This window comes from Vulpes lagopus, chromosome 3 (genome assembly GCF_018345385.1).
Source record: "Vulpes lagopus strain Blue_001 chromosome 3, ASM1834538v1, whole genome shotgun sequence".
In the NCBI taxonomy this organism is placed as follows: domain Eukaryota; kingdom Metazoa; phylum Chordata; class Mammalia; order Carnivora; family Canidae; genus Vulpes; species Vulpes lagopus.
Genome location: NC_054826.1, coordinates 116,721,664 through 116,828,485, shown reverse-complemented (window position 1 = coordinate 116,828,485; position 106,822 = coordinate 116,721,664). Strand labels below are relative to the sequence as shown.

Genomic DNA, 106,822 nt, shown 5'->3' with positions numbered 1-106,822 from the left:
TAGCAATTATCAGCCTTAGTAGTGTTATTTCATCCATAGGTTACTGAACAGGGGTTCTGATATGTGCCATATCAGAAATATAATACAGAAAGATGGTTGCTCCATGCGAAATGAAAAAAAAGAAATTATAATACAAAGTAGGCTATGATATATTTTGAAAAACAAACAAACAAACAAACAAAAGAAGTAAATACTTAGATTGGAGAAAGTGGGGAAAGAAGTAAAATCTTTGCCTTCCTCTCCTGGGTCTTCAAGCCAAGTGTGTGTTCCCAGCCAGTAGCTCTTTTTGGAAAATCCTCTATGTGACATATATGCATAGATGAAAAATGGAAATGTACTCCAGCCGTAATCATGGGAATTCTAATTTTCTTTTTTCTTTCTTTCTTACTGCCACAAGCCATGTATTCCTTTCAAGATAGGGAGGAAAAGGCAGCTTTTCCAGACAGACACAGTTACTCACTTTGGATGAAAAAGTAAAATCCTCTGCACTCTCCATGCTGCCCTGTCCCTTCTCTGCAGATCTTTCACTCCTGCCTCCTGTATGCCCTCCACTATGTGGGTTCCCCATTTCTTTGGGGTTTCCTGACCCTGGTCTGGGGCCCCAAGTCAGTCTTCAGCTGTCCTCCTGTATGAGTCTTCTAGAAGAGCAGGGACACAAGGAACAAACTCAGTTGTGAAGCTAAGTATGGCAGGTCTGCTCTTTACATTTATACATTATGTCTGTTGATTTGAGGAGATTTTGGTGGAGGCTGACGGAAATTAGGGGGAAGGCTTGAGCCCTCTCTCTCTGGGACCCTGCCTCCAAATGGCATTGCCACAGTCCTAGTGCTTTATTTTATTGTATATTTGAAGAGGGATTTGAGGGCAATGACGAAAATTTGAGAGGGAATATTCAGGAAGTGAGAAAGAACACAGAGGAAATCAGTTGGGTGAGCCAAGAACAGATCTCAGGCATCCCAAGGCCTACTTTCCAGTCCTCTGAACAGTACATGGCTGCATGCAGAGCCCTAGACAAGTCCCTTCCCACCCCCCAGCCCCGGGTTCCTATTCTGCGAGGTAAGAAGGTTCCATAGGCCAACATTTCCTAATTGGTGGCTTTCAACCCCTTGGGAATTTGCCAAGACAAACCAGGAATTTGTGCTAGGGAGAGGAAAGGGCATCTGTTTCAATCGTAGTTATGAATAACGAACCCCAGAGGCACTTGGGTGGCTCAGTCAGTTAAGTGACCAACTCTTGATTTTGGCTCAGGTCATGAGATCAAGCCCCGCATTGGTCTGCGCACTGGGCGTGGAATCTTTTTGAGAGTGTCTCTCTCCTTCTCCCTCTGCCCATCTCCCTACTCTCTCAAATAAATAAATAAATAACCCCAATAAAGAAAATAATCTAACTAGTTTCTCTTTATAACCAAACACTTGAGGATTCCACTGTATTTCGAGAATGCAGAGTGAGAAACGGAGATCAGATGCACCCATGATTGAGATCCTCTGTGGATGTGTCATTCCATTATAGCCGTTATGAAAGTTTTGTCCATTGCATAGTTTACACTCTCTGTGGTTCAGAGTTGTACGTTGCTTAAGTCTTAGTCACAATGGCAAATTCTAGTGGGAATTTTTTTCTCTTACCTGGTCATGTAGAAACAAAATATAAAAACTATCACAATAAAGCACCTGATTCTTTAGTAGGACAAAATGGAAGAATTCCAATATCAGGTCAAAAAAGCAATTTTTGTCTATTTTGATGTGGTGATTTGCAGCTAAATTCAGTTTTTGTCATAGTAAACCTCAGTCTTGGGACAAAACACCAACATGCTGAGATTTGAATTTATTTTCCGACAACTCATGCTTCAAGTCACAGACTGCAAAGTAAATTCACTGCTTGCATCTCTTGCTTATGGGAGGAAACCCCTCAAATTTCTTTCTTTGCAAATGTTATTAGAGCTGAGATTTAAATAAGCTTTAACTACACTTTTTAAACATTATGCTGATCTTAAATGACCTATGCATTGCTTTTAAAAAAGTATTGATCATTTGTCACGGAAAATGCACCGGCTTAAATTCCTAAAGGTTTTTTTTTTTTTTAAGATTTTATTTATTTATTCATGAGAGACACAGAGTGAGAGAGAGAGAGAGAGAGAGAGAGAGAGGCAGACACAGGCAGAGGGAGAAGCAGGCTCCATGCAGGGATCTCGATGTGGGACTCGATTCCAGGTCTCCAGGGACACGCCCTGGGCCGAAGGCAGGCGCTAAACCACTGAGCCACCCAGGGATCCCCCCTAAAGGGGTTTTTGAGATTACATATCACCTGTGAAATATATGTGCCAAAAAGATTCGGGAAAGTTGTTGGCTACATGCATCAACATGAATTTATTTATTTGCGAGAGACACAGAGAGAGGCAGACACATAGATAGAGGGGTCATGACCTGAGCCAGAGGCAGATGCTCAACCACTGAGCCACCCAGGTGTCCCACATAATTCAACTTTGGAGTTTTTTTTTTAAAGCTTTATTGAAATAAAATTCATATAGAAAAGATTGCACTCTGTTGTGCCCAAGATTACGAATCCAAGAAACCACTGAGGAGCCGACACCGATGCAAACACACGAGGGTTTATTTACAAGCTCGAGCTTGGGTCCAAGTGTACCCAACACAATGGAGCAGGGACTTGGACCCCGAAGTGGATTACAGCTGGTTTTTTTTTACAGGCTGGTCTAGGGGATTTTCAGAAAGGGTGGAAGAATTTCTCAAGTTCTGTTTACATTTTGATGTCGGGCTTTCAAGGGCATTGAGCTCCGTTCTCATTCTAATATGGGACTTTCTACCTCGGGCGTGGGCTCTGTTGTCTTTCTGATATGGGATTCCCTGCCGAGGACATTGAGGACATTCTGCAGTTTTTCCTATAAAGTTCAGCTCTTATTCACAGGGGCCTAAGATGGCTGTACTTGTGTTAATGCTAAACTTGAGGTGGGATGGCCTTGATTTTTCTCAGCCTCCACACACTCCTTGAAATAAGTCAGTCGGAGAAGGACAAACATTATATGGTCTCATTCATTTGGGGAATATAAAAAAATAGTGAAAGGGAATGAAGGGGAAAGGAGAAAAAAATGAGTGGGAAATATCAGGAAGGGAGACAGAACATGAAGATTCCTAACTCTGGGAAACGAACTAGGGGTGGTGGAAGGGGAGGAGGGCGGGGGGTGGGGGTGACTGGGTGCTGGGCACTGAGGGGGGCACTTGATGGGATGAGCACTGGGTGTTGTTCTGTATGTTGGCAAATTGAACACCAATAAAAAATAAATTTATAAAAAAAATAATTGCCAAACAAAAGCTAAAATGCTCAAGTGCTAAATGTTAATTATTGATTAAAGGAAAATTTAGTTAACATTAAAAAAAAAAGATTGCACTCCCTTAGTGTCCACCTTGACGGATTTGGAGTTTGTACCCTATACTGCACCGGCTAGACGGTGCGCGGAGTCCTCCGGGCCTGCAGGGGGCACACGTGGGCTCGTTTTTGTTGCCGAGCATGCGCTGTAGTTACCTGGTCGGGGCGTGGGCGTGGCGGCGGGGCGCGCACGCGCGGCGGCGGCGGGGGGCGGGGCCTGGGCTGTCAGCCGCGGACCGAGGAGGAAGCGGCGGGCCGCGCGCGGGGCGGGGGGCGGACCCGGGAGGCCTGCGGCGGGGCGGGCGGCGGACCCGGGAGGCCATGCGGGCGAGCGGGGCCGCGGGGCCGCGGGGGCCGGGGCCGGTGGCCGCCGCTCTGCTGCTGCTGCTGAGCGGCGCGGGCCCGGCGCGCGGCTCCGAGGACATCGTGGTGGGCTGCGGGGGCTTCGTCAAGTCGGACGTGGAGATCAACTACTCGCTCATCGAGGTGAGCGCCGGGCCGGGCGCTCCACCTGTCGGCGCTGCGGCGGCCTCGCCCGGGCCGCCGCCTGCTCCACGCTCTCGGAGGAGCCCTCGCCGCGCTGGAGGCTCCGCTTTGCGCGGGCGCTGCCCCGGGCCGGCGCCTCCCCGTCGCGCTGGGCGAGGGAGGGCGGTGGGGGGAGGGGAGGGGGATGGATCGTGCCCTGGGGTCACCTGCCGAGTGGGGCCGGGGGCCTTCGAGGATGCGCGCACGGGGTGGGGGGCCGTGTTGATAGCTCCCATCAGCTCCCTCAAAACGAAGGATTCCCCCCCCCAAATCAGGACACCCAAACTCCAGAAACCCCCCCAAATCCGGATCCGAGATGCTAGGGGACTCTGACCGTCCCCACAATCCAGGCCCCAGATCTCTTAAAAGCCACTCTCGGCAGGACCCAGACCCCCACATCCTCAAAACTCAGATCCCCTGGAACTTAGATTTCCCCAAACCCCGAGTCTGGAATCTAGAGGCTGCCTGCCCCTGGCCCCACAGCTCAGAGCCCCATCCCCAATGCAAGTCTGGCCCCTGGCCCCACAGCTCAGAGCCCCCCCAATGCAAGTCTGGACCCCTGGCCCCACAGCTCAGAGCCCCCCCAATGCAAGTCTGGACCCCTGGCCCCACAGCTCAGAGCCCCCCCCAAAGGTCCTAATCCACTCCTCCTAAAACTGCCCCCCCCCCGGGGGGATGCTCTTAGGGGGATCCCAACCCTGTACATGTCTTGGCATCTCTGGGGCTTGGAATCCGTGTTTTTAATCTCCCGCATCCCTCCCTTGGGGAAATCTCCCATTTTCCTCTGTGAATGGAGAGTTGTCTGCTGCCCTGATTACCTTGCTGGGTGGTGACTGGGGTGACACCGGAGATTTGTGCAGAAGTCTTTGTGTTAAGTTGTAAAACCCCATGCAGCTACAGATTATCAGCCCAGTGAGACTGTGACCCAGAAAGCTTTTGCAAAGAGGAAGGTCACTTGTCAGGATAGATGGGAAGGGACCTAATGGAGGGCTTGGCCTCTATTTTAGGAGGGTACTGATGATGGGGCAGGAGAAGGGGATTTGAAAGGGGATAAAAGAAGGAAAGAGGCTAGGAGATGCCGGAGAGAAGGGATGTTGGGGGGACCTCAGACCACAGAGACTGCCTGAAAGCCTGGTTGAGCCACACCAGTGCTGGCAGCGGAAGGGCAGCGCTGAGGAATTAAATGTTCTCCGAATCTGGGTGCGGAGATAGGTTTGGGGTTGAGGATCGTTTCCACACCCCACGAGGTCTTTCACCTGGCCTCGTTTTTGTTCCTGGAGGATGGGGTTGGGACAGAAGCAGCCCAACCCAGCACGCGGTGTATTTCCTAAAGAAGACCCTTCCGTCTGTGGCTGCGGCTCCTCTGCTGTGTCTGATCTTAAGTCAGGTGTTTAGCGAACCTGCCCACTGGCAGTTTCAGGGTTCCTAGGTTCTGCTGGGTCCCCGTGCCACTTCCTGGATTGCCTCCCAGTGTGTGGGCACAGGCAGTTTCAGAAGCTGCCTTGCAAGGCTTTTTGCAACTTGTAGTTTCCTGAGGCTCTGGGAGAAAAGTGAAGGCAGAGAGATGTGAGTAATACAACATAGTAATATAGTAAAATAATAATAGTATTTTGTTTTTTGAATCATGCTCTCTGCCAAATGCTTAAAATGCATAGACGTGATCCTGTATAAACACAAAGGGAAGTGGCTCTTTTCCTTGCCCCTTATGAAACTGGACCTCAGGAGGTAAATTGACTTGCCCAAGGTCACACAGTACAGGGAAGACCCAGACTTTACTGGAACATCTTAAAAAGTTAACAGATTGTGTTTGGAAATGCCCAGGATGCAAGAGCTTTAGAGATCCTTGAGAAGACCTGTATTAAACCTCCTTTACTTTGTTTTTGCCAGAGAATGAACATAAGAGAGAAGCTTAAAAGTTTCTAGATGAGTGTTACTCCCAAATATTCGGAATCATTTGGGGTTAATAGTTTCAGATCCTTGGCCCTCGCCACAAACCTTCTAGTTTAGAAACAGACATGGGGCTCGGGGATTACATTTTAATAAGCACTTTACTAACAGCAAATTTGAAAATTTGTTCTAGATGGAAACAACATAGGGACAGCCACTAAAAATAAACTGAAAAATATGAGTTTTGGAGGTAGTCTTTAGATGGTTTCTAACCAGAGAAATATCTAATCACATTATTTTTGGGATACTTTGTCTTCTCCCTAATGCCTGGTGGTGATAGCAGCATGTAGTAGGTCCTCAGCAAACGCACACTGATAGATTGCATCCCGGCATAGTGTATGTAGATAATTCTCTTACGACTTCTTTCCTTGCTTTCTAGATAAAGCTGTATACCAAGCATGGGACTTTGAAATACCAGACAGACTGTGCCCCTAATAATGGTTACTTTATGATCCCCTTGTACGATAAGGTAAGAGACTACTGTAGTCATTTATGATGGGAAGTAGTAAGTGTGGCCCTCGGCACTGCACGAACCGGAGCAGTCTTGATTTGCCACACAAGCGAAAACTCATCTCTTTTGTAAATTAGAAGTGGTATTTGACAATTCTGGCCAAATTTTGAGGGAGACAGTTTCTAAACTGGTTTGATTAAATACAGTGGCTCCTCAGTGTCTGCAGGGACATTTGGCAGTCAATGTCTAGAGACATTTCTGGTTGTTACTACTGCTTGGGGTTGAGGGAGTGCTACAGTATCCAGTGAGTAGAGGCCAGAAATGAAGCTGGACTTCACATCATGCTGCACAGGACAGACCAAACATCAGCGGTGCGGACACTGAGAAATCCTGATTTAATAGGGTTAAGTTTGCAAGCAGCCTAACACACTGTTTAAAAAATTATACAAGTGATACGAGAATTTATGAGCTTTGTGGAAGACAACAAAACAAGGTCTTTAGAAGTATACGAAGTACATTTAATCTTTACCCCCCAATTTCTCATCCCTCAGTAATGGTAATGGGTAGCCCCACTGATAAAAGTTTTAGTGTGTATCCTGAAAGACTGCTTTCTGTGTGCTATGATTATAAAGATGTTTACACGTGTGCACGTGTGCATAGATGTATATCTGCCAATTCCTACTTGCAACCCAGCCTCCCCTCCTCCCACCCCCGCCCCCCTCCCCATATCAACTTTTTATTTGGAAACACAGATTTGAAGCACGTTGAAGAAATAATCAATAGGCACACATCGTTTTGATTTTGGTTTTTAAAATATCAAATGGAGTTAAACAATAGAAATCATTCTGCAGTTTGGTTTTTCTTTTCCCTGTGATAATATCTTGATATGCTTTCAACATCAGCGTGTATGGATCTGTTGCCCTCTTTTTAATGGCTGCACAGCACATCAGAATCAAATGAAAATTGTAATTTATGTAACCACATCTCTGTTGGTAGGCATAGAAGCTTTTCCCAATTTAAAAAATTTATTACTGACAACACAGCAATAAATATTCTTGAACTTAGGTCTAGGCACAATACATAGGACTGACTTCTACAGGTTGATCTTAAAATATGGTGGTTTTTTTTGTTGTTGTTGTTTTAACTTATTCCTATCAATCTCAAGAAACCAGGGTATGTGAGTAATATCTAGTTTTCAGCAATGACTTTCATTGCTAAGGATACATGCTGACACTAGCAACCTGGGCACGGGAGGGGTTAATAGACTCCATGAGTAGTGCATTTGATATCAAAAGACAATGAGTGGCTAAATATAATGCCTTTAGAACTTTTCCATGGGCACTAAGTTGGTATTTTCTGATTGGTTGGATGGGGACTTCTGGGCATTCAACTTCAGCTTGCCGCATCTGAAGGCAATCAGAGAGCCCACAGCTTCTTAGAATGGAGCGTGTGCTTGGAATTTCATTGCAGGTGTATAAATCCTAGGTTAAATAGTAGCACTGTATTAAACTAGTTGAGAGGTCATCAGTTTTCATCTCTCTTTCTTTCTTCCCCTGTCTTAGGGAGATTTCATTCTGAAGATTGAGCCTCCCTTAGGGTGGAGTTTTGGTAAGTGAACTGAATAATTAGATACATACTCTGTACAGGATTAGATTATATGCCGAATATTAATTTAAATTGGCAGAGTGCAGACACTGTTAAAATACTATTTTAACCCATTCCTAGTGAGGAACAAAGCTTTTTCCCCTCCTTGTTACTTTAGAGTAGATTGGATTTACCTTGGACTTACCTTATCATTATTATTTTTAAAGATTTTATTTATTGATTAGAGACACACAGAGAGAGGCAGAGACATAGACAGAGGGAGAAGCAGGCTCCTTACAGGGACCCCGATGTGGGACTCAATCCCTGGACTTGGGATCCTGGCCTAGGCAAAGGCAGATGCTCAACCGCTGAGCCACCCAGGTGTTCCTACCTTGGACCTATCTTAAGGTTTTCTGTCATCTTTCTTTCTTTTTTTTTTTTTTTTCTGTCATTTTTCTTGAGATAGGCATCTTGTCCTGAACCTTTCTCCAGAAGCTCTGCTTTTGTAGTTCTGTTCATAAAGTGGTAGCACAATGGTATCTAGAGTTCAGGAGTTGGGACTTTTTTCCTGTCCCAGGGTGGCTTCTTAGCCCCCTCGATCCTTTTTAGGACCGCAGTATTAAACATGGTGAAATTTCACATGAAAATCTGGATCTGCTTCTCAAAGGAGATCAGAACATCTGGTGACCTTGAGCGTTACTGGTTCTGTGATGACCTTGGACAAACTACATCCCCTGAGTCAGTGTCCAGTCTCTTTGCTAGGGGGTCAGGAGAGTGGTAGTAGCTGCCTCACAGCCTGACTTGGAGGATTAATGGGCCAGTGTATTTACAATGTTGAGAAAGACTGGCACATAATGAGCCATGAATAAATCCTTAAAAGCATTCTGCACACTTACAAACAAGAACTCGGAACTTACCTGATAATATCTGCCTTTTAGCAGAGCTGGAGATGTGGGAAAGGGGTTGAGATAAGAAGAGAGGGTTCTGCTCTGCCACGGCTGACGTTTCCAAAGAGTAGGTGTGTGTGATCCCAGTTCTGTAGCTTCAGGAGAGGGGTCGGGGGCCATGGCTGTTTGTGTCAGGCTTGCTTGTCAGTTGGAGGAGGAAGAATTTAGTTCCTGTCATCACAAGGGCAAAGTAAAGCTCAGGTCAGCCGACAGCCAGTTGGACTCTGAGGGAGGTTCTTTTTCAGTTTATAGTAGGGGGCACCTGACCCATGCATTCCAGAGAGCAGCAGAGGAAGGGAACCCAGCACAGTGCTAAAGCAGAGGTTGCAGATCACCGGCCTGTGGGGGTGTTTTTTCTTTTGAGAAGTTTACTTTATTGAATTGTACTTTCAGAAAAGTGTAGTCGTCGTAAGGGTATCACGTGAACGTTCCCCAAGTGAACGCAGCATGTAACCTCTACCCGGATAACGACGTAGAACCAGTACCCCAGTGGTGCCCCCTCGCAGGCACTCCCCAACCGCTCCACCCCACCTGCAGGTGACCACTGCCCCGACCTCCTAAAGTTGTAGATGAGTCTTGTCTGTTTTGAACTTGATATAAATGGAATCCTAAAGGGGTACATTTTCGTGTCTGGTTTCTTCCTCCCGACATTGTTAATGATACTCATCTCTATTATGTGTGTGGCCTCCGTTAGCTCATTCAACTGCTGTGTGAGTATAAAGTGACTTATCCCTTCTGTTGATGGACGTGTGGGCCGCTTCTCAACTTTGGCCACTAAGTGTGGTGCTCCTGCGAATGTCCTTGTTCTGGCCTTTCGGTACATGTGTTCTTGTGTTTGCATTTCTGGTGAGTATATACCAGGAGGGATTGCTGGGCAAGAGAGCACTTACCTGTGCAGCTCTCGTGGATAGTGTGAGTGTCCTAGGCGGATGTCGCAGCTTCCACTCTCCTAGCAGTGTGGAAGAGTTCTAGCTACCCCGCAGCTCACCAGCACTTGGTAAGGGCAGTGTTTTTTCATTTTAGCCATTCTGGTGGTAATGTGGTCTCTCACTGTGTTTTTTAAATTTTAATTAAAATTTTTTAAAAATTAAGTTCAATTAATTTAGTAGTAGTAGTAAATTAATTAATAATTAATATAGTAGTAGTATTAGTTTCAGGGGTAGAGATCAGTGATTCATCAGTCTTATATCACACCCAGTGCTCATTCCATCATATCCCCTCCTTAACGCCCATCACCCAGTTATCCCATCCCCCAAACCTCCTCTCCTCCAGCAAACCTGAGTTTGTTTCTTAACATTACCAGTCTCTTATGGTTTGTCTCTCTCTCTCTGATTTCATCTTGTTTTATTTTTCCCTCCCTTCCTCTAATGAGCCTCTGTTTTGTTTCTTAAATTCCACACGAGTGAGACCATTCTCATTGTGGTTTTGATATTTATTTATTCGATGGTCAATGAGATTGAATGCTTTTTTTAAAATATGTTTATTGGCCATATGGATAACCTCTTTTGTGAGGTGTCTGTTCAAGTCTTGTGTGCATTTTTGTATTGGTATCTTCCCGTGTGTATGTAATTATTCATTTTACCCAAATTCTCTTGATTTTCCCTTTTCTCTAACACTCTACACTCTTCCTAACCTTTTAAGAACTTTAACCCTTATGACCTTTTCCGTCTTTTAGACAATTTGAATTAGTTGCTAATACTGAAACATCAGGAGATGACACATAGAATCCAGATGTCTGTTTTTTCTTGAAAGTTTGAACCAGTGGCCCATCCCCTGCTTGGTTCCTGTGGGCATTAGACTTTATGATCCTGGTTTAATGTGGCTGAGCCCATGCGGTTGGTCAGGACACAGTTTGGAGCCAGGCTTCTGGAGGTTGAGTTGGGGCTCCATCACTCACAAGCTCTGTGACTTTGGCAGGGGGTGGGGGGCCCTTTAACCTTTCTGTGTGTCAGCTTAATCCTCGACCTGTTAAAGTAGTTGTGAGGTGCATATGCACCTAGCCCTGTATTGGGTATGGGATAAGCATCCAATGAATAAAACAATTTGGTGCTTGCTGAATTTTCAGTGGGACTCTGAGATAAGTGCAGCCAAAAGACTGTTATAAAAGCATATTATTGGGATGCCTGGGTGGCTCAATGGTTGAGCATCTGCCTTCGGCTCAGGTTGTGATCCCAGGGTCCTGGGATCAAGTCCCACATCTGGCTCCCCTCAGGGAGCCTGCTTCTCTGCCTATATCTCTCCCTCTCTCTCATGAATAAATAATTAAAATCTTTTTTTTTTTTTTTTAAAGCATATTATCCTCCACACACTTTCACTCTGGGACAGGAAACTGGGTGTCCAGAGGAAGAGGCGAGAGGGAGACGTCCCTGCATCCCTCTTGGTACCTTTGGATGTTAAATCATGAGAGTGTATTAAGTGCTCAAAAATAAACTGAAGATTGGCCAAGAAAAGGTGTTTTGCCTAGACAGGTTCACCTTCTGTCAGGACTAAACTTGCTCTTGTGTCTTGTACCCTGCTCCTTTCCCTCCCACCTTCATTTCTCAGAGCCAACGATCGTGGAGCTGTATGTGGATGGCGTCAGTGACATCTGTACTAAGGGCGGGGACATCGACTTTGTGTTCACCGGGTTCTCTGTGAATGGAAAGGTTTGGCTTCGGAACATGGTTATTTTTAATGTTTGCTCTGTATCATGTATTGAGTCTTTTCTGACCTTTAAAAAAGCAGGACTTTTTAATGTGGGGACTCTGAGTTCCCAAGAGACCCACAGACAGACTTCAGGAGGGTCTCAGAATGGGTAAAATTTGGTGTAAAAGGTAGTGGGTGACTAAAACCCAGTCAGATCTGGGCTACTTGTCATTCTCTCGCGAGGGCAGTTGTAAGGGAATGCGAGGCCATTCCACTGTAAAGCTTGGCTGAGTAACTTCCAGGGATGGCCCCTTTTGGGTGCAGGCTGGGAAAAGCGCAGGCCCCAGGACTTCTGGCAACCTGTAATCACCGTGGGCAAATGAAACCAGTCTCCTGCAGATAGGATTTGCATTTGCTTCATCCACTCCCCCAGGAGTTGTCTCAGTAAACTAGATTCTCTAAGAGTTTTTTGGGGTACCTTGGTGGTGTGAATTTAGGGGGCTAACCTGTGTGAATGGCAGCTCCAAGTTCAGATATTTCAGGGGAGTTCTTTTTCCTCCCTCCATCTGGCACCATGGTTGACATGTGCGAATTGCCCTGCTATTTGTTTCTTCACGGCAAGTTGATTTCTCCTCTGCCTTCAAATGAGAGTGAGGTGCTTGCTCTCAATGAGGCAAAGTGGTCCTGGCTTCATGTGTAAGTTTCTTGCTAGCGTGGAGGATCATGGTACTTTTCTTTCTCCATAGACTGTAAAATCATGGTGCATCTTTAACTGATGGTGTCTTAGATTTGATGAAATAAAGTATTATTTCACCATTACTGTTGCCTCACTCAGCACCCCAACTAATCCCAGGGAAGGGTATGCATCATTTATCTACTCTTTGTGAAGGAGTCTGGACCCAAAGAAAGGTATAAGGTCCATGCAGGGAGCATGAGCAGGGGAACTCTGCTGCTGGTTTGGGTCCTGACCTCCTTCTCCTTGGCAGGTTCTCAGCAAAGGGCAGCCCCTGGGCCCTGCAGGAGTTCAGGTGTCTCTGAGAAACACAGGGACTGAAGCAAAGATCCAGTCCACAGTGACACAGCCTGGTGGAAAGTAAGTTGTGCCTGTGTCCTCCTGCCTCACAGCTGAGGGGAGGGAGGGAGCCTGTGATTGGGCCTGGGAGACCTGGGTTCAGATCTTTATTTGGCCTCTTAACTGCAGATGAGTTCATGCCTCTCGGGGCCTCAAGCTCTTCATCTGTGAAATGGAAGTTATCTGACCCGTCACCTCTAGAGTTGATGGGATGATCAAACATGAGTTGATCTTTGTACAGCACCTGCTGCAGGCCTGGCACATAGTAGGCCTTCATTTAACAGTGGGACAGGCTCTGGAGCCTGAAAACCTGGGTGTAAATCCAGGTTCCTCCACTTACTGGGTTTGATCTGGAGCAAGTTACTTAATGCATTTGGGCCTCAAGTTTCTTATTTATAAATGATGATGATGGTGGAACCCACCCCTAAGGTTAGCAGGAAGATTAAATTAATACTATTATTTCAAACTGCCTGGCATGGAATAGAGTGCATAATAGTGTTAGCTCAATATAGATTTGGTAAGTTATGATTTTTTTTTTTTAAATTTTTAAATTCTGTTTAGAGAGTGCATGGGAGGGGAGGGGAGGGGCAGAGGGAGAGAGAGAATCCCAAGCAGTTTCCATGCCTAGCACAGAGGCTGGGGCTCAATTTCATGACCTTGAGATCATGACCTGAGCTGAAATCAAGAGTCAGATGCTCAACCAATTGAGCCACCCAGGTGCCCCTTAATTATGATTTTTAAAATTCACATTATCACTATTATATCAAAATTATTTTGTGGTTGGAACTGACAACTATTTAATTAACCTCACTGAGTCAGATTTAAAGTGTTTAATGGATTTATATCGTTGAGTTGTAAATGTTAACAGATGTGCCAAGATTAACTCAGAGTAGTTCCAGCTGATAATTTTGAAAGCATTCGAATCATTACTCCTTCAATACACAAAACCAACTTAACTGCAAATTAGAAGCTTATAATGAGTCTGTTGCTCTCCAGTTTTTCAAAGAGGATTGTTGAAATTATTTTTTAGTTTGGGGATAACATTTATGTCTACTTGATTGATGCCTGCGGGAGGAATGCGGAGCTTCTATTTTCTCTGGACTAGCAGTTTGCTCTTGACCTCCCTGGGTGAAGTGACTTGAACTTGTTCAGTCTCCTTCATCTGCACTGAGTAAAACAATGATCATAACTTGCAGGAGTAGAGGCTGCATCTCCCCACGGCCAAAATCCAATAGTAATTTCAATTTTATTGTAGCAAAGTGATTTCCAAGTCATACCCAATTATGACAGGCAATACTTGATATAATGAAATACCACCACAGGAGAAGAAATTAGATGGATTTTTTTGGTAGTCTATTTTACTAGAATGAGCACTCATTGTCTGGTGCTTTACACATTTAAAAGGGTCAAGTGTATCAGACAGTTTTTCCAGCCTCAGCTTCTGTCACTCTGGTCTTGATTTGCCCATGGTTACTTAACTGGTATTCATCAGCGTCTGGTTTGGTCATTGTAGTTGGTGCAAGAGCCCAGAATGGCTCACTCTGTATTTGTTTCTGATAAGAGATCTAAACTCTTCTGTATAGGATTCGAAGCCTGTTATCATTTGCCCTGCCCACATCATTAACATCAGCATAGGCCTCAGCCTTTCAGATCTGTTCTCTCTTCTGCACCCAGGACTCTTTCCTTCCCACTGTCCTGTTCCCCTGGACACTTCCTTCCCTTTTCTTTGCCTATTCATGCCTATCACCTCTGCTCAAAGCAGACTTGAATGTTTTATGACTGATCCTTGCTGAACCAGGGACTGGTTTTTGTTTTTTTTTAAGATTTTATTTATTTATTCATGAGAGACACAGAGAGAGATGCAGAGACATAGGTAGAGGGACTTGATCTCAGGACTCTGGGATCATGCCCTGAGCCAAAGGCAGACACTCAACCACTGAGCCACCCAGGTGTCCTCCCAATATCTGGTTTTTAAGGTCAGAAATCCTTGGGGTTAAGGGGGTTAAGGGAAACATAAAACCTTCTTCCTGGCAGCACACAGAATACCTGTTCTTGTACACAGGAAGTATTCAATAAGTGCTCCTCGATGTGGATTTGTATAGTAAACGACTGAATTTTTGTTTATATTCATTTAATCAGCCATTGGCAAGTTTGTGATAATCCAAACATTATTTTCTTATTCTTACAACATTAGCTATAAATTAGAACACTTGGGCTGTTGAGAGAAAGTTAATTGGTATTTTTTATTTCTTAGGTTTGCATTTTTTAAAGTTCTTCCTGGGGATTATGAAATTCTTGCAACTCATCCAACCTGGGCATTGAAAGAGGTGAGTATTTCAGTTGTTGATAGCTGTGCCAGCAGTGTTCTGGTTTGGAGACAAGGATAGAGAGCTCATTTCAGGGTATGAAATGAGTTTATGGTTTTTCTGGAAGTAAATGAGAAAAAAGACAATGCTGCTGATTGATTCGGTGGTATTTATAAGATAAAACTCACTGTAGCAGATGTTCCTTCTGTTGTTTTTGGTTTTAGGTGACAATACTGTCTTCCTGCTGTGAAATAGGTCTGTTATTAACTATAGCTATTTTAAGCTGAATCAACACCAGAAGGACCTGATGAGATTTATTTGTTCTTTTTCCAGGCTGAAACAGCAATCTATAAACATACTTAACATTCTAGAAACCATTGCATGTGTGCCCAAGGAGAATGTAAAAGAATGCCTATTGCAGTTTTGTTTATACTAGCAAAATATTATAAGTGACCTAAATGTCCATTAAGTAGAGAGCAGAATGTGGTTTTATCACACAGAATCCTGTAGGACAGCAATGAGTGAAACAGAGCTACGTGGATCAATAGGAGTACATTTAAAAACATAAAGTTGAGGAAAAAAGGCAAGTTGCTGAGGGTAAGGAAACACAGTATTGTTTATACAGTAATTAAAAACACTCAGGGTGCTTCCACTTACAGATAGAGTCCTATGTAAAAAAAGTATGAGGATGTGCATGAGAATGGCAGACACTATATCCATTATGACACTGACATCTATAGAGGGAGGCAGGAAGGGATGTCGAGGTATGCAAGACTCTTGAATTATACTTCTGCTTTTATTTCTTAGCTGGTTAGAGTGTGTATAGGTGTTCTTTAGAGTAGTTTTATATCTTTTTTAAAGGTATTAGAGATACAGAGCGCAAGTGGAGGGGAGGGCAGAGGGAGAGGGAGAAGCAGACTCCCTGCTGAGCAGGGAGCCTGACATGGGGCTTGATCCCAGGATCTGGGATCATGACCTAAGCCAAAGGCATATGCTTAACCCAATGAGCCACCCAGGCACTCCCAATGATATCTTTTTATTTGATGGAAATAGTTTATGATAAAAGATCAAAAAAGGAAGAAACAGACCAGGTGAGGTTTTGTAATCACTACAGGAAAACAAATTGAAGTAAGATTTAAAGGACATTTCACCACATTAACTTTTATATTAGTTTTGAGGCTGTGTTTTGTTCTTGCTAAGGAACTATTAGAATCAGTATTTTAGTTTTTACTCTATAGTTTTTAAGCATTTAGAGTTGATGGTATGGTTTCACGCCTCTACTTATCTGTATACTATTTATGACTGCAAGTTTTCAGGGGGTTAAAAATGTTTTATTTAGAACTCATGGCTTATACATTGATTAGAATAAATTTTAAGGCTTATATTGTTAATTGTATGTATAAAGGAATTTGAATCTATTAACATAAGATTGTATTTCAAAGTAGAGCATGCTATTAAAAGTCACGATAATGATTGTCTTTGGCAGATAGTACCTGGAAATTAGTGTGAAGGGGCTCCTGGGTGCTGGTTACAGGGCATGTTCAGTTTGTGAAGATCACTGCTCTGTACACCTAGACTATATGCATTTTTTTCTCTGTAAACTGTGCTTCGAGAGCTTTAAAGTCACATGCATATATACCATCAAACATGGAAAAAAGTAAAGGATGCTCATTTAAAAAAATTGCAACAGATAGACCAGAGTAAAGGAGTGGTAACAGAGGTGGAACATTTGGAAGGTGGAAAAGTGTAAAACAAACCGTTAGTGACGCAAAGGAGATCATCATTGTGATGGACATTTTGCCACGCTTCATTTTAATTCATTTTGCTTGCGAACACGTGGTTGTGATTCTATCACCTTCCCAGTTTTCCGTGTTACTCCCCACCCCCTCATTAATATTTTAGCTTAAGCATATCTTCACGGTTGTTAAACACTCCGTGGGGATTTGTTATTTGGGAAGTTAAAATCACCTTCTTCCTGTAGGCGAGCACCACTGTGCGGGTGACCAACTCCAATGCCAACGCCGCCAGTCCCCTCATCGTGGCTGGCTACAACGTGTCTGGCTCTGTCCGCAGTGATGGGGAACCCATGAAAGGGGTGAAGTTTCTTCTCTTTTCATCTGTAGTTTCCAAAGAGGTACGTAAAAAAGAGCCAAGAATGGGTGAGATTGTGAGAATGCAGGCTGAGAACACTGAAAATGTAGGCCAAGGTAGGGGTACAGTCTCTACATGTAAAAGCTTTGCGTTTCTTGGTTGACTCGCAAGAACCTGAATGTTTGTGGTGGGAGTGGGCTCCAGTGGAAAGTGCACAGGCTCTGAAATCTCAGACGCAGGTGCAGACAGATCACAGCTCTGCCTCTTGCTGGCTGTGTGAGCCCGCCACTTGCCCTTCCAGAGCTCTATTTCCTTGACCGCAGAATAATGCCCCACTGTAGGGAAGGACGATGACATCGTTTGTTCCAAGAAGACCATGCCAGTTTTTTTAACTCCCCAACTTGAGTGTAAAAGTTTTTGTTCATTTTACCTCCCCTACTATGCCGTGGGTTTCAGAAATATGTGTTTTGTGATGTAAAACTTAGAAGAATTTTCTGCTAGTGTGGCCATTTGATGGTAATGAGAACCTAGGAATGGAAAAGGAAGTCATTTTCTTTTCTCCCCTTGACATAGGATGTCCTGGGTTGCAACATCTCTCCAGTGCCTGGCTTCCAACCCCCAGATGAGAGTCTGGTGTATCTGTGCTATGCAGTCTCCAAAGAAGATGGCTCGTTTTCCTTCTATTCCTTGCCAAGCGGGGACTATACTGTGGTGAGTGGAGAATATTTGTGTTTTCTGGACATTGTAGACTCTTCAGACACAGCGAGAGTCAATGCCATTTGGGTGTTAAGGGGAAAAAATGATTGCCTTGCAGTTTCGCGACCAATTTCTTTAGCATTGTTATTTTGGACGAGACTCAGACTCATCAGTCGTGGCTGCAAAAAGTTTGGGCCTTCCTCTTTTAAGATCAGCAGCAGCTATGATTAATAGTTTCTCTTGGCTTGCCTCGAACCCCTTGTCGTTTGTGGCTTCCGGGGTCGATTATTAATATTGATCGTTGAATCATGTTGTGGGCTCTTAGTAATTAACAGACCCTTCCTTCTAGATTCCCTTTTATAGAGGGGAGAGGATTACCTTTGATGTTGCTCCTTCCAGACGAGACTTCACGGTGGAACATGACAGCCTGAAAATTGAGGTAAGACCTCCCTCCAGAAGGGACAGGTGTTCGGGTTTCCCATCTCTGGGCACAGGTGTTGCAAACATGTTTACGAAAATCAGTATTTTATCTGGAAGGGCTGGGCTGTGGGAAGAAACCAGAATCTTGTGCTCTGTTCCAGTTTAGCCTGGGATCCACTGTCACAGAATTTCTTCACATGAGGAATGTGGAGGCCCCAGTTATAGCTACTTTGTTCGTTGAAATGTATTTATTGAATCTCAGTCTCAGGTGGCGATTCAGGTACTATTCTAGGGGTGGATATACCCTGGGGACCCAAAAAGCTACAAATTTTTATTCTTCTGGAGTGCAATGGCAGAAAGAAACAATGCACTTATAAATAGGTATGTTAGGTAGTACATTAGGAGGTGGCAAGTGTTCCGTAGAAAAATAAAGAAAGGAGGTGACACACTTCCAGGATTGAGACAGGCTGCAGTCTTCCTGGGTACTTGTAGGCAGTCCTTGCTGTGAAGGTGATGTTTGAGTGAAAACCTGAAGGGGGAGGGGGAGAGGCGTTGTGCCACACAGATTTCTGTGGGAAGAGTGTTCAAGATGGAGAGAGTGACATGTGCAAAGATCCTGAGGCTGCAGTGTGCTTAGAGGGTGTGGGGTGCCCCAAGGAGGCCAGAGTGGCTGGCGTGGAGGGAGTGAGGAAGGGAGAGATGATGAAGCTGCTTATACAGGACCCGGTGGGTCACTCTGGGTGAAGTTCTGAGCAGAAGAGAGGTGTGATCCTCTGGCTACCATGTTAGGAAGAAATTGGCAGGGGGCAACATGGAAGCAAGTGACCAGTTGGGAGGCTGTGGCCATAAACCAGGGGAGAGCTGAGAGCTTGGGCCGCAGGGAGGGGGAGTGAGAGGTGGGGTGATGGATGGGGTGATACATGGCTTGACAAACTCCCTAGATCCTAGAATAGATGGCAAATGTGTTTTCCATTGCATTTTTATCTTTAATTACAGAAGTAGATAATGGCTACTATAGAAAATTTGCCAGATAGAGCAGATTCCCCAAAGAAAATAACAGTCTTTCATAAATGGACCTCCTAGTGTTACAGTTATTGAAAAATTAGATTTTAATAGCGTTCTTTTAATGTTGCATTTGAAAGTACTGTGTTGAAGTAGCTGCGGTTGGTAGAAGCTAGCTTTTAGGTCACATGCTCAGTGGGGTTCTGACGGCTTTTTAAGATTCCTTAAATCACTTGCCGGCTTTGTGCACACTGGAGGTGGATGGGGGAGGGGAGGTGTCCTTGCTTGCTTTGTGGGGGGGCTTGTGCATTTGATCTCGACTAAACACCAGTTTTTAAGTAGAGACATGAATGAAATTTCAGGGAGTAGCCTGGAAGCCGCATGAGGTCAGGTGCATTAGTGATGTCTCATTCTTCACATATTCCTAAGGTGATTTAGTGCCTGGCACAGAGCAGGTGTCTTGTAAAAGTAGTTGTTGAGTGAATGCAGGAATTGGTAAGTAGATAAACCACATCTTTTTAGAAGGATCAGGAAGGGCTACCTGAATTTAAAAAAAAAAAAAAAAAACCATTGAATTTTTAAGAAATCTCTCAAATGCTCTTGTATGTATGCGTGCATTCATTCATCTGTTCTTGGATTCAGAAGTGATTTATTCAGTGCCTACTGTGTACCAGCTGACTAAGACAGAAAAGGTCACTATATTCATGGAGGTTACATTCTAGTAAGAGGTAGACAAAGGAAGATAAATCAAGGACATTTGAGATATTGATAAAAGTTGGACTAAGCTAATGAAATAGGCTAGTGTGATAGACAGTGAGTGGCTGGGGTAGAAAGCAGGGGCAGGGGCCCCTGAGATGGGATGGATAGTCAGGGAAGGCCTCTTGGAGGTGGTGATGGCTTGAGTTGAAACTGGAATGATGAGAAGGAGGAGCCTCCCCCCTGATCTTGTCCAGAGGTGGGAGAGAATGGTCCAGGCTGAGAGGGGCAGCTGGTGTAAAAGGTCCACGGGAGGGATGCCTATAGTGCATGCGTGTAGTCAGCTTGAGGACCCAGGGATCAAGGTGGCTGGAACATAGCGACTCCAGGGAGAGCAAAACCATGGTACTCATGAGCTGGAGCATAGACACATGTAAATCAAGCACAGGGTGTGGTAGTGAGTGTGGAAGGTGACCTCGGTGGAGTGAACCAAGATTTGAATTCAGGTTATGGTGGGAAAAGACAGGACACCTGGCAGGGGTAGTATGCATAGGATGGATTGATGTTGGAGTGTGGGGAGGGGGTCCCAGGTGATGCTGGGGTTTGAGGTCGGAAGACTGGAGGTGATGTGGCTCACCAGATTGCGGGCATCTGGAGGGGAGGAGGCAGGACGGGAGCAAGTGTTATGTGGTGGCGGGGGGGGGGGTGGGGGTGGGGAGCAGGAGGCTTTCAAGTTTGACTCTGTGATCTTTAACTGGGGAAGTAAGCCTGTAGATCTTTGGTACTCAGTTATTTGACAAACATCAGTGTGACCAGAGTGTAAGAAGCAGACAGACCCCCGGGGAACATGCAGAGGTGTGGGAGCAGCAGGAGTCAGGGGAGCGGGTTGGGACCCGGCTGGGACTCGGGACTCCTGCACCCATGGCTGGGCTGAGCACTGGCATGAGTGGACGAGGAGGGCCTTACTGCTCCGGCACATGCGAATCTTCTTCCTATTCTTCATCTTCCAGCCTGTGTTCCACGTCATGGGATTCTCTGTCACTGGGAGGGTCTTGAACGGACCCGAAGGCGAAGGCGTTCCAGAGGCCGTAGTCACTCTGAATAACCAAATCAAAGGTCGGCAGCTGTGTTGACCCCCCAGAACTGTTTGCCAGTGCTGGATTTTGATCCCAGAGAGAAGTGGAAGGGAAACTATCTTAATGGTGCTATGAAAATATGCCAGCTTTTTGTCTCAAGAGGGGATGGACAGCTGTCTTTGGCTTATCTTCTATTTGCATCTTTTTGTTTTATAGTCAAAACCAAAGCTGATGGCTCATTCCGCCTGGAAAACATCACCACAGGGACGTACACGATCCACGCTCAGAAGGAACACCTCTACTTTGAAACCGTCACCATCAAAATTGCACCTAACACACCTCAGCTGGCTGACATCATTGCCACAGGGTGAGGTCATTGTGTTTGGGTCTGCAAAATTACCTTTGATCTGCCTGTGTGTTTCTGCCAGGGATCCACATGGGGTCTTAGGCACCTGTGAGAAATTCAGGTGGGGCGGGGTGTGTGTGTGTGTGTGTGTGTGTGTGTGACCCCCCCCCCCCCCGAGGAAGATTAGTGCTAAGTCTTCCAAACTGAAGGAGCTACTTATATGTGGATGCTTAGGGAAAACTGTCTTGCTTCAAAGTTAGAATGAGTCTAAGTTAGAAGAAGATCTCTTTATATCTGACTTCACATCTGCAAGACCTTCTATGGCTTCATTCTCGAGGACTTTGGAAGATAGTATAGTTGTTTGAGAAAGTTTGCTGTGAGATGCTTCCAGTCTTTGTGACCGTTATTCCTGCTTTGCTGTACTTACTGCGAGTATGAGAGGCGACATCTGGTAGTTGAATCTGTAAGGTCTTATCCTACAGTGATACCATGTGGTGCAAAGAACCTGGGCCTTGGAGCCAGATCTCAGATCCTTCTCTCACCTACGTGTGACCCTTGGAATGGGGGAGCTGCATCTCTCTCTGAGATAGCACTGGATACTCACTGAACTGTAACTTTAATGGAGTTAAGGCAGGGTCTTCCTGGAGAGAGGTGGCAGGAGCAAAGGCACGCAGTCTAGAACAGCACAGTGTCTAGCCGGGAGCTTATGACTTGGTGTTGCTGGGCAGGCCAAAGAGAGTGACAAGGCTGGAGGGACAGATCTCAGAGGACCTCTGGACACCCCACTGGAAGAATGAGGCTTTCTCCAGCACGGGTCAGGGGGCCAGCGATCCATTTTGAGCATAGAGGTGACATGATTAGATTTTTGTTTTCAGGGACACCTGGGTGGCTCAGTAGTTGAGTGTCTGCCTTTGGCTCAGGGCATGATCCCAGCTGTGGTCTTGGGATCAAGTCCCACATCGGGCTCCACACAGGGAGCCTGCTTCTCCCTCTGCCTGTGTCTCTACCTCTTTCTGTGTCTCTCATGAATAAATAACATCTTTAAAAAAAAAAAAAAAAAGAGATTGTTGTTTTCAGAGAGGCACCTCGGCAGTAGTGAAGGATGACAATGAAGGGGACAAGATTGGGGCTCAGGTAGCATGAAAGCAGACTTGATGGGGGCTTGCCTTAGGGGGAGATCAAGGATGGGTTGGAGGAGTATTTAGGAGTTCCCAGTTTCAGAAGCAGGATGGCTTGTGGCACCCCCAGCTGTGGGCAGGGAGAGGAGCCTGTTAGGTGCTGAGGGTTGAGAAGGACCACCAGGTGGCGCTCTGCGCAGATGCCTGGACAGGTCGTAACCCAGGGAGACCCCGCCAGACGGCAGCCAGAACCCTAGATGTGTAAAAAGCAAGTAGAATTAGAAGAGCAGGCCCCAAATGGAATGCCGGTGTCCGAGGGGTGGCCTCAGGAGGATCCAGGCAGGCAGTGGGTCGTAGCTGTGAGGTCGAACCTGACGGTGAGGGAGGCCCAGGAGCTGAGCCTCGAAAGCACGTTCCATTGACTTGGTTACTGAGGAGACGTCAGTGACAATTTCTGTAGACAGGTGGGGGTCAGGGTCAGGGATTCTGTGACAAATGAGTGATTGGGAAGTACATCACCCAGTGGGAACCCTGTACATCATTGCGTTAGAGCTTAGAAAATCATTTTGGATTCACAGCCTGCCTTCTTTTCCCTCATAAACATTTTTGAGCAACTACTCTGGGTGAGGTGCAGTGATAGAGGCTGGTGTGTAGCAGTGAACTCATTTGGCATTGACAGAACCAAGGATTTCATCTTACTGGGGAGACAGGTTTGAGCTGAGTAACTTGTGATTGTAAGTTCTGGTAGGTATGCAGGGAAGAGGAGCTTGACACTGAGAGGACTCGCACTGGGTCCCTGAGCCCAGGGAGTAGCAGTTAGCTAAGTGAAGCACTTCCCAGGCAGCGGGAACAGCATGTTCCAAGGCCTGGAGGGGAGGGAACGGAGCTTTCTGGAAGGTGGCCAGTGTGGCTGGAGGCAGCTGGCGAGGTTGGAGAGCATGTAGCTGGATTGTGGAGGTGGGCTCTCCTCCCCTCTCCCCCTCCCCCCCCCCAAATGCAGTGGAAAGCTGTTGAAGAGTTTTCAGCAAGGGAGCAATAGGGATCAGGGCATTTTCAAAACAAAAATTTTTGTTTTCTCCTCTGGCTGCTATGTGGAGACAGGATCGCAGGGAGGCCAGGGTGTGAGTGGAGGGACTCGATTGGAGGCAGTGATAGTTGTCTGGAGATGTGGTGGTGGCAGGATCCGGGTGCCGATCAGGAAGGGTGAGAGTAGTGCATTTGACAGATACTGTGGGGAGGGAGTCAGCAGGCCTTGTGCTCTTGAGGTCCCACATTTCTTATTTGCAACTATATAGATGGAAGAGATGTTATTCATGGAAATGGAGAAATATATTTATATTTATTTTTTTCCTTCAAGTGGAATATTTGGGACAAAGAAAAATGATATCATTGAGCATATTTGGGAAAATTCATTTTCCTTTTGGGTCACCATAGCACACTTGCCTTTTAATTCATTCCTATTTCTTACTTTAAAAAAAAAAATCCCAATTTATTTGAGAAGGAAATGCTTTGGCTTCTGTCCAAATGACTAATAAGACTATAGTTATCTTGCAATGCACCAAAATTCCCAGGTTTTATCCATAAATCTTGATGACGAAATTTTGTGACACAAATCAATTTTTAAGGGCTTCAGTATAATAAAACACCTGTCCTACCAGCTTTTTAGTTCAGTTTTTTTTTTTTTTTTTTTTTTAAACTAAAGCCAATATACATTTGAGGTTTGGGGTAACTGGCCACTTCTCTTTGAGAAAATGAGCAAAAACAGGTTGGATGGTTAGAATATTTAAAACTTGGAGAAGCAGAGAAGTTCAACGTGGATGAATCAGGTGACATTTCCTGGGATGTGTACACAAATCAAGAGAATATGACATAGATCCTTAAGAATAACTCCTCAATATTCCCTTTCTGCCCTTTTATTCTGAAATGTCCTGAAGAGGGAAATGAGAACCAAAATGTATACCTTCAAATCTAGATCAGAGACCTGCACACTTTCTGTGTAGAGGGCCAGGGAATAAATATTGTAGGCTTCCTGGGCCATGTGGCCTCTGACAAACCCACCAGAGCCAGCTCATAAATGGATGGGTGTGGCTGTGTTCCAGTTAATCTTTATTTGGAACAATGAAATGTGAATTCCATATGATGTTTATGTGTCAGGATATTACTATTTTGATTTTCTGCCCCTCTTAACCCTTCAGAAGTATGGTTGAGCCCAGTTGGTTGAGCCACTCCTGATTTTGGCTCAGGGCATGATCTCAGGGTGAGATCGAGCCCCTCTCTTGGGCTCTGCACCGGGCGTGGAGTCTAAGATTCCTCTCTCCCTCTCCTTTTGTTCCTCCTCTCCTTTCAAAAAAAAAAAAAAAAAGAATGAAAGTAAAAGTGGGAACGACATTCCTAGCCCACAGTCCATGCAAGAGCAGGCTGCTGGCTGGACTTGGCACGTGGGCCCTCGTTCCTCGCCCGCTGCTCTTGATCGTGAGCTCATGTGGCAGGCTGGTCACTTTGCTCTAAAGAGGTGATTGGCTCGTGGTCATTATCGTATTTCACACACACAGTCTGCCACCACTTAGTTGTTTTCCACCACTTTTTATTTGCATCGGGGAGGGGGTGGGGTGGGGTGGGGGGTGTTCCAGCCTCGAATGTACCCCCATAATTATCCAGCATTCCCAGCCACCTTTTCTGACTCTCTTTCTGTCACAAGTATCAACTGATTTTTATCCAGAATGACTCTTGATTCAAAAATACAACCTTTAGTCAGTGGAAGAGACAATCATGGCCTCCGGCTGTGGTGCATTATTACACTTTAACAGGTTGACTGCTAAAAAAGTGAAGAACGGCACTTAAGGATGATGGTTTTTGTTGGTCTTTCTCAGCCTGGAGATGCGCCTTTCATGCCTTTCTCTGGGTGCACTTTCCGGCACTGCACACACTGCTCATTTAGAACCCCCAATCCGAGCCATGACCTGAATGGAGCCTTTCAATTTAAGTCGATTTTGTGGCTCCTAGCTCTTAAGGAATTCAGTTTCAGCTTTGTAATTATTTTAAACTTAATTACATTTTCTGTTCCCATCTCCTCGATCGCTTTTATGCACGAATTATATATAATCACAGGCGAGGAAGGTGTCTTCAGGGACCCTGCCCTGTTTCACGTGGCTGGTGCCATGGGTTTGGAGGGCTGCTTACAGCCCTTGCATTTAAGCTCTGGCCCACATTCTCTGTCCAAGGCTGCTATACCATCAATGATCCAATTTACCTGAAACATTTTTATCATCTACAGATTTTCTGAAAATTGCTTCTGCAGTGGGGGGTGGCACATGTCCCCCAGAATGCACAATCAGCCCCACCGTGGGCCTCTGCTGTGCCTTTTCCCTCACACAGGGAGGGGTTCAGCCTTCCTTCCAAAGGTTGCTTTTTTGGAACTGGAGTCATTTGGGCTGCTTTTCTATCTCTCTGTTAGAGTTAAACTTGTCACCAGGAGTGGGGCAGGAAGAGGGATGTGCAGTTTGGGTGGGAGGCTGCCTTTCTCCTGTTTTAATTGAGTTCTCATGCTGGAATGAATGGGCCCCTTGTTGCAGGTTCAGTGTCTGTGGCCAGATATCAATCATTCGCTTCCCTGACACTGTCAAGCAGATGAGTAAATATAAAGTTGTCCTGTCGTCTCAAGACAAGGACAAGTCTTTGGTCACCGTGGAGACAGATGCCCATGGATCATTTTGTTTTAAAGCGAAGCCAGGGACCTACAAAGTCCAGGTATGATGAGTTTTATTCTATATAAGATATTTGAAAAAAACAGTGATTTTTTTAAAGGGTTATTATTAGCCAAATTGGGTAACAGAAGGGGCATTTCTAGTCCCCATTTCTTATTATGAGGTACTTATATTCCTGCATGTCACGACAGAGCAGACAGGCACCCAGTCTGGAAATGATACACAGGCTTCTCTTTCTTCTAGTCTCGATGTTTATTAGGAGTTAATTCCAGGCTGCCAATCACACCTCCACCGTCTCATGCTTTTGGCTACTCTAGAACATCCTTAAGTCCCCAAATTAACCCTTTATTAGTGGCAGGTGCATGGCTGCTGGCACCCAAGGCCAAAATACAGCTGGTGTTTCTCCACCTCGCCCAGAATTGAAGATGGCTGGTAGGTACCATCTGATTTTCCCATTGCAGCAGGCAGAGAAACTGGGGATACCCTGGCGTGGGGTCTCACTGTGAGGGTGAAGGCCCAGGCACAGTTAGGGGCAGCAGGCAAGAGATGAGACAGAGCCAGGGGTCAGCCCACTAAGCCTCTCGGTGCCATGGCTGTGCCCACCTGCCAGACTGTGTCTCATTGGAGCTCAGGCTCCCATGTGTCCAGCCAGCTGCTGCTCTTCCTCCCTGAGGAAGGGCAGAGTGGGGGTAGGCTGGAAAAGGCCCCCCTGTGCCTGTGCTCTTCTCCAGAGCAAGTGGGATCCCCCTGAAGGAGATGGGGTGGAAGGAGATTGGTTTCCCTGTTCCCACCAAACAGTGTGGTGTGCGAGTTGATAGCTCCTCTACCAGGTAGCCAGCTCTTGTGAAGTTGGCCACATCGATAAGCCTTTGGAAGCCCTTTCGAACCATAAAGGTCTTTTTCAAGGAAGAGCAACTTTGGAGCATAATCTTTAGGGGACCACCTCTTCCCCAGCCCCTTTTCTTAGCCTAAGAAAGGACACAGAAGAAAAGGAAAAAGAAGGAGCACTGGGTGGCTCAGTGGTTGAGTATCTGCCTTTGGCTCAGGTCATGATCCTGGGGTTCTGGGATTGAGTCCTGCATTAGTCTCCCTGTAGGGAGCCTACTTCTCCCTCTGCCTATGTGTCTCAGGGATAAATGGATAAAATGTTTTTTTTAAAAAGCAAAAAAGAAAGTGGCTTCTTTCTGCCAGGGGGACATGCAGTAGCATTGACAGACTCCTAGCTTACGTTATGAGTGACCTCAAGCCACTGGGGAGAAATTCTGGGGTTTAATGTGGTTTCCCCCCAGTGTACAGGTAACCTATGACAGCCATGTGCCCCTGGGGAGTGATGCCAGCTATACTTTCATGCACTTCGTGACAGGGCTGAAGGCTAGTTCTGTATCTGAGAAACACGGTTTCTCACCATGGCTTATTTGGGGATTTGTTGTGATTATAAAACCAGGCCCAGAAGTGAACTTCTCTCCTTCAAATATTTAGCCTTGGGCCCAAGGGAATGTTCTGGTGCCCTGGAGGCTGGGGAAGCCGCGCCTTGACGCAGACACTGACGTCCTGTGTGTCCTTGCAGGTGATGGTTCCCGAGGCAGAGACCAGAGCGGGGCTGACCTTGAAGCCTCAGACTTTCCCTCTCACTGTGACTGACAGGCCCATCATGGACGTGGCCTTTGTGCAGTTCTTGGCATCAGTTTCTGGGAAAGTCTCTTGTTTGGGTAAGATGTCACTTGAAAGGGAAAACAGGTGGGATTTTGGTGAGATTTTCCCTGTTGGGTAGCGTTAAAGGTGAATGCCAAAACCACGCCTGGAGGTGGTTTTAGAATCCATATCGCATACAGTTCTGAGTAAGTGCCACACGGCATCACTAGAAACATTTCTCTTGGAGTATTTCTGCTTTGGCTCCTAAAAAAACCACATGGGTTGCTTTTTTCCCAGCTCTGTCACTTACCAGCTATGAGACAGTAAGCATTTACCCTCCCAGCCTCAGTTTTTCTTCTGTAGAATGGGAATACTATGGCTCTCAGAGGGTTTTAGTGAGGCTTTAATACCATCATGTTGGGCACTGTGGCCCAGATGTTAACACCCTAGAGTCTGAAACCAGACTGCAGAGGCTTGCACCCTTGCTGTGTGACCTGGAGCAAATTACTTAATCTCTCTGTGCTTTGACTCTCTCATCTTTCATATGCAAGTAATGACAGTACTTGCCTCACAGGGTGGTTGTATCAAAGGAATTAGCATATTTGGGCCTGTGTGAGGACCTGGAGCACAGCAAGAGCCATGTAAATCTTTGCTATTATGAGTAATATTATTACAATGACAGGGCCCAGTTCTGTGCCTGGAATGAAGTGGGCATTCAGCCAAGCTCGGTCATCTTTCTTTTCTCTCTTTTTCTCTGGCTTATACTGGTGTTCCATCAATACTCTTTCCCCCGTTTCACCTTACATCTGACTTAGTAGGTGCTCTGTAATATGGTTTTCCTTCTCCGGCTGGCACGAAGTGTTGGATAAATAACAGGGTCACTTTCACTATCAGTGGCTCCATTGTTTGGTACTGATGACCTGCCCCAGGGGAGGGCTCTCAGAACCCAGCAGATGCATGATGGCTGTAGAGGAAGTCTGCTGGCACCGCCCTTCAGGATGTACGCCGTGGCCAGCAGCGCCCACAGGTGGGGGGTTCACACCAGTGCTGTGGCTCATGAGGGCAGCCGAACAAGGCCCTCCTGCCTCTTCTCTGCAGATACCTGCGGCGACCTGCTGGTAACGCTGCAGTCCCTGAGCCGCCAGGGCGAGAAGCGGAGCCTCCAGCTCTCCGGCAAGGTCAACTCAATGACTTTCACCTTTGACAATGTGCTCCCCGGAAAATACAAAAGTAAGAACCAAAGGCAGCATCTTGTGGCCCTCACGTACTTCCTGTCTTTTCTAAACTTTATAAAACCCAGCTCTCAAATTGCATCCCAGCTGCGTACTTGTCTTCCTCGCCCCTTGACCTTGAACGTGCATTATTTAGCAATGGGTGATAATGCAAGAATCAGTGGTCCATGCGCTCACTGCCACCTTGTCAGGACAATGCGCACGTGTCTTCTGTTTGCAGAGGGTGCCTTCATTTGTGCCATTTTATTTCTAAATGCCTGAATAGAGAGCACGAAATAATCACACTGATGTGTTCTACCACTGAGCAGCTGTGTGACCATGACACGTTACTTGATTTCTTTGAGACTCAGTTTCCTCTTCTGAAGTAGGAGTGATACAGTCTTTCTGTAGAGTGCAAAACAAATGAAATAGTTTGTACAGCGCCTGGTAAGTAGTAGGTGCAGGTGCTGGCCAGCCTTAGTTCTCTTTCCCCTGCTGTTCTCGAGAAGCCACCCATTGGCTCTATTTCTGCTTTTTCCAAGCTCATTTTGGAGCTGCTGGCAGTGAATAGCTTAGAAGATAGGCTGTTTTATCTGGGGAATTATATTTTCTGTTCTATCAGATGTTGGCAAACTATGGTGGGGGGGGACCAACTGCCTGTTTTTATAAAGTTTTATTTGAACACAGCCACACCCATTTGCTTCTGTATTATCTACAGTTGCGTACATGCTACAAAGGCTGAGTTGAATATCTGCATGATGGGCAGAGTTGAAAATATTTACTGTCTGGCCCTTTACAGGAAAAGTATGCTGATCCCTAAATATCTTCTTGTGAGCGTGCTCTTTAGACACCATTGAATTTCTTTCTTGCTGATGTTAATGATCACTGGTTTCATTTTTCTCTTTAGTACTTAAACTAGTTTTATTTATTTATTTTTTTATTTTTATTTTTATTTTTTTTATTTTATTTTTATTTATTTATGATAGTCACAGAGAGAGAGAGAGAGGCAGAGATACAGGCAGAGGGAGAAGCAGGCTCCATGCACCGGGAGCCTGACGTGGGATTCGATCCCGGGTCTCCAGGATCGCGCCCTGGGCCAAAGGCAGGCGCCAAACCGCTGCGCCACCCAAGGATCCCCTTAAACTAGTTTTAAATATTACTGGTTTGTGTGTGGGTGTGTGTGTATGACATACATGTTAAAAAATTAAGTCATTATAATTTTTACTCAGGGAGGTGATATGCATTATGCCCATGTGTGTCTGTGTTGTGGCTTTTCCAGTAAGCATCATGCATGAAGATTGGTGCTGGAAGAACAAGAGTCTAGAGGTGGAAGTTCTAGAAGAGGACGTGTCAACAATTGAGTTTAGGCAGACGGGCTACATGCTGAGATGTTCCCTTTCTCACGCAATCACTCTGGTATGTGTGGCTCCTGAGAGTTCTCTTGTTTATAAGGTCTTTTGAGAAGTGGGAAGGTACTAGCATGCCAAGAATATTATAATCATAGTTAAGTCAGATTTCTTTTTCTGCCCTCCACTCACCCCCCTATTCAGGAAAGCATAGTCAGGAAGCTTTTAAAATCCCTCCATAGAAAGATGCCTTTGTTTGGGAGATTTCCATGTCCCGGCCCTGCATTAAATTCTAACTTTGATGAGTGATTTGGGAAAGCCATTGATGTAGCATAGAACACATTGTTTTTATAGCCCTGGGATCTTAATACCCACTTCTCAGGGTTGTAGTGAAGTTTAAGTAAATCTCTTATGTATTTGGTTTCCTTGGCGTACGCTGCTATTATTATTAATAGGTCCCGCTGAGTCACTTTCTCTAGTATATTCTGGGGCAAAGGATGGAGTGGGTACATCTTACTGTCTTGTTGATGTAGTCTCCCTGATAGGCAGTGTGCCATGTGGGTTTCAGGAAAGAGAACACGTGTGTAGGCCTGTCTAGGACCCTTCATGAGTTTTATAGAACTTTTTGGCTTCATGCAACAGTAGATGTCATTGTTGGGTTCTGGTGGAGAAACTGAGGCAAACAGCAGTTGAGCCACCGCTTATGTGGGGTGTGGTTGCTGGTGTCTCAGCTGCCAGTCAGCTGTTCTAACTACCACACCACAAATACTCAACAAGCAGTGTTGCTCCAGGAGATGGGTTCGTTGAAACCCAGTTGAGAGTAAGTGGTAGACATTTAGGAGATTGTTCCTTTCCTCAAACTGTTTAGCAGGTTTCTGGTTCCCTTAGGATAAGATCCACATTCCATAACATTGGCCAGCAAGGCCCTTCCCTAACCCCCAGCCTCCTCCCTCTCTCTCCACCTCACTGCCTGGGCCCTGGCATTCCAGCCTTCTCTCCACTTCCACCCCACACTCGTTCCCTCCTCTGGGCCTTTGCACATGTGCTTTCCTCTGCGTGGAATGCTGCATCTTCTCTGGGCATTACGCATGGTTGGTTTTCTCTCGTCATTCAGGCTGCAACCCCAGTATTGCTTACTCAGGAGAGGTCCTGCTCTGAGCCTGGCCAGCTGAGAAGCTCCTGCCATGCTCATGCTTTATCCCACTTCCCTGGCTATTTTGCCCACCGCTCTATTACTTATTAGCTGAAATATAATTTCTTTGTGGACCACATTTATTTTCTGTCTTCCCGTATTACAACATAAGTCCCTTGAGAGCAGGAGCCACATCGGCCACCAAGGCCCAGCCCTGGGTCTATCACATAGCAGGTGCTCAATAAATATTAGTTGATTAAATGAAAAAGAGCATGTTTTCGTGGGAAGTTTTTGAAGGTTTTTAATTTTCCTGTGGCACCCAACTGCTCAAATGATAAATGGGTAAAACAGATGACTGGTTCAGAAACAGAAATATTATTAATCATCTTGGTGTCTCCATCTCCCCTAGTAAGTCATTGTATTGGCTTTGGTCCCTTAGGAATTTTATCAGGATGGAAATGGACCTGAGAATGTGGGGATTTATAACCTCTCCAAAGGAGTCAACCGTTTCTGCCTCTCCAAGCCCGGTGAGTCTGGAGGGATTGATGGGCTCTGAATTAGAGAAATGGAAAGGCACCAAGGATTGTGGTAAAGGCCTTTGTTTCCCCTCTTGGTTCTCCTTGCGTCAGGCTATCAATTTTGGTGATGGTTAGCGTACTCTCATTTTTCTCTTTCTGCTGGAGAGAGTGGTGTTTTTACCCAGAGAATTAGAGCCGGGAGCTGGAGAGTGTTCCTGGTCTCCTGGGTTTGAGTTTGGTAGAGACAGTTGAGCCCTTTCCCCTTGAAAAATACTACAGCCAGTGAGCCATGGTCATCTTTTTGAAGATGAAAATTGGACCATCTCCCACCTTGCTTAAAATCCTCTAGTGGCTTATCTCCCTTTTTTTTTCTCTCCCTTTTGAACAACTTTATTGAGGTGCAGTTTGCAGACCATAAAAGTCACCCATTGACAGCATACAAGGATTTTTAGTAAATATACCAAATTATATGACCATAGCCATAATCTGGTTTAGGGCATTTTCATTACCTTGGTGATATTCTTCTTGCATATTGACAGTTAATCTCTGCTCTCAGCCCTAAGCAGCCACTAATCTATTTTTTTGTGTATAGCGATTGGCCTTTTTTGGACATATCATATAAGTGAAATCTTACCATAGTGATATTTTGTCTTCCTCCTTTCACTTAGCATGTTTTGAAGTTCATGATAATGTTTTGAAGTTCGTTTTGGAGCAGATATTAGTAGTCTGTCCCTTATCATTACCAAATTCCATTGTGTGGGCATATCACATTTTGTGTGTCCACTCAGCAGTTAGTGGACATCCCCGGTTCTTGGCTCTCACGAATAATGTTGCTATGAACATTTGTGTACAAAAGTCTTTGCGTGAATATCTGTTTTTATTTCTTTTGGGTTGGATACCCAGGAATGAAATTGCTGGGTCATATGGTAAATTTGTTTCATTTTTTTTAAGAAACTGCCACATGGTTATGTGTGCCAGTGATGTTCCCACCAGCAGTGGCACAAGGGCTCCTGTTTTCCCACATCTTCATAACATCCGTTACTGTCTTTGTGATTTTAGCCATCCTGATGGGTGTAAAGTGGCATCTCATCGTGGTTTCATTTTGTATTTTCCTAGTGAATAATTCAGTGACTTTTCTTGGTTCTCAAGATAAAATACACAATCTTCCCCTCAGTAGCAGTCCCTAGCACAATACCTGGCCTGTAGTAGGTGCTGGTGCTCTGTCAACATTTGTAGGCTGAAAGAGGAAACAAAGTGAATGGAGAGACTGAAGTCTTTTTTTCTGCTGGTAATTGCACAGGGGCTTATTCGGCGGGATGGAAACAGCAGAGGTAGTTTGATCTAATCACAGATTTTTGTAGGAAGTATGGCCAAAAGGTTGGCTCATGATCGTTCGGGAGAATAAATAGTTAAACTTCTCTCCTTCCTGAAATTGACTGTATTCCTTTGGCAAATGGCTTACTCTCCTAATCAGAGTCGTTACTCTATGTGGGCTCACAGCATCAAAGTGTTCTCTGTGAGCATTCCACAATTTTCTAGGTCTTCCTCTGCCCCATGCCCTGTTTTCAGACTATTTCTAGGAAGGAGAGCAGGCTGTGGCTGTCTTTTGGGACTTTAACAGAATCTATTAAGTGGAAAATTCTCAGTCTCGTCTGCGGTAGAAATATACTTCCCATTCCTTCACATGTCCCTATTAGCTGGGTCTGCGCAGACTAAACTAGCATGAGTTGTTCAATTATGGAAAATGAAATCCTGAGTTTGTGAGGGGCCGTTACCGGGTCATTGGTAAGAAGCAGAAGAAGCAGCAGAAGAGGCATCTCTGATGCCATTATTGCACATCTGTGTGTTGTGTGTTCAGGTGGGAGGCTCTGCCTGTGGCTTCCCAGTGCTAGCTGGGTGTGCTCAGTGTGATAGACGCCCTCCTCTGAAAATGGCTTTTGATTTCCTGGCTGCAGGTGTGTACAAGGTGACCCCTCGCTCCTGCCACCGGTTTGAGCAAGCGTTCTACACCTATGACACGTAAGCTGGGTGTTCACTGCCCTATAGTGTTTGTGACCCTCCAGTGGAGTTAAGTGGACACACATCTCTTCTTCTGAACAACATAAGGAAATTTTTTTCTATATTTTTTTTCTGGAAGAGGTAAAGTTTAGGGCTATGTAATTGAAAAGGTTAGCAACACCGGAAAAAAAAAAAAAAAAAAAAGAAGAGGTAAAGTTAGGTTATTAAAAGGAATTTCCATGTAAGGATTTTAAGACACTTGGATAAATTATCATGATTATTATTATTTTTCATAGTGAGAAGCGTGAACGAAAGGTGGGAGGGACAGAGGGAGAGAGAGAATCCCAGATAGGCTCCATGCCCAGCGTGGAGCCCAACATGGGACTTGATCCTACCACCCTAAGATCATGACCTAAGCTAAAACCAAGTCAGGTGCTTAACCAACTGAGCCTCCCAAGTGCCCCAACCCTTGAATAAATTATTGAGGAAATGGAGCTGGGATCTGTTTCCCCAGAATTCTATAAACCCAGGGTGGAAGGCTGTAGTTCTCAAGTGGCGTGACTATCCTCTTGGTTAAATCTTCCAGCCCTCACTGATGGGTGTTTCTCTAACCTCGGCCTCCCATTTTTACATTTTTCTTACAAACACTCTAGGCTTTCACCGGGAATTGGAGGTGTCAAGTTTTGGAATGGAAAATTAGTTTACCCTTTAAAACACTGGTAACCACATCAGGAGTTACCTCATCCCAAGCTTAGAGCAATTTTGTATTTGTGTACTTCAGGGTCAGAATGGTTGCCCATTAAGGGTGTGTCTATGATCCTTTGAGAACAATGAGGTGATGTTGCTAGTGTTTTCTTTCCACTTTGATTTATAGGTCGTCACCCAGTATCTTGACGTTGACAGCCATTCGCCACCATGTCCTTGGAACTATCACCACTGACAAAATGCTGGATGTCACTGTGACAATCAAGTAAGCCTCTTGCTCCACGGTGGTCTGAGTGTGGGAGGGTGGTGTGGTGGACGAGCACTGGGGACTTGTCTAACAGACACTCTGAAAGTTATTTCTGATTTTTCATCTCTAGGTGTGCGTACACACGGCCTTCTCTTACACGACAGAGCTGTAAATTCACCACAGCCTTGATCCTCTCCTTTTATGATTCAGGAATTAACTATGAATTGAGGGAGAGCCTTCTGACAGCTCGTTGCAAGTGCCTTAAATTTCTGTTTGAACTCTCTACACTTCCTGTCTTTGCTAAGGGGGGAAAAAAATCTCTGGTTTGTTCATTGTATTTCAAGTGTTTTAGCAAATTCAGAAAAATTGTCTGTTTTTCTTGAGACCTTTTCTTGAAGACTGGGGAAATAGAGATGGCACCTGATATACGAAGGGTCAGGAGGGAAAAGGTATATGAAAGGCAGTCCCTCGCAAGGGTCAGGTTCATGCGAATGTCCCCTTTGAGAGGACTCTGCAACGTGGTGAGGTGCATCTGACACCCTAATTTTCTTGAGAAATGACAGTTTTGGCCACACGACCATCTTTATAAGAATGGAAATCTGAGTAACTTTCCCTCTCCTTACCTTAAGCGATCTTCTCAGCTGTGTCTCTTCTTTTCTGTCCACTGCCTTTTCAACTCATCCACCCATGCAGAAAATGTGGAGAGTGTTGAGGGCCAGCCCCTGCGCTCATGGAACTTAAAGTCTCATGGGGGACATGGACAGTTGTCTGGGTGTCATACATGGGACTGTGAGGTTATACCTATAATGAGGGCTTTGAATTGGACCCCATGGGGACTGTGGGGGGGCACACAGGGGAGGTAGGCCAGTAGGACCAGCCCATGTTAAGGGTCTTTGCTTTGTCTTGTGGACACTATGACATGTTTTAAGTAGAGGGATTACTTTTTTGCTTCAGCAAGATCCCCCTGGCTGCTGAGTGACCAAGTAGAAGCCACCTACGAGTGAAAGTTACTTGAGACTGGAGTCCAGGTGGTTCAGCCAGACATACGGTAGTGGATGGGGAGCAGTGGACAGCTGGGAGGTTTGTTGAGCAGATGGAATCAATAGGATGTGGCAACACACTGACCAATGGGGTCAAGCAAGACGAATGTCTGGCTGAGTAGTGTGGATTAAAGGAGTGCCCAGGGATCCCTGGGTGGCGCAGCGGTTTGGCGCCTGCCTTTGGCCCAGGGCGCCATCCTGGAGACCCGGGATCGAATCCCACGTCAGGCTCCCGGTGCATGGAGCCTGCTTCTCCCTCTGCCTGTGTCTCTGCCTCTCTCTCTCTCTCTGTGTGACTATCATAAATAAATAAAAATTTAAAAAAGAAAAAAAAAAGGAGTGCCCATATTCCTCAGGGTAGCCAGGTGTCTAGGAGAAGGACTTGGGAGTATTTCTTGTAGGCCCAGGACTGTGCCTGGTGCTGGAACAAAGCCTTTTACTATTTTCCTGCCTGGAAAGTAGTAATTACTGGTTGGACTGGAAACTCATGTACTTACCAGTCGTAACCCCGTATTACTTTATTTTCAGTCTTTATTGAATTCATTTTTCTAACCTCAGAGGAAGTTTTGTTTTACTTGCTTGTGCTGAGGATTGTATGAGATGCATGTTCCACCTGGACGTGGCCACCTGGATCCCTCAAGGGGATCTCAACGCTCGCTGGATCCCAAACTGGACTCCTGGTTGTTTGCCTCCCCAGACCCCACTCTTTGTCATCTTTCTAGATGGTCCTTGACTCTTCTTTCTCCAGCTTCCTGGCCTCCCTGTTTGGGCTGTTGTTGCATGGTGACAGTGTGTTTTCCATGTGGAAGGCAGAGTTCATCCTTTTAAAGTAGAGATCACATCATTCCTCTGTTTACAACTCCAGTGGCTCTCCATCCCACTCAGAGTGAAATCCAGGGTCCACACCAAGGCATACAAAGCCACTTGCTCCCTCAGGATCGTCTGACCCATCTGACTCTTTGCTGGGTCCCTCTGCCCAGGCTACCTCAGTCTCCTTGCTGTCCCCTGAACATGCCAAGGGAGCTCCCTCCCAGGCTCCAAGGACTTTGCACTTGCTGTTTTCTTGCCCAACATACTCCTCACCCAGGGACATCAATAAAGAATAGTGCCCCCATGTCTCCAGCCTTCTCTCCTTGCAGGCTGCTTTATTTTTCTACATTGTACTTACCCGATACTGTTTTCTGCTGCTTGTCTACCATTTCCCACTGGAATGTGGACTCCACATGGTTAGGAAATGTTGTCTCTCCAGCTTACTGGTTCTCTAGCAGAGTGAGTTCTCTGTTAATGATTGAATGAAAAAAGATGGTGGTGTGCAAAAACCTCCATGCCCTACAGGAAATCTGATATTTCTTCAAGACATAAAGCATTTCATCCCAGCTGAAAAGCTACTGGATACTACCACCATCACAAAGAAGTTCAGTTTTTATTTCTTAAAAAATGATTGTTTTTTTTTTTTTTTTTCAAAACAGGAGCAGAGCATGCCACCATGGTGGTGTTACAGGGCATTTTGGTTTTTGATGGAGGGATGACTCCATATAGAAATGTCAGACTGCAGGGATAAATAACCACATATGCTCTGAGCTACTCCTTCCTTTCTTGCAGATCTTCCATTGACAGTGAACCCGCATTGGTCCTCGGGCCCCTGAAGTCTGTGCAGGAGCTGCGGAGGGAGCAGCAGCTGGCTGAAATTGAGAGCCGCAGGCAGGAGCGGGAGAAGAGTGGCAAGGAAGACGCTGGGGAGGGAAGGACCAAGCCCCCTGTCCAGGAGATGGTAGAGGAGCTCCAGGGCCCCTTCTCCTATGACTTTTCTTACTGGGCACGGTAAGCTCTGTCTCTTCCGTGCCCTGTATGTCTTCTGTTTTCTAGTGGAGGGCAGAACTGGCCACATGGAAGTATTTTCATTGTTTTAGGTCTGGAGAGAAAATCACAGTCACACCCTCGTCTAAGGAGCTGCTCTTCTACCCTCCTTCCATGGAAGCCACTGTCAGTGGAGGTAAACGTCAACTCATTGAGCCAGTGACACATCTCTACAAATGTTCATTTACATGCCTTTAAAAACGTATTCCATGTTGTTGTTCTCACAAAACTGTCTTTGTGAGGCTCCTTAAATCCCCTTTGGCAAAGAGCTGTGCCTACTTGGTGTGTGGGTGAGTGAATGGAAGGTCTCCATCGATGAAAGTAACTCTGGTAATTAGAATTTGGGCAGTCTTTCTGGAGAAGGACCCCTGACTTCTTCCTGACGTTTTCAGTTTGCCACCAAAGGTAGACAAAAAGCACAGATGTTACTTGTTGAAATGTGATCATTAGCCATCGTATGTCTGGTGTTTATACGTATTGGTAGGGGTGAGGGAGTGTTTTTGGGACTGGACAATTAGAAGTGATGGCTGTTGGAGTATTTGTCTTTTGGCTTCCGACCATCTCCTCTAGCACTGGGGGTTCATTAGGTCCTGGGCATTTATGTGGTCTGTGTTTAGAAGGAGGGCATATTGAATAGTGTGGCTTTCCAGCAGGCACTTTCCACAGTGCAGGATAGCCTGTTTGGGGTAGGCTTCTGCCTCAGGTCCAGCCGCATAGCCTTCTATGCGCCAGAAAGACCTTGTGACCACAGACAGAGGGGTAGTGAGAACCCAGGCTTTGTTAGGTTTAACTGTTGACATTCCCAGCTGTTGAGCAAGGGATGGAGGCAGGCACGGGCCCCCCCAGTTATTGCAGTTTTATATATTAAACAACCTCATTAGGGACGCCTGGGTAGCTCAGTAGTTGAGCATCTGCCTTTGGCTCACGGTGTAATCCCAGAGTTCCAGGATTGAGTCCCAGGATCAAGTCCCATATCGGGCTTTTCCTGCAAGGAGCCTGCTTCTCCCTCTGCCTGTGTCTCTGCCTCTCTCTGTGTTTCTCTCATGAATAAATAAATAAAACCTTAAAAAAAAAAAAAAAACCTCATTGGAACTAGCTTCAGATACCTCCATTTCAGGCCCTCCCTTACTGGGAAGCCCCTGGCCCAAATGCCCCCTCCCACTACAGCTAAGTCTTGGCCTTCTGTTTGTTTCCTGTTTAGAAAGCTGCCCTGGGAAGCTGATTGAAATCCATGGGAAAGCAGGCCTATTTCTGGAAGGCCAGATCCACCCAGAGTTGGAGGGTGTCGAGATCGTCATCAGTGAAAAGGGGGCGAGCTCCCCACTGATCACTGTCTTCACTGATGACAGAGGTGCTTATAGGTAAGCCGTGATGAAGAGGCGACTTGCTGGGGACCAGGTGAAGAGCCCAGGCTTGTGTGGGGCTGGCAAGGCCTCCTGCAGGTGTGTGGCACTGCCACCCCCAGCATCTACTTGCTTCTGTTCAGTGTCGGGCCCCTGCACAGCGACCTGGAGTACACTGTGTCCTCGCAGAAGGAAGGCTATGTTTTGACTGCGGTGGAAGGAACCATAGGAGACTTTAAGGCATATGCTTTGGCCGGCGTAAGCTTTGAGGTAACACATTTTTAAAAGATGGTTTTATTGAGGTGTAATTGACATATAGTAAACTGCACATAAAGCATATGATTTGGTTGTCTCAACAGAGGCATACACTCATGAAAATAGTGAGAATCTGGCACCCCACTAAGTTTCCTTGTATCCCTTAGTATGCTCTCCTTCCCACCCTTCCTGCTGATCTGATCTGCCTTCTGTCACAATAGATTAGTTGGCATTTTCTAGAGTTTACACAAATGGAATCATACAGGATGTGCTCTTTTGGGGGGTTTCCTTTCACCCAGCCTGATTTGGAGGCCTGCAGACCTCAGCTCATCTGCATACCTTTTGGCAAGTGTTTCGAACTCTCATCTTTAACTGTGTTCTGTGTAAAAACACAGAATGTTCCTATAGTGGTATTTGATGTCATTTCTCTCCTCTCCATCCATCTTGGGAAGAAGCATGCTGTGTGCCATCCAGAGTAGGGCTGGAGACCCCTGAGTATAAATATTTTCAACATAGAGGTTCAAGGAAAAGAAGTGTAGATGACATCCCATACAAGTTTCAAATTCTATTGTGCAGGATGTGTTTTCTATGTTTTTTTTTTTTTTAAGATTTTTTTAACTTATTTTTGAGAGAGTGAGCAGAGGTAGTGCCAGAGAACGTGAGTTGGTAGGATGGGCAGAGGGCAAAGGAGAAGCAAATTTCTCCTCAGCAGGGAACCCGATGTGGGGCTCAATCCCAAGGCCCCAAGATCATGACCTGAGCAAAGGCAGATGCTTCACCAACTGAGCCACCCAGGTGCCCTGCAGGTTGCATTTTATTTACTTACATTTTAATTTAATTTAATTTAATTTAATTTAATTTAATTTAATTTAATTTAATTTAATTCAGTTTGCTAGAATATAGTGCAGAATGCATTTTAAAGCATATTAAAAGACGTTCCAACTGGGAAGAAATCTTTATGCCATAAATAATATCCTAGATTATCAGGAACTGCTAAAATTGATAAGAAAACGACAACCCCATAGACAAAAGAACAACAAAGCATATGAAAAAGCAATTCGTGCAAGTCCTACAAGTGATTAATAAGCATAGAAGAAGTGCCCAACTTCCATGGTGACTGAGGAACGTGAAGGAAGTTACCATAGGAACACGGAGTTTTAGATTACATTTGCAGTGATGACGGCAGCGTCCATGTTTTGGAGAGTGTATGGTCCCACGTGTAGATAATTCACAGAAGTATAAGTGGTCACAGCCACTCTGGTGTGCAACGTGGTGGCATTGTTTTGAATTCAGAGTGCACGATGCCCAGCAGTTCTCCTAGGAATAGAGGAAAACATAAATGCACACAGATACACACATTCTAGGATGCTTCGATGGTCTCCTTTTCTCTCGGAAAAGCAGGTGGCTGGTCTGCATGCGTTGGTTGGCCGCACCGTGCTTTAGGATGATGTGCATTAAGACTCGGTGTGGCAGATGTGTGTGGACTGGATGGGAAGCCAGGACCAGTGGTTGGAGGAAGACAGCTGGGTGTGGGGCTGTGTGGCAGTGCCCCATGTTGAAGTAATACCTAGTATTACTTCAAACCCATGATGAAGTTCCGCCCTCCCCTCCTGCACCACGAACTTGCTGGTCAGTCAGCACTAGCCATAACGTTTGTATGTTGGTGTAGGCATAGAAGCAGTTCTGGAGCACCTGGGTAGCTCAGGGGTTGAGCACCTGCCTATGGCTCAGGTCGTGATCCCGGCATCCTGGGATCGAGTCCTGCATCAGGCTCCCCGCAGGGAACCTGCTTCTCCCTCTGCCTGTGTCTCTGCCTCTCTGTGTCTCTCATGAACAAATAAATAAAATCTTTAAAAAGGAAGGAGCAGTTCTGGAGGGCTACACACCACCTATTAACGTTAGTTACTCCTGGGGACAAGGAGTAGACCTTATGTTCCCCCCACCTCCCATTGATAACAATAAAGAAAAAACAACCCAAAAGAGTTACCTCTTGACTTTCAAAACGTTCTCTTCAGTTGGTAATAGGCATCCACCTTGCTCTGCTGTTCCTTTCTCACCCCCCAGATAAAAGCTGAAGATGACCAGCCCCTCCCCGGCGTCCTCCTATCCCTCAGCGGTGGTGTGTTTCGTTCCAACCTCTTGACTCAGGACAATGGCATCCTGACATTCTCCAACCTGGTAAGGTGTCCTGTAGTTTACCGCCGGTGAGCGTGCAGGGACATGGCATGCCGGACTTGTGTAGTGCTTGACAACGTGAGAACAGAACACCAGCATGGAGTGTTTTACGTTTCTTCGGGGACCAAATGTAATTAGAGTACTGCTCTTACTAGAACTTACTGTTGCTGATTCATGTTCCCTTCCGCACACACTTCTTGTTTTCTGGCCACCGGCTTGTCACTAAGACGATGTAATTAATTACCTTGGCCACAGTGGCTCCCCTCTTAGGCATCCCTTTGTTAGACCACAGCATCACAATGTTTATGATGCTGAGTCTTGCTTGGTGGTTAGCTTGTGTTTCTTCTGCAAACCACGTTCTACCTGGTGGGGGAATAGAGATGTTATCTGGGGCCCCCACTGGTTGGTACTCTGGAGGTGTGTGTTAATTGGCCCTTCCCTAGAGTCCTGGGAATAAAGTGACTGCTCCGGGAACGTCAGTGAGGCGTATCTGAAAGATCATGCGCTGTGCAGCTTCGAATCTTCCCTCTGCTGCTCACTTGCTGTGTCATCCCAGGGAAGTTACCTGACCTCTCTGAGCCTCAGTTTCTTTATAAAATTCAAATTGGTTTCTGTATCACAGAGGGACTATAAGGCCATAATGCTGGCTGCTATTGGAGATGTCATTGCTGTCTCCATAACCCACTCACTGGAGAGTTAGAGTCATCCTTTCTGTCTGTGCAGGAAGCCCTGGAGTTCTGGCCACATTCCCATGTGTGCTGACCTCAGTCGCCTCCTGTTAAGCCATTACCTAGATGTGGCAGCAGGGGCTCAGTATGTGGTTGTCTCTCGGCAGAGCCCTGGCCAGTATTACTTCAAACCCATGATGAAGGAATTCCGGTTCGAGCCGTCCTCACAGATGATCGAGGTGCAGGAGGGGCAGAGCTTGAAGATCACTGTGACCGGGTACCGAACGGCCTACAGGTACGCAGCCAGCCTGCTCCCCAGGCCTGTAGAGTCCTACTCGGGCCTCTGTTTCCCGGGACCTCCACCTTGCTCCCTCACCCCACCCCCCATTTCGGGTTTTACGTGGGAGCCAGATGAGATGAGATAGCAAGTCTAGAGACTTTTAACTGCTGCCTTTTTCTTCTGATCCCTCAAATTAGTGATTCTGTCACAAAGTCCCTATTCTGAAATGGGCCTGAGAGAGCCCATTTCATTGCTTAAAAATTTATTTTTACTAGAGCTTGAAACTCAAACGTTTAAAAAGGAGGAAATGAACTCACTTGAAAAAGGCTTCAGAATGTTGAAGAGCATATAAAATGTCAAGTTTTCCCCCATTCGTTGTCTCCCAGCCACTCATGTTTTCCATCCAGAGACGGTTTGCACAAATGTTTTGTATACAAAACACTGCATGTTAGCCGTATCAGCATCATGTAGCTAAATACATTGATCTACACACCATACATATGTATTTGTAAACATACAAAAACCCTTGAGATGAAGGTTGATTAATCAAAAAGTTTAGAAAAAATGGGCCATTTTCAAATGAATATGTAGAATGAGAAAGAAACTGATTTCATTTTATTGAATGTTTCATTATTTAGAATAAAGCTTAATGAAAATAAGATAAAATGGAATAAAATAAAGTTTAGCCTTTCTTAATTGGAATTTTCTGGAGCATCCCTTAAAATGTAAACAAAGAAAAATTGACAGTCTTCTGCCCAGCTCGAGCCTTCGGGCAGGAAGGCCGGATTTGGAAGTGATACAACCAGGACTGAATTGGCTGGGTCATCGGGGTACAGTTCTCCACTGGGCTATTCAGCACTGTAAATTGTTGGTAAACGGAGGGCACTTTACCACAAATCCTTTGTGTGCTTCAGAAAACCACGAGAATATCATGTTCCATTTCTTCTCTTGTCATTCTAGTTGCTATGGTACAGTTTCTTCCTTAAACGGAGAACCAGAACAGGGTGTTGCCGTGGAAGCAGTCGGACAGGACGACTGTAGTATTTATGGAGAAGACACTGTGACAGATGAAGAGGGAAAGTTCAGGTTACGTGGATTGCTGGTGAGACTTCGGACATTCTTTAGGAGTGGGTTTTTTCATACTGTGTTCAGAGGTGACTGGCGGTGCCCCCAAGACTGCTAGGAATAAGCTGAGCAAGGAGTTAGGACCCTGGAACCCTCCTAACCCCTTTCACCTGGCACAGCTTACCTTTCATTGAGCGGACACATTGGGTTGGGGTTTTGTGACAAAATACGGTTGGAAAATGGGTTTGGTGCAGCTTTTGCCTGGCATTGGGTGGTTATGGGATAGGCCAGGGCTCTCAGACCAAATGCCTGTGGCCAGAAGAGGCATGTGAATGGCCGAAGGAGGTGTGTGCTCACCTAGGGAGTGGTGAGTGTGGTTAAATCCAGAGGGCAGGGCCCATGGAAAGGGGGCAGCTGCCATCCAGCTCTTTATAGCCACATGGGAAGATAGGCTCGGCACTGCTAGATCATTTGAGTTGTTAGAAGTCAGATGTTCAGATTTCCACATGAAGACTCCTGACTTTTTGGTATCAACAACTAATGAAAAAGAAAAAAAAACACCCCACAAACTCCCAACTTTTTTTGTATGGGAGCCAACGCATTTGCCTGTTTGCTCAGTTGCCACATTCAGTTTAGGATTTCTCGTGCTGCTTCCTCCATTTTTATTTGTGCATTCACTCTCTTGCTCATTCAGCAGATACTACCTCTGTACTGTGTGGTCACTGAGAGCATGTGGGTTGGACAACAACGGCTGGATTGGGCCCCTTGGATCTCGGGTTGGATCCCTAGGCTTTTAGATTCACACACTGGATATTCCTAGCTCACTGCAGAGGCGCACATTATCTCTGCAATGGGCTAATGTTTGCTCAGATCACAGGAGCTGAAACGTAAACCTGTTTTCAGTTTATTTGATAGGTTGGGGCAAAGCTCTTTTTTCCCCAAAACAAAAATATTCGTGTCCAGGGCACCCCAGGGTCAGATCCTGGGGTACCTGGGAGGCAGGTAGGAAGGTTGCCTGGTGAGCTTGGGGTGTTAAAGGTGAAGGGGAAGGATGGACTTGGGTGTCTTCCTGGCTGTGCTGAGGACTGGAATTCTCATGGTCCAGCCCAGTGCACACCAACTGGGTGGGCTCTCCGCAGCCTGCTCTGCCCACCACGGGTGTGTTCTCACCAGTCATCAAGATGACACTTACCTTGCTATCCTTAGGGGTCTGCACAAGCCTTACTGTCATGCTCCTTTCTAGCTATCCTCTGCCCTGCAGGAGGGCTCTGGCTCCGAGGAACATGCTGCCTCCAGGCCTGCTTCCCTTCCTGTAACGGAACAGACAGGCGGAACACCATGGCCTCACACTCCTGCAGCCAGGGCCCAGGGACAGGCGTCAGGTCTCCGGGGCCAGGTCCTCGGAGGGCCTTGGCCTCACCAGTCCAGTGTGAGCCCAGCCTTTGCAAGTCTGTCCTTTGGCCGCACGAACGAATGCCCTTCTGCTGTCATCTGCTTGGGTTTAAATCCTGCCTCTGTTATTTCTTAGCTGTCTACTTTCAGGCAAGGGGTCCATCCTTTCTGTTATATGCATCCTCATCTGTGAAATGAGGATGAGAGTGACACCCCCCTCATAGGTGGGCTGTTGGTGTTACAGAAGTTCACATGTGCAGACACAGCAGTCCTGGCACAGTGATGCAGTTAAGTGGTTAACAGAGCCTTCCCCTGGGGTGGCCTTCCCCTGGACTGCCAGCTCCGGTTTTGGTGTTGCAGCTTTCTGAGGCCACAGCTTGAAAAGGGGTCTGGAAAGGTGCCCATGTAGGTCGGGTTTAGGGGAGCCGCCCTTCCCCTGGGTGGACTCTAGCAGCGTCCTTGGCTTACATCACTCTTAAAGTTGTAGGAATGCAAAATCTACATCATCTCCTTGATTCCCTCAGCATCTTGCGAGCCCAGACGTGTTCTTCTAAACCCACCAACCTAACACATTGTTTAATTAAACTGAATATAGTTTCCTTCTCCAGTGCAGATTTCCATTTTAATTAATGCTCTGAAGACACCCTCCTTCTTCTAATAGGTGTTAATTTATTAGCTCTCACAGTAGTTTTCGGAGTCACCCTGGTGGCCGCCCACACCTGCCACGTGCCAGACCACACATTCTGGAGGAATATCCTTAGCTATTCCTCGGCCAGGATTTGGGGCTCGAGTTTGCCAGTCTCCCAGAGGGTGCCAGGTTGGAGATCCCTCACTAAAGGTTTTCTAAAGATTTTAGCCCCAGTCAGGATGCGTTCATTCATTTCCCCTTTCCTGGCACTGCTGTCAGGCTGTCTTAGCCAAGAGACTGCAGCACTGGATTCCACTGCCAAAGGATGAAGGTGAATCCAGGAGTTGGTAGGCCTGAGCAAGGAGCGGTCCCGTCGGGATGGAGCAGCCCTCCCAATAGGCTCCCACTGGCCCAGGTGTGGGAGTGAGCAGCCAGTGCTGTCCCCTTTCCTGCCCAAGTGACTACTCACATCCCTTCCTCTCTGGGGTGCAAATAGCTGTTTTGAACTGAACTCAATACTACTGTAAAGTCCTAACTGAGCTGTAAAGTCAATGAATGTGTCTACTGGTGATCATAAATTTGTTTTCAGTTTTTTAAAAAATAATAGCTTTATTGTCTTTGTAAAGGTGCCCTGTGCTCATTATAAAATAGCTCAAGCAACATATCCAAACAGACAATCTTGAAAAGGAAAAAACACAGCCTAAAGCTGTCAAAACACACATTATTTTAGGAGACCAGAACTCTTTTATCCATGCTAGTTTAAAAATAAATGATTATGTCTTAGGGTTGTCCTCGTTAGTGGCATATAGACACCTCAGAACTCTCGATGCCTTAGATCCTAATGTGTGAGGGGATTAGTTATGCTATTGATCGGAAATTGGTCACTTTGAAAGCTTTCATAGAGTAATGATTTATTTGGTAAACTCCATGTACACCTGTAAAATTGAGCAATAGAATACAAATCTTAGAAAGAACAGATATTTTTAAGAAGAAAATTCTCAGGTCTCCCTTGGCAGAAATCCTGTCCATTATAAGCATTCGGGAATCTCATTGCAGTTGTCTACACGCATATATGCGGGCAGAGGGGAGGAGTGGACAGCCAGGCAAGAATGATTTTTATCAGAAGAAACATGTTGTGCTTAGCCATTTTGAAGTAGGAAGCCAAATCTAATTTTTCTAGGGGATTGAAGGAATCACAAACTTCCAGATAAATGTTCCTTCATCAGGGTGCTTCTAAAAGGGATTCTTACGAAGGTTAATAGGCCACAGACTGTTACTGGAGGTGGGGTGGGAGTGGTGGCGTGGTCGTGACGAGGGCCTGCTTGGTCAGGGCAGGCTTGGGTCAGGTTCTGGGCGATGACCCCTTTCTAGAGATGTGACCTCTGGGTTTGCTTGCAGCCGGGATGTGTGTACCACGTGCAGCTCAAGGCGGAAGGCAACGACCACATCGAACGGGCCCTCCCCCACCACCGGGTAATCGTGGTAAGGCACCGGGGGATGGCGGTGCGGTGGGAGTGCTTCCCCAAGCAGAAAGGCTTTAGCACTCCCCTGGCTGGCTGCCTTTCATCTGTTGCGGGGGGGAAGCTCCGGGTCCTAATTAAGGGTCCTCTTAGAACAGTGTCATCTTCACAAGCGGCATCTCCTGCAGGGTTTTAATGAGCAGCATCACTGTCGTGAATGCAGAGGAGAAATTTGAGCTGTTGTCTCCTCACTCCCCAGGCAACCTCTGATCATTATTCTCCAAGTTGAGGATCTCAAGGTCTAAGTGGCATTTCAGATCAAGGGAGGGTAATAAAGACAACATGGGCTTAATTGGTGGCAGGGCCACCCGATTTTCTTATATCCAGATGACCTTGTTTTTTCCACTTGGTGGTGGAGTCTCTTAATATTCCGGATCACGACTGAGCTCATTGATCCCTAAAGAGGCAGCCGTCCCTCCAGGTCACGGGAAGGAGCCCAGGAACCATTTGAAGTGAAGCTTATCCCCCGTGGAGTGATTCTTGTTTGCTAGACTGAAGGGTTTGGATGAGATGGGGGAGGGGGTGGGTGGAATCTTGGTGGCTTGATTAGGTAGCACTGGCATGAAGGTTGTGAGAGGTCAGGAGAGGGGTGGGCCATTGAGGACCATTTGGCTGAGAAGTAGGTTTTCTTGATGTCCTTATGGCATCTGGCATTTTAAATGGCTGTGAGGGTGGGATCTCACAGTTGCAGGTTTCCCAGCCATGGTGGGCAAAGGTCAGGGTCATGGGCAGTTGTGGGGACTACGGCCTGGCAAATATGAAAAAGTGACAGATAGGAGGGCACATACCCAGCTCCTGCTGTTGGCTGCCAGGCAAGTACATCTTTCTCTATTTTTTTTTTTTTAAAGATTTTATTTATTTATTCATGAGAGAGACACACACACACACAGAGAGGCAGAGACACGGGCATGGGGAGAAGCAGGCTCCATGCAGGGAGCCCAATGTGGGACTCGATCCTGGGTCTCCAGGATCAGGCCCTGGGCTGAAGGCAGACCCTCAACCACTGAGCCACCCAGGCATCCCTCTTTCTCTATTTTTAAGAGAAGCTGGAAAATCTGGCTTTTTTTGTGTGTATGAGATTTCTCTTTAAGATTTTGGCAAATAATGGAAACTGAAGAAATATCCTGTGCCAGTCAAGCAGAATGTCTCTGTGGTCCAGCTGTAGCCCACCTCCATACTGCCAGCGTGTGCCGTTGGACTTGGGCCACTTCAACGGCAAAGTTCATTCCCTTCCTGAAGAAGTGAAGTTTGCTATGAAACAGCTCCTAGGATATCATCCAGCTAGAGTGGAAGTTCCTCTCCTGGCTTCCTCACCACCAACATTGTTCTTGGTCTCTTTCTAGGTCGGCAACAATGACATCGATGATGTAAGCATCATAGTTTTCCGGCAGATCAATCAATTTGATTTAAGTGGAAATGTGATCACTTCCTCCGAGTATCTCCCTACATTATGGGTAAGGCCAGTTTTTTGTTGTTGTTGTTTTTTTGTTTTTTTTCTACGGTTGTTTTGTTCTTTTCGGCTCTGAGAAGAGTGGGAGTGGGGTATGTAGGCTTGCCCGGCGCTTGCTTTAGTGCGCTGATGGCGGAGGTGCTGAGGGCTGAGCTTGAGATCCCGGCACATATCTAGGGAGAATGGTTGCTGATTGCCCGGAGAGAAAGGCTTCGTACTTTGAGGTAACTTTGTTTAGCTGGCCATAGAAATAAATCTTTGGAAAAATTGTGGTAGAAGCCTAACTAATGCTCCATTCAACGTAGAGTCTAAAGCAGGAAGGATAGTTTTCAGGCAGAGTGCCTTGTAACTTTTAAAATTCTGTCCAGGATGGAGGTGGTGGGCAGGGGACAAGGAGTCGGGCAGTCTGAGCTGTGTCCTGCCTACCCCACTGCCACGGGCAGGCCCTTCCTTCCTGTGGACCATGGTTTCCTCCTCTGTGAAACGCAGGAGTTGGACTCAGTGACCTCTTAAGATCTCTTCAGGTTCTAACAAAATCTCCTTGCCTGCAGTTAACAAAATGTTTATACTATGCTCCAGGATCCCTTGAAAAATGTCAGTGAATTGTCATGGGAGTGTGTTTTTCAAAGGCGCTGGTAATTTTATGGATGGTGACATGTTTGACTTGGGTGAGAATGTGCACTGAGTTTTTAACTCCCCTCTTAACTTGCTCTTCATTCCAGGTTTGCCAGCATGTTGCCTGTGGGGGCCAGGCAGGCAGCGCCAGGGTGAAGCCGGCTGGGCGGGCTGTGGGCAAACTGAAGCAGACGGGAGGGGATGGCACCACTCCTTGGCTCCCTGGGATTGTTGTGTTGGAATCCTGGCCCAGGGTTGGGATCGCTTCCCAGTTTTCCAGAGAAGCTGGAAATTAGAATTACTTAAAATCACCTGGTTTTTAAATAGAGGCAATGAATTCAGATTTGCTTAGAACATTGTATAGGACAAAAGAACGCATATGTAATCTTGGATGTGACCCACAGGCACCCAGTCTGTGACTTTCGTTTTAGGAAAACACCTTGTGACTTGTGTGTTCTATGTAAAAGTGTCAGTGTGGACCCTGAGGAGAGGTGGCTGTGGCATTTTCATGGCAGAGTGGAGCCCCCAAAGCCTTCAGCGTCAGCCAGGACTGTACCCCTTTCACACATCCTATTGCTTATGGCAGTGAGAATGAGAACAGGCCAGAGAGAAAGGCTAGAAACACGGGACTGAACTGAATTATATCCAGACTGGAAGCAGCCTGGATAACCAGATGCAGAAGGGGAATGCATTTTGAGTTTAAGGAGTTTGAGGAATACAGCCTATGGAGAGGCAGTGCCGGGTGGGCCCAGACCCTCAGCGATGTGTTGTGTCCCAGGTGCCAGCGCGTATGAATCGTGTGCCTTTAGGAGATACAGGCTCTGGGCCTCCCTACGGGTGACAATGATGCCTATTCAGAGCCAGGGTTGGTGACCGCGTATATAAAGTGCCTGTTGCTTGCCCGGCACATTCTAGCTATATTAGAAGCTATTCCTTTTATTATTATCAGTATACTAACTATTACCATTTTGAACATTAACATAAATTGCCAGAATCGATTTTAAAATCTTACATTTCTATGCAGGTCATGGAACTGTGAGTCTCCGGTGATTGAGGAATGTATTATGTATTCCGGCCGGGGGCAGGTGGTTTCTCTTTCAAATATCCACCTTTCCAAAGATCCTTTTCCCCCCGAAGAGATAAGTTATTCTGAGCATGAAGTGAAATCTTTAAAATGAAATGTTTATTGTGTTTTAATTTCAAAAGCACGTCCTGCTTTGTTTCTCCTCTCCAGGTAAAGCTTTACAAAAGTGAAAACCTGGACAACCCAATCCAGACGGTTTCCCTGGGCCAGTCCCTCTTCTTCCACTTCCCGCCGCTGCTCAGAGACGGCCAGGTAACTAAGGCCCGTGGCTCCATTCCAGCAGGTGTCTTTGAATAACTCCACTTCCGAGTTTAAGGAAAGTGTTTTCATTTCCCCCCCAAATACCTCTTTGCAGAAATGGTTGATGTGCTCTCCGACTCAACAGAGGTCGGGCTCTGTAGGGTTTATTTTTTAATTGGCTCTTTTCCTGTTTACAAAATAATATACATTCATGGCTGGAGATTTTTTGGGGTAAAAATCAGATACAATCCCATCATCTAGAAATAATCCCTGTTAATGTGCTGATAGGTACTCTGGTCTTTTTTCATTGTGTGTGCGAACATAAATATACATTTTTATGTATTTTAATATTGCAAGGCTGGGATTATTTTGTACGTTTTATAATCCACGCTTTTCAATGAAGAATATATTAGAACTCTTTTTCCCATCATTAAACCTTTATGACATGATTTTTCATGGTTTCCCAGTAGTCTGTCATATAGGGAATGCTGTAATTTATATAACCAAGGCCTTACTTGGTGTCATCATTTACTGGTTATGTTTATTATCAGTTGTATTTGGACAGAGTCAGCTATTGTAGTTGTCATGGTGAGAGCAAACTTTGCAAAGAATTTGATTCTTTCCTGATGGGCCTGGCATGCATTCATTAGTAGTGAACCTATGTATGCCGTTCTGTCTCCTTGCTTCTTACCACCTGCCATGGGAATGATAAACTGTGGCCTTTTTGGGCATGAAATGGCCGTAAAATAATGAAATAGGTTGCAATGGACGTTTGGAGTCACTCCCCGTTTCTCGAGATGCCCTTTGAAATAGCTGCCGTATGCAGCACTGTGGAAAGAGCACAGGCTTCAGTGTCAGACTCCACCTGGGCCCACCACCCACTGTGAGATGGGAGCAGTAAACCCGACCTTGTCAGTGTTTGATAGCAGAACAGGTGTCTGCCTCATGTGGTGCTCATGGTGCCCGGCACACAGCCGGGGCTCCGCACATAGGGTTTGTGACCGTCACCGGTACCATTCCAGAGGTGCTGTGTTCTTAGAACTTGCCAACTAATGAGCCACTTAAGTATCGTCCCTTAAAAGTCAACCTCATTTTGGATTGAAAGCAGCCTTTCTCGGTTGGATCGTGTATCTCCCTCATCAGAAGTGGCTCGTAATAACTTGCTGTGTTTCATGACGTCAGATCCTCAAGGGACCACAATTATATTGTGGCTGAATGTGCTTATACGGAAGTGCCGCAGGCTCTGACGGCTTTATCAGAAGGTGCTGGGGACACACAGCTGTCCCTGGTAGAAGGGCCCACCGCGGTTCCTGCTCTGAAGTTAGCGACCTTGGTTTGGATGTGTAACCTTGTGGGGTTCTATAAAGCATAAAGTCCTTTATAAATGGAACTTCTTCTCACTTGTACACAGAATTACGTTGTGCTGCTGGACTCCACGCTCCCCAGATCCCAGTATGACTACGTCTTGCCTCAGGTTTCTTTCACGGCAGTGGGCTACCACAAACATATCACCTTGATTTTTAACCCCACGGTAAGGAGAAGGGGGAGTTCGGGAACAGCCTATAGGGATGGTGAGAGGAGGAAAACTGTGCAACCTGTGGTCCGGGTATTAGTGGAGGGAGGAGGTAAAAATCAGATACAATCCCCAACAGGAATCCTAACACCTGTTGCAGGGCCCCCAACTTTGGGTCCCTTTTGCATTCTTGATTTCCCTAGATCCTTTTCTCCTGTTTTGAGTGCTCATGCCTTCAGTTCACTTTGAGGAGGAAGCCGTCAATGAGGGGAGGGGATGTGTGTAGGTCAGTGGCTCAGGTGTGACTTTGGGGGAGAAGGTCACCGCTGTGTCGTGGTTGAGGGTGTTGTGGTCCTTCAGCCGGAGACACAGGACACCTGACCTGCCCAAGTTCCTAGAACCAGGTGCTGGTTTGTGAGAAATAGGACACAAGAGCATATAAAGGATGCCATGGGGCTGTGGGAAGCTGTGGGACATGAACCTGGCATGTGATTTATTTGACACCTTGCAAGAGAGAAAAAATCCTACACAATGGGTGGGATACCTGTAGATTAAAAGGAACTTGCTCATTTAAAAAGTTTTTATTATTATTTTTATTTTTTTTAAAGATCTTATTTATTTGAGAGAGAGAGAGCATGAGCAGGGGGAGAGGCAGAGGAAGAACCAGACTCCCCGCTGAGCCAAGAGCCTGACACTGGGCTTGATCCCAGGACCCTGAGATTATGACCTGAGCCAAAGTCAGATGCTTAACTAACTGAGCCACCCAGGCACCCTGAAACTTGCTCGTTTTATCAATTGTTTGCCATACATAGACGTCATTGGATCCTGTATCAAACAGACTAAAAAAACAACAGAACAAACAAAATACACATTCATGAGATAGTTATTTAGAACAGTGCCTCCCATAGCTGGCGTGCGGTAGGATCACTTGAGGATTAAACGCACAGCAGCCACAAAAATGGGCCCCAGGGCCCAACCTCAGACCTACTGATTCAGAATTTGGTAGTAAGGGTGGAACCCAGGATCTATGGTAAAACAAATCTGGCCTCCCAGCTGCCATATTGGTCATTGTCATAGGCCATTTCAGCTCAAGGGGCAGAATTCTATTTTTTTTTTTTTTAAAGATAATTGTGCAGAGGAGTACATTCAGCCACTCTCTTTCCTTTTTAACAACTGTGCTACCTAGGACTCCTGTGGGTGGCTATTCCGTAGTATATTCAGTTAGCCCCTCTGCTCAATAGATGTTTGGGTTATCACTCGTGTTCTGCTGTTATAAACAACCTGTTAGTGATCGGCCTCGTGCGTGCATGTTTTTGAAAGTTTGTCTGTCTCTGGAATAGACTAAGAAGTAAAGTTGCTGACTCACAGGGTCAGTGCGTTTGGAACCTTGCTGGATGGTGCCCCTCCCTCCAGGGAGCTGTCCTATTTGTGTTCCCACCAGCAGTGCATGCATGAGAGCACCTCCTTTCCCCAACAGAGCGTGTGGTCAAATTAAAGAAATTTTGCAGTCTGGTGGATGAGAAATGGCATCTCCTTGGAGCTGTCCTCTGCATTTCTCATCCTTCCACATGCTTAAGAACCATTTTTTGTTCTCTTTCTGGAACTGTTTACTTTTATCTAGATTGTCGGTCCTTTTCATTTTGGAAGCCCTTTGTATATGAAGGAATTCTAACCTGTTGTGATGTATGCTGTACCTATTTGTCCCAATTTGTTTTTTTGTTTTGGTTATGCAAACATTTATTTTATTTTTTATGCTAAATGTATCGATGTTTTCCTCGTTGCTTCTGAATTTTGAATCATAGTTAAGAAAATCTCCCCCACTTTTCAGTTTTTAAAGGAATTTCTTTCTACTCCAGGACTTGCATGGTTTCATTTGGTACATTTCCATCTCTGTCCGTTTGGAGTTTTTCCTGGTGTAGGGTGTGAAGAAGAGTTCCAAATTTATCTTTCCCACATGCAATCAAGTTATCATTTTGTGCTTTTCAGAACACCATCCTAGCTGGGAGGTAGGTAGGAATTATTCTCCATCATCTAGAGATGAGACCCAAGGAGACACTGAGCAGTCTAGGTCCCCAGCTCGTACACAGCAGGGTTAGGACTTGAACACAGCTCTTCTGCTGCTTTCTGGGCATCTCTGGCCAGAGGCTTGTGCTCAGTGTCTTGGCAAATAGGATCTTACCTGAAGTAGAGAGTCTTTCTGACAGACTCCAGGAGGAAGCACTTACCTCACTCCCCACAGAGGAGGCCTGGTTAGGAGACGCCAAAGAGATGAGCATGTAGGGAACCATCTGTCCCTGTGTGGAGGCACACTGCCAGTCCAGTGAGAGCAGAGGGTCTCTGTGAAGGGCACTGATGGTAGCCGTCTGCGATATTCCCTGGGGCCCCCACCAGGAGGTTCATCTGGATCCAGGGAGACACGTGGGCAGCTGGTGGCAGGAACAGATGCTGCTGGTGGTGGCCAAGCAGCCACCACGCCCCAGAGCTGCTGCCGTGATTGTGTCTGTCACTTCGCTGCATGTGAGACACCTCCAAGTGCAGGGAGTGCCCGCTCCCACAGGGTCTGTGCAGGGCATTCACTGCTGATCCTCACAATGGCCCTTGTGGGGATGTGCCTTTCTTGCATTTTACAGAAGCCCAGAGAGAATGAGTAACTTCCCTGCAGAGCCAGGACTCAGAGCGAGCTGGTTTGTCTCACATCACATAGTTTCTAGAACACTCCACCTCCCGATGGGTGGCTCAGTGTTGTGCATTTGTGAGGGCCTTCCTAAGCACTCCACTTTACTCTTCTGTTATGTGTAAGCCACATCATTGATTTTTTTTTTCCTCAGTATTTCCTGCACTGCTTGGCACTTTACATTGCTGATCTCATTGAACCTCACCTTCCAAGACTTAAGCCTTGGAACTCATTGTCTTCATCCCTCTGCAGTGTCCCCAGTAAGCATTTACTTCTGGGGAGAATACAGTGGGATCTAAGACATGTCAGATGATCCAGGAGTAGGGAGCTGGAGGTGGAAATCTGTTCCCACCCGGAATATTTCATTTTTAAGAGACCATCCCATTCTGCCTCAACCATCTTGGGTAAAATGGACCCAGAGTCATTCCCCAGCCTAGATGCTCTCAGATGTTTTATTTCTCAGGACCCCCTTACCCTGTTCAAAGTTGTTGAGAATCTGAGAGCTTTGGTTTAAATGTATGTCATCTGTCTTATTATATTCCATTAGCTGCCAGAGTGATGACATCATCACACGTGGCTTCTGGAACAGTCCACTGTTCACTTGGGAGAGAATGAGAGTGAAAAGGATGCATAATATCTTAGCATTGTCATGAAAAGTTTCACCTTGAATATCCCCTGAAAGGGAGTTCCTAGACCATACTTTGCGAACCAGTGCTTTGTCCCCTTACCTTATTCTGTCATTGTCTGAAAGTATCCATTTATTTGTTTCCTTTGTGTGGGTGGACTGAGCAAGGGGGTGGGTTTGTTTACTGGTACAGAGACCCCCAATTTCAGGGTCTTCAGGAAGATGGAAGTTTCTGTCTTCTATCAGCATCCAGGACCAAGGTCTAGGAATGGCATGGGAGCCCCAAGGTATTGGGGACCCTGCCTCCCCCCTTCTTGGGGCTCCACCATCCCCTAGCACCGCACCCCTCTCACAGATGGTGCAGCTGGCTGGCAGGAGGGGAGGGCCTGGGTGTATTACCAAATGGTTCTGTTCACATAGCCTTGGCCGGCATTTAGTCCCACAGCTATCCTATCTGCAAGGGAGGCCGGGAGGTGTGTGCACTCTGCTCGGCCCAGATGAAAGTTGGGGGTTCTGTTAGAAGAAGGGGGGGATAAAAAAGAAGGGGGGGGGATCCCTGGGTACCTCAGCGGTTCAGCACTTGCCTTCAGCCCGGGGTATCATCCTGGAGACCTGGGATCGAGTCCCACATCGGGCTCCCTGCATGGAGCCTGCTTCTCCCTCTGCCAGTGTCTCTGCCTCTCTCTCTCTCTCATGAATAAATAAATTAAATCTTTAAAAAAAAAAAAAGAAGAAGAAGAAGGGGTGATGGGCCCCTGGGACACAAGCCACAGCCTGCCTGCTCTCCTCACTGGGCTGACCTCTGGGAACCGCCTGTTTGTCGTTGTGTGCCTGAGCCTAGCGCGGCGGGTTCTCAGCACCCCCTTGTAGGAAGGAGCCCTGTGTGTGTGGCCGGAACTTGGCACAAGGAGGCCGTTTACTCCTCAGCCACAGGGATTGCCCGCCCTCCATGGCTCTTGCTTTCCTCAGTTAGTGGAGGCTCAGAGGGCGAGATGTCGGCAGCCTCTGTCCACCCCGGGGTGGCAGAGAGCAAGCCGGGAGAGCTCGGGAGGCAGAGGGTTCACCAGAAAGTGTATCCAGGTCACTGCACTTGCTGTCGCGTGGGACATCCGGGGTCCTGGCCGGTGGGCCGAGGCTGTGGGTGCTGGGTGGTGGGGGGAGCAGAGGGCCTGTAAAGCAGCAACGGTGTTCTCGGTGTCCGCAGAGGAAACTGCCCGAGCAAGACATCGCACAGGGGTCCTACATCGCCCTGCCTCTGACGCTGCTCGTCCTGCTGGCCGGCTACAACCATGATAAGGTAGGAAATCCAGGCGCCTGGCAAGAAGTGCCCTGTGCCAGGGAGCGCCCTCCCGCACAGCTGTGAGGTGTCCCGTGTAACGGAAGGTAGGACATTTCAGGGTTGGCAGGGACTGCGAAGGCCTCATGCTGTCCCCAGGTCTCCTTACTTTAGTTCTCTTTTTTTTCCCTAATTTTAAATTTTTTATTACTATGTTTTAATGTTTTAAGATTTCTATTTAATAATATATAGCAGAATATTAGTTTCAAGTGTACACCACTTGCATCCCTCACCTGGTGCTCATCACAACTAGTGCACTCCTCAATCCCCATCACCTGTTTCACCCATCCCCCCACTTCCCTTTTAGCAACTATCAGTGTGTTCTCTGTAGTTAAGAGTCTGTTTCTTAGTTTGCCCCCTTTATCTTTCCCCCCTATGTTATGTTTTGTTTCTTAAATTCCACGTATGAGTGAAATCATATGTACTTGTCTTTCTCTGACTTATCTCACTTAGCATAAAACCTCTAGTTCCCTCTATGTTGTGGCAAATGGCAAGATTTCTTTCTTTTTGAGGGCTGAGTGATATTCCATTGATATACCACAACGATATACCACATCTTTATCCATTCATCAGTTGATGGACACTTGGGCTGCCTCCATAATTTGGCTCTCGTTGATAATGTTGCTGTAAACGTCGGGGTGCCTGTACCCCTTCAAATCAGTGTTTTTGTATCCTTTGGGTAAACACCTAGTAGTGCAATTGCTGGGTCATAGGGTAGCTGCATTTTTAACCTTTTGAGGAACCTCCAAACTGTTCCCCAGAGTGGCTGCACCAGTTTGCACTCCCACCAACAGTGCAAAAGGGCTCCCCTTTCTCTGCATCCTTGCCAACACCTGTTGTTTCCTGTGTTAATTTTAGCCCTCCTGACAGGTGTGTGGTATCTCATTGTGGTTTTCGTTTGTATTTCCCTGATGATGAGTGATGTTGAGCCTCTTTTCATGTCTGTTAGCCATCTGGATGTCTTCTTAGAAAAAATGTCTATTCGTGTCTTCTGCTCATTTCTTAACTGGGTTATTTGTTTTTTGGGTGTTGAGTTTGATAAGTTCTTTGTAGATTTTTGTATATTAACCCTTTATCAGATAATGTTATTTGCAAATCTCATTCTGTAGGCAAGCTTTTAGTTTTGTTGACTCTTTCCTTTGCTGTGCAGAAGGTTTTTATCTTGATGAGGACCCAGAAGTTCATTTTTGCTTTTGTTTCCATTGTCTCTGGAGACAGGTCTAGCAGAAGTTGCTGTGGCCGAGGTCACAGAGGTTGCTGTCTTTGTTCTCCTTTAGGATTATGATGGTTTCCTGTCTCACACTTAGGTCTTTCGTCCATTATGAGTTTATTTCTGTGTACAGTGTAAGAAAGTGGTCTACTTTCATTCTTCTGTATGTAGGTGTCTACCCAACACCATTTGTTGAAGACACTGCCTTTTTTTCCATAGGATAGTCTTTCCTGCTTTGTTGAAGATTAGTTGATCATAGAGTTGAAGGTCTATTTCTGGGTTCTCTGTTCAGTTCCATTGATTTGTGTGTCTGTTTTTGTGCCAGTACCATGCTGTCTTAATGACTACAGCTTTATTATATGGCTTGAAGTCAGTCAGCTTTAGTTTTCTTTTTCAGGATCGCTTTGGCTATTTGGGGTCTTTGTGGTTCCATATAAATTTTATGATTGTTTGTGCTTAGTCTGTGAAAAATGCTGGTGGTATTTTGCTAGGGATTGCATTAAATGTGTAGATTGCTTTGGGTAGTGTAGACATTTTAACAGCATTTGTTCTTCCAGTCTATGAGCACTGAATGTTTTTCCCATTTCTTTATGTCATTTTCAATTTCTTTCATAAGTGTTTTATAGTTTTCAGAGTACAGGTCTTTTATCTCTTTGGTTAGGTTTATTCCTAGGTATCCTACGGTTTTTGGTGCAATCGTAAATGGGATCGATTCCTTGATTTCTCTTTCTGTGGCTTCATTATTGGCATATAGAAATGCAACAGACTTCTGTACATTGATGTTGTATCCTGTGACTTTACTGAATTTGTGTAATCTGTTAGCAATTTTGTGGTGGAGTCTTTTGGGTTTTCTACATAGAGTATCATGTCATTTGGGAAGAGTGGAAGTTTGACTTCTTCCTTGCCTATTTGGATGCCTTTTCTTCTTTTTGTTGTCTGATTGCTGTGGCTAGGACTTCCAGTACTGTGTTGAATAAAACATGATGAGAGAGGACATCTGTCTTGTTCCTCCTGCCTGTAGAGGAAAAGCTCTCAGTTTTTCCCCCTTGTGGATGATATTAGCTGTGTCTTTTGTATGTGGCTTTTATGATGTTGAGATACATTCCTTCCAGCCCTACTTTGTTGAGGGTTTTTATCAAGAAAGGATGCTGTACTTTGTCAAATCCCAGGCCTCCTTTTAAGGCCATAAACCTCTTGTGACATCTACCCCAATCCTCAGTCCCCCTGTCTCTGAGACCCTCTGCAATGCAAAGGTCTCTGCTTTGTCTTGAACCAAAGCCACTCATTAGCACACAGTGGGTGATGACCTGGCAGGAGGAGGATGTGTGCTGACATGTGAGGTTCTAATGCCCCTCTGGGCACAAGTGTTCTCCTGGCATCCCCCTCTCTCACTCTCTCTCTCTTTCTAGCTCATTCCCTTGCTGTTGCAGTTGACAAGTCGACTGCAGGGCGTCCGAGCTCTCGGCCAGACAGCCTCTGACAATAGTGGCCCAGAAGATGCAAAGAGACAAGCCAAGAAACAGAAGACAAGGCGGACGTGAGGAAGAAGAGGGGCAGGTGAATCTCACTCGGGATAGGCCACAGCTGAGGGGCCACCACTCGCCCTTGGCATCAAGCATGCATTCAACTGCCTTCACCAGCTGTCTGCCCCGTGCTCCTGTCACCGTAGCTGCCTGGGCCTGCCCTGCCTCCCTCTCCCATCCAGCCCCTCGGTGCAATGCAATGAATGGACCCTCCTGTCACTCTGCTGAGCACAATTTATTTTCTGAGTTGAAGATAATTTATTATTATTATTTTTGTCAAAGAAGTATTTAAGCTGTGCTAGTGGCGTGAGAATGTATTTCTTGATCTTCAGCATTCATTTGCAAGAATTCCAGGAAACACAGGTTTTCGATCTGCTGATGAAGTACCCATCAGATTTGCCTAGTCCCTTAACTTCCCTCTGCGTCTCAGATCCCTGCTGGAAACTGCACAACCTGTAACTACTACTAGGAGGGTTTGTGAGGAGGTGAAAATCAATAAAATTGCCCATTCATGTGTGTTGTAGCTCATCTCAGATTTGTCTCTTTGATGATGTTGGCATAAAGCAGGGATCATAAACAGAGATGCCTTGGGGGGTACATAGGTCCTGAGCAAAGGGCCGGGCAGGAAAGTCCTATGCAAGAGGGAAGTGACACACAGCAGCCGTGTTTGTTCTCGGTAGTAGAGAATAGGGGAGGGAGGCATCTGGGGCAAAATGAGTGCCCACCCCGTCTGAAGGAGCCAGAGCATCTGGGCCCCAGCCCACCAATGCTCTGTAGGAATGTGCGTTCCTCCATCTAGAGAAGCCGGAAAGACAATGGCTTTGTGTGAAACCCAAGTTATAAATGCTAGTGACAAATTTAATTTCTTAAAAAACCACATAGACCAAACAAAATGCATGTGTGGGATGGGTGAGGCTTGAAGGCTGCTCCTTTGCATGAGGTATGCACAGGAATTGCCAGCATTTATTGAGAACCACAGTTGACCGGCAATGGGGATATGAAGGTGGGTGCAGTAGGCGATGCTCGGGATGGGGCCACGTCTGCTTCATTCCTTGTTGCCTCCCCAGTGCTTGGCATGTGCTGAGCATCTGTGAGGAGTGAACGAGTGCACGCACACATGCACACACGGATCGGTGGGCAAAAGCACCTGCCTTCCCAGAGCGCACCCATCCCTGCATGGAAGACCAGCCACTTGGGACAAGTGCAGTGTGATGAGCCGAGAGCCTCCTGGCACAGGAAGCTCAAGTGGCCACGGGGTCTGATCCCCCGTTGAGGGATTTGGGAGAGAGGGCTTCCTGGGTGTGCTGTGTGAGTCTGGAAGGATGTGGAATGGAGGCAGGAAAAAGAAAGCACAGGTCTTGTTGGGTGTTGCTTGGCAATGCCAGCCTGAGGGTTCCCTAGTCTTGGTGGCCACCTACAGAGGTGCTGTGCTTCCAGCTTGCGGCTCTTGGCCTTTTGCCATTTCATGGGTTTACTTTTTTTTTTTTAGCCCGCAAGCAAGGGGTTGTGGGTTGGAGGAAAAGGGAAGACGGGACAGAGGGAGACCCCAGGATTGAATCTCAGGCAGGCTTCTTACTCAGTGTGGAGCTGAACTCGGGGGTCGATCTCATGACCCCGAGATCATGCCCTGAGCTGAAATCAGGAGTTGGACGCTCAACCCACGGAGCCACCTAGGCGCCCCTCTTGGGTTTGCTCTTTTACCGTGGCAGGAAGTAATCTCTCAGAGATCTGGGACAGATGAGATACATAATATAATTCTTGGAGTGTTTTCTAACTCTTATTCCAAGTGGACACCCAGAAACATCCCTTTTAAATGTTAATGGGGCTTTTTATTGACATGGTGTAAAGGTTAAGAGCTTGTGGAAGATACAACTAAATGTCAATACATCTCAGCCAGTCCCGGCCACCGCCAGCAGGTGTCAGCGTTCCCCCGCCACTGGCCTGTGGGTCACCTGGGGTGCCGCCGGCACTGCTAAAGGGCTCTGCTCCTGGTGGGGGGACGAAGTGGATGCATTTCTAGTCCATTTGAAAGGTGGGCTTCCTCTGTGGTCTGTAATTTTCTCATTTTCTGGCACTCTCAGGACAGAATTCCTCTGATCCCCCCTGGGAGGTGGACAGGTGAATGGTGTTAGGATTTTGAATGGGGCCGCAGTTACATGAGAAATTTTTCCTTATCCCGGGAAATTTTTTAAATGTCCGACACAGTGGGTTCTTCACTCCCACTGCTTGTGCGTTTTTTTGCTTATTAAAGCGGCCGTAACACTTGACTGAGGACACCCCAGAGACTTTCAGGGAAGTGTCATTCTCACATGCTGGCTGGACTTGGTTTTGAGTTTTCTGTTTCCTTTCCTTTTTTTCTTTTTTTTTTTAAACAAATACTTTATTTTTAAAGATTTTACTTATTTATTCATGAGAGACAGAGAGGTGGAGACACAGGCAGAGGGAGAAGCAGGCTCCATGCAGGGAGCCCGATGTGGGACTGGATCCTGGGATCCAGGATCATGACTGCGCTGAAGGCAGATACTCAACCACTGAGCCACCCAGGTGCCCCCCCCGCCTTTCTGGGTTTTCTTGTTTTGAGTTTCGCCAAGCAAGCAGTGGGGATCGTTGGGCATGGGGGGATGGGAAGGGCTGAAGGTGCACCGAAGAAGAAGAGGCAGCCCTGTGTTAACTCTTCACGGTCTCCCTGTGAGGAAGGAATATTCATGAGAGTAGGCCAAGGTGAGTGATGGCCATCCCAGGGGAAGAGCACCAGTGGGAAACACTAGCCTTCCATGCGTGGCCACCGTGGTCCCATGTGTGTGGTTCGCTGGATCTCCATGACCTTCATGAAGCATATATGTTTCAGTCCTATTTTACAGAAGAGGATGTTGAGACTCAAGGATCTCACAGCTATTAAATGGCAGAGCTGAGATTCGAACCCAGGCCCAAGAGTTGTCCCCGCTATACAAAATGCAATCGTGCGGTTCCATGGGGGGTTGTTAGGGACTAGTTTGGGGATTTAGAGAAGGAAGGCTGTGTGTGGGAGATGGGGGCATACCTGTGGTAAAGTCAGGGCCTGGTGACATGTAGCAGTGTTTGCAACGGAGGGTCAGGTCACAGAGCGACCCTCAGCCTGGTGTCTAGGACCAAAGAACACTAGGACTAGATATTTAAATCCAGTCCCTTCATAGGATTTCCGTTTCCTTTGGAGCTGGAGCATCCAGAAGGGAAGCCTTGGTAAGGATTTGGGGGAGAAAATGATGGTATTCTGTTGAGCCTGAGGCCGGGTGCTGATGAGAGGTGAGAGCCACGTCTTAGTCACCTGGCACGTGGTTGGAGCTTGAGACAGGAACCAGCCTCAAGAGGGGCCCCAGTGACCCACACTGCCCTCTGTGGTCCCCTGCCATTGCTCAACTGGGGCTGGCCTGGTGTGGCCCATGGAATAGGGCAGAAGCAGGGGCGTAGGGGGAGGAGGTGATGTGTGGCTTCTCAGGCTAGGTCAGGAAAGGGCACACCTCCTCCTTTGGCTGTGGGTGCAGCCAGCCTGCCTGCCTCGCGGGAGGGTCCTCATGTAGTCCTGTGGAGAGGAGCTGAGCCCTGTGGCCTATAGCCCATCCAGCGTCCCAGCCACCTGTGTCAGGCACCTTAGAAGTGACCCTCCTGCCCCAGTCAAGCCTTTGTATGATGCAGCCCCAGCCGACATCCGCAAGGCCCTCTTAGAGACCCCAGATGAGTGAGGCCCAGTCGAGCTCCTCCCAAATCCTATCCCACAGAAGCTGTGAGTACTGTACACAATTGTATTAGGCCTGCAGGTTTTGGGGTAACTTGTTCTGCAACCTTACATAACCAGAACTGTCACACGAGTGGTCAGTGACTGAGAGACTCCCAGCAAATTGAGGCATTTCTGCTTGTGTGTTCATCCACTCTCTTTTGGTTTCAAGTAATAGAAACCCAACTCCAACTAGCTTAAGCAAAATGGGCCGTGTCACTGATCACACAATGAAGAAATCAGGCTTTGTGTGTGGCTGGATCCAGGGTCTGTCTGAGTCTCCAGGGTCTGCTTCCCTTTGTGTGTTGATCTTTGCTATTGGCTCCATCAAGGCTCTAAGGGCAGCTCTCTATGGTGGAGTCTGATAGACCCCTCTGTAGAAACCGATGGACATTTAAACCAGGCCCCAGGCTGTTTGCTCACTCACTGGTCTTGCTGAGGCAGGGGCAGGCGCCAGGCACACAGGACAATAGTTGACGGTGAGTGGAGTCTGGGAAACTGGCCTTTGGCTTCCACCGGTCCATTGTGCTTCTATGGAAGATGTTCACCCAGCAGTGTCCGGCCTTACGTCATCCCAATTTGTAGGCCCGACAGGAAGAGAACTTCATTTTGAGACAACACGTGTCCGTCCTGGGGAAGGGGCAAACTGCAGAACTGCTGGGGCAGACCTGAGGCACACCTACACCATGCCATCGGTAGCTGCCGTGACCGGGATGCTGCATTACCCAGAGAAGGAGGCGGTGTGGAGTGAGCAAAACTGAGAGAAGCCAGCTCCACTTTCTTTAAGACTTGATGACAAGGCCTGGTTGAAGTCAGCTACCATATTTGGCTTTAGCTTTTCATTAGCACAGTGACCATGACCTTATGACACACAGGAGGGAGAAATTAATCCGGTTGTGGGCCTGCCATGTGCTAGCGCTGGGAAGTTCCTGGCCAACCCTGGAATTTGAGTGGAGCTGAGGAAGGTAGAATGTGGCCCCTTCCTGCCCCCCCTCTCAGTGGGAGGAGGTGTTTATGCTTCGTGATACAACGATAGGATAATGGTTGGGTCATGAACATACTAACTACACTCTTGCTGTAATGTATGCCTGGGGTTGTTTAAGATGCTACCCGTTTTCATATCCTTTTGGATGAGTGAATTTTTTTCACTGTTCCACTGTGTAGATGAAAACAGCAGCCTAACTTGCATTTGGTTTTTGGAATGTGAAGATTTTATAAAATAGATGAATGCATCGGAACAGGTGGTCCCCGGGTCGGTGCAGAATCTGTGCCTCCGGAGACTGATGGCTCCCACCTCACCTGGGGAGGTGTTAGCAAGAGGAAGGATCCCGCAGCTGCTGCATTTTTACCCTGTTAGGGCCCTTTGAGCTACGAGGAAGAGGTGGCCAACACCCCTGAGTGGTCCAACTTGGGATGGGCCTCTCTTGCCTCCTTTTCATGGATAGGGTGGGCAGGAATAGGGACAAAGAACTGTTTACTGCCTATAAAAATGCCTCTTTCCTTATATACTTGCAAGAATGCCTCATCTAAGTGATGATGGATAGTCGGTTATAATGGCAAAGATCTGTTCACATATAAAGATGAGGTCTAAGACCTGGATTGGTTTGAGTGCAAGGGTCAGCAAACTATGGCCCTCAGGCCAAATCTGGTTTACCACCTGTGTTTGTAAATAAAGTGTCATGGGAACACAGCCATCCCTGTTCATTTACAGATTGTTCCTGGCTTTTTTTTTTTTTTTTTTTTGCCCTACAATGGTAGAGGTGAGTAGTTGTCACAAAGACTGTATGGCCTACAAAGCCTAAAATACTTATTATCTGGCCCTTTCTAGGAAAGGTTTGCTGACTTCTAGTCTAGCGGGTGCTTTGTAAAGTTTGATCTTTGGGTGGGTCATTAATTCATTAATTTGTTCAGCATGTATTAACTGAGCATCTAGCCTGTGCCTGGCACTCCTCTGTATGCTGGGAAATTAGGGGTGAGAAGGGGCAATCAGGCCTCCTCAGTTCTCCTGAGGCATAATGCTGATGGAGGGAGGGACAATCAACAAGCAAATGAGATTTCTTGGATAATGATAAGTGTTATTTTAAAAAGTGGAACAGGGATCCCTGGGTGGCGCAGCGGTTTGGCGCCTGCCTTTGGCCCAGGGCGCGATCCTGGAGACCCGGGATCGAATCCCACGTCGGGCTCCCGGTGCATGGAGCCTGCTTCTCCCTCTGCCTGTGTCTCTGCCTCTCTCTCTCTCTCTTTCTGTGACTATCATAAAAAAAAAAAAAATTAAAAAAGTGGAACAGGTGGTATGGTAGAGGTCTCAGGGAAGGCCACTCTGAGGAGGTGACATTTCAGCTGAGTCCTGAAGAAGAGAAGCTAGTTATGCCACGATCTACAGGAAGTGCTGCCCAGGTGGAGGGGCAGTTATTGTAAAGGACTTAAAAAGGAAATGAGCTTCATGAGTTTGAGGAACAGCAGAGAGGCCATGCCCTGGGATAGTTAAATCTTCAGAGGATGGACAGGAGGAAGGAACTGCTAAAGAAAGCAAGAAGAAGTGGCCCCTGAGGTGGGGGAATTCCAGGGGTGGATGGTGGGTGAATGATTGGTGCTCTACCCACTCGGTGATGAATACTCATTAGTAGGAATATTGGTCATGATCAATCCACATGGACTCATGGAGGCCATGTCAGCAACTCATGCTTGTCTTCTCTTTGGGATGAACCATATGAAACTACCATTTTTACGCTCAAAAACGGTCGAATTACCAACCCACCATACATGTATACTGAGATTAAGCAAGTAAATGGAGTGCGGATGGCAGGAGCTAGGTTTCTCACTGTTGGAGTAGAAAGTGATGGATCAGCTCCAAAGAGAGCTAGAATGATCCATGTGGGAATGGATCAGAGTTGGACACACAGTACGAACTGATGTTTACTTTCATATATATACAGATGGCTGCATGTAGAAATACTTATACCTGTGTGCAGACATACAGGTTAGATCCCTGCTCTTTCAGCTGAGGCAGGGGAAGGTGCTAGAAGGAATGACACTCCGGTAGTAACAACACCTAGCACCTGGATCTTCATTCTCTAATAAATACCACTCCTCTGATAAAAGGAATGGGGGCTCCTTGGGAAAAGTCTAATTCTAGGATGGGGGTAGGAAATACATAAGATGAGCTGGGAGCATCTTGCAGGGTTAAAAAGTAGGTGCTTTCTGACCTTTTGTGCTTGGAAGTGCTAAACAAAACAACGCAGAACACCACATTGATGGGTATCTCACCAGGACACAAGAGCCAACTGAAAGAGGTCCCAATGGTCAAAGCTGGAACTGTCTGAACAACAAGATAAAGTAGCACTGGATTATAATCCAAAGTATAAAATCAGTACTATGATTCTGCATTGACATAAACAAATGATTGAATGAGCAAATAAATGGTGGAGAAGAGACAAATCTGTCTTGTAATAGAACTCCAAATTGATGTAGCTCCTCCACCCTCCAGAAGATGGAGGATAACCCTTCCTCCTCAAGTGCTTCTTGTAATGACTTCCTTCCAAACGGGACTGTGTGAAAAAGGGGGAAAAAGAGTAACTTTGTAGTGAAGAAACCTAACCTGACACAACCTCAACCAAGTGATCAAGGTCAATGTCAACAGCAATAAGTCATCCCGAGAGTGCATACCCTTGATATGAAGTGATGTCAATGAGATGTCCTCTATGATCTTTCTTCTCAAAACACACAAGTCTCATCAAATGAAAAAAATATCAGACAAATCCCAATCTTGGGACATTCTAACAAAACACCTGGCCAGTATTCCTCAAAAGTATCAAGGTCGTCAATGTGGTATCCTGGCACAGAAAAAAAAAAAGGACATTAAGTAAAAACTAAGGAAGTCTGAATAAATATGGACTTTAGTTAATAACAATACATTAATATGTGGGGCACATGGGAACTCTGTGTACTATCTTCACCATTTTCCTGAAACCATTGCAAAATGGTTTAAACATTTATTTAAAAAAAAAAATGTTGAGCTCTCAGCCCTAGAGCTATCTTCTTGGAAACCTCCACATCATGAGAGCCAAGTAGAGGAAAAAGCACAGGCTGAATTGAAAAAGAAGAAAGCAGAGGCAGAGATCCAAGCAAAGCACTAGCTTGTGCACCCATGGAAGCCACAGGAGCAGAAATAAGGAAAGCCAGGGGCAGGGATGCCAGTAGAAATTGTTGGACTGAGTGCTTACTTTCTAGAACTTGATTCAATGGATCAGAACATCCATCACCATCTGATGGCAATGATAACTTTTTTTTCCCCTAAGTCCATGCTGGGCGTGGAGCCCAATGTGGGGCTTGACGCTGAGATCAAGACCTGAGCTGAGATCAAGAGTCAGACACTTAACCGACTAACTTAACCACTAACCAGGCCTCCTGCAAAGACCACCTTTGAGACACCCACCTTGCTCATACCAAAACAGTCCCTTATAGCCCTTAGCTCTGGACCTGTGACTTTGGGGACTAATTCCATTTTCATTTATGGCTGAATGTTAACATGTGTACAATAAATCATCTCTTCTGCTGTCTTAGCTGAAGAAAAAAAAAAGTTGAACACCAGCAGTGTCATATACTTGACCTAGTACATGTCTTACCTGGTTTTGTTTGGGAGCATGAATTTGTTTTGTGCCATCTGAACTCTGCTAGTTGATCCTCTCATGGCCAATGGTAAGAGACAAAATGACCCAAGTCAGGAAATGGCCCAGCATGCAGACCACACACATCGGTCTGCCTGAAAATGCCAAGAAGAAGATAGTCAGAGGTCAACAACCTATAGCCCAGGGGCCAAATCCATCTGGCTGCCAATAAAGTTTTATTGGAACACAGCCTGCTCACTCACTTATGTATTGTCTGTGGCTTCTTTTGAGTGACACTGCAGAACTGAGTAGTTACAACAGAGATCGGAGGGCCCACAAAATATTTACTATCTGTCCAGTCCTGCATAAAGGACACAGGCTCTGTCATCATCCTTAGCAGGAAGGGTGAGGAATCCCCATCTCGGGACAAGTCAGTCTTTTAACAACACAACACACAGCTGGGCAAAGCCCAAGGTTCTTTGGGACTGAAATGGATCATTAATATTGAATGTTTACAACCTTCTTGCTCCAGATGATTCAATTTAATTTCTCCCAACTGTTGTAACAGAGCTCCCACGTGCAGAGGTCGGGGCTGTATGTCTTCATTGGCTTTCTGAGGCTTGGGAGCATATTGATTCTGCGGAATGTACATTTCTCTGGAAAAAACATCTCCTGACATGACAGGAGATCACACATTGCTTGTTTCCTGTCCCTTTCATTCCCCTCTGAACATAATAAAATCATGATCCCAGCATCACTGAGGGACCCTCGTGTCTCTTGGAAGCAGGGCTCCTTTTGCTTGCTTTCTTTTTAAATCTCTTTCAAGCCAGTGAGGCAGGGTAGAAAAATTTTACTGGCGTTGGAGCCACACAGATGTGAGTGCAAATCCTGTGGCTGTTATTTCCTGGGTTGTTTGATTTTGGGTGAGCTGCCTCATGTCTCGGAGTCTTAGGCCATCCCATTGTAAAATGGGGATGATGGTTGCAGTACAGGGTGCTTCTGAGGATTTGGTGAAGCGATGCTCACAGAGCACCTGCTACAGGGCTTGCTGCATGGTACCATCCCTTCACAGAGGGACGACAGCTGTATGTGCTGGTGTAACTGTGCCCGTGTTTTACAACCAGCCATTGGAGTTGATTGGTCAGTGCCCATGGCATGACAGATGTTCAATATTTGAGAAATCACTCCTACGTAGAGACAACTTCTCCTTTCAGAGTTTCAATTTCATTGGTCTACACTAGTGCAGACACCGGTTGGAGCCCTGCCCAGCTCCCCTTTACCTGGCCACCTTTCCCTAGCTGCTGTGAGTGCTGGCTGCTGCGAGCTCACAGCTGTCCCCTGTTCCAGAGAACTGCCCTCTCCAGATGGGAGCCACCTTACCCCAGAGGGGATGCCATGCTCCGGGGACTAACTGATAGAGCAGTAGAGGCTGCATGGTGGTGCAGTTTGTGCCCCAGAGCTCGCCGTGGGATCGCACCAAGGCAAGGCCGTACAGACCACGTTTTCTCTCGGCTCTTTCCCCTTCTGCTTCTTGGGGCCTTCACTTCCCTTCTCTTGACAGCTCTCTTTTAAAAACCCACATCTGCCCAAGTCCATTTGCAGCTCTGCTTCTAGGAAATCTGGCTCTTACATCTTTCTGCCAGAACAATGGTCCATCCCTGGGGTCCTAGTGAGGAAGGGTTTGAGGGGTCATCTGCATGGAGCTGCTTTGGTGGAGTCTGCAGGTAGGCAGGGCCCCTGTGGGAGATGTGACTCAAGGGTTTTTGTCAATATCTTTGTCCCTTGACACATGCAAAAAAAAAAAAAAAAATCTGGGATCAGACTCCAGGATTTCCTCCACACCATACCATGGCCCTGTTGTCTTTGTGCTGTCGGAAGGCTGTGAGTTTGGAATGAGTGTATTTGTATGTGTGATATGTGGGTGCAACTATGTGTGTGTGCATGTATTTATGTGTGGGGCCCTGTGTGTGTGTGTGTGTGCACATGAAACTGAGCCTGTGAGCCCCACTTCTGGCCCTGTGCATCTGCCTGGGCTGGCCCAGCCTGTCTGCTGCTCTGCAACCCTCAGGTGATGGCCAGCTGGCAAAGAAGGAGGGTGCTGGGATGCCTTTTTCATTGGGACTCTTGACCATCCCCACCATATTGGGCCTCTTGGTCTTTTGGGCACAACTTGGCCTCTGCTGGCTTTGAGCACCTGCCAGAGATGCCATCTGGTCTGGGAAATGTTCTCAGCCTGGGCACAGCCCACTGACCACTGCCTGCTGATCTGTGACTCCTCCATCCAGGAAAACAGCAAAGCCTAACCTGAGTGAGCACTGGGATGGGGCCACGTCTTGGGAGAGGCTGCTTTGTGGTCAACCGGTTTCTGGACCTGGTGCTGCCAATAAGGTGCAGAGGAGATTGTGTCCATTACTGGCCACTGGCTCCATTCTAAGACTGACTAGGAGAGAGCTAGCCTCTCTTTGGGTTTGCCCAGTCTGGACCACTTCCTCCTGGGGAATGGGTGGGGGAAGACATTAACGTTTGGAGCAGTGTTGTATTACTCAGCACTCATGTTTGCAAGGGTTAGAAACCCAGCTTGACCTAGCTTAGGTGAATGTCTCCAAACTTGAAGGGCAGGATGTTGTTGTACTTCTAGATGGAACACTTGGAACCGATGACTGAGCTCCTTCTTTATTTTAGGCACAGAACTAAGAAGTTTATAGTATTTTTCTCATTTGATTCTCACACTGGTGAGAGAACTGAGTTTCAGAGTAGTAAAGTGACCTCCCAAGGTCACAGAAATCATCATAAGTGGTGCCACTGACCCCAAAGCCTGAGCTATTAGCCACCAAGCATTGTATCAGGGGTATTAGTTAAGGTTGGCTAAACTGCTGTAACAAATAGACCCAAACTGAATGGCACACACCCAACAGAAGTTTCTTTCTGACTCGTGTTACAGGTCAAGATGGTCCCAGGTGAATGGAGAGGGCTTGGCCCGTGTTACAAAAAGCTGTTCAGGGCACACGCTCACAGAGTTGTGCCATCTCCAATATGTGGGTTCTGAGATCACCTTGGAGACACAGCATGGTGGAGTACACGTGGTGGAATTTTATGGACCAGAACTGGAAGTGGCACATTGGTTCTATTCCCTTTCCACTGTCTTGAATTCAGTTGTGTGGCCCCACCTAGATGCAAGGGTTTCTGGGAAATCTGATTAGCTGTGTACCCAAGAGAAAGGGAAGTACCATATCTGATGGGCAGCCTATAGTCTCTGCCACACAGAATAAGTATTACCACCATTTCTTGCTCTCTTCTAGTCCTTGCTCATAAGTAGTTTTTGTACTCAGAGCCATAACATATATTCTAGTTTTATTTCTTTCATTTATCATAATCCTTTTTCTGTGTGGCTCCGTTGAGTTTCCTAATGACCATGGTTATGGTCTGTGTACACCAATTGTTGGACAGTTAACTTGTTCTACGTTTTTTCAGATAATAAAACAGTAAACACTTTTATGCAGAAAACCTTTGGTACTATTGAATTATTATTTTTTTTAATTCCCAGGAGTGAGGATACCAAGTCGAATGACTGAGCATTTTTATGGCTTTTGACACTGATCACCTTATTGCTCTCCATAGGGCTCATAGGCATCTACAATGATACCTGCAGTGCTGCCAGCACTGGGTGCGGCAGTTTTTTCTCATTTAGTTGCTGTGAAATGGTTCTTTAGTTTATTATGATTGCCTTTTCTAGGTCTCAGCCACTGGGCAGGAAGTGTTGGTGTGTGTGTATTTGGCCTAAGTCATACCTGCTGTAATTTTAGCCTTTTCTTTTACCTTTGGGAGTGACAAAACTATTTATTCAGTCAACAAAAACTTAGGGAATACCTAAGTCCAGGCCCTGGGCATGTGGTGAATCAAAAAAAAGACAAAGACCTCATCCTCATGGGACTTTATATTCTGGTGGGAAGACAGACATTGGTCAAGTAACACAGAGATAAATGAAACCATTTTAGTTAGTGAGAAGCGCCAAGAAGAAAACAGGACTGGGTGATGGGATAGAGACTGGGGCTATCCCAAAATGGGAGTGGTATTCAGAGGAGGCCTTTCTGAGAAAGTGGAATTCAAACCTGAGCCCTATGTGATGAGAAGGAGCCAGCCATCTAAAGAGCAGAGGGAAGAACATTCCAGGACAGCACATGCAGAGGCCCCAGGGTAGGAATAAGAAGGGGGAGGTGGTCAAGAAATAGCAGTTGGGACAATCTGGTGGGCACGAATGAGGGAGGAGTAGTAAGAGACAGGACCAGTGACCTCAACAAGGATGAATCACCTATGACTTTGCAGATGGAATAGAGAATTGACACATTTTCTAATGGCCCCTGAAAACTGCTGGAGGACTATAAGCCAGGGAGGAAAATGATCTGATTGCCATTTCAGAAGGATGGCTGTGGGCAGAAAGGACTGCAGGGCAGATATTGGAAAACTTGTCTGCAAAAGGCCAGATCAAAAATACTTTAGGCCTCATGCCCCACGTATGGTCTCTATGGCAACTACTCAGCTCTGCCATTGTGGTGGGGAATCAGCCCTAGATGGTCTATACATGAACAGATGTGGTTTTTTTTTCCCAAAATAAACATGTATTTTCAAAAACAGGTGGCTGGCCAGATTTGATCTAAGGGCCATAGTTGGCTGATCTCTGCTGTAGGAGATTAAGAACCCAGGCAGGGAGACCAGCCTGGAGGCCACTGGATTAAACCAGAGGAGACACGTGATGGCGGCTTGGACCACAGTGATGGAGGCGGAAATGCAGAGGAGATGATATGGGATGTGTTGTGGAGGCTGAATTGACATGAACTGCTCTGCCTGGGGAACCCTTTTGTTTTTCATAGATGACTCAGGAGAAGAGTCAGGAAAGTATGGAGAGGTTTAACATTACAGCCTTTGACGGGGGCTAATCAGGTTCTTGAAACGTGGTCACTCCATCACTGAAGACCAAGTAACTGGTCTGAGTCAAGCTAAGGGGTGACAAGGATTTGACTTCAGTCATAGCCATGATGCTATGCCACCTCCCAGCTCTGGAGTGGACTCCCACCCTGTCCAACCTGTGGCTGATCCTCGGGGTTGTCTCCAGGCTGTCTGCCAGCAGGTGTGCAGCCTCAGTGTGACTTGGGGGCCACATGGCCCTAAGCCCCACTACTTTCTGGTGGTGTAACCTTGGGCAGGTCACCCTTAGCTCTGGGCCTGTTTCCTTAACTATAAACCAGAGTCAGCAGAGAGTCCCACCTCTGGTGTTGGGAGGACCAGGTCATCCCCAGCCCTAGGACTCACTCACAAATGGCAGGCAGCTCTTGATACTAAAAATTCTTCTTGTTGATGTTTCCTTCAAAGATGGCACCCCCTCAGAGCCTACTGCTCCATCTTGCCGTCTCATATTTTTAAAGGTCTTTCTGTGACTTTGGAACATCTCTGTTGTGTCTGATCCATTAGGTGTCAGTTTTTACTGTTAACTCAGTTCAGCTTTATTTCCAAGCTTGGGTTGGGGGTGGAGGAGTCTTCCTCCTTCTTGAGGGTTTGAGCGGTCCCGGAGCAGAGCCTGGTTTTTTGTTCAACATTGCATGCCCAGCCCCCAACGCATTGCCAGGCACATAGGGGCTGAAGGTAAGATCCTCAAATCTTTGAAAAATCCCCAAAGGAAGCCCTCATGAGCCCAGTAACCATTGTATTCTATCCCTCCCCAGCACCTAGTCCAGTTCCCGGCACACAGTAGGGCCTCAGTAAATGTAGGTGGAACTGTTTGAGCTACATTCACATTAACACTCGGGAGAAGCTTGTTTGCTTGGAGCTTGGGATCTTTGCTTTTTCTTTTCCCCACAGCATTTAGGCATGGGGTGGGCTAGGGCTCCAGGGCTAACTGGGGTTGGCAGGCCAGCGATGGCTCCTGGCCCCTTGGGAGCCTGTGTGACATGTGGACTCTCAGGTCCTGTCCCAGACCTACTGAGTGATTGGAATCTGTGGGGTGGGGCCCAGGAAGCTTCCTGATCATTCTCATGCACAGGAAAATTTGAGCCTTGCCTTCATTTCTCAGCGTGGGGGAAGTCACGGATCCCTGTCAGAGATAGAACCCTGCATGTGATGCTTCATTGGTCTGACCCAGGCCAGCATTTATCATGTAATAGTCTCCCTTTTGGTGAGTGGCTTTGACAAAAGGAGCCATTGCTTAAGTTGGTCGGGGACCAGGCACTTCATCTGCCGTATGTGTTCGATCCAGCAGCTTGCTCATTCTTCAAGTGCCTTCCTCGAGCGCCGAGTCCATCCATTGCCTTGGACACAGTGAAATGACTTCTCCTTAACAGGCAGTTGGCTGCTTGAATCCCATCTGTGTCTGGTGATGTTGGACTCTTCAAAGGCTGGTCCTTTGTGGAGGAGTGGTGAGCTCCCCATCATAGGAGTTGTGCAAGGAGAGGCTGGACAATCCCCGAGCAGGGATGCTATCAGGAAGAGCCTGGCATTCAACGTGAGGTCAGACTGGATGATTCTGAAAGTCCCTCTCAGTATTAATGCATAGCTCTGACTCTCTCTTTTTAGCACCAGCTTCTCCTTTCTCTTCCCCGATGCTTGTTCATCACCACCATCTATGCCCAGCCTCAGGCTGAGAAGAATAAGGATAAACAATACCCACCATGGTAGAATGTAAAGACCATGGGTTTGGGGTCATGCCCTACCGTGTTGAAGTATCCCAGGTGTCCTCTCGATAGCTGTGCAACTCGGGCGTGTGTAGCAGACACTCCTGTTGCCTTACCCACATCCCTCCAGTTTAGCCGTATGCTGAAGTAGGCTAGTATTAGCTCCCAAGAATCAACTGGTAAATTTTCAGGAATTTTGCAAACATTTTCAGGAACATTGCAAGCCAACTGACATCACATTGGTGGCTTGAGACTGGCCATCCTGGGAGTATTTATACCACAGGAATCAGCAAACATTACAAATCCAGGCTCCTCCTCCTCCCCAATCTGGAGAACCAGTTGTTAAACACTGACCACCACACGACTGCTCTAGCCTTGCTACATCAGTAAGCGTTGGTCAACTTCCAGTTACTGGTATATCTGCCTCTCCTTGTCTGAGGGCTTTCTGCAAAGCTGTGGAATGCTACTCCATCCTTGCAGAGGGCAGGATGGCAGTATCTGGGAATTAATGTTCCTGAGAGCATCACCTAGCCAGTGACTGACAGGTGTGTAAATACCTGGCTCCCTTGCCTCGTGGCTGGGAGGACTCTGAGATGTGTGTCTCTCACTGACATACAGTGTTTTCCAACACGATTAAGCTGTAGAGCGTACAACCAGGGGTGTCTTGAGAACAGGCTTTAGTTAGCTGCCTCTCTTCCCTGGGTCACGTCCCTGCTTCCCTATAGGTATCTTCTGCACCTCCCAAATCAACTACTTGTAGTTGAATCCTTGCCCCACGTCTGCTTCTGGGGGAGCCCCCAACTAAGAGTGCATATGATTTAACCTCTCTGGGCTTCAGTTTCCTAATTTAGACCTGGAGTATTGATGATCGACTCACAGGCAGGGGTGAAGGTTAACTCAGCACAAGGGAAGTGTGAAGCTTGAGCAGAAATTGGTCTACTTTCAAGTGCTTAGAACAGCGCCTGGGGTGTGCCCAGGAAGCATGATTGATAGTGCCTGGTACATAGGAAGCCCTCAGGAAGGGGTCTGTTAGCATCCCCTATGGCTCATCTGACTGGTTGCAGCTCCTTCACTTACACGTGACCAAACCTACCCAAAGCATGCTGAAGCAAAGCTAGATCAAAGTGGCTCATGGAATGGAAGGAGTTGCTGTATGCACCAGAGACTAGGGACTCAGTGACACCAAGATGCTTTATAAATCTGTCCATCTCTCCTCTGTTGGAGTTCACAGCTCTTTGTGACTTGGGCTTATTTTAACCTACCACAGACAGGCTCCTCTCATGGATGAGAATGAATGAGAAAAAAAACCTTTGTGGCACTAAGCTGCTGACATCTGGGGATTTATCCAACACTGCCCCATAGTCACTCTATCCCGACCAATCTAGAACTTTCCCTATGTTATCTATAGTTCTCTTAACTGCTGTACAAGGCGGACATTCCTAGGTCTACTTATCAGAAAACAAGTTCAGAGAGGTTGAAGAGCTGGCCCAAGATCACCCAAGCTGGCAAGTGGCAATGCCATGATTCAAACCCACTTCTGCTCAATGTCATGGAGCTTGCTTTCTTGCCCCACAAGCCCTGGTCGGGGGGGTGGGGTGGGGGTGTCTTAAGATGTAAATCAGGATTGAGGAAGTGGGGTTGGAAGGCAGCAGAACTAACACATAGGATGATGTGGAAGTCAATGTCAATTTAGCTCACTTCCTGCCAAACTGCAACCGTGAAACATAACAGATTACATGATGGGTCCTGCGTTCATTTGGGGTGTTTTCAGATGAGCAGTTCTGGAGTGTTTGCTAAACACTTTGGATGTGTCTTCAAAGACCTCCTTCATATTTCATGCAGGCAGACAGAGCAGGATGATCATGCATGCTAATGCCCCTTCCTGGGAGTCCGGAAGGATGGTTCTCCTTAGATCCTCATTAACGGGGCATGTGCACTTCTGAAGGAATGATGGCCAGCATCTGGACCGGATGTCAGAAGGACCACAGCTGGGAGGGCCTCACTTAACTAACTGACTTTTTCCCAGTGAAGCTTCCTTGCTTGCATGCTTCCCTTGCTCTAGGGATGAAATAAATGCTAGTGTTCCCAGCACATCTCCTTTCTCATGATAATGGCTTTTACCCTTTCTCATCCCTGACACTTTGACCCCCTAGTGGGTTCCTACCTCCATCTGCCATTGACTGATCTGACACCAAAGTCCTGAAACTATAGCGCTCTGCCCCCCGTTGGCCACAGGCGACTGGCCTGGAGGTTGGCACATGACTCATGCTGGGGCAATCAGAACCTTTCTTGGGATTCTGACCTTGGAAATAGAGTGTCAGTCAGTCCTTCTCTGTAGAGGAGGCTGGGAGTCATGAGGCTGGGAGTTGTAGGGAGCCTCATCTCCTGCCAACAGGACAGAAGCACCTCCCCTCTAAGAAGAAAAAAAATGACAGAAGTAGAGCTGAAGAGTAGGTACTGTTGAAATTCACATGTTGGATTTCAATTATACCAGTACTTCTGCTTTCCTGGTTACTTTTCCCTTTGATTATAGTCTAGTGGTGATGGGTGCAGCCTCTGCAGCCAGACAACGCAGGTTCAAATCCTGGCGTGCAGACTAGGTGTGTGACAGCAGTTGTTTGTCGTCTGTAAAACCGCATCAATGGGAATACCTACCTTATAGGGTGATTTGTGAGGAAGAAAAGAGATACAAGCAAAGTGCTTAGAATAGCACCTGGGAGGTAATACATGCTTCATAAATGTCTTTTCTTCTTTCCCCTCTCTCTCCTAATAATAATAGTGACAATAATAATAACAATATTGATGTTGTTATTATAACATCTCAGCTCAGGTCTGGGTCTCAGGGTGGTGAGTTCAAGCCCCATGTTGGACTCCACGCTGGGCGTGCAGCCCTACCTAAACAGAAGATTCTTCGCTATCCTACCAGCGAGTTGTGCTTCTATCACCGGCAACAAAAAAGCATTGAGAGGCTCTCCAAAGATGAGAGTCCTTTGAAAGAATTTGCTGGGGCTGATGCTGGAGCCGATATAATGTTATTACGTCTCATCGAAGCAACAGTACTATGTTATTTTATCTAATAATAATCTAATAACGTACTACCACTAATACTATTATATCGGTAATAACCAATGTTACATCTAATAATAACAGTAACCATTAAGGTGGTAATAGTAGTAATTAATAATAGTAATAATTACTAATAATAGTAATAATTCGGTATCCTACCTACCTAATTACAGATTCTTCCGTATCGAGCTTCTATCCCTTGCAACAACAAAAAAACCATCGAGGGCGGGCACTTGGCTGGATGAGCACTGGGTGTTATGCTATATGTTGGCAAATTGAACTCCAATAAAAAAAAATTAAAACAAACAAACAAACAAAAAAACATCGAGAAACTCCGGAGAGATGAGTCTTTCAGAAGTCGGTGGGGTTGGTACTGGTAGCAAGTCGGTCACTCATTGGCTGCGGGTTCTGACAGTCAAATATGCTCCACCAATGGCCCGAGGGCTGACGGCATCCTTTTGGGCAGGAAGTGAGCCCCGGGGCCTGGAAAGAGGAAGAGGCGGGGCTTCTGCCTGAGCGGTGGGCGGAAGATGAGGTGGCTTCCTGTGGGCAGGCGAAGGTGGAGCTGCGGCTGAGCCTCGCGCGCGCTTTGGACCCAAAACTCTGGCGGTTTCCACAGTGAAGTTCGGAAGTGGCCCCTGAAGGCAAGGCGAAGCAGAAGGAAGAGGCAGGCCACTCCAGAGGGATAGGTGGCGGTTTTAAAAGGCGACGGACCTACTGAGGAGGCTTGGCCTGGGCAGCTGCGGGCCCGGTGCCTTCGGAGTTTGCGCAGAAGCCTGGGGGCGGGGCGTTTGGTCACGTGCTTGCCCCACGTGGTACCCGCGGCACGATGCCCTTCCCAGGCTGCATCCTCCGAAGGGCAGGAAGAGTGGGTGGAGGGCACCCCCGGGGCCCGGGACGGCTGAGCAGTCTGCCGTTAGGCCCGGCCGGCTGTCTCCGCTTCTCCGTGGCCTCGAACAACAAGCTGGAGCCAGAGGTTGAGAAGCGAGCCCGCTGCAGGGCCGAGCTGGCCAGATGAAGAGAAGAGGCCGGCGGGCACTGAAGGCTGCACTCCTGGAGGCTTTGCTCCATATCCTTTCCGTTTGCTTTTTTTTTTTTTTTCTCCTTTTCTTCCCTCCTGGCTGGAGGCCTCTCCTCTGCGTTTCACACCTGGGGTCGCCAGGAGCCACCACGTGGGAGCAGTAGTATTTATAAGTTCAGTTGCATTTATAGCTCACGTGGCTGTACCGGGGAGGGGAGCGGAGCCAAAACGATGAGAAGCAGATTCCCACGTTGTTGTTTGGGCTCTGGAAGCCTGCTGCTGTCCCTGAATGTAGCTCTGCACCTGGACTGCTGAACACACGGTAAACAGTGACCCCCGCCCTCGGCTGAACTGATTATAGTTGCGTTTCTTTTTGTGATGCAAAGAGAAGAGACCCTGGTCTATACTACCTCCAGAAGAAGCAGGCAAGAGCCAGCTGGATTTAAGGATCTGGGGCAATCCATTCGAAGCTTAAAAGGAAAAGAAAACCACAGGGCTGCAGACTCTGAGCACACCTCCTGGACAGTCTCCACCTGAACCGGGGAAGAGTGTGGGCGGCCAAGCTGCAGTCAGCAGTCTGGATCCAGAGCAGGACTGGCCCAGGTGGGGAAGGAGGGACCGCAGACTGACAGTCAGGAATGGCAGTGGCATAAATCAAGGCTTGAGGACGGGTAGCTGTGTCTCCTTGGAGGAGGAAAGTGCAGCGCTTGATGGATGAGAAGGGCTCCGCTTGAGTCTGAGGGACCCTGATCATTCAGCGGTGCGTTTTACGTGGTGAGGTTCTTGTTGAAAGGATGGTAGAAGCGAGAAGTTAAGAAGATGAAGTTTTATTTTCCGGTTTCTGTATATGCAAGAGTTTCATTTGTTGAGCCCCTACAGTGTACTAGACACTCTCTTTCCTATGGATATTTTACTCCTTCTAACCAGGGCTGCCTTGCACAGCTGTCCATATTGGGTACTGCACAACTGCAGGGGGAACCATCTGCAGCACAGTCTGTGACTAGCACCCCTTGGAATTGTGCAGTGTACAACCTCTGCTGCAATATGGGCTAGTCCCATTTCCAATGGACTGTAAGTTAGGTGATGTTATATCCCCTACCCCTTTTTTTATTTTTTTAATAGATGAAGGAATAGACACAGAGAGGGTAGGCAACTTGCCCAAGATAACCTAGCTAGTGGATGAGAGAATTCTAACTCAAACCCAGGTCAAGTTAATTCACTTTTGTTTTTATCCTTCAGCTGTTTGTTGGTTAAAGTATTCTCTAGGATAAGTTCAGTTGCATTTATATCTCAGACTTGGAATGTGGATGAGTGGTCTCATATTATTGGTCTTGTCTCTCCCAACTCTTAGCACAGTACCGGTATCCATTGGGCATTTGGCAGCAGTTTGTTGAATTGAATTGGCAGTGGACACAGTGGCTGTGCTCCATGAAGAAAACCTCATCCAGGAGGCTGGACAGAGGGAAAAGGATTTGGAGAGGAATGGGTGTTTTCTGGCTCCTGGTAGAAATAAATCCATCAATATGCTTTGAACTTGTTGATAAAAAGGCTGGTTTCTGCAGACATCACCAAACCTTGAGAACTTCCTGGGAGCCAGCCAGTGTCTTGATGGAGCACACAGCCAGGCCTGTCTGGCTACTTGGTGGAGACTTGTTTATCACATTGGTGTATCCTCCACTGTCCCTAAAGTGCAGTAGGAACCCAACAATGTGTGTGGAATGGGATTGAAAATAGAATTGTATATTTGTGGGGAAATGTTTCCCTGAGACGCTTATCTGGGGGAAGATAGGGTCTGGGGACTGCACATTCACCCGAAGGTAGAAAAACCCATTTGTAAGACACTAGAGAGATTTGCTGTTCCTTTCTGAAATTGGGCTTTCTGTGTTTGACCACTGTTTTAAGTATATTTGAATTAAAAGCAAACATTTACATGTTAGAAGAGTTTACATTAAAAATCCCGATTTTCAGCTCCTCTTAAACATCAGACTGTGGAAAAAAAATCAGACTGTGGACCTGCATTTGTGTAGGGCAGTAATCAGTTGGAGGTGAGAAGCAGCTGCCCCCTTTAGCTAGAACATGGGCTGTTTGGTTGGCCACTACTCTTTATGGTGTTATGCCCAGACTGCTCCCTTCATTTCTGCTAGTGACTAACCCTTACAGACTTTTGAGTTTGGGAATCTTATCTCAGAGTGTAGACTGGAAGATCAGCTGTTTTTGGTTTTCACTATAGCTTGATTTTTTTATTACCTATAGAGGGAGTCACAAAGATTGAATAGTTTCTGATTCCTTTTTGGAGACGGAGCCCAAGTAGAGGTTAAACCACATGAGGCCACGTGGCAGGACAGTGAATCAGGTGTCTTTTTCCTTGTAGACCACAAGAACAGCTTCTGTTGTTTTTGACTTGGCCTTTGGGGAACTCAGAGCCACATTTTCAGACCTAGTAACTGGCCTGCTGACCTATAAATCTTTTTTCTACCTTCCGTCCCCTACTTTTCCTGTCTTTAGACCCCTTATTTTAAATTCTTTTTCTCCAAGTCCAGATTTAAAATTCATATTTAGTAATTTTGTCATATATCTTCTTGGAGTCTACTGTGAGTTCTGTGTGGGTAGCGAATGAATAAATAAAATGTAATGAATTTTAAAATTCCAGGAAGGGCCTGAGTCACATGCCAAGCTTCACACTGGATGATTGTCATAGACTCAGGATGGGGCTCCCTCCTAACCAATTGCCAATTTTTTCTTTCTTTCTTTTTTCTTTTTCTTTAGCCTTAGCCAACAATACATTTTGCTCTCCTGGCATTGAAGTGGCCCGGGCTGATAGCTTCAGCCTTGAATGGCTCTGAGGAGTTATTCTGGGGCTGGGGAGCGGGGGAGGTGTCGGCCAACTCCATCATCAGGCCAACTCCATCGTCAGACTGTACGGGTGGAGGTGGATTGGAGACAACTTTACTACCTGCCTGGCATCTGGGGCTTGGTTGGAGAAAGAATTCTAAGCCCTCCTGACTTCAATTCTTTCTTCTGCAGTGGCACCAATATGGGCCTTCCTGCAGAGATCTAGAGAGAACATTTCCAGCCAGGAGTTTCTGGCTTGTTTGATTTTGAGCTATTCCCTCATATCCCTGTTTCTATCTCATCTCCCCCTGGTCTATAGACGCTTTTTAAAGAAACAGTTGCAAGGCAAAATCAAATCCAGAAATTCAAAGCAGAGGGGCCATTTTAATTTATTTGGGCCATTCCAAGGTAGGGAAGTGAGCTCACATCTTTTGAGCTCTTACTCTGTACCAGCCATTGTGCTATGTGCTTAGCTTGAGTGCCTGCTGCTCTTTCATTTCAGAATAAGTTAGAAATGGCTTAGCAGACGCGGCATGCCATGATCCTGGCGGCATCTCCCTTGCTTCCTCCAGCCGAACTGGCCTCACTTCAACAACCCGCTGCCCCAGGACAAGCCCAGTCGTCCCTAGGCTTTCTACGTTTGCACATACTGGTGCTCTCTATACCAGGAAGGCTTATCCCTCCTGCTCTTTGCTTGGCTGCCTCCTTCATACCCTGGATCTTGGCTGACATATCCTTTGAGGCCTTCTCTGATGCTCAAGTAGATGCGTATCTCACAGAAACCTTCTTCCTTCACAGAACTCTTCAACCACTTTAAAATTTTTTATATGTGATCTTTTTTTTTTTTTTTTTTTTACAAATCTGTTCCTTTTGTTCTGCCATAAGTCTGTTTTTTCCATTATATTATCTGCTTCATGGAGGCAGAATCATGTGTGTCTTATGTCTTGCTATATGCCTATGTGCCTAACACATAGGTGCTCATTAAAAATTTGCTGAATGAAGGGACATTCAGTTCAGTCCCATGATTTGAGTGTTGTCATTGTTGTAATTATTATTAACAGCTACTGTTTACCGGGCACTGACTATGTGCCAGGCACCATGCTGATGTTTTATGTTTAACATCTCATCCAATTCCCCCAGTGATCCTAGGAGGGTGGGTCGTGTTATCCCCATTCTTCAGAAGAGGCTCAGGACTTTCTTCTCAAAGCCACCCAACTAGTTAGTATTGAGCTGGGATCTGGGTTCAGGTTTTTCAGTGCCAAAGCTGGGATCTCTTCACTCGTCTGCTGTGTTTCTTTGCAGAGGAGGAGTCCTCCTCTACTGCCAGGACTTGTTTGATGTTCACTGAGGCATGTGAAGGGATGGGCTTGCCCCAGGTGGGAACACCCTTTCTGCATCAGCTAGGCAGAAAGGCCAAGGGAGAGGTAGGAGAAAGGATCTTGCTCCGTATAGCTGGGCTAGCAGGATGAATTGGCCAAGGGCTGGGCTCTGGTTGGTTTCACATCAGCTCTCTTAGCTCAGGCTACCATGACACAATACCGTAGACTGAGTAGACGTTTAGTGTTCACAGCTCTAGAGGCTGGAAGCCCAAGATCAGGGTAGCAGCATGGTCAGGTGCTAGTGAGAACTCTGTTTCTGGCTTGCAAATGGCTGCCTTCTTGCTGTGTCCTCACATGGTGGAGCGAAAGGGGGGGAGGGAGGGATCTCTTCCTTTTCTGACAAGGACACAGTCCTATTTGATTAGGCCCTCACCTTTATGACCTCATTAACCTTAATTACCTCCTAAATTCTTTTTCCAGATAGAGTCACACTGGGGATTAGGGCTTCAGCATATGAATTTTGGGAGAACATAATTCAGTCCCTAGCAAGACCACAGGGGGCTTTTGGGAGCATGAGCTTTGGAGCCAAACATAGCCTCAAATCCTACCTGGCCATTTCCTAGTTGGACTCTAATTTTTACATTTCCCTGGCTGTGATTTGGGGATATCACGATCTGCCCTGCGTGCCTTATAGAATGTTAAGGAGTAAGTGGTATAACATATATGAAAATGCACTTCTTTGTATCTGTATTACTTATTGTCATTATCATTGCTCTTGAGCAAGCCAAGTGTAATTTCTTTCTCTTTTCTGCCCACCCTCGAGTTGTTTGGAAGTTATTTTTAAAAATCTTTGAAATGTCCTTTTCTGTATTTGGCGAAAGCAAAATGGAAATTGATAGCATTGTCACCGCGGGAGCCCCCCTCCCTCCGGCTGCCTGCCTAGGGGAACAACTTGGGGAAGAGGTGGAGATTTCTGTTGAGGCAGCTGGTTTGTTACTGCGGGTGTGTTTTCTTCAAGACCTGACCAGCTCTTGTCTAAAGCAGTTTCTCCTTTTCTTGTTCCTCCTCTGTATCACATCTGGATTCAGAAATCCAGGCAGCAGAAGTTCAGAACCCACTCTGGCCATGTCCATCTGCAGAAACCTTCCAATATTCTTTCCACCCCAGGGCATTTGCATGCTCTCGCTGCCTAGAACTCTACCACCTTTTGTCATGGTTATCCCCTTCATTGACATCTCTGTCCAAGTGTTACCTTCTTAGAGGTCCCTTCCCTGACCCCCAGTTGAAAATAATTCCCCTCTGCTGTTGAGTCATGGGCATAACCTCAGTTAGGGTTACTGGAGAAAAACAGGGTACCCAGGTAAGTTTGAATTTTGGGTAAACACCAAAAATTTTCTAGTATTGCATGGGATTCTTATTGATTGTGTATCTGAATTTCAAATTTAACTGGATGTCCTGTATTTGCCCATTGTGGCAGCCCTGCCTTCAAAGACACGTGTTAAGTGAATGAATGGGAAGTTCTTGGCCCAGAGCCTGGCACCCAGCAGGCTGGAGGTAAATTGTAGCTGCCGTCTTCATCCTCCTCTTCCTCCTCCTAATTGCTTCTTGGAACTACAGTCTCCTTGGTCCCTTCCCTCTTTGGAGACAGGCAAGAAAATGTTTCCTACCAGAGGGCCATCACCTGGCTCCTTAGAATAGTATAAAATATTCTCTGCCGCAGCTTTGGAATCCGATTGCAGCGCCTGTTTGGCAGGGAAACGCAGTGAGTTATCACAGAGCGTTCCCTCCAGCGCTGGGTCATGCAAATATTTATTGCAAGCGTTAAATAATAAATGGAACAGCCTGCCCAATGGTAAATCTGTCATGTTTGGTTTCAGCCAGAAGTTGTGACGGCTCTGGAATTGCTGCCCGATCCATTGCCTCTGCCTGCCCTCCAGAGGGGCAAGGCAAACATCCGAGTTCTCCAGGGCTGAATCGGCAGGGCTGATGAGACAGCTGGATGCCAGAGGGGGCGGCGGGGGATGCTCAGCCAGGCATGCAAGCTGGCAGGTAAGGCTGGGCTGTGGCCCAGGAACCAAAGCCGACGAGATGCCAGGCAGGCCCAGATGCTGGCCATCATGCTGCTGCCATGGTTCTCAGGGGGCACCGTCTCATTGTCCACATCTTGAGTGATCTTGCAGTATCTCCCTTGATGCTCATGTCGGCTTTACTCTGCCTGACTGGTCAGAGCTGGCAAGCTTTTGAAAAGAGTTAACTTCCCACCCACTTTTCTAGAATGAGCAAGTGAGTAAGGAGAGGAATGAGACCTTGTGTCAGATGCTTAGATGCAAGAGTGTTTCCTGAGCCCCTGTGTGCACTGAGGGCTCTCAAACTTACCCTCTCCTCTGTCTCTGGTGTTACAATATCGAACTTAAACACGTGGGTTCTTGAGCCAGACAGATCTGAGTTGGAATCCTGTCTCTGCACTTATAAGTTTTACAACCTTGGGCAAGCCACATCACCTCCTGGAGCCTCTGTTTCTTCAGCCATAAGATGGGGGAAATGATGGTGCTCATTTCCTAGAGTTGTTTTGAGGATTCAGTGAGATTATGTAGGTGAAAAACTTAGTCCCATGCCTGGGACCTGGTGATGTTTGCCAAATGTTAGCTCTAGTGGTGAATAAGGGACCAGAGAAAGACCTTGCCCAGACCCACAGTCAGGGCTGCTTCAGTCAACTAGGCATGTGTAAATACCTTCTTGGTGTATGGGGTGAATGGGCACACAGTTACACAGTGGTGGAATTCAGGCTCTGCCCTGGGGTTTTATGGCTCTAAAACAGTGCTCTTCTTTTTATCCTGGGTCTGCCCTATCCATTGGCCCATATGCTGACCCCAGCCCTTGTGTCCTGGGATTGGTGGTGTCCTTTGCAATGGTGGGGAGTGGAGTTAGAGCCCCGAGTGAGGCTGCACAGAGTGGAAATATCACGTAGGACAGTTTGGCTTCCACCTACTACAAACCCAGCTTGAAGAGGCTTACACAATGGCAATTATAGTTTCACAGAAGGTGATCCTGTGGTTCGTGAACCTAGTGGTACACAACATTAGTTATGTAATGGTGGATCCACTCTCTTTCTACCATTTCCCATTCTTTCTACTATCTGTAACAGGTTGCTCTTATCTTCACAGTCTCAAGATGATATAGAAAGGGGAGAAGAGGGTGCCACTCTTTCACCTGCCCCTTTTTTCTTTTTAAATTTATTTATTTATTCATTAGAGACAGAGAGAGAGAGAGAGGCGGAGACACAGGCTCCATGCAAGGAGCCTGACGTGGGACTTGATTCTGGGACTCCAGGGTCATGCCCTGGGCCGAAGGCAGGTGCTAAACCACTGAGCCACCCAGGGACCCCCACTTCCCTGGTTTCTGATCACTGCCCCACAAGCTCCCTGTGGCCTCCTCCTTGAGTCTTATTGGTCAGAACTGTATCACATGTCCTTTTCTCAGCCAATCACTGGTAGGGACAGTGGAATTTATCATGACTGGCTTAGACCAACAGTTCTCAAAGTGTGATAGTGTGGTCCCCAACTATATGGGGACCACCACCAACATCATCAGCTTTACCTGGGAGCTGGTTAGAAATGCACATTCTCTGCCACTGCTCCCCGCCCCCCCCCCCCCCCCCCCCCCCCCCCCCCCCCAGGAAACTCTGAGCTGAGGCCCACAATCTGTATTTGAAAAAGTCCTCCAGGTAATTCTGATGGACACAGAGTTTTAAAAACTCTGGCTTGAACCGGAGATCTTTTCCTGTGAAGAACCAGATAGTAAATATTTTAGCCTTGCAGCCACAGCTTGTAGTAACTACTCAGCTCTGCTGTTGTAATTCAAAAGCAGCCATATATAGTACATAAGTGAACAAGCCTATTTATGGACACTGAGACTTGAATTTAATATATATATATGTATATATATAAAATACATATATATATGACTTTTAAATTTAACTTTTAAATTTTAGGAAATATTATACTTTTGATCTTTTCCAACTGCTCAAAAATGTACAAGTCATTTTCAGCTCCTGGACCACAGAAAAGCAGATGGCTGTCCAGGTTTAGCCTACAGGCCATGACTAAAACTGATTGAGATTCAACTCCTGAAACTGGGGAGGGCCTTCCTTCTTTTGAAACACAGAGAGCCCGTTTCTTAAGGAAGTTGGAATTTGATTTATATGGAAGAAGGGCCATGTAGTTCTTGTGTGTTCCCTTGCAGTGTTTGCCATAGTAGGGCTCCCAGTATTGGTCAGCAGAACCATTCCTGGCAAGAGCCAACTTAATATCTTGCTTTTAAAGTCTTGACTTAGTTTTATTTCTTAGGCAGATTTTTCACATGTTTAATGAAGACAGTCTTTCCTGTCCTTAAAAGCCTAGACATAATCCATTTTTGTATCTGAAACTGCATCTCCTCTTCCAGGTGGCATCAGAGCCTGGAAAGGTAGCAGTACATGTGTTCGGGACACTGTTTCAAGCTTCTCACACGTTCTTTGTGATCCTCTAAGATGGAAATCTGACTGTACTTTTGTAGGTGGGCAAATGAGCAAGCAGGTATCAAGGAGGTTAGATGTCCGGCATCTAGAGCTGCATGACACTTCCCCTTTTCTGCTACTTTATGCCAGTTCTTTGGGCTGCTCTTTGGGGGGTCACTGACCTCCCCCTTTCCTTAGGAAAAGATAGTGAACATGGCAGCAATAATCATAAATTGCCAACATGTGATTAAATGCCATCTTCCAGATGCCATCCTAAGCTGTTCATATACATTACCTCCTTGAATGTAGATCTGCATTACAGGTAAAGAAACCAAGGCACCTAGAGGTGAAGTAAGCCACGGTCACCACCAGTGAGTGGGTAGCTACCCATGGGCCCCAGAGCCCAAGCCTGATTAATTAGAGGGAGGAGGCCTGTTATTAAATTAGAAGGGAAATAAGTCATTCAGAGAAAGACAGTTATCTTATGACTTAATCCATATGTAAAATTTAGGAAACAAAACAGAGGAGCATAGGGGAGGGGAGGGGAACATAAGATGAAATCAGAGGGAGACAAACCATCAGGGACTCATAATCATAGGAAACAAACTGAGGGTTGCTGGAGGGGTAGGGTGGGGGATATGGAGTAACTGGGTGATGGATATTAAGGAGGGCATGATGAGCAGTGGGTATTATATAAGACTGATGAATCACTGACCTCTACCTCTGAAACAAATATTCTATATGTTAATTGAATTTAAACAAAATTAAATTAAATTTGCAGTAATGAATATGGAGACCACTTTAACTCTGCCATTCTCCACCCCCCCTGCCCCCTGCTCTGGGTCTTTTGCACTTGGACATAATGGTTTAATTTTTCTTTTTTTGCTTTTTGCCTGACTACTTGATGTCTCGTACCTCTTTTAAAGAGATATACCTTTAAATTTTTGAACCAGCTCTACAGAGCCCTGTCTATATTAAGACGATAGACGGGAAAGGGGAACACTATGTTGTTTTCCTCTCTGGGTCACAGAATAGAGAATTGAAGTTTCTGGGATTTGGCACATGCCATGGACTGAATTGTGTCCCCGTGAAGCCCTGACCCCTAGCATAAAGGTATTTGGAGGTGAAGCCTTTGGGAAATAATTAGATTTAGATGAGGCCATGAGGGGATTAGTGCCCTTATAATATAGTAAGAGAGACCAGAACCCTCTCTTTCTCTACCATGTGAGGGTACAGTGAGAAGATGGCCATCTGTAAGCCAGGAAGAGAGCTCTCCACAGAAGCTGGCCATGCTGGTGCCCTGATCTTGGACTTCTAGCCTTCAGAGCTGCGAGGAAACAGACCTCTGTTGTTTGAGCCAGTCTGTAGTATTTTTATTGTGGCAGCCCAAGATGAGTAAGAGCATGGGAGTCTGGCCCTGCTGGAAATGTCACCTCTCAGATAAAAGGGTGAAAGGTGACAAGGTCAAAGCTGCCTAGTTCTGTACCCTCCACCCCTCATCACCGCCAGCTTCTCCAGATATGGAGTGCACCTGATGTGGAGATGAGAAAGATTGGAATTCATGAGAGGAGCCTTGGGAAGTTAGAGCAAACAGAGCATCATAGGTAATGGCTGTCTCCCTAGAACTTTCTGTACTTGAGGCACGAGGCTACAGGTTCCAGGAAACTATGGTTTAAGGCACAGGGGTGTTTTTCTTCTATCACAAGATGTCTGGAAATGGGGCGCTTGGGGTTGTTTCTGTGGCTCTGGTTAGCATCCCTGAGACTCCTGGCCTTCCTCTTGAGGCCTTAAGATGGCTGCTGTGGTGCTCACCTCATGTCTTCATCCAGTGAGGTCAACGGGCAGGATAGGGAGGTGATTGAGTGAGTGGAGGCAAGGAGAAGCAATCAGATTGCTGCATTAACAAATTACTCCAAAATCCAGCTGTTCTTAAAAGAACAGACAATCAATATCTGTGGCAGTCAGGACTCAGAAGCAGTTTAGCCGGGTGGTTCTTGTTCTGGGTGTCTTGTGAGGGTTCAGTCAAGATGTTGGCCAGGGCCGCGGTCTTCAGAAGGCTTGACTGGGGTGGCAGGATATGCTCCAAGACGCCTCACACACGTGGCTGGCAAGTTGGTGCTAGCTGTCCGCTGCAGACCTCTCTCCTCTGTATGTGGGCCTCTCCACAGAGCATGTGAGCGCTGGCTCCTCACAGTGTGGCAGCCATGTCCCCCAGAGTGAATGATCAAGAGAGCACAAGACGGAAGTTGCAATGGCTCTCATGTTCTAATCTTGGAAGTCACACATTGTCACCTCTGCCATGTTGTGTTCATTGCAAGTGAGCCACTAAACATAGCCCACACTCAGGAAGAGGGGAGTTAGATATCTTTTGAAGGGAGGTGCATTGGAGAACTTGTGTACATATTTTAAAATCACAGCACTCCTTATCAACCCATCTCTTACCAGAAGGGGAAGATCTTTCCCAGGGGCCCCCCTCCCTCAGATGCCCCTTCTGTCTTAGCAGCTAGCTCTGGGTTCCATTCCCACCCACAAGGGACTAATCCACCATTCCTGAGAGAAGACTTTCTGAACTGAACTGGGTGGAGTTCTTTTAATTAATAAGAAGAATTAGGGTGGACAAGATGGCTTTTGGGTGCCTATTGACAACGTCTGCTGCAGTATTTTTACATTTTTATCTCTAACAACCTTGTAAAAGTTTGCTGACTACCCATAATTTGCAAATAAAGAAACCGTGTTTCCCAGAAGTAAGTAATCCCTCTTAGGTCACACAGCAAATAAGGCAGGAGAACCCAGGTCCATATAGCTCCAAAGCTTTCAGTCTTTTGTCTATACTATCAAAACAGTGATTCTCAACTGTGGGGAGGCAGTGGAGACTATGACCCACAGGGGGCTTTTGGCAATGTTTAGAGACATTTTTGGTTGTCACCACTGGGGGTGCTATTGGCATTTAGTGAGTAGAGGCCAGAGATGCCAGTCACTATCCTATAGTGTGCAGGAACCCCCACAAAGGATGATCTGACCTAAAATGTGATTAGTGCTTAGTGATTAGTGATTAGTTTGAGAACTCCCATATTAGAACAAGTTCTTTGAGGGCAAGGATCGTGCTTTCTTTGTCACTTTTTTTTTTTTTAAGATTTTATTTTTTTATTTATTCATGACACACACACACACACACACACACACACACACACGGAAAGAGAGAGAGACAGAGACAGAGACACAGGCAGAGGGAGAAGCAGGCTCCATGCAGGGAGCCTGACATGGGACTCAATCCCAGGTCTCCAGGATCAGGCCCTGGGCTGAAGGCGCCACTAAACCGCTGAGCCACCCAGGCTGCCCTCTTTGTCACTTCTGAGTCCTCTCTGCTCAGCCTGATCCTGGCACATTATAAGTGCTTAATAAATACTAAGTAAGTGAACAAATGTGCTACACTGAATTCCAGATTCAAAGAATCATAGACTTGCAGAGCTGCAAGATTGTGAGGTGTTGGGAGGAACACTCCGACTCCCAATGGACTCATCTAAGCCCTCAGCTTCTCCTGTTTGTAAGGGGCCTGGTGGAAACACGTTCCTGCATTTGAACGTGGTCCAACATAGCCTGTGCCCGCCCCCCCCCCATGTGTGACAGGGGCTGGCTGTTGGATGGGTTAGTCACCTGTTCATCCCTGAGATCATGGAAATAGAGGGAATAGGCAAAGACACACTTCTCTGAAACTATGCACTTCTATATGGACTAACCACCAGGGAGGAAATGCAATAATTTCTCACCACCCTTCATTCCTAGCTCTGTTCTTTGTAGGCAGTTGCTGGTGCTCCCAGGCAAAGATAATGAAAGTTCTTTCTTGTATCAAACTCCTTTCCCCAGGAGACAGAGCCCCAGCATCAGCCAAAGCAGAAGGCTGTGCTCTGGGAGCCTGGCTTGGAGGCCCGGAATGGCCATGCAGGGGCTTCCTTGGGAAAAGGCTGGACTTTCAGTGATTACTAATTATCTTAAAATTGGTATTTCAGTGCCCGCTGGCTTCTTCATCAGATGTCTCTGTATCATGTCAGGTTATGAGAAAAGCAGTAGTCTGTAATGGCTAGGCAAGCCCATTTTCTTTTTTTTTCTAAAAGGTCAGTTTTTATAGCAAGGAAAGATCTCTGAATTTACTCTGAATGTGTCCCTGGGTTTGTGCCACAAGCAGAAACCTCATCATATCTTCACAGACACTCACGAGTTACTATCTCCATTTTGCAGTTGAGGAAGTGGAGGCTCAGAGAGGTTGAGGGGCTAACTAGAGATCCCATGGACAGTAAGTGGTCGAGTAGGAACATGAAGCCAGGACTGTCTGTCCTCCCCCCATCCCCAACCCTGCACTGTATTCCCTCTGCCACTACTTTGTTGCCACCTGGGCCCCGTCTTCCAAGCCTTGTCTGCTCTTGTTGACTGAATGTTTGCATCTCCTCCCCTCCCTCATATGTTGTGATGGTTTTGGGAGGTGAGATTTCTGGGAAGAGATTAGTTCATGAGGATAGAGCCCTTGTGAGTGGATTAATGCCCTGACTCAAGAGGCTTGGGGGAGCTCCTCACTGCTCCTTGCCACTGAAGTTCTGTTTTACAGATAAGGAAACTTAGATCCAGGGAGGTTAACTTATAAAAATGCACAGACTGATAGCTGGGATTTAGCCCTAGACATGTCTCCAAAGCCCACATTGTCCACGCCACTGAGATGCACTGTCACAGACAGTGTCTCTTCCTTCCACATCCAATGGGGATGGCAGGCAGTGAGGCTGGAGGTAGGTTGGCACTAGTCTGATCAGCAGGATCAAACTAACTAACTGGGTGGATCTCAGATGAGTGTAGTGATAGGAAGGCATGGAGAGAATGGAGCCAAGGAAGAAGCACCCTTACTCTAGGAGACACCTGCCTGCAGGATCACTGCTGTGGGCCTTTAGTCTCAGTGGGTGCTCAAGCAGTCACACACCTGCTTAACTCTGAATGCCGGCCCTAATGGTAGTTGGTTATCCAAATCTGAATTTGTAACTGCTTGGGCAGCTGGACAGATCTGGTCACTGATCTTTTTTTTGGTCACTGATCTATTAAAGGCTTCCTTAACTATATATCAGTTTTCAAACCCTAAATGTCAACCGATGCTGGCAACAGGAAGTCTAAAAAGTGGGGGCATTGGACATATCCTAAATGGAATTCCATGTCCATCACTGGCAGTCCAGGTATCCTTGGTTGTCTACTAGTGCTTGTGTCTCCAGGTAGCATCGAGGAGGGCCTTTCTATATCAGCCTGGGAAAAGAGACATTTCTTTATCTTTCTCAGTCTCATTCCCCAAGATTTACCTGAATAGCTCTGTTGCTAAGAACCACCTCCTCAAGCACTGGCTTCTTTTTGTCCTACACAGGCATAAAATTTTCAAGGATAAGTTAGTGTTTCTTTTTCCTACAGCCTACACTAATTACTCACTTGCTGTTGGTTGGCCAAGGACTGACCTGCTGAGCCCACTATAGATAATCATTGTTGCAGGCATTGTTTTGTTGAATAACTAGTCATCGCCACCAGTCAAGAGAATTGGTTTAAACACCCATGTCAAAGCGAAGAGTTCTGAACATAACACATTCTCACTAAAGATCTGCATCCTGATTGAGAGGATATTGATTTCATCATCTCCTGAGTTATCTGGAGCTTACCATTGACCTAGAGTGTTGACCTTACCATCTTCATATGAACTTTCACCTGGCAGAGTACTGGCATGGAATTTGCTTAAAAAAAGGGTGGGTGGTGGGATTTAAGAATGAACCAACAGCCTCACTTTAGCATGTATCCTGAGAAAGGTCAAGCAAATTGTGAGGAGTTACATAATGTAATGGAGGTGTAAGCATTATAACTTCTAGTGTATCAAATCAACGCTTTGTATACCTAAACTTACACAATGTTATATATCAATGTATTTCAATATAAAAATTACATTTGAGGGACGCCTGGGTTGCTCAGCAGTTGAGAGTCTGCCTTCCACTCAGGGCATGATCCCGGAGTCCTGGGATTGAGTCCCACATCGGGCTCCCTGCATGGAGCCTGCTTCTCCCTCTGCCTATGTCTATGCCTCTCCCTCTCTCTCTGTGTGTGTCTTTAATGAATAAATAAATAAAATCTTTAAAAAAATTACATTTGACCAGAATAAAAAGAGTTAAATAAGGTGACATTTGTGGAGCCAAATTTGGGGTTCCACTACCAAATTGCTATTTCTCCCAGAAACATAAACTCCCTTGCTGTGCAAATCTCCAACTAAATAAATATGGCCACAGCTCCATGGATACAGAGCTGACTTTCATATCCAGGTGAACTACTCTTAAAAAGACCCCATGCGAAATATCAGAAAGGGAGACAGAACATGAGAGACTCCTAACTGGGAAACGAACTAGAGGTGGGGGAACGGAAGGGGGGCGGGAGGGTGGGGGTGACTGGGTGATGGGCACTGAGGGAGGCACTTGATGGGATGAGCACTGGGTGTTATTCTATATGTTGGCAAATTGAACACCAATAAAAAATAAATTTACAAAAAAAAAAAAAAAAAGACCCCATGCAAATCCAGAAAGATTAGGGAGTAGGCCAAGTAATTTACTTTCTTGAAACAAGGTTACCAAAGCACGAGGCATATGAGTGATAATGAACATATATTTTTCATATTGGTCTCCTCACGCCTGCTTTCTCATTAATTTCTTTCCTTAGCCTCTTCCCTCAGACCTGCAAGGGTCCTTCCCTGGCTTGTTATGGGAAATGTGGATGGAACAGAGAGAGCTGGCCTGTGTCTCCTCAAGGCCTGATCACAGCTCTTTCCCATGTTCTAGGACATTTGAACATCCAGGGGCTACCATATGGCCAACTGGCAAGGAAGCTCAATTTTTCTCTCTCTTGAGGATCTGATTTGTGGATTGGGCTGAGATCAGACAGCCCTTGGGATCTAGGTTGGTGAAGTCTGGTTACTGGGCTGCTGGTAGGTGCCATCTGGCTCTTCTGGGCGTGTGAGGGAAGTAGTTCCCACCTCGATAGTGTCTGAAGGAAGAGCGAGTGGAGAGTTGGGTGGTTGTTGGGTTTGGAGTTGGCGGGATGGGAGCAGGTGCAGAGTGTGCCAGAGAGGCGTGGCCAACTGCTCTCAGGGCTTTCAGGGCCTTTGCCAGGAGGCTGTATCTAGACAGCTTTTGTTTGATCCTTCCTCCTCTTACTCCACCATCCGCAATCTGCATCTCTCTGGCCTGAGACTCCCACAGGCAGTACACGGATGTGGTGTTGAACAAAGTCTAGATTGGCTGTGCACTATACTGGGCATCATTCAAAGAGTGAAAGCAGCCTGTCTTAGCCTGATGGGGCTGCTGTAACAGAATACTATTGACCTGGTAGCTTAAACAACAAATGTTGATTTCTTATGGTTCCATACTCTGGAAGTCCAAGATCTAGGTGCTGGCCAATTTGGTTCCTAGTGAGAACTCTTCTTGGCTTGCAGATGTCCATCTGGTTTCTGTGTCTTCACATGGCTAAGAGAGAGAGAGAGAGAGAGAGAGAGATCTCTTCCTTTTCTTACAAGGTTATTAATCCCATCATGAGAGCCCTTTCCCTTATGATCTCATCTATTCCTAATCTCTAGCAGCCTCATCTCCTAATATAACATTGGGGGTTAAGGCTTCAACATATGAATTTTGGGGAGGGGGCATATTCCGTCCATACCACAGATTTATAACACAGCCCTGCCCCCTGTGCAAGGAGTTGCCAGTCTTGCCAGGAGCTTTTATGCCTTAATGAAGTCTGAGGAAAGCTCCCTAAAATATCCACCCAAGGATTATGGGCCTTGTAGAGGTTGTTTGATCTAAGCCTGAGAGCCTAGGTTGTGAGGAATCAGAGGCCAAACTCATGGAGGGAGGCAGGAATCTGGGAGGACCACTGGAGCAGAGGTTAGCTTCCAATGGAGCCTCAAGGAAGGAACTCTAGGGGTTGGATGTGTGAGGAAGAAGTTGGGTGTATGTTTATGGGCTGGAAGGGCCCGGGTAAGGCCTAAGATTGGGGTGGGAGTGGGGTGTAGAAGCTGGATTGGGTGAAGACACAATGAGTCAAGTAGGAACCCACTGGGTGGAGATAGGAACTTGAATGCTTCCCTGCATCTGGCTTTTCTTCCATACACATATTCTCCAACCATGTGGGCTTTGGATACATTCAAGAGCAGAAGAATGAAAGCCAGAGGCTAGGGCTCAAAATCCTGCGTGGATGGAACTGGAGGGTATTATGCTGAGTGAAATAAGTCAATCGGAGAAGGACAAACAGTGTATGTTCTCATTCATTTGGGGAATATGAATAATAGTGAAAGGGAATATAAAGGAAGGGAAAAGAAATGTTGGGAAATATCAGGAAGGGAGACAGAACATAAAGACTCCTAACTCGGGGAAACGAACTAGGGGTGGTGGAAGGGGAGGAGGGCAGGTGTTGGAGGGGAATGGGTGACGGGCACTGAGGTGGACACTTGATGGGATGAGCACTGGGTGTTTTTCTGTATGTTGGTAAATTGAACACCAATAAAAATTAATTAAAAAATAAAAAAATAAAATAATGAAAAAAAAAATCCTGCTTGTCTTTTCCAGCTACATGACCTGGAGCAAGCCACTGAGTTACCAGAGCCTTAGGCTCCTCATTAGTAAAATGGGGGAAGTCACCGGTATGCCTCACGTAGCTCTTGTGAAGATCTTGGGCGATGATGGATGAGAGAGTGCCTTGTAATCGGTGGAGACATTCAACTGTGTCTTCTGAGTGTTGTTGGGGGTCCACAGAAGGGTTTTGGGTGGGTAGTGGGTCAACAGGGCTTGTAGGCTCATGGCTGGGGCCCCAGGCCTCTTCTGGCCTGCCCTGGGCAGGAGTGAGTAATGCTCACTTCACCCCAGGTTTGGCAGAGGCATTCCCTGGTCTGATCCTTTTGCCTCTCTGGGGGCATCCACTAATCATGGCATGATTAGAGCTATTTTGTGGGTGCCATACTCTCTCTGTTGGGGCCTATGGGAGGTATTGATGGGTCTTGCCCTCCCTCTGGCTGTCCCATTGAGATGGGAAAGTGAGGAGTATTACTGTCTATCAAGTCTGTTTGTCCATCTGATTCATGTCTTCATCAAATCTACCATCTTTAGACTTAGGGGATTTTATGAAGAAACAACCCTTTTGTAAGCAAGAAGACTGAACCTGAAAAGGGAGACTATATCTCAGCATGAATGACTGAGCCCCATTCTTTGGGCAGGTCCTCTTTTAAGGATTTGGAGTTGAATCTGTTTTCTTTCTGTTTCCAGGTATTTCAGTCCCAGAGCTGATATGACCTCTCCTGAGCCTCTCAAACTCCTGAGCTGTCACACGCACCCTCCCACTGGAACCCTACCCCAGGTCATCTCTAGTAGGAAGGCTAACAATTGTACTGCCACAGCATTCCAAAAGAGATGACTGTTCCACCTTCCCCCAACCATGGGGCTCTGCCTGCCAGCAAGCAGTGGGTGAGCCCACTCCAGAGAATATTTTAGAATCCGGTTCTTAGGGTCCTTCTTGATATCAGCTACTAGGTTGTGTTCTTTGGAGTGAAACTCTGAAGTGGAGATTTGCCTGCAGGAAGTTTACTGAGGAGACATCCTGTGAAGGAGTGAGGAAAGCAGGATGAAGTGAAGAGAGAAGCTGGACTGGGATGAGGTGGCCGTGGAAACCTCAACTGATCCCACTTGGAGCTCTGAAGCTGGGAAAGGCCTTCAACCTTGTACCCAACTAATTAGTCATGAGATGGGGACTTCCCCCTTGGATGAGGCAGCTCCCTTTGGCCAAGGGGTGGTTTCTGAGGAAGACTCAGCAGCGAGCCATCAGGAACCAACCTCCTGGCAGCTGGGGAATGAGCTCTGCAGCCCTGTGGGGTGACCACCATAGTCACTCTCCATCCATGTCACTGTGATGTAGAATGAACTAGTGGTAGGTCTCTGGACCCAAGTATGTGTAGGACCGTACTGCTCTCATGCAACAGCTTTGCCCTCTGTGAGACTGTAATGGTGGCTGCTATATTCTCCCATGGTAACCTCCTCACCAGAGTTGCCTTCTTCAGGGGAGGGAATCTCAATGAAGCTGGCCCATTATGATACCTGTCTTTATGGCCACTGGTGATTGAGCAGTAGGGGCACTTGCACTATGCTGGTACAGTCACAAGTCTTTCCTTGGTGGGGGGAAGTTGTGTGTAGGACAGAATAGAGGCCCATGATGTCAATCTTGGGAACTTTGGTGGTTGGAGAGGAGACCACTTTGCAGTGGGAGAGATGAATCTGATGTACTGAGGGAAACAGACATGCAAGACAGAGTCATATGAGCCCTGGTGAGCTCTAGGGCCCTGGTTCCAGCTGTGCCTGAAGTCCACCTTTTCTCTTCCTGCCCCATGGTTTGGTTGGTTAACTTTGCTTTTAACTATCATTTTATTAAATCTCAGTTGTTGCTTAAGTCCATTGAGTTGGATTCCTGTTAATGGCAACCTAGTGAATCCCAATACATGTGAAACTATAAAGAGTTATGCTTTTAAATGTGGCTTGGTCTATCACGATCAACCCTTTTGTCAACTCCATAAAGTTCCAACTTAATGAACCTCTCTGGTCACAAGCTGAGGTCTTAAGGGCCATTTCTGGCCCTCAGCTGTATTTTGTTTGGTACGATGTTTTAAAAAATCCATTTATAATCATTTAATAATTGGGAAATTTATATAGTATTGACCTTTTAGTTCCTCTTAGTATATGGAAGACCTGGCTGCATTGGGAGTGGAAGCAGCTGGCAGGTACAAGCCAAGAAGCAGCTGACCCACCTTTCAAAGGGGCATGCACTCCCTATTACTCTTCATTCCTCCCTCTTTGTTTATGTACCTGCCTGTATTCTGTAGCCATTTTAGGTAGTTGTTCCTGTTTTATGCAAATCCCGCTAGTTAGATGGCCTTTTCAGACATGGTCAAACTTTCAGTTCCAGAGGGGGCCAGAACAGATACTGGATACTGTGGAGGGAAGAAGAGATGCAGTAAAGTAGGTAGGGGCTCTTGGAACGCCTGAACGAAGCTCTCTGAAATCAGAAAGCTGCACAAATGTGAATTACCATCATTGTTATTAATAACAACCGAAAGGACAGGAGATGTGGAAGTCAGCCCCTACTTCGCCACCTCCCCAAGCCCAGAAGGGTATTTGTGCCATCACGATGGCATTTATCATTGGCATCGACAGTTATTATTAAACTATGTCAACGTGCAAATGCAAAATGTTTACCAAACGAACTAACATGAGCTGGCAGAAATAATATCTAGGCACTGTCTACCTTTAACTGTTCTTTCCATAAATTGCTGTGGCATTTCTCCAGGGCTCAGAGTCAACGAAGAAGAGAAATGACTCTTCCGGCTTGCTGAAGGTGTTACTTGTTATTCCAGCTGGTGTCCTGTTTGTTCCATCGTCTCCCTTGCCACTGCCGATGGTAGTCCCTGTCACTGATTTAGGATACTGGACACTGCCGGCCAGCTCTCTACCCTGGTCCCATATATTAAAAAGCAGGTGAAGTGTCTCTCCCTTTGTGTCTGTCTCTTTCCCAAATCAAAGTCGATTGACTACAGTGCGTCATTTTTAAGCTCCCAAGTGCAGGCAGAGGCTTAATAAAGCATCTTGCTGTGATCTGCCAGCAAGCCACACCTCGAAAATGTGGTTTTATATAAACGTGTTTGTGACTGCCTTACTGTGCCTAACTCCCGTGTCACTGAGGCTTTATTTAATGCACATGCAGGACCAACCATTGCCTGGCCCAACCTGTCCAGGTCCCCGCTTTCTCTGACCTCTTCCCTTGCCATGTTTATGGGTGCACCAGGTAGGTTCACTCTTCCACGCTGTTCCTGTGTCTGAAAAAGATGTTATTTCCTGCTGTGACTTGCTGCAACATCTCTTCATCTTACCAGACGTCCTTTGATGTTTAAGGAGTCTGCAGGAGCAGAGTTTCTGTTTTTAATGTTTTTTTTTTTAATTGAAGTATGGTTGATACACAATGTTACATTAGTTTCAGGTGTAGTCAGGATCACGTTCTCTGTATGTTATGCTTTGCTCACCACAAGTGTAACTCACATCTATCGCCATGCCACACAAGTACCATTGACTATATTCCCTATGTTGCATCTCTCATCTCAGTGACTTATTCATTCTATAACTGGAAACCTCTATCACCCACTCCTCTTCACCCATTTTGCTTATTATAGAAAGAATCCTGGGGATCCCTGGGTGGCGCAGCGGTTTGGCGCCTGCCTTTGACCCAGGGCGCGATCCTGGAGACCCGGGATCGAATCCCACATCGGGCTCCCGGTGCATGGAGCCTGCTTCTCCCTCTGCCTGTGTCTCTGCCTCTCTCTCTCTGTGTGACTATCATAAGTAAATAAAAAAAAAAAAAAGAATCCTATGCATTTGAGTGAGTCCTGGCTCCTCCCTTTTTTAGCTATGCCATTTGGGACAAATTATTGACCTGTGAGCCTCAGTTTCCTCATCTGTAAAATGAGGATAGTGATAGGATTTAATCCTGTGAGGATTAAATGTGATAATGTGTATAAAGTGTACATCATCACATGTCAGGCACACAGTGAATGATCAGTAGGAGCAATTGATATGTATGAGATGGGTCCAAAAATAGACTGACCTGAGGTAGATCATGGAAATAATTTAAACTGAAGTTGCATCACCTCATGTTTTGACTCCTTAGCTCCTTTTACCTGAAACATGAGTGCAGAGAAGGACATAGCTAATTGGAAGTTTTGGCAAATCACACCTTGCTACCCTCTGATGGCTTTGTGTTGATTTTGGGATAAAAATCCTCAACATGTTTACAAGCTCCTGTATGTTTAGGTCCTTGTTCATCTCTCTAGCCTCATATCCTGCTTCTCCTCACTCCTTTGGTTTGACACACTGCCACAGGACCCTTGAACATGCTTCTGCTTTTGTGGAACCACCTTAATCCACATTAACTGCTCATTTAACTCCTATTCATTCTTCAGAACCTAGACGCTATCTTTGGAAGTCTTCTACAACTCCCTGTTATCAAACCATATCCCTTCTCTACAGAGCAATTACTTGGGTTTCTGATTATACATCCATTACTGTGTTTATTTGACCAAAGTCTCATTCCTGCACTGAACTGTGAGCTCCACAAGGGCAGGGGACCAAATGTGTGTATTTCTTGCTGCACCATCACCAGCACCTGACCTAGCAACTGGCCTGGAATGGGCATCCACTAAATAATTTGTTGAATGCATGGGTAAATATGTGACTTACTGTTTTTAGGAATGTGTACAGTTGGGATATTTGCTTGGGATCATAAAGTCCTAGTCTTGAGGAAAGAAGGGCTTAGAGACAGGGGCACCTGTGTGATTCAGTCAGTTAAACGTTCAAATCTTGATTTTAACTCAGGCCATGACCTCAGGGTCATGAGATTGAGCCCTGTGTGGGGCTCTGCACTGAGCATGGAGCCCGCTTAATATTCTCTTTCCCCCCTCCCTCTCCCTCTCACCTGCTCATGCACTTTCTTTCTCTCAAAATAAGTAAATCAATAAAACTTTCTAAGAAGGGCCTAGAGACAAACCATTGCAAGATAGAAAATAGTATGATAGAACTGGTTTGATCCTGGCACCTGGGAAGTGGACTGTTAGGATTTGTGAAGAGAGTGAGCATGCTGAGTTTCCACTGATGAACCTCTTTCTCTCCGTGGTAAGATTGGCATCTCGTTCAGAAACAAAGTTTTATTTGAGAATAGGGCTGCTGCTAGTCAGGTGTTGTTTTTTTTATTTTTCCCACCTTGCCCCTTCTTATAAGTGGAATGTTGGTAAATAGGTGGCCTAACCCACATTAGAGTCTTATGTGGTTGAAGCAAATCTTTCATTTATTCACCCAACTACTACTTAAGTGGCTGACACATACCATGTGCTGAACTAGGGGATGGGGACTGTAGGGAACAAAAATGTGACTTCATTTGGAACTTACATCATCCCATTTACACATGCAAAGTGCTTGGCATGGAGCAGACACTTGAAGCAGGACAACCCCAGAGATTGGCTTTCATTACTTTTCTAGGATCTCTTCCATGGTTAGTGATTGTTCCCATGTTACCTAATTGCCAGAAGAGGCAGAGAGCTAAATTTTTGTGACATCTCATGTCCATACAAATGTTTGCTGCAAATATATGTTGCCCTCCCTTTAATATGTGCATAACTAATTGAAAGTGAGCAGTCTATGGTGTGGTATCCGTGAAACTAGCTCCGCCACTATTAACTTGAGCTCTGTTACATTATCGAGCACACTTTCCTCGGGGCATTGTGGTAAATTATTGCTCCTTCAATCACATTGTGGTCCTTGGAGGACCAACCGGTAGGCCAACTTTTATTACCTTTGTTTTTTTAATCACAACAGGGAAATGATATGAAGGCATTGGGAAGGGAGACTTTTTATATAAGATGAAATGAGCCAAGATTGGAAGATGACATTTTTATGTGGCTTACAAATGGAGTGGATACAGTGTGAATGGCATTGTGAATGTGATAAAGGGCTCTGAGATCAGCAAACCCAAACCATTCACCCTCCTGCACAGGCAGAGAGGCTTCTGGATGGGTTGGGTTCTATTGCAGTTAGCAGCTCTTATCTGTGGCTAGGAGTTTGGAGTTGGAGGGTATGTATTTCATTGCCAATCCTAATTAGCTCTGATTCCACACAAAATATATGTTGTTATTCTGGGATTTATGAGTTTTTCAAGGGTCTGCCAAAATGTTTGTGACTCCTCCCCCCAAAAATTATTGGCTCCAAAATGCAGAAAGAAAACAGCGAAGTTGAAGTTAATGAATATTTTAAAAAATTTACTGCAAACTGTGCTACTTTGTCAATATTGCTAATTGTTAAATTTAGTGTTCATAGAGATTTCATTACATCTGAAAACGCTGGTAGATTAACATTTCCCACTTTCAAGAGCTTCTGAATATGCAAATTGCCAAGAAATCATATCCAATCAAAAATTAAGTCACTTATTGCCAAATAATTTCAGAAGCAAAATTTAGAAATTTTCTCAAAAAATATTTGATGGCAAAAAATCCATTTAAAGTAAGATGTAGGTAAATTTGTAATATGTTTGTAATGCCGTCTGGTGAGGCCTCCAAAAATAAGTGTGTCTATGGGTATACAAAATTCTTATAAAGGCCTTGTCATCTACCCGCCCCCTCACCCACTAGTAAAATAAATTATATAGAAGATTTTCCTAACTGTGGCTCTTTTATGAAGTGTTTGTGCTTTATGGTAGATTAGATTATTGTTCAGTAAATATTCATCCTCTACCTCTTGACCTCACTGGTGTAGGGGGGAGGCCATGTAACTTTGCCCTGATGGTGACTGTAGATTACTTCTCCATCCTTTGCTGAATTGATCATGACTTTCTTTGGCCAATGTGATGTGAGCAGACCTAACTACCAAATGCCTGAAATGTGCTCATATGATAAGGCTTGCCTTCTTGTGCTTCTACCTTCTCCACAGGAACAACATGTCTTACTTAATTATTGGCCTTGGAAAAAGGAGGTTACTCCAGCATAACTCCCAACCAGCAGCCTCAAGCAAAGCTGCCCTAGATAACCCACAAAGGCATGAATGAGAAATAAACACTTGCTGAGAATTTTTAGCTGTTTGTTATGCAGTATTATTTTGGCTGTAGCTGACTAATACATGAGTCTACTTATGGTGGTCCTTACCTATGTTTCTTTTTTTTTTTTAATTTATTTTTATTGGAGTTCAGTTTTCCAACATATAGTATAACACCCAGCGCTCATCCCATCAAGTGCCCCCCTCAGTGCCCGTCACCCAGTCACCCCAACCCCCCATCCACCTCCCTTTCCACCACCCCTTGTTCGTTTCCCAGAGTTAGGAGTCTCCCATGTTCTGTCACCCTCTCTGATCTTTCCCACTCATTTTCTCTCCTTCCCCTTTATTCCCTTTCACTATTTTTCACTATTTTTTATATTACCCAAATTAATGAGACCATATAATGTTTGTCCTTCTCCAATTGACTTATTTCACTCAGTATAATACCCTCCAGGTCTATCCGCCTTGAAGCAAATGGTGGGTATTTGTCGTTTCTAATGGCTGAGTAATATTCCATTGTATACATAAACCACATCTTCTTTATCCATTCATCTTTCGATGGACACCGAGGCCCCTTCCACAGTTTGGCTATTGTGGACATTGCTGCTAGAAACATCGGGGTGCAGGTGTCCCGGTGTTTCACTGCATCTGTATCTTTGGGGTAAATCCCAAACAGTACAATTGCTGGGTTGTAGGGCAGATCTATTTTTAACAATTTTGAGGAACCTCCACACAATTTTCCAAAGTGGCTGCACCAGTTCACATTCCCACCAACAGTGCAAGAGGGTTACCCTTACTCCACATCCTCTCCAACATTTGTTTCCTGTCTTGTTAATTTTCTTCATTCTCACTGGTGTGACATTACCTATGTTTCTGAAACAATCACAGTTTATTTTCAACCACATTGCTATTTATTTGTTATTTTCAACTACAATGCAGGGGTTATAACTCAAATTCAGCTGCCTTGCACATACTATTTCTGCTGCCTGAAAAGTTTCTCTCCTTGCTCTCATATAGATGGCTCTCTTTTTATCTTCGGCTTTGGCTTTAAATATTACTTCCTTGGAATTACCTCTTCAGATATAGTATTCAAGTACCATCTGTGATGGAGCCTGTTATCTGCATATCCAAACATCCATATTCCCTTTTCCTTTTCTTCTCTGAAATAAAGCCCTAATTCTTTCCTTTTTTTTTTGAAAATATCTTAAATGTATAAAAAAGTTACTACAGTACAAATAATTTCTCAACCCCTATCATTTGTGAATAAGTTTCTGACATAATGCCCACCATTTTCCAGTACTTTACTTGTATTTCTTACAATAAAGGATCTTATCCTATATAATTATAATAAAACCATCAAAAGCCGGACATTCATACTGATACATTGTCACCATCTAATCTACAACCCCATTCAATTCTGCTGACTGTCCCAATAATGTATTTTACAAAAGATCTAGGCCAGAGTCCTGTATAGTATTTAGTTATCCTGGATGAGTTCTTTAGTCTCCTTGTTACTTTCTTGACCTTGGTACTTCTGAAGAGTACCGGCCATTTATTTTGAATAAGGTCTCTCATTTTGGGGTTGTGTGTTGTTTTCTCATGATTACATTCAGGTTATATACCTGTTTCAGGCTTCAGCAGCTCATGCTGGGCCTCTGTTCCCTGTCATGGATGGTGATCTTGTTTGATTCCATTTAATGGCTTTAAGACTGAATAAATGAGGAAGGAAAAAAGCCAAAATCCAATTTTAATTAGTGTAATATGGACTTGCTAAAAACCCCAAAAACAAAAACCCCCGTTTCCAGTTTGTCATGAAACTAGCTGTGGTCCTATGATTTAACTTTGGCCAATGAAATGCAAAGAGAAGGGTATATGGATATTTTCTCAGAGAAAAGGGCATACCCTTTTTTGCCCATTCCTACTGTTGCTGGCCTGGGATTTGTATGCGATGGCTGGATCTCCAGATGCCATATTGGATCAGGTAGGCAAGTCCAAATGAGAAAGGAGAGTTCCCAAATTAAGCCCATGGTTTAGGAAGTAAGTTAAAGAGAACATGGCAATTGGTTGAATGTGGAGTATGAGGGAGGAGGACTCAGGGATCACGTTCAGGCTTTTGGCTTGGGTACCTGGGTGAATGGTGATGATATGAGAAAGGGGGCCAGAGGTAAGAGTAAAATTATTTGGGAGGTGGAATAAATTCATTTTTGGACAAGTTGAGTTTGATGTACCCAACAGACATCTGATGGGAAGGTCTCTAGGATCACAGGCTCTGGAAACAGGTGTCACTACCAGGACAGTAGACAGGTCACATGATTTTTTTTTTTTTCTCTCTGTGGATCAAGTTTTTTTTTTTAATTAATTTTTATTGGTGTTCAATTTACCAACATACAGAAAAACACCCAGTGCTCATCCCGTCAAGTGTCCACCTCAGTGCCCGTCACCCATTCCCCTCCAACACCCGCCCTCCTCCCCTTCCACCACCCCTAGTTCGTTTCCCCGAGTTAGGAGTCTTTATGTTCTGTCTCCCTTCCTGATATTTCCCAACATTTCTTTTCCCTTCCTTTATATTCCCTTTCACTATTATTTATATTCCCCAAATGAATGAGAACATACACTGTTTGTCCTTCTCCGATTGACTTATTTCACTCAGCATAATACCCTCCAGTTCCATCCACGTTGAAGCAAATGGTGGGTATTTGTCGTTTCTAATTGCTGAGTAAAGGTCACATGATTCTGCTCATTAGTGAGGAAAGAGGCTGAAGGTGAGACCTTGAGTACCTTGTGCTTCTCAGTGCCATCCATGCTTCGTGGTTACTGAGCACTGAGCATGAGTTAGATACTGTGGAGAATGAGCTCCAGGGGTGACAATGGCTGGAGAACACTAGTACAAATTACTGGAGTCTTTATTCTAGAAGGCTAGAGTGGGGGCACATTGCTTCTCTGGATCTTTAGTTTGTCTGGCCTTCCTGGGATATGTGGTCTGGATCTTTTTTTTTCAGTGAGCCGAATCCTGCTCTTTGTTTCTGGTGAACATGCCTCACCATACCCTATCCACAAATCACGTCTGTGGGAAAGGTACTATTATTATACCCATGTTACAAGTTGGGCCACTGAGGCTTAGAGGAATTAAGTTATTCCTCTAATTAAGTTATTTCCTTAATTCCTTAGAGGAATTAAGTTATTCGAACCCAAGTAGCCTGACTTAAGAGCTCCAGCCCCTAAACACCACGTTGTACTGCCTCCTGGGAGCTCCTACCCAATGTAGTTTGAGTCCCGATGGTGTTTCTGAGGTTATGAAGAACTTTCACATCTCGGTCTCATGTGGTTCTCACAGAAGCGCTGTGGGACGAGTAGGGCAGACACTGTGATTCCCTTCTTGGAGGTGAGGGACATACCCAAGATGACCCAGCCCATGAGTGGCAGAGTTGTAAAAATTACGATCTTCTGCTGCCTTCCAGAGTACTTTACCCCTGTACCATCTTACCTGTCCTTATTAGCATCTTTGAAAGAGATACGCCCTTTATTTAGGCACTTTTAGCTACTCAGAAGCAAATAATACCATAAGCTGGCATTGTGATATTCATTTATTTTTAAAAATGTGCCTGGGATTTTGGTTTTATTCCAGTTGGGAGAGATCAACAGTTAAGAGGACAATTGCCATTGAAAAGATAGTTTGTTACCTATAGTTCCCAATAGTAGGAGCATGCCCTCCTGCTACTTAGGGCTGTGTGGAGAAGCACCAGGGTCAGTCAGAAGGCAGGAGGAATAAAGAGAGAGTATGGGCCCAAGCATTTATTGTGCTTTCATGGGCAAGACAGGGTCGGTACACTGCGCAAACATGGGACTAGCTAGTTTGAATAACCTTGGAAGGCTGTGGGCTTAGGTGCCTGTCTGATCCCTGGTCTTGGTGGGATGTAAGGCAGAGGGATAGTGTCCCAGATGGTGGGAATATGATAAAAGAAGATGGACAGGGAGATGTGGATTGGGGATTGGTTGGTTCATATTATCAAAGGCATGCTCAGAGGAAAATTGTTTGCTGTCTATGGGGATAGCTAACCCTGGGAGGGGCGGTCCTCCCTGGGTCCAGATGCCCCCCTAAGTGTCAAAGCATCATAAAATATAGAAAATGAAAACATGACTAATCCAG

General features: G+C 46.2%; 1 protein-coding gene across 1 annotated transcript; it reads left to right on the top strand.

Annotated features, from left to right (window-relative positions):
- Nucleotides 1-3,596: 3,596 nt before the first annotated feature.
- Nucleotides 3,597-59,789, top strand: LOC121487611 (nodal modulator 1). Its single transcript, XM_041749500.1, has 31 exons — nucleotides 3,597-3,864; nucleotides 6,230-6,319; nucleotides 7,864-7,909; nucleotides 11,377-11,477; nucleotides 12,444-12,550; nucleotides 14,784-14,856; nucleotides 16,817-16,969; nucleotides 17,500-17,637; nucleotides 17,972-18,061; nucleotides 20,751-20,856; nucleotides 21,033-21,183; nucleotides 25,853-26,027; nucleotides 27,552-27,693; nucleotides 28,715-28,846; nucleotides 30,107-30,243; nucleotides 31,745-31,832; nucleotides 33,779-33,842; nucleotides 34,696-34,791; nucleotides 37,416-37,634; nucleotides 37,724-37,806; nucleotides 38,872-39,031; nucleotides 39,157-39,283; nucleotides 41,333-41,446; nucleotides 42,279-42,406; nucleotides 43,352-43,493; nucleotides 46,875-46,958; nucleotides 48,340-48,450; nucleotides 50,296-50,397; nucleotides 51,797-51,916; nucleotides 56,402-56,494; nucleotides 59,153-59,789. Exons 1-31 carry the CDS (start codon nucleotides 3,700-3,702, stop codon nucleotides 59,282-59,284), a joined length of 3,669 nt encoding a protein of 1,222 aa, XP_041605434.1. The 5' UTR covers nucleotides 3,597-3,699; the 3' UTR covers nucleotides 59,285-59,789.
- The last annotated feature ends 47,033 nt before the right edge of the window (nucleotides 59,790-106,822 follow it).

What these genes read in the sequence shown, in the direction of transcription:
- LOC121487611 (XM_041749500.1), top strand. Translation starts at nt 3,700, where the DNA reads ATGCGGGCGAGCGGGGCCGCGGGGCCGCGGGGGCCGGGGCCGGTGGCC. An exon ending in TTTCTGCCTCTCCAAGCCCG is followed by an intron (nt 31,833 to 33,778) that starts GTGAGTCTGGAG and finishes TCCTGGCTGCAG; the next exon opens with GTGTGTACAAGGTGACCCCT. An exon ending in GGAAGCCACTGTCAGTGGAG is followed by an intron (nt 37,807 to 38,871) that starts GTAAACGTCAAC and finishes TTTCCTGTTTAG; the next exon opens with AAAGCTGCCCTGGGAAGCTG.